A 144,179-nucleotide genomic window follows, 5' to 3' on the forward strand; every position below is an offset into this window, starting at 1 on the left:
ATCTGAGATGCAAAGCAGGTAAGACTGGATCATTCTCAATAGCTATGATGGTGTTAGGTGGCCAAAGGGAACCTAAGTGGACCCTTTTGTCTGGAAACAGTGGCAAAGTATGCTGCTCAGATCCAGTGAGTGGGAAGACTTTATAGAGGATTACAGAATGTAGGTAGTCCTTGACTTACAACAGTAATGGAGCCTGCCCATTATGGTCCTAAGTCATGATGGTCATAAAGCAGGTCACCCACATTTGTTTGACAGCATTTTTTTTTGCCATGGTGGTTAAGCAAACCAATGTTTTCTATGGTTTTTGCCAAAAGCTGGAAGTAAATGCTGGTTGTTGTAAAATAAATATCATGAAACACAGTTACATGACCACGGTATCCTGCAAATGGCCATAAATGCAAGTGACTTGCTGAGTGTTTGAAATGTGGTCATGTGACTTCAGAGAAATATTGGAACTTCAGAAGTGGCTCCTAAGTACCCATGGAGAGGTGGTCATAACTTTGAACAGTCACTAAGCCACCAGTTTTAAGTCAAGGACTACCTATGCTGTCTAGTTTTCTCTCTTGAGTGCATCTCAGAGGGCTTTGGATCCAAATGTTTCCTAAATAAAAAGATTCTTTAAGGTAAACAATGCCTCGAAGTTCTTTTGAAGGGTTTCATCTATCGGAACCATGACAACTATAATGCAAAGGGAAAGATGTCCTTCATTTACTACTCTCCTAAATTTAAATTAATCCCAACAAGTACAAGAGTGACACCATGAGTCTCCAGGAGAAAGGGGGAGAAAAGTAGGCAATATCTTCAGCATGAATCTCTCCCCAACTACTAATCGTTAGCAAAGATCGAGCAGCTTTAAGTGTCGCATTAACTTTAATGGGTGGCGTTCTTAAGGTAGCAATGTCTCTTTATAGACAGAAGCCTGGAGAAGTTTGGGCTGCTTTAATGAGGGATGCGGTGCTCTGTGGGTTAGGACGCTGAGCTTCTCAATCAGAAGGTCGGCAATTTGGCGGGTCGAATCCTGAGTGCCACGTAACAGAGTGAGCACCTGTTACTCGTCCCAGCTTCTGCCAACCTAGCAGTTTGAAAGCATGTAAAAATGCAAGTAGAAAAATAGGGACCACAACGGTGAGAAGGTAACAGCGTTCTGTGCGCCTTTGGCGTCTAGTCATGCCAGCCACATGACCACGGAGACGTCCTTGGACAAGCACTGGTTCTTCGGCTTTGAAACGGAGATGAGCACCGGCCCCTAGAGTCGGAAACGACTAGCACGCATGTGCGGGGGATCCTTTACCTTTACCTTTTAATGGGCAACAGTAAGATGTTGGGCTCATGGACCTTCCACAGCACTTCTTCCAAATCATTTGCAAAGCACGCAGGCTCTGTAATAAAGCTGAAGCTTCTCTCCTAGTAAAAATTACAATTTGAGAGCAACTTTTGCAGGTCCCTGAGTTTCAGGTTGTAAACGTGTGTGAGACAGCAAAAAAAACCAACAACTGTCTAGTGATTAATTGGCAAAAGTCCCATATATTCCATGAAATATGGAACCTAGTATCCGAAAACTCATGCAGCAGAAATTGGAAGGAACTATCTGACTGTTTCAAGAAGATTAATTGCTCCAGAACTGGCCTCACTATCTCATGTTGTCTAAATGGAAACAGCAATCTAGTTCTGCCGAAGTCTCCCAGCAGCTCTTTCATCTTAAATCCCACTGTACTACTCCTTTCCTCTCTTCCCGCTGCCTTCAGTTTCTTCTGAACCATCGATTAATAAATTCAGCGTACCACCTGTGAACAGTTAGGTGAATAAAAAAGAAAGCTGTTGTCCAGCCAGCCGAGCCAAACTGCAGCAACCTACCCATTATTTTTCCAGATGGCCCACGTACAAAGGACACATAATTGATGTCTGTTCCACTGAAGGGAAAGCCGGAGACTTAACTTCTGAAGATCAAAAACTGTTTTCAGACCTAGGCAGGCTGCTTCTGGAAAATCCATCAACATTATTTTTAGAGCCGGTTTAGACAGGGTAGTGGGTGAGCAAGCGACTGAAGGCTGTGCCAAGAACACGCAGAGACAGACGGGCTTTGAAAGCTGAGATCTTTCTTCAAAGTGGAACATAGCTGGTGCTGGAACCCATGAGCACTTGCAGTCCTGTTTGTGAGAATTACCCTCTCCGGAACAGTGGCCAGCCAAGTCATCTCCTTTAAAAAACCTTAAGACAGTCAGTCTGTTGGACCTCCTCAGGAATTGAGAATATTTGCACTAGCAACTTATAAAATAATGGAAGAAGCTGATAATATAACTGCAGACTTCTCTCATTAGGGATAGGCCATATGTTCTCAAAAAGCCATCGCTGGGACTATTATAACTTTTCCCAGGAAATAAAATTGCAACTCTGTAACTCTAAAATTTCATAAGCTAAGGTTTTGGTTTAGATTTGAAGAAAGACAAGGCCTGGCAAGAGATTTCAGTGGAGGTAGGAGAACAAGCTGAATATATGAAATATTTATTCATGCATTTAGGACATGCACACCTGACTACTGTATTGCACTGAAGATGTGGGACTGCCCTTGAAGGTGGGGTAAACTACAACTGGTGCTTGAATGGGTGCTCAAAAATGGGGAAGGACGGGCGGCATAGTGAAAATACCAACAGAAGAGAATATTTGTAGCTCAGGATTGAACTATGGATCCTTGGTGCTCTCTGAGCTTGGTTATTTTCTTGCAGACGTTTCATTACCAAACTAACATCATCAGTGCTAGAAGGGAGTGGAGATTGTTCTCATTTTATATTCTGACTCCCATCAGGAATTACCATGGAATATTTGGGTAAGTGAAAAGGGCCAGTGTAAATGTAGCAGGACTGGGTAAGTATAGAAAGTGCCAGAAAAATCTTGATTCAAATCCACTCTCAGCCATACTGTGGATATATACTAGGTGACTCTAGATTAGTACCGTAGTACCCTCTGACAACTCAATTTAATTGGTTGTTGTGAAGAAAACTGCAAAAACAGCCATGATGCCTCTTTAGATCTTAAAGATAAAGCAAAAATAAACAACTTTATTATTTTATTAGTTAACACCACTTAGGCTGACAAATGCAAATGCTAATTAAAACTTTTCCTTTTTTAAAAAAAAAACCTCTCAGGGCTTTTAGAACTGGCGTGGGATAGCTTAAGCTGCTGACACATTTGTGGAAAATTCTGCATTAATATACACACAGCTAGATTAGAAAGAGTTTTTGCTGGATGTTGAATCCTTTTTAGTATGTTAAATATTGAATTAATATGTTTTTTAAACTAAATCTAACTCAAGAGAATATATTTACACCGTGCCCTTAATTTTCTTATCAAATTAACCCATTTTCTGGCTCTGCATAATACTCTGAACCCCCAGCTAACTAACCAAGTAAATGGATTGAATTTACACAAAAAGGGGCCCTGCATATTATGTGAATGCAATTATTAGCTATGAACTGTCCTGGTTAAATACACTGTTTAAAGTTATCCATAATGAGAAATAATTGGAACACAGACACAATTAATCATTCTCCAGTTGCAAACTTGGGCAGGCAAGGTACCAATCAGTTTTGGAAAGGACCAACCAAAAATAACTTAATCTTGTACAAAAATAGATTTCAGCCAAAACAAACTGAAGGTCATTTAATGGTATCCAAAAACATGGACCCAGTGGGGTCAAAGATTTCCAAAACTTTGCATGTCTGTTGGGAAATGAAGACTAAGAAAGACAAAGTGAAGTTAGAATTTGCCATTAACCATCAACTGGAATTAAGATGGGCAACAGGTCGTACACTTCCTCACACGAAAGAGTTTTCAGGATCAACCTGAGGGAAAAGCTTTTGCTTAAAAATACCGTTAATATATGTATATTTTTAAAAAATCAATCTGAGCCTCTTCAGCAGGAAAGTTTTCAGAAGGAGCCTACTTTACTGCTCAGAACTTCATCTCCATTCGAGTCCTAGTAAGGTTGGACCAGGAGTCTTCAAACTTGGCCCTTTTATGACTTGTGGACTTCAACTCCCAGAATTCCTCAGCCAGCGTGCCTGGCTGAGGAATTCTGGGATTTGAAGTCCACAAGTCATATAAGGGCCATGTTTGAAGACCCCTGGGTTAGACTCTTGGCAATTTCCCTCTTATGAACTCAACTGCCACATTCTTGCAACTCCTTTCTTATGAAATAAATGTTCATACAACTTCAGGTCACCAAACTTCTTTGGCAATGTTAAGACTTTTTAATAAAAAGCACCCGGTGTAACATTGCACATGAGGGGGCATTCTTGAATTGCTCTAGTTCACCATGCCCATCCGAGGCCTGGCTCATGCAATGTGCCAAACAGGGGTGAGGAAACATCTGGAAACAGGGTTAATTTTAAAATATCTGGGGTTGGGGTTGGGGGTGCCAAGGACCATAATTGGCAGAATGATGAAAAACAGGCCAAATCCCTCTAAGTCAGACTGCCTGGTTAGAAAAAAAATGCTTTTTTGAGCGACAGCAATATTCCAAAGGATTAAGGCAGGCGTCTTCAAACTTGGCCTTTATGACTTGTGGACTTCAACTCCCAGAATTCCTCAGCCAGCATGCCTGGCTGAGGAATTCTGGGAGTTGAAGTCCACAAGTCATAAAAGGGCCAAGTTTGAAGGCCCCTGGATTAAGGCCTTGTAGCTCTGCCTTCTTCATCCTCAGGCTCCACCCATTTCACTTAGCAAAAATCAGAAGTTAAGGAGTGACTGCAATTTTAATGGTTTCTTGCTAGAATCCAGCATTTACTTCGTTCCAGCAAAAAAAACACCTATTGGGCATAATGGGTTCTTTTAACGACCACTGCAAAAAGAGTCATAAAATTGAGCAGGGTCATGTGGTGACTTCTTAACAACCACCATGACATACAACTCTAATTCCAGGCAGTTATGTATTCAGCCTCCTGGGTTTTAAAAAAAAACAGTATAATTTGAAGGTCACGCAGTAAATTATACTGTGCTTGTGTATAGAGGAAGAATCAACCTGAAAACAAGGGGAAAAAATAGTTTGCCATTGTGAAAGGAACACTAGATAAAACAACCCTAAATGTGTGGTTTTATTATATTTAAGTTTCTATTCTCTATGAAGCTTAAATATGTCTTATCACATAGTTAACAATCATTGTCATTTTACATGTATAATACACAATACAGGACTAAAAAAAAAGCACGGCACAAGGGAATGCAATAAAAATTACATTTCCTCAGCCTAAGTAAGTGATTCTTCTGTATCATTTTAAGAAGCTTTGAACTAAGAGACTCTTTAAGAAGCTGCACATCAAGAGCTCTTAAAAAAACACCAAAAAACATATGTTTTACATTAAAGATTCAAAACACAAACAGACACCGATTTAATATTTTTAAGATTTGTTGCAAGATAAGAAATACACTAATAATTTTAATGTCCTGTTTCAAATTAATAAATATAATATAAAAATATACAGCACTTCATGAGAGGATGGGTGGGTTGAATTTTAAGAGAAAGTTAAATTTCACTTTCAAATGTATGCAGGTATGTTTTTAAAGAAAGAATCTCTGAGTAGCTTCGACTGCTCTTCCGATAGAAGTCTAAGCCGGTAAGTTGTTCGATATCCCGCACTCTCGCTGTGTGCATTTTCAGGAGCTCTTCAACCCACCGGGATTCATCTTCAGAAGAATTCTGGAAGGAAAAAAGGCCCTTTTAAATAATAATAATATTCTTAACAGACACAATGAACGACAACAGTATGCTTAAACTTTAAAAAAAGTCTGTAAAAATTAAAGAGACAACCCCAATCAGTCTTAAAACAAGGATCCTCAAACCTGCCCACTTTAAGACTTGTGGACTTCAACTTCCAGAATTCCCCAGCCAGCCATGCTGGCTGGGGAATTCTGGGAATTGAAGTCCACAAGTCTTAAAATGGCCAAGTTTGAGGACCCCGGTGTCATCTAAAAATACAAAGAAAAAAAAATCTACATTGTATCTTATACTTATCAACAGTCACTGGTTTACTAATTAATATACTACAAACAGTTCTCAATTTACAGCCACAATTGAGACCATCCCCTTGCTATGCAAGGCAGTTGTTCAGTGATTTTGTGTCCAATTTTACAAACATTTTTTGACATGGTTATCAAACACATCACTGAAGTCGTGAATCATGTGGTCATTAAGTAAATCTGTCTTCCCCCAGTGACTCTGCTTAGGGGAAGATCGCAAGTAGTGATCACATGAGCCCGGGACACTGCAACCGTCATAAATTCGTGCCAGTTGCCAAGCACACCCATTTTGATCACCAGTGATTTCAGTGGTGTTGTAACTTCCAGCAGTCACCAAATGAATGGTTGCAAGTAACGGACTATATCAGAGGTCCCCAACATTTTGGGCACCAGGGGCTGGTTATGTGGAGAGAGGTTTTTCCACGGACCGGAAGGGGCGTGGTTTTGTGTGCTGCCTGCATCCAGCAGATGGGGCTTTGCTTGTTTGTGTGGCCTGGTTGGCTGGCATGCCGCGGCCCAGTACCATATTAAGGAGAAAAGGCTCAGAAGTTGCTGAAAGTATAACCTTCATATAAATAATTGTGATGAAAGTGATCTTTGATGCAAACAGTCAATCTGTTGTGAAATGCTGGCGAGGAAAGCTGGCTATGCATCCTTTGCTTAAAAGTTCTCACAGTATCTGCCAATGTCAAACCATTCTAGGACGTTTCTTCCACTGAGTGTTTCACTCAAATCTGATTATCGCCCATTGCCCTCTGTTGGTTGTAGTTCTGCCTTGTGACACAACAGTTCTAAGATGGTGGCGCCTGGAATGGCTGCGGCTGCATTGGCTCTTGAAGGCAAATAGTTTTGGGAGGGATAGTAAGGGCTATAGGCCACATGATCAGGAAGATTTTAATGTGTTTCAGCAACATGGTGGAACTAAGGTAACATATGACATACGACCGACAATCTTTGCTGGCCTGGCGAGTTTCTAGTTGTTTTGGAACTGTTGGTGAGACCGTTAAAAGTCGTTGGCGCTGTTTGAATTTGTTCTACCAGCAGCAAGATCTGACTGCTGGCCCAGTGATGGATTGTATTGCAAATCAGGGCTCTTTCCAGAGGAGGCAGAGAGGACCTGGAGCTTATGGAGCGAAGGAACTGGATGAGGCTGTCGGCAGGCCCAGAGGAAGAGAGAGAGGCTTTTGGAGGAGTTGGTGGCAGCAGCAGCGTGCTCCAGGGGCGAAAAGAAGCAAGGCCTCTTTAAGGAAAGGGTGGAAGAGTCAGCATCAGAAAAAGGAAAGAAGGCGAGGTTGTCAGAATACAAGCTAACTTGAGGGCTAATCCACATGGAGCCCCATTTCCATCTGTCCTGTTTGCCATCGTTCACTCCCTAGAGACTAAAATGGACAATGTGAAATTTGAGCGTGCCCCGAACAAGGAGTAATATCGGAGGTGGTGACCCTTTGAGAGCTGTATGCAATGAAATTTCATTTTGATGTATGCCGATTGGTGTACATTCAAAGTGACAATAAAGTTATCATCATCAAACAGGCCCTGAACAAAGTGGTGGTGAGGGCCATGTGGGGTGGACTTTTGTAATGCTTGAAATATGGGTTGACCTGGCAAACTAACATGCGGTTACCTTCTTTAATTTAGCCCACATTCTGAGCGTCACCTTGTAAGATTGGAATGCTGACATTTTCCCTTACTTGTCGCAACTAATTGCAAAAAAGAATTTTCTCAGGTGAATAACAAAAGACTTTGTTTTTCAACTGTGCATGTTAAGACATACTTAGGTGAAAATGTATCTTTATGCAACAGACTCTATGGCAGGGGTCCCCAACCCCTGATCCATGAAAGGTAGACTTTGATGAAGAGCAAAAGTAATAAAGATCAGGGGTCCCCAACCCCCAGTCTGTGGACTGGTACCAGGCCGCAGCATGCCAGCAACTGGTCCGCACAAACAAGCAAAGCCCCATCCGTGGGACACAGGCAGCACACAAAACCACACACTCTCCGATCTGTAGAAAAACCTTTCTCCACGAAACCGGTCCCTGGTGCCCAAAAGGTTGGGGACCTCTGCTCTACAGGACTCATGATGTCTTTTCTCCTGCTAATGTTTTACTCTTTTATACTGTTAATACATTGCTCTTTTCAATGGTCATGCTTAAATATTATTGAATGCTTTAATTCTTATGATGTAACTGGACAGATGATTGTTTCTTAAACCAATCAACTTTTACTTTGAAGTTCCTTCTTGGGCTAACTGTAAAAGTAAATGTAAGCCATTTTTGCAGGTGCTCTTTCTTTTCATACAGAGACCCCTCTTTATCAGAATATTCTAATAAACTGCTGTTAAATGATAACAGAATAACAGAGTTGGAAGGGACCTTGAAGATTTTCTAATCCAACACCCTGCTCAAGCAGAAGACTCCATGCCAATGGCTGTCCAAGCTCTCATTAAAAACCTCTAGTGAGGGAGCACTCACAACTTCTGGAGGCAAGCTGTTCCACTTATTAATTGTTCTAACTGTCAGGAATTTTTTTTTATTTGTAGGTTGGTTGTCTCCTTGATTAGTTTTCATCCATTGCTTTATGTCCTGCCTTCAAGTGCTTTGGAGAATAGGTTGTCCCCCTCTTCTTTGTGGCTGCCCCTCAAGTATTGGAATACTGCCTAGTCATTTCAAAAGTCCTAGTCTTTTCATTAGATTAGATTAGATTAGATTTATTAGATTTATATACCGCCCTTTCCCGAAGGACTCAGGGCGGTTTACAGGGCATTTTAAAATCACACCAATACAAAATACAAAGTTAAAAGACAATTAAAAGATTAAATTATCCCTGAAAATAAAACCCCAGTTAAAATTCTCAGCCTGGGCCAGAGAGCTCAAAGAGCCAAGTCTTCAGGTCTCGGCGGAATGAACGTAGGTCAGGGGCAGTCCTGAGCTCCACGGGCAGCTGGTTCCAGAGGGCAGGTGCACCCACAGAAAAGGCCCTCCCCCTGGGTGTTATCCGCCGGCAAGACGGATAACTAGACATACCCAATTCTGCAACCGTTCTTCATATGTTTAAACCTCCAGTCCCCCAATCATTTTTGTTGGTCTTCTCTGCACTCTTTCTAGAATCTTAACATCTTTTTTTACATCATGGTGACCAAAACTGGATGCAGTATTCCAAGTGTGGCCTTACCAAGGTGTTATAAAGTGGTATTAACACTTCACATGATCTTGATTCTATCCCTCTGTTAATGCAGCCTAGGACTGACTCTGTTGGCTTTTTTGGCAGCTGCAGCACACCGCTGGCTCATATTGAAGTGATTGTCCACTAGGACTCCAAGATCCCTCTCTCAGTTATTACTATTGAGCTAGGTACCACCTATACTATACCTGTGCATTTGGTTTTTCTTGCCTAACTGCATAACCTTACTATTCTCACCATTGAATTTCATTGTGTTAGATAAGGTTCTTCTGATCTTCCTACACAGTTCCTTATTGGACAGTGTATACTGAGATAGAACCTAAGACCAAATTTGATGATCAGTGGGCTGTCAAAAAAGTCAGGAGAGCACAATCAATCCTAAATAGGTTCTCTTATGCAGCCACCACCTTGACATCCTGCCTCCTTGGTCTGTTCCATCACTTTGGGACTGATTTTAATTTTGCAACTGTATAACATGATTCAAAAAACATTCTGGAGACATGTTGGCACTTTGGGCCAAGCACAAGTCAACAGAAATGAGTTGGAACTTACATTGCAGCTTTCATCATTGTCAGGCCTATGCGGGAAAATATATGCCAAAACTGAAAGAGGTCCATCACACTTGTCAGCAGGCTGAGTGAAGTCTAAACAACTTGTGATGATACTGTAGTAGTGAGTTGGAACCGGGATCGAACTTCCTTCCACATACCTAGAAGATAAATTTTTCATCTTTTTACAAATGTGTCTTAAGGGAGATAAGGCAGCACAGATTCTGAGAAAATGATCAACCACTGATTTATTAGTTTAAAATCAATCAGGGGTGTCCAAATTTGGCAACTTTAAGACTTGTGGGAGTTGAAGTCCACACCTTTTAAAGTTGTCAAGTTGGGACACCCCTGAAATCAATTCTTTCAACTGCCTTTTGAACAAACAAAAAAAATCCTTACTTAGCTGATCATAAGAGGGACAAAATAGCCCCATCACTGCACGAATTATTCTTCAATCTCTATAAAGGTTTTTTTTTAAAAAAATCTTTTCCAAGAAGAAAAAAGTAAAATATTAACAGCTAACTATTGTAAGAAAATAAATATCGTTTCAGGTAAATAAAGCAGAGTGATTTTGGATTCATTTATCCATCCCACCCAAAGGCTTGGTTTGAGGATTTAAGTGAATTTAGCCAAATTTGCTGGATAAATCACAGGGTATAAGAACAGATACAAAAAAAAATTGCAATCTCCCAGCCAAACCTTCTCTAGCATGGATTACAAGTCATGGGGAGGAGTTGCCAGTTATTTCTGAACAATGTTGGGCCAGATAAAATGAGTGATCTGGGTTGTGTTAAAACTTGTTTCCAATGCCAATAATTCCAGATATAAAAGACTGGTTTTCAGAGTATGCCTGATTTAGCCAATTTTGAGAAAAGTATATGCACTCTTAATCAGAAAATGTCACATTATTTCTCTCTTTAGACAAAATAGATCTTCAACAGGCTGGGTGAATTTGAAATTTTATTTTTCCTCTCTAAATTTACAAAATGTCTGATTTGATTGTCTTGTTGCTGCCATGGGAGGTGGGAGTTTTTAATGATTGCTATATGGTGGATTTTTAAAATTTTGTAAGCCACTCAGAATCAACCATGTGTGAGGCTATATATTCTTAATAAATAAATAAGTGACTAACAATCACGTGAACTTTGCTTTATTTCTCTCTTTCTAATAGAATATCAAGAGTTGGAAGGGACCTTGGAAGTCTTCTAGTCCAACCCCCTGCTCAGGCAGGAAACGCTATACCATTTCAGACAAATGGTTGTCCAATCTCTTCTTAAAACCATCCAGTGTTGGCAGATCCACAATTTCTGAAGGCAAGCCGTTCCACTGGTTAATTGTCCTAAAAGGTAAAGGTAAAGGTTCCCCCGCACATGCGTGCTAGTCGTTTCCGACTCTAGGGGCCAGTGCTCATCTCCGTTTCAAAGCCGAAGAGCCAGCGCTTGTCCGAGGACGTCTCCGTGGTCATGTGGCCAGCATGACTAGATGCCAAAGGTGCACGGAGCGCTGTTACCTTCCCACCGTAGTGGTCCCTACTTTTCTACTTGCATTTTTACGTGCTTTCGAACTGCTAGGTTGGCAGAAGCTGGGACGAGTAACAGGCGCTCACTCTGTTAGGCGGCACTCGGTATTCGACCCGCCAAACTGCCGACCTTCTGATCGACAAGCTCAGCGTCCTAACCCACTGAGCCACCACGTCCCTTTTAATTGTCCTAACTTCTCCTTAATTCTAGGTTGCTTCTCTCCTTGGTTAGTTTCCATCCACTGCTTCTTGTCCTTCTGTGTTTGCTGTTGCTTATATATCTATTTTCCTTTCTCTTCGGTGATTGTTCATTTTTGTTTTATGTAAGTTGGTTTAATAGTAGTGGATCCTTACAGTTTGATTTTGTCTGGGGTGTCATGCAAACCATCAAAGTCATAGTCAAAGATTGGTCCACTAATCACGTTGACTCCGTTACGTTCAATGGCGTATCTCTTCACCAAAACCCTCTGGAAATAATTCCAGACCTCTGTAGGTATACAAAAAAAAAGCAGGCAAGATTATCTTAAAGACTACCAGAGAAAGCATTAAATCATAGCTATTCTCTGCATAAAGTCCTTACATTTCCATTCAGAGATGTTCTGCAGAAGGACAGAGAAATACTAGTAATCAACCCACACTTTTATTTCATTAGATTTATAAACCCACCTGTGCCCCAACACCATAACAAGGCCAGGCAGCTGACAACAATAGAAAAATGTTAAAGGAAAACCAAAAAGAACATCTGGAAGGCCAATAAACATTCATCCTAATATACATAGTCCACAAAAGGCCTGCCACCCACCTTGCAAGCCACCATGCTTTCAAGACCATTTCCACAAGCCTAGGGTAGGGATCACAGGGATCTTGGGGTGGTGGGTGGGGAATGCTTTCCCAGAGGACAAGCATTCAGACAGAAGAAGGTCCAACTCCTGAGTCCTATCAGATGACGCTATTTAATCAATGGGATCCAGAGCGTGCCATTCATGTCTGCACTTACAGGATGGACAGAAGCTATAGTCCATCAAGGAGCTAGAATTAAAACGTGGATTCAAGCTTCTGTTAAAGACAGAATGAAGGAGATTCTCAAGGTCTATGGAGATTCTCACGGTCACGGTTGCCCAAAAGGTGCTTTTCAAAAGGCAGCTGGACTTTCTTGTTGCTGTTTCTCCTTGAAAACATTGGCTTAACATCCAAGAAGCTTCTTCTCAAGAAGAACGGAAGAAGCTTCTGGGATGAGAAGTTTTTTCCAAGGGAAAAAAACCAAGGAAGTCCAGATGTCTTTCGAAAAGCACTTTTGGGATAGAATGAAGGACAATGTCTGTTATAGATAGTCCTTGATTTAGGAGCACATTTTGGGACCAGAATTTCTACTGTAAATTGGTGCATTTGTAAAGCAGTCATCATGGGTCTTTACAGGCAGTCCTTGGCTTATGGCCATAATGGAGCTTGTCCGTTATAGTTGTAACAGTGGTAAAGCAGGTCAACACATAACTGACTCAATTTTATGGCCTTTTTTCAGCAGTCGTTAAGCAAATGCCATGGTCATTAAGTGCATCCATTGCTTGCTATGGGGCATTTTTTTTGCCAAAAGAAGTAAAGATTGGGGTTTGGGGCAAAAACTTCATAAATTATGATTACGTGACCACAGGACCCTGAAAACGGTTATAAATGCAGGGCCAGATGCTTAGTGTCCAAAATGCAGTCATGTCATCACAGGGGTGGTGATGGCTGTCCAAATTTTGGAACTGGGTCATGAGTTTCTTTGGGGGGAATCTGTTGCAACTTTGAATGGCCGTTAAGCTACTAGTCAAAAGTCAAAGACTCCCTATAAACTGTAGATTTAGGGAAAGGTGAAAATGTGCACAGCATGCTGTTAGCACAAATCTCAGTATGTGAGCACAAGCTGTTGTAAAAACAGCAATTCATTCCTAGTAGCACAATATCCAGGACACTCTAAGACAGGGGGTCTTCAAACCTGACCCTTTTATGACTTGTGGACTTCAACTCCCAGAATTCCTCAGCCAGGCATGCTGGCTGAGGAATTCTGGGAGTTGAAGTTCACAAGTCATAAAAGGGCCAGGTTTGAAGACCCCTGCTCTAAGATGACATCCACAGAACACCAAAGGAGCCGTGTAAAAGCAAAATGGTCAAAATCTTGCAAGAATTGGGCCATCTATTTAATCCTTTGGGCAACCACCTTCTAAACTGTAAAGATACTGACCTTCGCTATAGGCAAAAGTATCAAGTAATGAAGATACATCGAACTGAGCACAAATGCTGGATGAACTTTACCCTTCCCATATTATATTATTATTATTATTATAAATCAGTCATGGAAGGAAACATGCGGTGCCTTTGAAAATAATCTGGACCTTATGCACCATATTCTAACATACATGAACTGGAGATCTACATCTCCCTGAGCATTCTTTAGACAAGCAATTTTGGTATTTGATGTAAGTAGTGGTAATTCTTCTGCTCCTATGATTACCTAAACTGAATGTTAGTAGGATTCTAAGATGGAGAAACAAATATTTTTACTGATTTGTGTCAGTTCCACAGAATATTAGCTATATATTCTAAAACAGGCCTAATATTAAAGACGAGGATTTACTCCCTTCCTTTGCCAACAAACAGAGGGGCATTAACAAAGGACTTAGTGCCCTTCTGTATCTGGTACAGACTGGACAATTATCACATTGTTCTTCTCCTACAAAAGAAAATGAGCTCAAATGGTATTGTTTTCCTTATGGCACTACCCATACCCACAATGATGCCAATGGCATCTCTTTGTGATTGCACTTTCAGTCGTTTAAGTTAGGTAGATCATGCCTTTCATCCTCCCTATATTTTAAGGAACTTCACAATGACTTGGTGCCAGTATAATTGAAGGCATTCAGTTTTGTAATTCTGGGAATTGAAGTCCACGAGTCATAAAAGAGCCAAGGTTGCCTACCCCTGGCCTAGACAAATCCCTGCAGTTTTCTTGGCAAGTTTCTTTGTAAGTGAATTGCCATTGGCTCTTTCCTAGGGTTGAGAGGAAGTGACTGGCCCAAGGACACCCACCTGGCTTTGTACCTAAGATGGGACTAGAATTCAAGATTTCCAGTTTCTACCCTGACACCTTAACCCCTACACCAAACTACCTCTCATCTTTTGGTTTAGATTACTGGAAACTTTTTCTACATGGGGCTGTTTTTGGGAAGACTTCAGAAGCTCTACATAGTTCCAAGTAATCATATTTTAACTAACTTGAAAAGACAGTGCATCAAATGGTACTGTTATTCCAGCTGCAAAGTTTTAGCACCTTGCCCATGTGTGCAATTCAAGATGCTGATTATGACTATTAAATCCATAAAGAGCTTGAAACTAAAGCTTCTAGAATACTATATGTTTCTGATGTTTATGTTTATGTTTTATTTAATTTGTATACCGCCCTTCTCCCTAGGGACTCAGGGCGGTTCACAGGGCATATAAATAACAATACAATACAATACAAAAGTTAAAAAAAGATTAAATCAGTGCCCAGTTAAAAACAATAATACTATTCTAAAACAACAATTTAAAACCCAACTCCCCCGTCAGGCCAGACCAGCTAACTCAAATAAATGGGTCTTCAGGCCACGACGGAAAGTTCGGAGGTCTGATGCCATCCGGAGCTCCACGGGCAGTTGGTTCCACAAAGCCGGGGCACCCACAGAGAAGGCTCTCCCCCTGGGGGCCGCCAGTCGGCATTCCCTGACCGGAGGCACCCTGAGGAGGCCCTCTCTGTGGGAACGCACAGGGCGGAGGGGAGTTGACGCCGGCAGCAGGTGGTCCCCGAAGTAACCCGGACCCATGCCATGTAGGGACTTAAAGATCATAACCAAAACCTTGAACCTCACCCGGAAGACAACTGGTAACCAATGCAGCTCGCGGAGCAAAGGTGTAACATGGGAGTACCGGGAAACTCCCAAGACAACTCTCGCGGCCGCATTCTGTACCAGTTGGAGCCTCCGAGTGGTCTTCAAGGGAAGCCCCATGTAGAGAGCATTACAGTAGTCAAGGCGAGAGGTCACGAGCGCATGAGTGACCGTGCACAGGGCATCCCGGTCCAGATAGGGCCGCAACTGGCGCACCAGGCGAACCTGGGCGAAAGCCCCCCTAGTCACGGCCACCACATGATCTTCCAGGGTAAGCCGTGAATCTAGGAGGACTCCCAAGTTGCGAGCCCTATCCACGGGGGGTAAGAGCTCACCCCCCACAGAAAGAGATGGAACATTTTGAATGTCCCGGGATGCCGGAATGCACAGCCACTCAGTCTTGTCAGGGTTGAGTTGAAGTCTGTTCCTCCCCATCCAGACCCGAACCGCCTCCAGGCAACGGGACATCACAGCGAGGGCATCACTGGGGTGGTTTGGGGTCGAAAAGAAAAGTTGGGTATCATCGGCATATTGATGATACCCAACTCCAAAACCACGAATGATCTCACCCAGCAGTTTCATATAGATGTTGAACAGGAGAGGCGAGAGAACCGACCCCTGAGGAACTCCACAAACGAGAGACCTAGGGGCCGATCTCTGCCCCCCTGCCAACACCGACTGCGAGCGTCCCAGGAGATAGGAGGAGAACCACCGAAGAACTGTGCCTCCCACTCCCAATACCCTGAGACGCCGCAGCAAGATACCATGGTCGATGGTATCGAAAGCCGCCGAGAGGTCTAATAGGACTAGGACAGAGGAATATCCCCTGTCCCGAGCCCTCCAGAGATAATTCACCAGAGCGACCAATGCCGTCTCTGTGCTGTACCCGGGCCTGAAACCCGATTGGTAGGGGTCCAAATAATCCGCTTCATCCAGGACCAGAGGGAGCTGATGCGCCACCACACTCTCAACAACCTTCGCAAGAAAGCGAAGGTTGGAGACTGGACGAAAGTTGTTCAATACAGCTGGGTCCAAGGCAGGCTTTTTGAGGAGAGGTCTCACCACCGCCTCCTTCAAGACGGTGGGGAAATAACCCTCACTCAAAGAAGCAGATATAACCGCCTGGAGCCAGCCTCGTGTCCTCTCCCTAGCTGCATAAACCAGCCAGGAAGGGCACGGGTCCAACAAACATGTGGAGGAGCTCAGCCTCCCCATAATCCTGTCCACTTCATCAGGGGTCACAGAATCAAACTCTTCCCAGGTAACATTGACAAGACCGCTCGTGTCCTGATCGCCAGACTCTGCCCAGTTGGAGTCCAAACCGGTCCGAATCCGAGCGATTTTATCCGACAGATGTTGACTAAATTCCTCGGCACGACCCTGCAAGGGATCCTCCCTCACCTCCTGATTAAGAAGTGAGCGAGTCACCCTAAACAGGGCGGCCGGGCGATTATCTGCGGACGCGATGAGGGTAGAGAAGTAGTTACACCTCGCCACCCTCATCGCTGCGAGATAAGACCTAATATAGGTTCTTAACCGCAACCGGTCGGGTTCGGATCGGCTCGACCTCCAACAGCTCTCTAGGTCCCGTTTCCGACGCTTCATCTCCCGGAGCTCCGCGGAAAACCATGATCAAGCTAAAAAGCCCTCCTTCCAAATTTCTCCCCACTCAGCCTTTTAAAATATTCTAATAGAAGTAGCTATTTGGATGACTGCCCCATTCTGTGAATCCATTGTTGCTTGAAAATCACCTAATTCAAATCTCAGCAAGGTGTAAAGCAAGTGCTTGGCTTCTCCAAAGCAAATTGTAAAACTATTTTATTTATTTCTCAACATTTGTGCACCCTTCTACCTCAAAGACGCCAAGATTCAAAAACCATGAGCTTACTTTTGAAAGCAGGATACATGGGAATGACATTCGTTATCAGGAAAGCATCATATTTTGTTTCTACCGAGGAACTGAGTTCTGAAAATTAAAAATAAAATAAGATGTTTTTATGGCATGCCAGAATTAATTATACTGGTAAACTTCAGGGTTCATGTAAAGCAGCGGTCTTCAAATCTGGCCCTTTTATGACTCGTGGACTTCAACTCCCAGAATTTCTCAGCCGGCTGGCTGAGGAATTCTGGGAGTTGAAGTCCACGAGTCATAAAAGGGCCAGGTTTGAAGACCCCTGATGTAAAGGTTAGTTCTAGATAGTAACCAAGAGCTGGTGCAGATCACATTCTTAGAAGAACATAGAATAATGGGGTTGGGAGGGACCTCGGAGGTCTTCTAGTCTAGTCTCCTGCTCAAACAGGAGACCTTAGACCAGACATGTTAAACTCGCGACGTCACGTGACGTCGCGCAACGTATCGGGACGGTTTTGCCATTGCCGGCAATGGGGTAGGCGTGGGTTCCGGATGACGTGTCCAGCCCGCGGGCCGGCAGTTTGACACCCCTGCCTTAGACCATTCTGGACAAATGGCTGACCAGTCTCTTCCTGAAAACCTCCAGTGATGGAGCACCCACAACTTCTGGCTTGTTCTCATTATCAGGACATTTCTCTTTAGTTCTAGGTTGCTTCTCTCTTTGATTAGTTTCCACCCATTACCTCTAGTCCTGCCCTTTGGTGCTTTGAAGAACAGGCTGACACACAGACCCCTCTTCTCTGTGACAGCCTCTCAAGTATTAGAACACTGCTATCATATGACCTTTAGTCCTTCTCTTTGGTAGACTGGACCTACTTAGTTCCCTCAATCGTTCATCATCATATGGTTTAGCCTCCAGACCCCTATTCATCTTTGATAAGAGGTTGTCAGCATGCGAAGAAACCATCAGGTCTGAAGCCACTTCCTTGCATGGGATTAGCGGAATTCCTCTCCAAGTCTCAAAACCAGTGCAACCAGTTCAACATCTATTTTGCACTGGCAGCTTGACTTTTAGATATTGTAGAGAATATTCTTCATAGCTCAGGTTGTAGATTTAGGCAGAGGTTCATCCTCTGAGCTGGCTGCTTGGCTCCCGATTTGATATTTATCTTTATCTTGATTTTTATGCCAACCCTAGAAATATAAAAATGGACAGGTGTCCCACATCCGCTTACGGGGAGGAAAAAGGAATCCGTAAGACATTTGTCTATCCACTCTGTATGCAGTACAACTCTGACTATTGCTTGGAGAAATGCGCAAATCAGGTCTTACACAACTGATCACCTGGTCTGGCATACCAGATGTCTCTACCTGCATCAAAAGAAGAAGAAGATAGACATATGACATTGGAAACAAATGTATTTTTTGGTATTCATATTGTATATACTTGTATTATATACAGGTAGTCTTTCCTAAACAACCACAGTTGGGACTGGGAAGTCCGTCACTAAGCACAGTGGTCACGACGTAAAAAAATCATGTGACCAACCAGACTACATCAGACTTACAACCTCTCTTCTGCTTACATCATTAGGTGAATCACTGCAGTAGTTAAGAGAAATCTCATGACTACACCTTGCGATTTTACTTCCACATTCTAGATTAAACCTGCTTGTTGGAAGCAGATTTGTTGAAGGTCACAAATGGTGATTGCATGACTGCAAGATGTGACAGTTGTGAAGTGTGAGGATTGGTTGAAAAGCTGGGGTATTTTTTTCCCAATCATTGTAACTCTGAATGGTCACTAAACAAGACAGTTGATAAACAAGGACTACCTATGGTGAAGGGGCCATTGAAACCACGGCTCATATCCTGTTATATTGCACCTTCTATAAGGAATTACAAACTCATCTTATAACTACTTACCTGACAAAATAGCAAGGAAATCCTGATCTCTTCTATGTACTCATGTTACTCTCTGATCAGCATGATAGAGTTTTCTGAACGTAACTAAATTCTGTTTTTCTGCCTGTAAATTAGGCAGACTTTGACCATCCGTCCATGATTCCACCATTATTTACACTGCACTATTATGTTATGCCTTATTCTTATTCTATATATAATAAATTTGGATTGCTGACAAAGAATTAAAGGGAAACTGATACAGCTATTTCAAGCTTCTTTGCTCTCATCATACACGCACGTATGTATATTTTACCTTCCAGGAGTTCAAGGCAGCATAATTAGCACTCCCTGCTCCATTTTTTCTCAAAAGTAATCCCCTTGTGAAACAGAGTGATTGCTTCCAAGCAACCTAGTGAGCTTCTGTGGCTCAAGATGGACTTGGACCAGGGTCTCCCCAGTCCTAGTCTATCATCTTAACAATTATTGGTTCAACTCTCTTCCTCATATCTCAAATGTACATGTTGCAAAATACATACAATGAAAGATGACTGTGCTGAACAGAGGCTGGATAAGCTGAGGATGCTACCAACACCTCCTCTCCCCACCCCTGCACTGAAACGGAGAACAGGCAACCTTACTGACCTGTTTTGAAATAGTGTAAGTTGTCCAGAGAGGCATCTGAAATGTTTCACTGTAGCCACTTTCAAAGTCATGATGATGCAAGAGACTATACTTTGTACGAAAAAGAACTGCTGGGCGGCCATAAAGGAGATGCTTCTCTGTAAATGAAAGATAACAGGAGAGGAACAATGAAGTTTCAATACACAATTTTATCAAAGCCATTTTACAAAGCTCTACAATAAAAACCGGCCTGTGTGTTTTTTCCCTGCACACAGCCATATTGTACCACAAAGAAGATTTAATGCAATAATATGGAGAACTGATACAGAAGATAAGAATAAGTGGGAAAGTCTTTAGTCTAAATCTGCCCGATAACATACTTTCACTAAATTACCTTTAAAATTAAAATTAAAATTTTTTATGTTATTCAACAGCAAGTGCAGATTCATTACTAGAGTAAGGAATATTGTGTGCAGCCAAAATTTACATAACCACTAGATGGTGACAAAGAGATGCGAAGAGTCTCTTTGGTTCCACCTAGTGGCTGTCTAGTCTTCTGCAGTTGAGATCTGTAACCATTTGTCTATAAAATATGAGGAAGAATTAGTCAACCCCTAGTGACAGAATATAAAAAATAACTTGTATCCAAATCTATATAACATTATCAACATTAAGGAAATGACAGAAGCAGGGATGCTGACCATAAGGGGAAAAAGTGTATCTAACATTTATATAGAGGCGACTTTTATGAACTGAACATTTAAAAGCTATCATGCAAACATTAAAGTTTCCAAGAATTCTTTTGTCAGGGAATACCATCAAGCATAGTATTGCTCTGTTTGACTTTTTAATTAATGTTAACTGCCATGAATACATGTGGATAACACTGGTATATAAATAAAATGGAATCAGTCAATGCAAAAATACAAAAAGGGGGAGACCAAAGAAATTGGTGTTTGAGCTACCCATGAGGTTATAGTCTGCAAACATGTGAAATTGTGGTGGAACATAGTTTGGAGATTGAGGAGGGAGGGGCTGACTCCCAAAGGTCAAAGAGGCATGGACCTTGAATGTCCGATAGGCAAGAAGAGGGCTAGGTCTCTCTCTAGCAGTTTTTAGAATCTAGCAGATAGTTATGCAAATAGTTGCTTTAGTCGGTCAAGATTCTGTCTGTAGGTGAACAACAATATAAAGAAACTACTCAGAAGTAACTCCACACGTTGTTCTTGGTTCTTATTGACTGATAGTAATAGGTCTTATCACACCCAGAACTGCTGACACAATCCACCAAAACGTGTTGGGAAGAAGAACCAAGCACATTTTCTATTTCCACATTTTTGAACCCGGACAATCCAAACCTGCTTTTCTTCAGAATGGGATACAGGATCCTTGGTAAATGGAAAATAAAAGAAAGATCAACTAGGCAGTCTTTAGATTAACGAAGCAAGAGATAATTTAAGATATTGTATTAGGTAAAAAGAAGCCAAGTCAAGTAAGATTACCTGGTGGCGGGATGCATCCATCCTCAGGTAATACATTCTCAGGGTCGTTGGTATAAAATCCTTCTCCTCCTGTGTAGGTTCTCGCTGTTGAATAATATCTTAAATTATAACATCTTAATTTAGGCCCAGCTTTAATATAAAGACTGCATAGTGGATCTCTCACTGAATTTGCACCAAGTGGAATTTGAGCTAATTCAACAAGAGATGGGAAGACAGAGTGAAAAAGAGCTCACAGACATCATGTCTAGGTAAGTACAGTTAGAACAGCTGGTTGAAAAGAGGAGTTAGTTTATTATTGAATTAACTTGCAAAAGCAATTCACTGATTTAAATGTTATTTGCATACGTTGTGGAAAACCATCAAATTGCTTTTGCAGTTACGTATATCAAAGGTTAGCTACCGAATCTGTTAAAACCTCATCATACCAATGGAATGCACAATTTTTTTAAAAAAAAAATCAGATTGATATTATTATGATTTAGAATGCACAATTATAGAGAGAGGCCCACACACCAGTAAGATGATTGGCAATAATCAGTTTTTTATTGGACTTTCCATTGAATCCTTACCTTCTGTTCCTTTGCTATAAGGACGGCGACTCAGTTCATCCAACCTATTCTATTTGAAACAAAAACACACACAAGAAAAGATTATCTTATTTCTATCTCTGATCATTTCTCTATAAAGCCAATCTGGTCTTACTAGAAGAGTTACTACTAACTTTTCCTAACTTTTCATAACAAGCTCTACCAGTTAATGCGTAACTTCTGCAATCAGCCAGATCAAAATGGGTTTTCAGGATCACTTGGTCCCTGTACTCAAGAGTGGGTTTCAAGCTATTTCACACAACCTCTCCAAGGAAGTTTGGGTTCAATGGGTTTGGAGAAAGTTTACCAGTATTCTCCACCCACGGTCACTTGTTGAGATGGCCGGCTATAGAAATAGAATAAATAAATAAATAAATAAATCCAACTATATAAGCTCAGGTAAGTAAAGATAAAGGTTTCCTTGCCAGTCATGTCTGTCTCTAGGGCATGGTACTCATCTCTGTCTCTTCCCCAAGGAAGCCAGTGTTGTCCAAAGACATTTCCCATGGTCATGTGGCCAGCATAGCTATAGGCTCAGAGCATATGGAATGCTGTTATTTTCCCATCAAAGTGGTACCTGTTTATCTACTCACATTTGCATACTTCTGAACTGCTAGGTGGGCAGGAGCTGGAACAAGGAATGGGGAGCTCACCCCATTGTGCGCAGCTCGGGTCTCAAACCCAAGCTGTCAGCTTTCCAGCTGACAAGCTCAGCATCCTTAATCGCGGAGCACCCCGCTCAAATAAGTATATCATTTAATATAGCTTATGCCAGAATTGGCAGGTGGAAATACACAGCATGGTGACATCATATGATGAATGCTGACACTTAGACCGGCTACCTCACTTACCTTGGGAATACAAACATCTATTTATTTTCACTGTAGCTTACTGCACAGCACAGACAGACTCTGTTCACTCATTCAGCCCATGCACCCCTAGGCAGAGATCAATATCTACATGCCCTTCAAAAGAGACAATAAAAAAACCAAAAAAAGAATAAAAAAGACCAAAACACCTCCCTACAAGCAATCAGCACCCAGATAAGTAGAGATTAATGCTAGGATTAATACCAAACCAACAATCAAGAAATAAACAATATCTCAATCAAGGAACTACCAACTCAAACAAGTTAACAGTAAACAAAAGCCTAATCAAGGAATCACCTAGAACAGGGGTCTTCAAACGTGGCCCTTTTATGACTTGTGGACTTCAACTCCCAGAATTCCTCAGCCAGGCATGCCTGGCTGAGGAATTCTGGGAGTTGAAGTCCACAAGTCATAAAAGGGCCACATTTGAAGACCCCTGACCTAGAACACTCCACCAAGATTAACAGAGCAAGCCACTTATATATGAAAAGATAGCAAACCCCACTCCCTTCTAGCACTGATGATGTTACTCAATTTGATAATGAAATATCTGCAGGGATGAGAATATATTGACCATATAATCAATGATAATGAGTTCTTAAGAAACATTCATTCAGCAGCCAGTTTTGGATTTGGTATTGTTTTTAAATGGTGCTTAATTCTTTCTTTCCACAAGGAAAGATGGATTTCCCCCCCCCCCTCCAATTCTGGGAGTTGCTGTCCAGATGTCTTAAAAGTTGCTAAGGTTGAGAAACACTGCTCTAGACAGATATAATTCACTTCTTTCTAGCCGATTTAGAAGCAGTCACCTTCTGAGTTTCCCAGTTCCACCGAATGTCATGAGTTTACCTTATCATCACAACTGCATCCCAGATCGTAGTCAGATGAAGGTGTTGTAGCTACTGGATGGAGTGGCCTGGCTATTTCGTCAGGCATGACGGGCCTGTAGATACTGCTCCGGAGGAGATGATTTAAGCTTCCGTGTGTCCCATTATTGGGAGCAGGCTTCAAACCAAGGAGATCTGGAAGGGGATTAAAAATAGCATGGGCATATGGTTGTAATCAACTAAGGTTTGAATCAGGTCCTGAATTCACTGCTGCATTTCCAAAACTCTAAACTGGAATTACAATAACGACATGACAGAGGCAGGCAGTTTCTCTTCTGAACTGCATAGGTAAGTGTACACTGATTTCCTTTAGAATCCCTTTTTTCCGACCTTGTAATCCCTTAATTCAGGGTAGAATTAGGGGCGACTGGATGGAAGTGAGCATTTACTGACCAGATACCCGTCCTGATGCCTACCTGGAGTTTGCAGCAGATATTTTCTCTTTGTGCCCTAGGAGAGAAACATTTGCCACCAGCTAGTGGGAGGAGAGCATTTTTACCACTAGGCCACCATGCCGCTCACTGATTTCCTTTAGACAGTGGCTAAGAAACTTTACTAGAGTTATTTTCTAGCTGGAAGGCAGAAAAATTTCCTTCATGACATGGCAGCTAAACCAGGCCTAGAGTACTGGATTCAGGTTCACACTTATTTATATTACTAAATATTGGAATAATACAGTATAATAGGGATGTGGTGGCTCAGTGGGTTAGGACGCTGGGCTTGTCGATCAGAAGGTCGGCAGTTTGAATCCTGAGTGCCGCGTAACAGAGTGAGCTCCTGTTACTCGTCCCAGCTTCTGCCAACCTAGCAGTTCGAAAGCACGTAAAAATGCAAGTAGAAAAATAGGGACCACTACGGTGGGAAGGTAACAGCGTTCCGTGCGCCTTTGGCGTCTAGTCATGCCGGCCACATGACCATGGAGTCGTCCTCGGACAAGCGCTGGCTCTTCGGCTTTGAAACGGAGATGAACACCGGCCCCTAGAGTCGGAAACGACTAGCACGCATGTGCAGGGGAACCTTTACCTTTACCTTACCTTTACAGTATAATAGGTCTTCATGTTCCCCTGTAAGAACCTAAACTCTATGATTTATTTAAAAAACTAATGCCTTACTGCAACATGTGAATAGTTTTATTTAAACAAACCATGTCTGAAGAAGTCAGAATGTGCTATATATGAACTCAGCCTGTGAGAATTGACAGACTCTAGTCATAGAGGCCCTGCTTGGAATCTTGTCTTGTTACTGGCCATCCTGCTAACCTCCACATAATGATGTTGATGATGCAACATTTGACCATGATGCTAGTAACATTTCTGGAGAACACGGAAGACTCTTAAAGAGTATATTTCTAAAATGAAAGATTTTTAGAAATGAAAGACTTGCTTACTGTTAAGTCCTATGAAGATATACCTATTCGCCTATTCCTTAAGGACTTCACTCAGCGAGAAACAGAAATCATCCATCCATCCTTTCCTCCCTCCCTCCATCCCCAGATCATGTACCATCTCCATCCAAACATCATGAAGTTGATTTGAAATACTGTAAAGAGTATATAAAGCCTACTAAAATGCTCAATACATGTTATATATACTGTAATTATGAGTGGAGAATTTCATGTATGTGTAAACACTAATACAAGAATATGAGGGGAGGATAGGCAATCTTCCCCACCCCACCCCACCCCGACACAACTCAAATCTGAATCCTTGCGCAGAATTTAAATTTTATGTAAATGACTTGGTGCAATAAGTCTTTCTGGTACAGGGCAGCTCTTTGAAGTAGTAGGATGGTCTACTAGTAAGATCATCAGCAGAGTCAATTTTACTTAGCGATTGCTTCACTTAACAACTGAATTGCCGTTCATAATTATGATCACTAAACAAAGATTACACACGCAGAAAATAAATTTAGGGTTTCATCCTTCTATTAGATAATTAGATAGCTTGCTAAGGAAGCAAAACACGTGAATCATAAGATCCTAGCCGAAATGAAAGCTTAGAAAAGAGATCAAATGTCCCGTTGCCTAGAGGCGGTTTGGGTCTGGATGGGGAGGAACAGGCTTCGGCTCAATCCCGATAAGACCGAGTGGTTGTGCGTTTCGGCATCTCGGGAAATTCAGTTTATTCCATCTTTAACCATGGGGGGGTGAGGTGTTACCCCCCGTAGATAGGGCTCGCAACTTGGGTGTCCTCCTGGACTCACAGCTCAGTTTGGAAGACCATGTAGGAGCTGTGACCAGGGGGGCTTTTGCCCAGGTTCGCCTGGTGCTCCAGTTGCAACCCTATCTGGACCGGGATGCCTTGCGTACAGTCACTCATGCATTTGTGACCTCTCATATAGACTACTGCAATGCTCTGTACATGGGGCTGCCCTTGAGGACCACTCGGAGGCTTCAGCTGGTGCAGAATGCGGCCGCGCGAGTTGTGATGGGGGTCTCCCGGTACTCCCATGTAACACCTCTTCTCCGCGAGCTGCATTGGCTTCCAGTTGCCCTCTGGGTGAGATTCAAGGTACTGGTGATTACCTATAAAGCCCTAAATGGCATGGGTCCGGACTATTTACGGGATCACCTGCTGCCGGCGTCATCTTCCCTTCGTCCTGTGCGCTCCCACAGAGAGGGCCTCGTCAGGGTGCCGTCGGCCAGAGAGTGTTAGCTTGCGGCCCCCAGGGGGAGAGCATTCTCTGTGGGCGCGCCAGCCCTTTGGAATCAATTACCGGTTGACCTCCGGATGGATCCCGACCTTCGCTCTTTCCGCCAGGATCTGAAAACCTATTTATTTGAACAGGCCGGCCTCGTTTAAGGGTTTGGGGTATTTTTAATTATTTATTGTTAGGGCTTAATTAATTTAATTTCATTTTAACTTTTGTATGTAAAGCTTTTATTGCCCTGTACACCGCCCTGAGTCCTTCGGGAGAAGGGCGGTATAGAAATTCAATTATAAATAAATAAATAAATAGACCAGGGGTGTCAAACTCAATTTCATTGAGGGCCGCATCAGCATTGTAGTTGCCCTCAAGGGGCCAGGTGGGTATGGCCAGGGTGGGCGTGGCCTACCGGGTGGGCGTGGCTAGAGTGCATATGGCCTACTGGGTGGGCGTGGCCAGCTCTACATTGTTTGCATCAAGGGTGCCTATGGGGGCCTGGGCAGGAGTGGGACAGATCTGAGGGTCTCTGGCAGAAGGAGGGTCTCTGGGCCAGGGCCAAGGCAATGGGTGCCGTTCCCTCACTGTTTCCAGGATGGCTTCGCGGGCCACATGAAACCACTTTGCGGGCTGGATCCGGCCCCGGGCCTTGTGTTTGACATGTCTGAAATAGACTATTCATTTCCTTTTCAAATGCACTTTAAAAAAGAAAAAAGAAAAAAGCAAAACTACTTACCACACATAAGGTTGTAGAGTTCAATATTCTCAAATGGAGGTACTTTTGTCTTGTATTTAAATGAAGGCCCATAGCCTAGAAAGACTGTCTAAGAGAGAAAGACAGTAATATTAATGCTGTCAGCTGCTATGTGAGCTTTTCTGTTACTGAAATAAAATAAAGCTCAAAAATAAAGTAAAGAACCATCAGGCATTAGGTCTTTTCTTTTCTTATGTTAAAAACAGCCACCCTGAACAGCTCTTTTTATATATCCAAAACATGCTTTTTGGCTCTCTTTTCATAAGATTAGCTAAAGCACCTCACTGTTCCCAATTTTGTGCCAAGACAGCAAACAGAATTTATTTTAGTTCTTTTGAAATATAAATTGTGCTCTTCCTGTGGGGTCCTTGTTGCTCTCTGAGCTTGGTTGTTTGCTTGCAGCTGTTCCACTACAAACAAGGCAACACCATAGGTGCACTGATGATGTTACCTAGTTTGGTAATGAAACATCTTGAAGAAAACAACCAAGCTAAGAGAGGACCAAGAACTCTATGGTTCAACCTTGACCTACAAATAATTATTTTCTGTTGTGGTCTTGCTTTTGATCTTGGTATTTTGCTTTGTTCTGAGGGTTTTTTTTCCTTCCTGTTTGATCTTTTATTCTGGTTTCATCCTAAAATATTTCAGTGCAAAGCAGGGGTCCCCAACCTGTGGGCCCTGGATCATGGCCTATTTGCAACCAGGCTGCCTGAGGGCGGGCCAGGGTGCACACATGCATGCACGCAGCCCCATTTGCGAGAGTGGTAGGGCCGGTGCTTGGAGCCCCATTTGCGCGAGTGGCACCCCAAGGGCTTCTCTCTTGTGGGAGAGGAGCTGCACTGCCAAGCCGCCTGCTCCCGATGCTCCAAAAGCGGAGCGCTGAGAACAGAGGCTGAGTGAGACAAGCACAGCCTGCTCAGCTTTGCTGATCCATGGAGGCTGCCTGTGCAGGATCTGCTTTTGGAGCGTCAGGCAGCTTTGGTGAGTCTGAAGGAGCATGAGATCACGCCCCTAAAGGGTTCTCTTCTCCACGCCAAAATCAAATGGACGAAAGGCTTTGGGGGAGCGATCCCGCGCTGCTTCTGGCCTTCCATCACTTTGCAAACGCTTTCGGCGCAGAGAAGCCTGAAGGAGCCGAGACCGTGCCTCAAAGGCTGCTCTTCTCTCTTGCGTGAGGGGAGCTGTGCGTGCGTGCATGTGTGTGGGCACGCACAGGCCCGCTGCTCTCACGGCCCGGTTCCCCTCTCCCCCCACCCAAACCCAGGCCGCCAAGTTGCAAAGGTTAGGGACCACTGGTATAAACCACCTGGTATATCCAAAGATGAATCAAATAAGCTGCAATGAATCTTTAAATATTTTCTCACTGCACACCGCAGTAAGAAGATTAAAGAAACGTGGCTTAAAATTAAAATATACATTGATAAGTTACTGTAAGATATATATACCAACAATGCTACTTACTGATTACCATCTACTACTACAAGCAGTTTATTGCCTCTACCTGCATACTGTTGATCTTATTGTCATAGCCATGATCTCCGTGAAAATAGCATTTCCCAGTTATTTTCTTAAACACATCTCCAGGCCTCCTAAAAACAGTAAGAAGATTCTTGAATATACCAGCAGTTAATTTCTACAAACATTAAGGTTCTACTTCCAGTGGATTGCAGAAAATATTGTGGATTTGCTGATCTACATATCTCTAAAGAAACAGGCAACTTTTGTTTTCTTTCTCAAATGGTGGTTGAGGATAGCAGTATTCTCAGCAAGCCACAATGACACAAAAATAACAAACCACACAGTAATACCATTGTACAAATCATGCCTCTATGTAGCTGCATCTCAACAGCTGGAAAGTATATAAATTATGTAATACCATTGCATCATCATACATGTTTCACATAGTTTTGATGGCACATATGTGCTACCATCAACTTCCATCATAAGATTAGTGCATTTGATAAGCATATCATAGGAGCATTATATAGAAGATGCATTAGAGAAAAAAATTCTCATAGAAATTCTAAAAACAATGTTAAGCTTTTTCTTTAAAAATAAGAACAATTTTTAGTACATTTTGACTTAAACCTACTGAGCTTTCAATGGCTGGGAAACCCTGTTTTACAGGCTAAATCTGGCCTCCAGGTTGGCTAGTGGCTATTGTTTACTACCTAAAATTGCTTTTGTAAAATAAAGACACTTTGAATAGTAGGAAGTCTGGTCACCTAAATTATGTTAGAATGTTATAGTTGTTTAACTCAGAAGACACTGTGAAATAAGGAATCCATGTTGCTCTTACTACATTTTTGAGCCAGAGACTTACTAAAATATATTTTTAAAATTCCATATAGATGGGGTTCCAAAGTGTCATATCACAACTGATTTCTTAATGTTGGCCCCAAATCACACTGAATTAATCAGTTAAAAGAGTTTGCAAATGTCATATTTGGTTAAATGGGAGATCTACAGCAAGTGAAAAATATAAGAAAATTCATATTTATTTACTTGGCCACATGCCATCTTCTTTCCACCAACAAATGAATATCCTCAATTCTTCGGTTATTTGCATAATGTAAACGCTTGGGAAGATGTTGCTTCAAGTAAGGTTTGAAATGCTGGTCTGGCTTCTTGCACTGAAACAAAGGAGGTAGGTTCAGAAAGGGGCTATGGAAGACATTGGCCAACCTATCGGCTAACTGAAATAATCATTGTTTGGTGAGGATGAACAATCCTCATTTTGTAGACATTGTAAGACTAATTATGAGATTGTAATCAGGAGAAAATACTTTGGCCACCTAATGAGAAGGAAGGACTCACTGGAGAAGAACCTAATGCTGGGAAAGATTGAGGGCACTAGAAGAAGGGGACGACAGAGAATGAGGTGGCTGGATGGAGTCACTGAAGCAGTAGGCGTGAGCTTAAATGGACTCCAGAAGATGGTAGAGGACAGGAAGGCCTGGAGGAACGTTGTCCATAGGGTCGCGATGGGTCGGACACGACTTCGCAACTAACAACAACAACAATCTGGAGAAAATCTATGTGGTCATGCTGACATTGATTTGGCAGCCCATCAATCAGTCAAGACCAAGGGTAGGCAATTAATTTCCCCACGTTGAGAAACTAGGACTATTGTGGACGGCCCCACCAATAGGGCTATGAAGGTGTGTAGGCATGCAAGCATGCATGCACATATTTTTTTAAAAATAGCAGTCACATTCAAAATAAAAGCAATGCACTTGTATTGAGTACATGGCATACACTTATTTACATGCGATTTCTAATTTCTGAATGACCTCATGCGGGCCGGACAAGGAGAGGCAAAGGGCCAGATGTGGCCCAAGGGCCATAAAATGCCCAGGTCTGATAAAGACCAAATGGACCATTGATCCATTTTGTATCCTAGCATCAGATTCTCCTCTGTCTGAAAGCAACTCCAAAATGGCTTTTACCCATCATTTTAACTTAGTTTCCCTTTCTTGAGTGAAAAAGTTGGGAATTAAACTGCTAATGTTCTGCAGATGTTCTGCAGTGGTACAGCCCCATTCTATAAAACATGACAAGAATCACCATAACCATCATACAACTTTCTCTGTGGAAACTACACTTATGAGGATTCCTCTGAGAACACTGACTCTTCACTTAAAGCAACATCAAAGTTAATAAATCCAACTATACACAGCTATCTTTTTTTTAAAGTGCTCTAAGAAGGGAGAGTACTAAGGAGATACTTACTGTGAGATTGGCCACAATGGCTTTGGGGTCAACTGTTACGTGGATGGGGAGATTTCAAACAGAATGAGAAAGAAAAGTCAAAATTGAGCCATTAGTTGAGTTTTCAACACGCAAATGTTCATATGTAATTAGGAATGTAATGCATAATTCATATGCATTAAACTAAACTATAGGTTTGGCTATAGTTTTCCCGACAGAAGATTCACTGCTACTAAAAAAGTGAAGCTCAGATCTTAAGATGAAGATCTGCTAGAGCAAGCTTGGCCCACTCTAGAACCCGCACAAATTGTTTTGCAAACATTTGCAGAAATGCACCATCTAATTTCTCTTTGCTGACAATTCTCAGTTCATTGTGAGGCAAAAACATTTAGATCTCAAGTGTTGTTTTTTTCAAATATCTGGTTCTATTTAACAATTAGTCTTATCCATTAGGTAAATTTACCAAACGTATCTATCAAAAAAAGCAATTGCCTTTTCTGAACAATATCTCTGTCTCTCTGAAGGTGGAAGAACCTTTATAAATATATTCCCTGCCATCGTATCTGTTGGAAGCCAAGGTCAGAGACAGCGCAGAAGAAAATGGACACATTTCAAGTGGCAGGGTGAATGTAGAAAGGAAAACTTACATTTAACATTACTGTTAGCTTTGGCACGAATACGCCCTAAAGTTCCTGGTATCAATGTTATGTCATCCACGTTAGACAGATAGTTGTTCAAATATTCGGTTCTTTCGCAAGTAACATCTTCCATTCCTACAGAATAAGCACCACCACTGCATTATTGAAAGAAGTACGTTTAGACATTTGCTATTCAGATATTGAAGAATGAGATATCTTTATATCTCTTTCAGCTTTAAAAGATTTTTGAGCGTCCATGATTCTTCAGTCTACAACTAATGCAACCAAAAATAACTTGTGAGTTCTCCAAAGATACTTCCTTTCATGTTAGAGGAGTGTCATCCTTTAGATCAGGGGTTCCCAACCCCCAGTCTGTGGACTGGTACCGGGCCGCGGCATGCCAGCAACCAGTCCGCACAAACAAACAAAGCCCCATCCGCGGGATGCAGGCAGCACACAAAACCACACACTCTCTGGTCTGTGGAAAAACTTTTCTCCACCGAACTGGTCCCTGGTGCCCCAAAGGTTGGGGACCTCTGCTTTAGATTTTACAAATTTATAATAATGATTTTTTTTAAAAAAAAATGGGGAGAAATCAGAGGAATTTTTTAAAAAAAAAGAAATCAGGGGCTACATGTATTAATCTAAGCTTGTTGTTTAACTCAGAAATAACTTCCACAGATTTAAATGATTCTGAAAAATGCCATTTCAGCAATTAAAAAACATTAATGCACTAAGTTATAAAGATTAAAATATTCCCACAAATGTAGTCTTAGTAGCAATAAGAAGAGGATTCTAAAGCCTGAAGTTCTGAACAGCAGCCAAGAAGTCTTATCAAATTAGCCATTGTGCCAGTCAAAAATGTGAATTAGAGAATAAAGTTATATGAGATCATCAAACCTGTTTATAATCAGCTAAAACTACTTTTGATTTTTTTAAAAAAAACCACAAAATGGCACTATGAATTAGCTGTTCAGAAATCTGTTCACCATCAATCTGTTTTAAAAACTTTGTACCTCATCTTAAGCTGAATGCATACCGTGTGCTGGCACATCATAATTTCTGTTTTTAAATGCACTTTCACTTCAAATACAGCTCAGTTTAACAGTCCCAAAGGTGGTTTTACAAGAGGCAACTGGACTTTCTTTGAGTTTCCTCAAAGACGTTTTGCTTCTCAAATGTCTTCAAAGAAAAACAAAGAAACTCCAGTTGCCTCTTGAAACAACACTTTTGGGAAAACCATGACCTGGATGACTGAGAATCTCCACAGACACTCATTTTAACAGATTAACAAAATACCTCCCAATAGAAATGGGGACTTTTCTACATAAAAACCAAGGAAAACTTTTTTAATTACCATGATCACCCACGAAGATAATGTTGGCACATCGGTGTAAGTTCAGCTGCTTTAGTCCATCCATGAGTTGCCCAAGGATCTTGTCAATATCTCTTAGTGGACCTAACATCTATATATGCACACATATTTACACAAAGAGGAAGAATTAATCTTTTTTAAACTGTATTACAAGTAAACACTATCAGCCCACTCAGTTTTCATCTGATGATACCAGATGAATATATACCATTATGTATGTTTACATAAACTGCTATAATTATATCAATTGTACTATACTGTATTATATTATATTAATCTCTCTGAAGCACTGCTTTATACCAAGTATCAATATAGTCCGGTTCTTGTATGACTAACCAGAAGTTTTTGGAAAAAAGAAAAGATTGGTAACAATAACTTCATTCACATTATTCCTTGGCAACTGTTTTCAGAGATATTCTAACTCAACCCTCTGAGTAACTGAGGTCTAGAAATGATTGATATTTTTTATCTTTCAGGTATTTCTCGTTTATTATATTCTTATTATGAGAATTATGAGAACACTTAGATATTTGGAGTATCTTATTATATTTAAAACAACATGATCAATACTAATAATATCTGAAATAAAGAACAGACTAAGACTTTCCGTAAAACCTATAATGTACATCTGAAATCTGACTCATAATATGAGAAATCGTTCATTTAAAGAGTTAAGCAAACTTGAAGACATTCTAACAAGCTTAGAGTTATATGATAATGTGCACCCATAGTCTTCTGATGTTGGTATTAAAGAATGTCACACACATGCTGTTTCACTTAAAAAAATTAAAAGTTGTAGTGAGCTACGGCTCTTTAACCCTTTTTTAATCCCTAAAAGCATAAGCTCATCTCTAGAAACCATTTTCTAAAATAAAGAATCAAGCATGGAACCAAGATAATTTTAACACAGATGGGTCACTTCAGTTCATAAAGTTCTTGGGATAATATTTTTCCAACCTTAATTTCTAACAGTACATTTATTTTAACAAGCTAGAAGATGGGAATCCTTGTATCCTGCAGGTTTCATGGACCTCACTCAGTGAATGATTTTTTTAAGCAAAGTTGAGCAAGAAAGAAAGAAAAAGAGCTGCTGGAGACAGAAAAAGGGTTTTTTTCCCATTCTCTTCCCTTTCAATGTGGGAACTCGAACATTCATTACAGGGCACATTCCTGAATCCCAAATGAGCGTTTTGAGTAGCTCTCATTTGTTTGTTTTAAGCCCCAAGATTTGTCTTTGATAATATTATGGTATTGCCAAGATAAAAAGGATAGCACACCCCATTTACATCCATTGTCCAAATTCATCACAAAAGTCTGAAGAGACATTTCATACTGTGAAACACTCAAACATCATCGTGAATCCATTTCTATAGGTCCACATGGTCAGCCTTTCATGCTTACAGTCTATGTTTAAGCCATATCCATATCCTATACTGATTCTATATACAGAATGAAAGCATCTTGTGGATACAGGACTTCCTTTTTACAACCAAATTTTCATTCAACTTGTTCACTGAGTGTGATTGTTCAATAGATACGATAGCAGCCTCAGATAAATTTCCTTTGAAGTTACTGATATTCATTGCCTCAAAATATTCATAAAGCTCCAAGCATCATCTGGCATTGCAAAAATTTGATACCATATAATTATCAGTCATGAAATTAGGAATTAGAAAGGACCACAGACCAATTCTTATGAAAGAGGCTTCATTTGATATCTCCTGCTAAAGGAAACCAATAGTGACAAATCATGTTGTGAACAGGAGTAACCTGGCAAAATTTCTTCAACCCTTTGCAAGTATGACAGGTAGAACTTTCCAGAGAGCCAAATAATAAGTTCCAAAAAAATTCATTTTGACTGAAAAAAATTAACTGTAAGGGTGACAATAAGCAGGATTTTACAGGCTAATCCAATACTATCTACCTGTGGATCGAACAGTTTAAATGGATTTTTGCGTCTGAATCCTGTGACATTTTTTTTTAAAAAAATAGGATCTAAAGATAACACCAAGAGACAGAGAATGCTACCCAAGGAAGAGGGGGAAGAAGGAAAAGAGAAACAAAAAATGAACCCAACTGCTTGATGGCAATCTGTGGTTGTTGCCTTTCAAGATGGCTGCACTGAAAGTTCGATTTGGAAGACATTCCTCCCAAAGTTGGGAGGACCAAAAAAAAAAATATCAAGTTGTTTAAGAGTCTCAGTGGTTGATATGTACCAGTTTTGAAAACTTACTTTAATCCGACGGGATTCCGCAGACAAGTGTTCCATTCTAGGTACTTTTCGTCTTCTCTTGGAAGGAGCAACACGTCTTTTCTGAATCCTCTTAGGACTGATTTTTCTTTTAGGCCTTTTAGATGGAGTAAGAGGTGGCCCAAAACTACTCTCCTGTACTGACGGAGAGAGATGCTTGGACTCAGAAAAAGCTCATCTCAACATCAGATAGTTAAAAACTTCCCGTCTCTAGGACACGGCATGCCAAAACTCTTGGTTCAAACCATTTATACTGGGTCTATGATCATGTCAAGGTCAAGGTTGAAAAGAAGAATTTAATTATTTGTGATAATCGTCTTGGGTCTGCAGGAAACAACATCTCTGAAGAGGATGTCTGATTTGTTTTGTTTTTTACTTAGGGGGCCAATACTCTTTTCAGGTTTATCAAGAGAAAGCAAGCATCAGTAGTAGGAGCCATTGCTATTACTGGATGCTCAACATACTTATGTTTTAAATTGTACTAACTGATCAATGCTTCACTATTGGAACAACGGTAAGATACCAACTCTCTTGTGCTGGAGAGAATAAATTAAAATTGTTCATATAATATTTTTATACTGTCAAATGCCTAGTCATTATCAACTCCATGCAGCTGGAGACATGCCCAGTTTTTAAAAGACATCCAGACTGAACTTTAATGGGTGGGGGGGAACATTGAGCAAACACACCTCACATTTGCTTCCTGTATTATAGGATATCCTTACATAGGATATAGGATACCATTGGTTTTAGCTATATGCTTTCCACGATTATCGTGCTGTGGCATGTGAGGAAAGGCTTTAAAAACTAGGGGAGGGGAAGATATGAATGAACCATGTATTGAGAGGAGGAGGAGAAATCATCTGAAAAGAACAGAGCTGCAGTCCCAAGCAGTGCAGAGATGCTGGATGCTATTCAAACCGATCTTAAAAAGAAGCGACTTTGCATGCAACTCCAATTGACAGCTGCAATGAGAGTTCTTGGCAACTTTTAGGATCAGATTCCCCGAACAGAGAAAGATATCACATACAGGAAGATAGTGCAGCTTATTTATTTTTTTAAAAAAAATGGAGAAAGGAAGAAGCGAAGAGAAGGGAAGTTGAGAATTGGCAGGGATTTGCTTCTATCTGCACAGCCATTCTCCATCTTTGCTGTTCCAATCACAGAGCAATGTTCTTGGAAGATTTTTTTTTAAAAAAGAAGATTACCATCTGCCATGCTGTTTCTTTGCTTTTGGACAAGCAGCTGGAAGGGAAATGCTAATCCAGTTCCATTTGTCTCTCTCTCTCTCTCTCTCTTTCCAGAAAGCAGCTTCAGTTTTCTTTTTAAAATAAAAATAAAAATAAAGGAGAGTAAAAAATAAAGAAGAGAAGAAAAAGAGTTCAAGCTTCGTGCAGCCTTGATGAAAGCAGCAGCAGATGGGGGAGGATTCTCAAGAGTTTACTCACTCTTTCCAAGAGAAGCGCAGCCAGAATTTTAACTTATGCCATCAAATGGGTTTAATAACAAGAGCCCCCATTCCAGGGTAGCATGTTAGAAGAGCAGCCCAGCAGTCCTTAAGCATACGGATGTTGTCCCAAGTCATTGATCATGGTAAACAGCATTGGTATAAAGACATTCACAAAAGGGAGAGCTTCTCTTTCTTAAGAAATTAAAGCTAGGAAGAAAGCCAAATCTGTATTAATCAGCCAAGTCTTAGCTTTACGTTGGAAGAATGAGATCAATACAAGCTGAGGATGATGGCACCCAGTGTTTCGCCTTCCAGAACTGAAAGAGCTGGCCAATACTTGCACTTGAAACAAAAAAATGTCTCAAAATAGGACATTAAATACCAAGATATCATGGTTAAACATGCAATGTTTGTCAGACAGAGGAGTATCCAAGTGACAGGGCTAAAAATGCAAAAACAAAAAGTAGATATGAGGCTAGAGAACCATGATTGGATATCTTAAATTGGTTTGTCTCGCTATAGCTCTGGTGTTATTTATTTATTAGGAAATTTATTATGCCACCCATCTCGTATCCAACTGGTTAGGTTACTTTAAAAAAAAAAGGGAAGACCATTCTAAAATCTTTGTGCATTAGCTATCATTATTGGGATGCAGCCTCTACAAAACGTATTGTGATTTTACTACCCACATAACAGATTGTTAGTTAATCAATTCTCTGGTTGAACTTGCAAGCTGACAGATCAAAAATGTGTCTAAAAGTTCCTTACATCATCAACCTTCACTTTCGGTTTAGCAGTGAAGCATCTCTAGGGAAACTGCCTAGAATCCCTGTGGATTAAGGGAGGGATAAACTGCCCAAATAAATACATTTGCCAACTGGAGTCAGCCTACCATGTAGAAAGTGCTCTCATTGTGAGACAGTGTGCTACATTGGGCGGAATACTAAATATAAACAGAAGAGACCAAATTTCAAATCTTGATCTCAGTAAGGGGCGACAACCACAAATCATTACTAGGAAAGTCAGAAGGGAGAAGAAACTCTCATATTCAATATTTTGACTTAGTTGGCCAACCTGGAGCCTGGCCTAGACCCCTGGACTTCATTAACTCCCATCAGCATGGGCAAGACTCAGCTGAGAAGTCAGTATTATTGTATATTAAAATCAAATTTTAACCTGCAGCCAAGTTAGTTCCATAATCCTCTTGGAATGGGGAGGGTGGGAATTCTTGATGCTTTGGTTGTTTTCTTCCAGACGTTTCATTACTCAAATTAGGAAAGAGCAGCAGTGCTACTCTAGTTTGGGTAATGAAACGCCTGCAAAAAAACAACCATTCTCAGGGAACACCAAGGACCCTTCATTTCAACCCTGAGCTACAAATATTCCCCTTTATTGGTCCTCTTGGAATGAATTTGTAAATTATCTTCTAAAGGAAGAGTGTGGACCTGTGGAGTCCAAACCTCATTAACTGTTTTGGAAAGAATGACAACATTTCTTCTCTGGTAACATGGTAATACAGCTGGCAATACAACTCTTTTAACCAGCCTAACCTTTCCAGGGGAAAACTGTTTTGTTGTTGCTGCCCTATTTCTTCATCTTAACACCTGAATCACTCTAAAGTTTAACCTGTAGTGGACTTTAATGCCTTATTTATATTTTCCTCTGCCTATTCACACTCCATACTTCTATAGGGATGCAGTCAAAACAATAATCGTAACTATGATATGACTGTATTATGAGTTCACAACATGCTTAGTTATACAGTAGTAACTTTCCTAAAGTAATAAAAAATATAAAAACACATTAAAATTGTAAAATCTTTCACAATTACAGCTTTAACCTAATATATATGCTATTTTGGCTTGATTTCACACTGTGAGGGATTTTTCACACCAGGAGAGATTTAGGGATCATAATTAATTAACATGAACCCAAATGGGTAAGAAAATAATTATTTTAAGGAACTGGGAGTTGGAGTCTTCTGTAATTTGTTTCCCAGTTCTATTGATTAAGCATCTTAATATCTAAGATTAAACCCAAATGTTTAACGTTTTGCCAGCTCAAAACAAATGGGTGGAATAGGGTTGGGAAAGAGGAAAGAATTGTTTTTGATTGTCAAATGCCAATATTATTGATGCTTGAAAACGGTGGAGATGATCTCCACAACAAGAGAACTCTTTCGCAACAGTGAAGATGAGGTCTATGGCCAATTCCAGTTCTATATTTAGTGATATCATTTTGCTCCTAGACTACCTGAGGTTTTTTCTCTAAGTCTTCCTTCTAAGAGTTTCCTGATATATTTACAGTTCCTTATATTCTTTCAAAGAATCCTGTCCAGATGTAAATCAGAACATCTGTGCAATTTCCACAGAAAAACTAACTTCTCTAAAGGTTAATAAAGAAACCTGAAGCCAAACCTATTGTGATATATGAGATGAAGATGTCTCTTCTCCATTTTATCTCAAGGGAAACAGCAGCTATATGAGTTGAGAGCTGAAAATTTCATTGTGGGGAGGGGAAATATGTATTTTTATCTCTGAACTCCAGACAAATAATTGCAACTGTTATGTTGCTTCTGATTCTCATCTGACCTTCAGTCACTATGATACCAATTGCAGGGAATAATCTAATTTGGGACTAATCAAAGCAGGGTTCGATAGATTGCAGCTGGACTTCACTGCCAAATAAAATAATTACAAAAGCCAAAATTTGTTTTCACAAATCTGCACCTTGGGAGGAGAATTTACTTTCCCCACCCCCAAGGCTGACGCTTGAAAAGGGTGGAGATGACCTCCACAGCAAGAGGACTCTTCCACAACAATGAGAACAAGGTTTATAGCCAATTCCAGCTCTAAATTTAGCAATATTATTTTGGTCCTGGACTACCAAAATATACTGACAGCAACAGAATCAAGTGTTGCAATAACCAGCTGGGGATTCCCAGGAGCCAAAGATATAAGAGATAGGACCCTCAAGGGCTATCAGTAACCATATTGGCCAGGAAAGAGTACAAGCTGACATCCAACACATCTGCAGAGTACAGATCTGAAGAAGGGAGTTGTACGGTAAGTGTTCTACAGTCTTGGAATAAAATCAGGAAACTTGGATTTAAATCATTATAATTACATTAAGATTTTTGAATCATGCTGCTGAACAAATCAATCCTCTCCTTGTTCTCAGATATAGACATCTTAAAAGCCATTTCTTTATCCAAGAGTGAAACTCTGGCTAAATGCCTGCTACACTCTGATTAACTTTAATAAGCCCATCAGCAGATGCATAAAATTGTTTTCTGTGGTGTCAGTGATCTACCAGTTTAGCAATCTCTGCCTGGAGCTGCAACCCAACACTGATCTATTCTTTCCATGTTCTCCCAACCCTGTTGGAGCTGTTTGTTTAAGCAGCTCTTATGTGGCTGGGAGAATATTCCCTAAGAATCTATGATCAAAGGTTAACTGTGTAGATCTTCCCTGTAGAACAGCACTTGACTAGAACTTGAGGTAACAAAATAATTAACCTCCGTGCTTGGAACTTGAAAAAGTTGTCCCTCAAAATTCACATTGGCTCTGGATTCACAGAGAGAAAAAGGAAGACAGTATTACAGTTTCAGAATTCCTTGCCCCAGTGCCATTGCCAGAGTTCAGTGTGAATTAGGTCTCTGCCCTGGATTTCAAGGCCAAAGCACAGGATCAACAAAATGTATAATTGGACCTCTGTCATACAAGCGATTTGGCTGCATTGCTGGATTTTAACTGGAGGTAGATTCCAGACTGCCGAGTTAATGATCATTCAATCTTCTCTCCACCTTCTACCTTTCAAAGCAATGTTTCTCAATTTCAGCAACTTTAAGAATAGACGGACTTCAGTCAGCCTAGTAATTGAAGTTTACTTGTCTTTAAGTTGCCGCAGTTGAGAAACACTGCTTTCAAGTCTGTCTGCTTATTCTCCCTGTTTCTATCCAAGTGGCTAACATCATTTATAGTTATGGTTAGAAGCAGTTAGATGAGCCTCCTGACTTAGCACATCATGCAGAAAGTAAACATTGCATAAACAATTTGTGTGAAATTACTGAATTATTATAAAACACAAAAAATGCTCCTTTCACACCCGAGCACTTAAAAAAAACACACACCCTAGTCAACCTTGATTATATCCCAGAGTAGGCTTGCAAGTCTTTGATGATAATCCTAGCCCTGTCAACACATACACACTCACACATACAGAGACATAGATCACCAGTCCCTGAAACTTTAAACAGATGGATAACGTTATTAACATTTTAGCCCTCTCTATAAATGTAGTGTCTAGTTTCAGAAGGCCCTAATTCCTTTGGAGGCTTATAGAGGTGTGAACAATTAACTAGCTTTAAACAACTTCAGCTTCATATGATGATGACAAAACCCAGAGCAGCAGGATTGCATTCCACCTATGGGCAAAGATGAACTGTACTAACCTCAGAGCTAAATGGACCATATCTGTGGCCAGCCATATCTGGTTGGTCAGAGTAAAATGCATAAGCGTAAGGCCTGAAAAGAAAAGTGGACATCAGCAAGTTTCATTTAGCATGCAATTCTCACTTTCAAATACTGCAACTCCCTAAAATTATAAATTCACTCCCTCTGCAACCCCCTTAAAATTATAAATTCACCCCATCCCTCAGAATAAAACAAATGGTTTTATTGGATTTAGAGATGGTGAAGAAATAAAAATCAATATATCCAGTAAAATATTGCTGGAACTTTGCAACAAAGGTAAACAAAGCCTGCTGACTGGAAATTAGCAATAACATTTCAAACCATGAGGATAAGTTTGCTTGGCTTTGCATAACTCTGAGGGTGTCTGCTAGTATTTATGAGATTGGGGAGTATTTATGAGAAAGCCACTCTCTATTGGATTGATATTCACTGTCTGTAGCAGTAGCTTTAGGAAATCCCAACTCTACTATCAATCTGCCCAGACAGAATTCTAACATTTATGATACAAACTGTGAGGTTTGTACATGCAAAGCTGAAGCCCACTAAATATTTGTTCCAGGCTTTGCTTGGAGAAGTCTGCTGTTAACTTGCCGAGACACAAGCCAGAGAAGCTTCTGATAGTAATCTCTCCCCAGGTGTCAGGTGCAAGCAATCAGATCCACATGAGAAGGGTTCAAGTTGAGTTGAATACTTTCAATTGTGATTAGACATACAAGGAATTTGTCTCCGGTACAGAAACTCTTGAGTGTTCATGCAAACAGAATAATAATACCAATAAAAGGAGTGGGGGGGAGATAATAACTAGGATAAATAGATAATAAAGAAGATAATAAATAGGATAAATAATAATACTACAGCCATAGTACATGGGTAAGTATACGCAGGCATTAGGCAGCACTGTGATAATTAGAAGTTCAGCAGAGTGATAGCATAAGGGAAAAAAAACTATCCTTGTGTCTAGTTGTTTTGACATAAATTGGCCTATAGCACCATCCCAAGGGAAGGAGTTGAAACAGTTTAGGTCCAAGATGTGAGTGGTCTGCAGATGTCTTCTCAGCCCTCCTTCTGACCTGCGCAATCTGCAGGACTTCTATGGAAGGTTGATTACTTTATTGTATTCTACATACAGTACAATGCAAGAAACTCCCCCAGAGTTTCTTCCCCTGGGAATGAACAGATAAAATTTCTATGGAATTTAACAGGAGTTAGCGCTTAGGACTCTTGTGGCTGCAAGAATAACTCAAGGTTACTTGAGTCCCTCTCCCTCGACTAGATGGTAGTTTCCCAAAACACCCAGGAGCATTCTGGACTTTCCCTTTCACTTTCACTTTGCTGGGTTATCGTGACAGTAGGGGAGTAAGTTCAGGCAGGGTTCTGACCTGGTTTGCACTCTTGTTTATGAAGAAAAAAAACAAAGAATCAGAAAGCTGCCATTTCATATATTTTCCAGTGATGAAACAATTTAGTGATCTATATTGTAACTTCATTAAAACTTTAGAAAATATGCCAAAAGAGGCACAAGCACAAGCTCTTGGAAAAACATTCAATAATTTTCTGTAAGTGATGGGAAAAGGCTACAGTTGTTCCTTCTTGGACTCTCCCTCAGAGTAAAATATGATGCCATGTATTCTCAATTACCCAATTAAAACATCTCGATATCTGCCCAACTCTTGGGTTATTACTCTAAATAGGAAAATCAGAAAACCCCTATATCAACAGCATTAACCCATGTAATTAAAATTTCCCCAGTACAACGTATATATCATTAGCTCATCAAGCAAACAAATATGGATGATCAAAGGTCAATTTCTACCAAAGGTATCAATAACGCAGTCATTGCATTCATTGCTACAAAAGTAAGGAAGGGGACAGAAAAATGACCAACCTTTCACTGTCTGCCAGAGTTAGCCATTGCAGTATGGTTAATATTCTGCGCTCGTAAGGGATCACACTAAATCAAAACAGAGAACAAAAGCATGAAACCTGAGCTAGGTCATTAATTTCTTACAGTCTTCATCATTAAGATCAGATGCTCCATTTATGAGCTTCATGTGGTGACTCTTCTTGAAGCCACGTTTACATCAGAAATGTCTGCCTATTACAAACCAGCTTAGCTGCATTGCTTCCTCAACACCAAATCCCAGGAATCGTGGTTACTAAATTCTCAGCTGAAAAAGATGCCTGGCTTTTCTTCAGCAAATTAAATGTAGCGGACTGCCCATAGGCCCTGACAGTTGGCAAACTTTCTTCTCCGCTGTCTGAAGCTTGATGGGATTCTTAAATTGTAGTTTTGAAAAATGGACAAGGTTTTTGGTTTAATCAAGGGAGACCAGAAATATTAAAACTGGGGTCATCTGGTCAAGCCAAGTGGTGGGAAATTCATGATAAATACACGAAAGTATATCCTTAAGAATGTGTAGTTCAACAAATGAAATGTAGGTCAACAACCAAACTTTGCTTCCCTATGATGTTTTAGCAGCTGTCAGCACAATAACTTTAAAATAATAGGAAATATTTGTAGATTGGATTTTAGATATTGGCTGTGGTTTGTTCTCCAAGCTTATTTTAATATAATTCCTGAACATTTTGTTACCAAACTAGGCAATACAATCAGCAGTTTTTTCCTTGTCCTATTCTCTTTAGCTCAAGACGTTTATGAGCTAAAGAGAAGAAGACAAGAAAATCCTGCTGCTGATGTTACCTAGTTTGGGATTGAAACGTTCAGGAATTATATTAAAATAAGCTTGGAGAACAAACCACAGCCAATACAATAGCTTTAATTTAAAAGGAGAAATAACACACATTCAGAGTGGATAAAACTATCAATGTCTACTTGGGATTGTGGCTAAATACTACCTTCAGCATGACATATTGCTGGCTGTGTAACAGGCCACAACAAGAGGATCCTGCTTTACATACTTACAACCAGAGTCAAAATTATAACAAGGCCCCCCCAAAAAAATTCTTGCAACTTGGATTTGAAGTGCAATGGATTCTCCCCACTTGGGGTCACATGATTGCATTTTGGGTGCTTGGCAACCAGCCTGCACTTATGGCTGTTTGCAGCATCCTGCAGTCATCTGACTGTCATTTATCTTCTTCTTTTTTTTACCCCAAACCGGCCTTTACTTCCACTTTTGGACAAAAACAAAAACCCGCCCATTGCAGAAAATGGTTTCCTTAACAACTGCAGCATCAGTTAACTGTCATGGTGACTTGGTTAAAGACCGCAGCAAAATATCGTAAAAATGGGTCAATCATGTGATGACCCACTTAACGACTGGCATGACTTACAAACATAATTCTGGATATTAGTCATAAGTCGAGGACTACTGTATTCATGCCTTCCTTTTATTCATGTATTCCCGTCAGCCTTTTGACCACTAATGCCAGATGACATTGGTTGAAACAGCAGAGTATGTTAGATTAGGCACAGTCACAAAGTACTTGCTAAGTGAAGGCTGGATAATACCTTTACAACCAGAAGACACACAAAACATTTGGAAGATGGTAGCAACATTTTTGCCAACATATAGAAAAACAAGCTAGCTCACTCCACCCATCACTGCAGATCACTGATTTCTCATCCCTGGGTCAATTGAGTCCTGGAAGAATGTTCAATTAAGCATTGCAGAAAAAGCACTATGTAAGTAACTAGGTATTAAAAAGGTAAAGGTAAAGGTTCCCCCGCACATGCATGCTAGTCACTTCCGACTCTAGGGGCCGGTGCTCATCTCTGTTTCAAAGCCGAAGAGCCAGCGCTTGTCCGAGGACGTCTCCATGGTTATGTGGCCGGCATGACTAGACGCCAAAGGCGCACGGAGCGCTGTTACCTTCCCACCGTAGTGCTCCCTATTTTTCTACTTGCATTTTTACGTGCTTTCGAACTGCTAGGTGGGCAGATGCTGGGACGAGTAACAGGCGCTCACTCTGTTACGCGGCACTCGGGATTCGACCTGCCAAACTGCCAACCTTCTGATCGACAAGCTCAGCGTCCTAACTCACTGAGCCACCGCATCCCTATAACTAGGTATTAAGAAGTAACAAAAGGAGCCCATTCTAAATGTAATTTAATCTCTTCTAAAGAAGCAAGAACAGAGTGGAAAATGTGCTGATTTAAAAGCCATTAACAGGTAGACCAACGAAATCCATTTTATCTTTGTTTGAAAGTTAAGGCCTATTCATGTAAGAACATTTGGTTCTAAATGCCTACCTTTAGGATTGTAGCTTTTTTACTAAATCTCTTTTGTGTTTGAATTTTCACTTTCTAAAAAATCAACACTTACTTAGACCAAAAGAATGTTCCAGCTTTCACGCCTTGCTTAGCAGCAGTAATCCATATCTAATGAGGAAAATGTAATCAGATTACAATGGCTCAAAATATCTGTTATAAGAACAAACTTTCCTGCAAGAAAAAAAACGTTTTGAAAAACCAACTAAAATGGATCCAAGAATTAGGTAGCATTGATCAAATTCCTAGAAGAATTTAGAACCAGTAGTTTAGATGAGAAATAGAACATAAAGCTGAAGAATAAAGCTACATAAAATATATAAAAGAATGCTCAAGCAGTCTTAAATTATTTTCAATCTGAGAGGATCAGAGGGTCCTCTTTCTAAGGGGTGCTAAGTAAGGATCCTTTCTGAAAATACCCGATTGAATAGAAAGATAATAACACAGTATGGAAATGGCTAAAGAAATAGCTTGAGTTAGGCTACGTAAAGTGGCTATCCATAATTATGGATAGGATAATTATGCTTCTCAAAACAATATTTAACATATGGTAGAGATGCATATCAGTCATGATCTGAAGGGATTCTTTTGGTTGGTAATAATGTTTTCATCTTTCCAAGTGAGCGTTTTTCCTCTGGGTGTACTTGTTCATATATACTGAAGAAATGCTTTTTATGGATAAATACATAGACACACCCCCACATCACTTAAACAAGTGGAAATCTTCAAAGCAGCTGTGTTACCTCTTCAAAGGACATGGCTCCTTATTGTTCAAACAGCCAGTTCAGAAGGCACTCTAAAATGACCCTCCACTAATAGGCTTACCTTATTAAATGGTATGAAAAAGATTATTTAAGAGTACCCTCAGAAAGAAAAGGGGGGAAAATATCAATAAATGTGGTAAAAAGAAATCTTGTTCAATATGCAGCTTCCCTACTTTGTCAGCCCAGAATTGTCAAATCCAATTGAAGACAGACCTGGAATTTCCGTACAAGTGCCCTTTGTAAATGTGTGTATTTTAATAAATGACTATTTTCAAGTTTTCAAAGTAGTTTCATAAGTCTAGAAAAAGACATAGCTGCTTTAATCATTCACAGGTTTTACATAATCTAGGGTATATACTGTATGTGGTTGCCATGCTTCAAAAAGGAGCAGGGCCAAGTCAAAAAGAGAGAAAAAGAACAGAGTAGAGTAGAGTAGAGTAGAGTAGAGTAGAGTAGAGTAGAGTAGGAATAGGAATAGGAATAGGAATAGGAATAGGAATAGGAATAGGATAGGATAGGATAGGATAGGATAGGATAGAATAGAATAGAATAGAATAGAATAGAATAGAATAGAATAGAATAGAATAGAATAGAATAGAATAGAATAGAATAGAATAGAATAGAATAGAATAGCAGAGTTGAAAGGTACCTTGGAGGTCTTCAACCCCCTGCTCAGGCAGGAAACCCTATACCAGGGGTAGGCAACCTCGGCTCTTTTATGACTCATGGACTTCAACTCCCAGAATTCTGGGAGTTGAAGTCCATGAGTCATAAAAGAGCCGAGGTTGCCTACCCCTGCCCTATACCATTTCAAACAAATGGTTGTCCATTTGGCATAGACTGAATTAAATACTGACTGAAATTAATTGCATGTAAGAGAGTGAAAGCAACTAGCTATGAGATTTAACCATAATGGACCGAAGTCAAATAAAACAGAAACTTACCGGTTGACCTCCCCACCATCGGTGATTGAATTTCTCTCTCCCTCGAAGGTTAAAGATAGCATCAAACACAGGGTCATACATTGAATTTCCAATTATTCCATGAGATTCGGGATACAGTCCCTTTGAGCAAAAGTAAATGAGTTAATCAGATCAGAAGTCACATTTTATTACCTAGAATTCATAACGTCTCTTTTTATCTTATCGTTGTCCTCTTCTTGTGTCTAAACGTGCTACTGAAGCTTCCACTTACAGTCAAAGATCATTCTGCCGGGTCCTTGGAGCTCCCTGAGCTTGTGGTTTTCTTGCCGGCGTTTCATTACCAAACTAGGTAACATCATCGGTGCTACTAGACGTGAAACGTCTGTAAGAAAACCAGCAAGCTCAGAAAGGCCAAGGACCCCACAGTTCAATTCTGAGCTACAAACAAAATGATCTAAAGGTCATTCTGACAGAATTCCCCAAAACAATACCCTCCAGATTAGGGATTTCAGTTCCATAATCAACAGCCAGCATGAATAGGATGGAGCTGAAGATGCATTATACTTCCATTATCCTATGGAACAATACATCTTTAAGCCACAAGTCGAGATATATTTCAGTTATTAGAATTTGTCTTTTCTCAATTCTTCCTAGATTACATCATCTTGATTATTTCTCTACCTCATGAATATAGACGACCATCCTCAAATTAATGTTTTCCTGTTTTCCTCCAGTTCAAAAGAGGAAAGATGGTAATATATTCCTTAATTTCCTAGTCATGCTAATGCATAAGAAGTATTTTTAAACATATTTTTATGTATACATGAAGAAAAAGAAAACTTACAGTTGCCAGAGTGTACAGGTTTGGGAAGGTTTTGGTCGGATAGACAGGTCTCATGTAGGGGGCATGGGTTCCACAGGATCCTGAAAACAACATGGTTCAATTCACAAAACATGCTAAATCTTAAAAATTGGTTAACAATGCATAATATAACAAATATAACAAAGTAAATGTACTGTTATTTAAAGTAATGATTTGATTCACGTGGTATAAGAAGAGAATGGATGGGTTCCCACAAATTATTCAACTCAACTATTCAACTATTAGTTTCTCTAATATATTGACTCTGCCAACGTGCAGTATGGATAAGAGGATGGATCATTTTTTAGCAACATAGAATCCAACAATCAAAAAAGGGAAGATGTGTATCCTTCTAGAGTAGAGTTCATTTCTTGAAGATGACCACATTTTTACCCAGGCATCTGGTCAAATTTTAACCCATGGAGTACAATTGCAATACAGGTTTTTTAAAAAAATGTGTCATTCCATTAAGTGAATGAACCTTTATTGTCAAAGTACAACCATGTATACATTGAGATTGGCTGAGCCTCCCTTCGTGCCCTCACCCCCAACTCACAGTGACAACAAACCCTCCATCTTGTTACACCATGTGAGCTAATTGCACAACACATCGGCCTCACAAGTCAATCATACATAAAGTTTATACAATTATTTCCCGTTCAAGAGCCTAACAGCCCATGGATAAAAGCTGTTCTTCAGCCTGTTGATATGGCTGGCTATACTCCTATATCTCCTACCCAATGGTAAGAGAGTAAAGAGATACCTCCAGGGTGTGAGTCATCCCTGAGGATTTTCCTCACTCTTCCAAGGCATAAAACGTCCAAGGTATAAAACTTCAAACATTTCCAGGCTCATTGAACACATTCTCAGACATATATTTGGGCACACTATAAAGCTGGATGTATCACATCTGCTTTGACCAGAGGAAGGCTTATGTGACATTCCTCATCAAGATGTCAACAGCACATTGAACTGTTACAAATTCAATTTTATGTATGCCTCTTGCTTTGAACCACACAACCCAAAGTATGACATTTTTCACAAGAATTAAACAAGACCATGCAAAAATTTGAATTATACATGGATTGTTTAGAGATATATAGATACAGATATATAGATATACATATAGATATACATATGCATATTTGTCTGTGGGTCTGTTCCTTGGAATTTGCTCTGAAAAAAAATAGAATTTTATCTATTGATTTACTTCTCAGTAAACACCTCTCAAGAAAGCCTGTTATATACATTTTCATCCTATGCTAAACTGATGTGTATGCGAAATAGAACATTTCTTCAATTCAATTGGTCATACAGACAGCCAGATGTTTAGATTGGATATGGCATGTTTATTCATCTATCAAGTCCTTGCCAGGGGGCTGGGATAGGCAGATGTTGATGCTTGGTGGTGTTACAAGATATTGTCACAGAATGTAAGCTGTTCCAGGTCAAGCAGCCTTTTGCAACTGACTAATTTTGTCAATTGTTGATGGTGCTCAAGTGGTCCTGCAGATATTTAGGGATTGCACCCAGGTCTTCCATCACTATGTGTTCTATCTTTGCTTTTTGCCATAAGTCTTTCCATTTCTACTTGCAGGTCTTTCTATTCTGTGATGATGCTTATTATTATTTCTGTTTCCATCCAAACACTAATGGAGCCCTACCCTCTTTATTGTATGAGTTCAGGCAAAGTTGGCCAACCCAAACCCACAGAAGTCATAGCCAGTCAAGAGCTTAACCATTCTGAAATATACTATTCAAACTGCACACTTACTTAGCTTCTCAATATTGCGCATCACCTTTTCACCTTTCTTCATGTACGATGCACGGAAGCCATCCACAGAGAAAATGATAAGTGGAGGGTGACTAAAACTAAAGAATAACAAGAATTTAGTAAGCCAGTAGTAATGACTGCAGAAAGAGCATGCAAGAGAGAACAAAGGCAATCCAATTAACAAGTTTTTAAAAGGTTCCTAGGTATTTTCATCTGGGATACAGATGTTACACACATTCCCAAGAAAAAGGTAAAATGGCTATGGACATTTTGAAAGCACATATTCCAGAGTTTAAGGCAGCTTTTTCTCATCTCATTCTAGGAATATTTTACGGTATAACCTCCAGCTATATATATGAAATGTGAAAACAAACACAAGTAATAAATAGGTAAATTCAATAGATAGATAGATAGATAGATAGATAGATAGATAGATAGATAGATAGATAGATAGATAGATAGGATAGAATTTACCTATTCAATATATATATTGAATTTACCTATTTATTACTTGTGTTTATTTTCTATTGGTTTAATGTTGTACGCTGCCCAGAAAGTGACATAGGTTATAGGTACTATGATATAAACAAAATAAATAGAAAAATCAGGGAAGCTAACTTCAAAATTATAGGAGATCAGATCTTAGCATAGATTAGATCTTATTAGGACCAGATTAGAAAGAGCCGTTTTAAAATAATGATCATGAAAATAAAAATGCATAAAATTATTGAAATAAGATAGAGATACTTGATGTCTTTTCAAAGCTCGATATTTTTTCAAAGAGATTTTTTTAAAGCATCGCCTGTCAAATTTTCATTTGAACCTACATTTATCCTGACACTTTGTTATTTAATCTGAAAAACTACAGTTATGGTATATCAGCAGAGCCATAAATCACAAACATGAATGCTTTATGCTGCATTAAAAAAAGAGTTGACAATATTTTGTTAAAAATGCATCTAAGAACATGGCATCAATTAGAATCAGTAACCACATAATTATATCCATTTCTTGATTTGTCTGTCTAAATAACGTCCAGTTACTTCTGCTTTAATGGGTATTTTAATAATATGAAAGAGATCATTAGGGCAGACTAAGGATTTAGAGTGGAACCACAGCAAACTTAATGAATGGCATTTTAATGATTCTGCTTTCAAACTGTATTAAAGAATACAATCCAAATACAGAGAATATTTTTCTAAGGAGCACACAGAAGAGTAAGCTATCATGCTGTTGTTATGTGAATCTGGCTTCCCCCATTGACTTTGCTTGTTGGAAGTCAGCTTGTTACAAATGGTGATCACATGACTCTGGGACACTGCAACTGTCATAAATACATGCCAGTTGCCAAGTGACTGAATTTTGATCATGTGCCCATGTGGGCATGCTACAGCAATTGTTGTCAAGGTTCCAACTGATGAACCCAGCCGAGCAAGCACCATCGAGACGATTCGATCTCTTAATGCAAAACTTTATTGAGTACATCATTTCGGCACAAATGAAGCAAAACCAGCTCTGGCTATTTCCTGTGCAACCCATTAGAGTTAAAATATAGAATTCTCCCTCCCCCTATTAGTGCAGATCATATGGTCCAATCAAGTGTCAAGATATTGTTATGAGAAAGTGTTTCTGCGTGTTTGCAAACATCTGCTGAAATGACCTTGGTTCACATGGGCTGACTTCTTGTTTTCTGAAGCCTGCATTCCATTTCCCCTTCTCCTCCCCACTAGTGCATTGGCAAGCCAAGAAGCAATAATGGTGGCAACATCACACACTCACTTCGAGCTTGACAGTTGTAATATGAAAATCGGTCACAAGTCAATTTTTTTCAGTGATGTTGCAACTTCAAACAGTCATTGAACAAATGATTTAAGTCAACAAAGGGTAAGTCAACTTGCTAGTTGTATTTGGTCCTGGACACACAAATCCTATGGTCTTTTGATCAGCATGTCTTGCTTCTTATCGAGTTGGACAGGATGGATTTGGAAGGATATGAATATATTTAACTTCATGCTGATTTTTGTGGATCAGGAAATTCCCATGTTAAAGAAGTCACACAACACACAACTAAATTGGCAACCAGGGGAAGCCAAAACAATTTCTTATTTCAAGTAAGTAAATAAAATGAAGAACTTACCCTGCTGGGCATTCTGGAGTTCGAATATCCTCACAATCATCCATGACCCAGGGAGTGTCTCCTAAAATTAAAATACATGTAATGTGGAGTTGGGTTAGGTTTCAACTAAGTCATGTGCATTATAATTGCCTAGATTTATTCTCAGACATTGGATTGCAACAGCAGGACTCCTCTCCATTCCCTATATTGGTTCAAGCCCCAGTGTGGTATCTGGAGTGACCATGTGCATACCAGCAATATTTTTGATGCCTACCAGTTTCCTCCCTACCTAATTTTTAAAGTTTATTTTCTTTTTTAAAAAAATAATAATTGGAAATAAGCATGCCAAAAAATCAAGTGCCAGTTTCAAACCAAGCTGGCATTTCTAGCAATGCTTCTGGTTTCCAAAAGGTTGAAGTTGCAGTCTGATGGTTAATGTCAGGCATGAAGAATCAGGACCACACATTAAGCTCCAGGTACAGTAAGCTGATTTATTGCTCATGCTTATACACAAGTATCTAGTTGGTGCTAGATAAGAGTTCATGGAATTCAAGGGGAGTTGGACGTAGAACATTTGTGGGAACATAATGACTCCAGGCTGATTACTCTCTTGACTCTACCCCCAGGCTCACCTGTCCTTCTCCTGTAGTTAGAAGGATGGCCGCTGCAGTCATGACCACTGTCTTTTGAGAGGGACCACAACCTGATCTCACAAATCCAAAGGTGCCCATAAGCCCCCAGAATTTGGAAACTATGCAGATATGTCTAGAAGGAAGATATATTGTATTTGCTAAGGCAACAGCACTCTGTTGGCTTGTGAATTACATCCTATTAATTGTAACTTAGTGTATCTGCAAGTCAGGTAACCATGACCTGTTCAACAAATCATGATATAATACAATCTTGATTTAGTGAGATATGTGAGCTGAGCTTTTGTCTAATGTATGCTCACTCTAATTTTGCCAAACTTCAAAATCAAGTAATCTAGTTGGGATCTCTAAAAAGTAGATAATTTGTTAACAAGGTCTGCAGGCATATATGTATCACATGCATTCACATTATTAATGCCACTCTGAACCAAACTCTGGGAGCAGAATAGCTGTCCTCATGTCCAGCTCATCCTTGCCTTTAGTGTGACAGCTTCCAAAATCTTGCCTGAAGAGAACAGTGTTGCAAGATGCAAACTTGGACCTCATGACGTCAATTAAGGAAAATAAAATCCTCAGCTCTCTCCACTTAATAGCAAGCACAAATGCCAAACAAACTCCCAAAGTTAATATTATCAATGGAAACAAATTTTGAAGGGATACCTATGTTTGTTGGTTGCAGCAGGGACAGAGAAAGCCTTGTGGCACTTACAGACTTGTTATGACACAAGCTGTCATGGATTAGCTTTTATGGAGCCACAGCCTTTTTTGTTTTTAGCAACAGAAGTCCATGTTTGTATTATAGGGGATGCAGAACAGAAATCTGAATAAGTAGGGTTAGGAAAAAGGCACCGTTCTGGATTCAAGTAAGAGACAGAATAGATGCATTTACAAGAGGGTGTTGTTGTTTTTTTAAGAAATAAAGTTTAAAAGATATTCAGTGGTAGAACATTGACTAGTTCAAAATAAAAGAGCTTTGCTCACAGAACAACCAAAATGGTCGGGCTATGTTTAAAGAGTAATGTTTGAGGATCATATTTATTTGAACAAGCCGGCCTGGTCTGATGGGTTTAGGGGTATTTTAATGTTATTGTATTAACATATTGAATTGGGCTGTAATATTTAATATTTTTTAACTTTTATATGTTATATTTTATTGTTTTGCCCTGTATACCGCCCTGAGTCCTTCGGGAGAAGGGCGGTATAGAAATTAAATTATTATTATTATTATTATTATTATTATTATTATTATTATTATTATTATTATTATTATTATTATTGTTGTTGTTTTGTTGTTGTTGTTGTTGTTATTGTTGTTATTGTTGTTATTGTTGTTGTTATTATTATTATTATTATTATTATTATTATTATTGTTGTTTTGTTGTTGTTGTTGTTGTTATTGTTGTTATTGTTGTTGTTATTATTATTATTATTATTATTATTATTATTATTATTATTATTATTATATTTTCACGTTGACCTTGAATAGAAGAAACAAGTGGAGAGATAAAACAATGTTCCTCTGAAATAATGTATTATTTTAATGAAGAGCCAGTTTGGTCCATTGGTTAAGGTGCTGGATTAGGAAAAGGGGAAACTAAGTTTGAGTCCTGGCTTAGATCTGGAGACCAGTTGGGTGATTTGAGGCCAGTTACTTTCTCTGGGTCCAAGTCATTTCTAAAAATGTGGCCATCAGAATTGCATGGAGCTATTCAATCTCCTTTTGGTTGGGTCTAAGTGATGGAGTCCTTCCTCTATTCCAGGGGTAGGCAACCTTGGCTCTTTTATGACTCGTGGACTTCGACTCCCAGAATTCCTGAGCCAGCCAGAATTCTGGGAGTTGTCATCCATGAGTCATAAAAGAGCCAAGGTTGCCTACCCCTGTTCTATTCCATTCATTTCCCACTAAAGGTCCTTGGCCAAAAATAAATAAAAAACTTACCAAAACTGAGGAAGTTAACCCATAGGTAGAAGCAGAAGAGCTGGGTTAATGGCAAAAAAATAAATAAAATCTGATCCTATAGACTCCTTGGGGCTGCGCAATGACTCAGCGGTTAAGATGCTGGGCTTGTCAGCCGGAAAAGCTAACCGTCCAGGTTAGAGACTCAAGCATCACGTGACGTGATGAGCTCCCATCCTTGCCCCAGCTCCTGCCAACCTAGCTGTTCGAAAGCATGCAAACGCGAGTAGATAAATAGGTACCACTCTGGTGGGGAGGAATCAGCACATGGCCATGGAAACGTCATCAGAAAGTGTTGGCTCAATGGCTCTTGCAACATTCCTTACAGTCAGCAACAACTAGTGGAGTAAAATCCACCGGGGCTCTTTTTACAAACTCCTCAAGAAGCGGGCATCTTTCTACTGCGTTCAGACTGCCATGCACTAAGCAAGAATGGTTATGGTTATCATGCTTTATCAGGGTTGGACTGCGTGATCATCCATGCAGAACTAGTAGCTGAAACACTTCAAAGCTTCTTAATATGATGGCGGCGCCTGGAATGGCTGCGGCTGCATTGGCTCTTGAAGGCAAATAGTTTTGGGAGGGATAGTAAAGGTTATAGGCCACATGATCAGGAAGATTTTAATGTGTTTGAGCAAAATGGTGGAACTAAGGTAACATACGACATACGACCGACAATCTTTGCTGGCATGGCAAGTTTCTAGTTGTTTTGAAACTGTTGGTGAGACCGTTAAAAGTTGTTGGCACTGTTTGAATTTGTTCTACCAGCAGCAAGATCTGACTGCTGGCCCAGTGATGGATTGTATTGCAAATCAGGGCTGTTTCCCGAGGAGGCAGAGGAGGAGAGGACCTGGAGCTTATGGAGCAAAGGAACTGGATGAGGCTGTTGGCAGGCCCAGAGGAAGAGACAGAGGCTTTTGGAGGAGTTGGTGGCGGCGGCAGCGTGCTCCAGGGGCGAAAAGAAGCAAGGCCTCTTTAAGGAAAAGATGGAAGAGTCAGGATCAGAAAAAGGAAAGAAGGCGAGGTTGTCAGAATACAAGCGAATTTGAGGGCTAATCCACATGGAGCCCCATTTCCATCTGTCCTGTGTGCCATCGTTCACTCCCTAGAGACTAAAATGGACAATGTGAAATTTGAGCGGGCCACGAACAAGAAGTATATATCGGAGGTGGTGACCCGTTGAGAGCTGTATGCAACGAAATTTCATTTTGATGTATGCCGATTGGTGTACATTCAAAGTGACAATAAAGTTATCATTATCATTATATACAGGAAGAAGAAGAAAAAGGCATACCTTTGCAAACCACTTGATAGTTACTACAGCAATCCCCTCTTGATAAACAGTCTTCTGAACAGTGGCAGGCATGATCTTCGTTCCTGGTCTCTCCACAGCGCTCTTTGGTACATTCCCAACCACCAGCTGGTGTCGTCACAAGGGCAGAAATGTTTTAAAAACAAAGCAGTGCATTTTGAGGCAACAGATTTGGGCTATAATCACTCAGGATCACAACACCCTTCACTGAAGTCTGTGGTGAACATTCTAAAAAGGCAGTGCAGAAGACAAGGGCAGATCTATGAAGCTTGGCTTCGTAGAATATCTGCTTCATGACCATAGCATGGAAATACACAACCCTTTTCTCACAACTATAGATAAATAATTCTGGGCTGAAACGAGTTGCCATGTTGGTTCCATATTTTCTAAACAGCGCTCTAAACCACTGTTCAGTTACCAGATTGATTCTCCACAATGACCTCATTCCAACGTTGCAGCTAGCCCTGATGTGATTTAGAGTCTGTGATTTATGGTTGAACATGCTTGATGCCTAGCCCACATCTCAGTTCCTTATCTATGAAAAATAACATTAGAAGGAAAGTGAGTACAGGCAGTCCTCAAGTTATAACCGTTCGTTTAGTGATCATTCAAAGATACACTGGCACTGGAAAAAGTGACTTATGACCATTTTTCACACGACCATTGCAACATCCCCATGGTCACATGATCAGAATTCAGTCCCTTGGCAACTGGTTCATATTTATGACAGTTTCATTGTCCCACGGTCATGTGACCACCTTTTGTGACGTTCTGACAAGCAAAATCCATTGGGAAGCCAAATTCACTTAACAACTACCGGTATGTTACTCACTTAACAACTGTCTCACTTAGCAACAGAAATGTTGGGCTCAATTGTGGTCATAAGCTGAGGACTACCTATAATAGTTCTGCCTTTTTTCTCCTTCTGTGACAAAAGTCTGACAAATTTAATCCACAAGATACTTAAAACATACAGCAGAATTCAACATGCTTAAATATTCATGTTTTCTGGCCATGTTTACATGCAAGGTAGTCACAAGAATGAAAACCCATGGGTTCCATTTCATATCTAATAGTTTAGCACATTGTCCAAACCTCTGATTGCTGTAAGTCTTCCAAGTCAAGATTATAAACTATTTAAGCCACATCTCTTTTGAGGAAAGGATGGAAGAGTATCACAAACACATCTACACTTGTAGTGATGACTTAATTTTTCATACAGATCTTCTCCTGTATGAAAAATGAGTGGAGCACTGGACAATGCAGGAAGATTATAAATGGATGAGGCCATTAGCAGACTTCTGTAAAATGTGTGTGAATGAGCCATGATTATTCCCCAATAAATATCTTGTTTGGAATGCTTTAGCATCAGTGTCGCATGCTCATCAAGTATTGTCTAACCAGAATGATTGCAGAGCACTGTTTTCACTTTCCCCAATGCTTTTTTGAAAAGGACCAACAGTCATGCAAACATGGTTAAAAACATTGCTTGGTTAAAAACAGCCACGATAACTCCTCATTAACATAGTTCTTTCTATGGAGCAGACTCAAGTTGCATCCTACCTGTCTTTAAACACAGTTCATCAAAGTCAACACAACAGCTGCTATAGCTCTTGCACAGATTGTCACAACGGCACTTTGGAGCCTCTGCTTCATCAAGTTCAAAGCATCGGTTTTTGCAGGAGCCATGAGTACTGATCCAGGGGGAATCGGATAAGACTAAGTATGAGGGAAAGAGAGAGAGAGAGAGAAATACTACACCATAAGTTAAGTCATTATTGGTTGATCAAAGGTTATTCAAAGGAGGTTAACCGCTCAATTGCTTCATCCAAGAAAAATAAAAGAAGCATACAATAAAGAGAGCTAAGAGATAGATGCAAGGGGGGGAAAATAATCAAATAAAGAGTAGCTATATCTCTCCAATCACTTTTCTTATCCTGGATTAACCTGCAATAAATCAAAGCTGCATATATTCTGTGCCAAAAGGACATTCCACATATTGCATGAAAAACCCACATTTTTACCAAAGTTATCCAAATTAAAGACTGCAGACCTTGGGTATAAAATAAGTAGACTGTCAGAGAACTGAACTGAACATTATTTGGCCTAAAGAGGAGAAAAAAAACAGGACAGAATGTTACAGAAAGTAGGTGCCTTGGAGGAAAGACTCACATCAAGCTAACTGAGTTATTAGAGATGATCCTAGAATATAGGTCTTCAGTAGAATCTAAGGGGACATCTGTGTTTGCATGAAGAGGCATGCCTGGCTCCAAGTTGTCATTCTGTTCTTTAGTAGAATAATAGAATAACAGAGTTGGAATAGGCTTTGGAGGTCTTCTAGTCCAACCCCCTACTCAAGCAGGAGACCCTATACCAGTGATGGCGAACCTTTTAGAGACCGAGTGCCCAAACTGCAACCCAAAACCCACTTATGTATCATCGGGTGCCGGGTGGGCGTGGCCCCTTGAGTGGGTGTGGCCAATTGGGCGGGCAGTGGTAGCTGCAGACTGGATGGGACTAAAAAGTTCAATCAATTCCAACTTTGTGAGAACTTTTTTTTCCCCACGAGAAGTTGATTAATTGAACCTTTTTTGGGGGGTACATGGCGGCAGAGGCCTAAAGAGAAAAGGTTTTATAAAACCCAGCTGAAGGCCTCGGACTTCTGCGTGCCACCTGTGGCACCTGTGCCATAGGTTTGCCATCACGGCTGTATACCATTGCAGCCAGTGATGGAGCCTCCAGTGATGGAGCACCCACAACTTCTGCAGGCAAGCTATTCCACTGGTTAATTGTTCTCCCTGTTAGGAAATTTCTCCATATTTCTAGGTTGCTTCTCTCCTTGATTAGTTTCCATCCATTGTCTTCCCTTCTGGTGCTTTGGAAAATAGGTTGTAAAGGTAAAGGTTCCCCCGCACGTGCGTGCTAGTCGTTTCCAACTCTAGGGGCCGGTGCTCATCTCCGTTTCAAAGCCGAAGAGCCAGCGCTTGTCCGAGGACGTCTCCATGGTCATGTGGCCAGCATGACTAGACGCCAAAGGCGCACCGAACGCTGTTACCTTCCCACCGTAGCGGTCCCTATTTTTCTACTTGCATTTTTACGTGCTTTCGAACTGCTAGGTTGGCAGAAGCTGGGACGAGTAATAGGCGCTCACTCTGTTATGCGGCACTCGGGATTCGACCCGCCAAACTGCCGACCTTCTGATCGACAAGCTCAGCGTCTTAACCCACTGAGCCACCGCGTCCCCCTAAATAGGTTGACCCTACTGCAATTAGACTGAAGACTCTTTCCCAAGGAGGTACATAAGGTAGGTGTACCTTTTCCCAGGATAATTGAGAACTGGATGCCATTTTTAAAGAGATACGATCTTCCTTTATAGGTAAGGATCAGCTTCTAAGAGTCCTTCTCATTCTGTTCCCAAGGATTCAGCAAAGAAATTAAGTTGGATGCTATCCAAAAAGCAATCACTTAAAGAACAAAAACACACTCTTTTTGAAAAAGGACCCCCATGTCTCTGCCCAATCTAGTAAATCCCTTCTCCCTCTGAGAGAGATTGAATAGTGTCACAATTAAAAAAAATTGTTTTATCTTGGGTGTCTTCCTTAATTGTTCTGCAAAATATTAATGGCTTCTTCTCTCCTCTTGTTGGCCTTCACCATAGGCTATTTTTAATATTAAATAGTTGTGGTAGCCTTTTTATTTCTTTAGTATAAAATACTCATTATTTTTATATCAGAGCAAACATCTGAAGCCGAAGTGTGAAACTTGAAATCTTTCCCAGGAATGGAATAAACAGTGAAGTATATTTGATTGCTTGTAATAAAGATATGAGGATGATACGGCTTATTGTTTCATTTTTCCCATGTGTTCTGGCTTAATCTAAGAGGATCATGAGGACAGAAGGATTATGTTTAATAAGTATAAAGAGAGAGTTTGTTTTTTTAAGAGCTAATCTGTTTTCAAAAGACCATTTATCATTTCTAGAACTATTAGTTTAATCAAAGGAAGCGATTCAGGGCTTGGGAGAATATGTTAGGCTTGACACCTCATTAAAGTCTAAAAACACATTTAAAAACAATTCTAAAAACTAGAAGCCATTGAATTCCTTTAATTCTCATTGACTTTGAGTTTCTCTACTGATTTATCAAAGTGCAGGATAACATTTTATAAGATGACAATGCTTTTTCTCATGCCCTCTCTTTAGTTTCATCTACCTGTTTTATTTAGCTTAGCTGATATACAAAGTTTACACAACTGAGGTTTTTCTGCTTGGAACTATTCTAGCCTGCAATTAAAGTTGTGGGCATTATTACAATTGTTGGGGCACAAGCAGCTTGGACAAGTCCATATGGAATTGTTTCAAAGTAAAATGTAAGCAATACTGTATATAAAAGAGAGGGGAGAGGGAGGAGGAGGGGAGAGGGAGAGGGAGAGGGGAATGGAAAGGGAAAAAGGGAAAGGGAAAAAGGGAAAAAGGAAGACGTTGTTTAAAGAACAGCTTTCCATTTTTTTTAACCTAAGACACGGTATTCTGCTTACTCTGACCTTGTATGGAATTTCATGCTTTTGTTCAAGTTCAGGTTGAAAAACCAACTTCATGAAAAAAAAAAAAATAGCTGCATCCTTTTGTTCCCAGTTGCTGTAGGGTAAATTTACCATATGAGAGGAAAAATTACGGCATGATGGAAAGAATGCAATTTTCTATTTGTTTCCTTTGGAGATTGATTCTAAGATTTATGCAAACAATGTTGATATGGTCTCCAAATGCTGGGGTCACTGACCACGCATTACAACTGAGCATGGGTCCAGCAGAGGTCACATTTTTATCATCTGTTTAATTTTACAAAAATTAAATAAGAGAGATGCACTAGGACAGGGGTAGGCAACCTCGGCTCTTTTATGACTCATGGACTTCAACTCCCAGAATTCCTGAGCCAACTGGCTCAGGAATTCTGGGAATTGAAGTCCATGAGTCATAAAACAGCTGAGGTTGCTTATCCCTGCACTAGGACAACCTATGACAAGATTATAACTTAGGGGGTTGCCTTTCAAGCTAATGATTGTCATTCTATTGGTACTTCTCAAGATATTGACATGGTCAGTCTGTCCTGTAGGGATCCATGAACTCTAAAATCAAACCATCTCTTTGCTGCTGGTATAACACGGGAGTGGAGTAGAGCTGTGACCTTGAGGAAAAGCATAGGAATTTTGTTTACTATGTAAGATTCAAACAATAATTTCTGTCCTTGATATGGAAATAATAATAATAATGTTGATGATGATGATGGATGAGGAAGATTACTACAAATACTTGGGTATCCTTCAACCTGATAACATCAAGCACACTGAAGTCAAGAAAAAGATTACAGGCGAATACATCAAGAGAGTAAAGAAGATCTTAAAGTACAAACTCAATGGAGGAAATACCGTGAAGGCAATCAACACCTGGGCAATTTCAGTCATTAGATACACAGCTGGAATAGTGGACTGGACTCAAGCAGAACTAAAAGCAATGTATAGGAAGACCAGAAAAATAATGACAATGAATCATGCCCTTCATCCACGCAGTGACATTGACAGACTCTATCTACCAAGGCAAATAGGTGGACGTGGAATGCTGCAAGTACATCAGATAGTTGAAGAAGGAAAAAATGGCTTTGGAAGAATATCTGAAGGACAATGATGAAGATGCACTGAAATTAATATATCAGGAAGGCTTACTGACTACTGGAGAGACCAAACTGGCCTACAAGAAAGACCAAATGAAGAACAGAATAGAGGCATGGGAAGACAAAGCACTACATGACCAGTACATTTAAAAAATAGCTGGGAAAGCAGATACTAACAAGACCTGGCAATGGCTAAGAGCAGGAAAGTTGAAAAAAGAGATCGAGGGACTAATTCTGGCTGCACAAGACCAAGCCTTAAGGACAAATGCATACAAAGTCAACATTGAGAAGACAGCAACAGACAGTAAGTGCCGCCTATGCAAAGAAGCTGAAGAAACAGTGGACCACCTGGAAAGCTGCTGCAAGAAGATCGCACAGACTGACTACAAGCAGCGGCATGACAAAGTAGCAACAATGGTGCATTGGAAGATCTGCAAGAAATATCATTTGCCTGTAAGCAAGAACTGGTGGGATCATAAAATAGAGAAAGTCATAGAAAATGATAAAGTTAAACTGCTCTGGGACTTCAGAATTCAAACAGACAAGCACCCGCAACATAACACTTCGGACTTAACAATTGTTGATAAGAAAGGCAAAAAAGTCTGGATAATGGACGTGGCAGTGCCTGGAGACAGCAGAATAGACGAGAAAGAACTGGAGAAGATAACAAAATGCAAAGACCTACAAACAGAAATAGAAAGACTGTGGCAAAGGCAAGCAAGAGTAGTACCAATAGTACCTTGGGTGCAATCCCAAAACAACTGGAGCCCCACTTGAACACCATTGGCAATGACAAATCGCCATTAGTCAATTGCAAAAGGCGGCCTTACTAGGAACTGCTTCCATCCTGCAACGATATCTATAATACCATCAAACATCCACGTCTGCCTATCCCAGGTCCTTGGTAAGGACTTGACAGGTAGACAAAAATGTCAAATCCAGTGTGAACATCTGGTTGACTGTGCAATGATCAATAATAATAATAATAGTTGGAAGGGACCTTGGAGGTCATCTAGTCCAACCCCCTACTCAGGCAGGAAACCCTATACCATTTCAGACAAATGCCATGTCCAGTCTCTTCTTAAAGACTTCCAGTGTTAGAGCATTCACAGCTTCTGGAGGCAGGTTGTTCCACTGGTTAATTGTTCTCACTGTCAGGAAGTTTCTCCTTAGTTCTAGGTTGCTTCTCTCCTTGATTAGTTTCCATCTGTTGCTTCTTGTCCTGCCTTCAGGTGCTTTGGAGAATAGCTTGACTCCCTCTTCTTTGTGGTAGCCCCTCAGATATTGGAACACTGCTATCATGTCACCCCTCGTCCTTCTCTTCATTAAATTAGACATTCCCAATTCCAGCAGCCGTTCCTTATATGTTTTAGCCTCCAGTCCACTAATCATCTTTGCTGCTCTCCTCTGTACTCTTTCTAGTGGCTCAACATTTTTTTTACATCGTGGTGACCGAAACTGGATGACCAAAACTTGTTTTCATATTACAGACAAGCTAGAGCTGGCAACAGCATTTCCATTAAAAATGGGATATTCTTTTTAATTAATTCATTTACAATAGAAATGTTCTTAGCTGCTCCAGCTCTCTACACCATAAACATAAGCCCAGACATTGACATTGTCAATCTTTCAGAACGCAACCTAAATGGAAATTCTATCAAAAAAGCAGAAATTTCCAATTGTGCTTATTCTGTTATTCTTTCTAATTTCATATATGACAATAGAAGTGATTTATTTTATTTTTAAAAAAACACCTTTTAATGGCAGATGGCAAGAGAGGCCCCAGTTAATGACAGGCCACAAACATGTGGAAAATTCTGGATTTAGTCCATGGTTTTCCCAATTTAAAAAAAATGAGAAAGAATCCTACTTAAGAATATATAAACCAGTAGACTAAAAAAAACAGATTTGTTCTCCTGTGCTGGTCTATGACCATAATAAAGATTGAATTTGAATTGAGACTTGTTCTCAAATCCGCCACCTAAGATGATTGTGTGTTACCTATTTGCTTTGCTTGAATAGGAAGCAATTTGTGTAATGTTATACAAACATTTATAATAGGAATACTGCTGAGTAGTGATGCCCTGTAAGAGGACAGAGGGAAATCAAGGACAAAACTGGGCTGTGGCTTTTCAGAAGTATAGATCAGCAGTTTCCAACTCGTGTTCTACAAAAATGCATCAAGGACACAATGCATAACATTGCAAAGCAAAGATCCAGTGTCAGTAATGACAATGCAATGTTGCAGTGAGCAGAGTATCTCCCGTGTAGCTAAAGGTTTTCTTTCCCAAGCGTAAGAGAAGCTACTCTGTTAATGTAAGCCTTAAGGTTCTGTTTCAAAACAACCACAATGGAAGCTATTCATTTCAGGGACAGGTCAAAAGAAATCAGATAAATCAATAAAGAAGAGTATTTATAGCTTAGGGTTGAAATGAGCGATCTTGGTGCTCTCTCACTAGTGCTGATGATATTACCTAGCTTGGGTAATGAAACATCTGCAAGAAGAGATTGGAAAATCATTTGCTTGAAATGGTATAGGATTTCCTGTCTGAGCAGATGGTTGGACTAGAAGACCTCCAAGGCCCCTTTCAACTCTGTTATTCTGTTCTGTTCTTTTAAAACCACCAAGCTCAGAGAGCACCAAGGACCCCTCAGTTGTGGTGGTGCAGTGGTTAGAATGCAGTATTGCAGGCTAATTCTGCGCCAGCAAATTGATCTTGACCAGCTCATGGCTGATTCAAGCTCAGCCTTCCATCCTTCTGAGGATGGTAAAACGAGGACCCAGATTGTTGGGGGCAACATGCTGACTCTGTAAACCACTTAGAGAGGCTGTAAAGCATTGTGAAGTGTTATATAAGTCTAATTGCTATTGCTATTACACAGTCAGATAAATGCTAGATAAGCAAATTAAAACTAGAAGAGGGCTAACTTAAGTGTATTCTGTGCAAGCTTTAAACCACATTGTTTACACTGAGCTAAGAGGTGGGCCACTCTGGATCCTAAACACAGTGATCCAATGCAGCCATCGCTTATCTAAAAGCAGCATTTCCCGAAAGAGTTTTAATTCAGAAGTTAGTGTGGAAGAGACTTCCAAGTCAGTTATAATTCCTTAATGGTAGCTGGGCTGTTTTAATAATTCCAGCCATATGTTTGGAATTTGCAAATACTGCCACCAGCACCTGCAAGGATATTGCAAGCGATCTCCAGCAACAGATGGAGAAAACATTTTCCACGTTACTTAGAAAGCAGCTGGGTCAGACAGTAGAACGTGTTCAAAAGCAATGCAAAGTACTTTCACATACAAGCCAAACTCTACAGGGATGTAAAAAGGCCTCTGTCTCAAACATCTAGGCTGCCTTCTCTGAAAGACTGCTCCATCTGCAGCCACCCTTGCTAATAATAGGAATCATGTGTGCTTATCAAAGCCTAAGACAGATCCTTTGATCTGGCATTTGTTACTAGTTAAACCTAACTTATCCAGCATACTGTAACAGCACTCCCTTCTTTTCACAGACAATTGTCCAGCTCTCCCATTTGTGATACGGAGCGCAAGGCTTTCTGGTCTCACATTCTGTACATCCTGTTTCCATTACTTTGATACATTAGAAACAACTTTGGCAAGGGCAGTGCATACTCACACACACACACACAGAGAGAGAGAGAAAGAGATGGTGATCATCATAATAGAACCAGCAAGTTGGCTACAGTTTCACTTCTCCAGTGCAAACAGTCTTTGTTCACTGTAAACAAAGGGGGATACTACGGCATAAGCAGAGCATATTTTGCAGGTCCCTCACATCTATTCTTAAGGAGCGTCAACAGCTGATATTTAGTCGATCCAAGCTGTTTTTACTGCATTACCAAGAACTCCTTCAGTTGTCATCCCAAAAGGAGCCAGACTTGGCTTTTATATTTCCAAAAAAAAAAAAAAGATTTTGATGCTCTGACGCTTAGGAATACCCACTGTCTGAAATGGTATTGGGTCTCCTGCTTGAGCAAGCGGGCTGGATTAGAACACCTCCAAGGTCCCTTCCAATACCTGTTATTCTATTCTGTTAGTAGTTCTGTTGGTAGAGGACAGGAAGGCCTGGAGGAACGTTGTCCATAGGGTCGCGACGGGTCGGACACGACTTCGCAGCTAACAACAACAACTAGTTCTGTAGATGAATGCATTGTTTCTAAGATTTTAATTCAATTTCCCCAATTGGTGCCTCTTTTGAAGCCTTGGGGGATTACTCCCCCACCAGCTAGTGCAGCATTAGCCATGCTGTCTTGGGGAAAAAGAAGGGGAAAATAAAACAAGAGCTGGAAGCCAGCACATCTGGAGGGCTCCGACTTGGAGAAGATTGCATTAAAGCCAACTCCTCTTCCTTTTGTATCAGAGCAAAAAACTACCATATGAGTCAGGAATACCAATATATCTGAAAACCGCTGATCGGTACAAACAGAAATATGCCACAAGATTCTTTCTTAGACCAAGGAGACAAGTTGCCAAGAGTGTTTTAGCCAAGCTCGCAGAAATATCTTTCAAAATTAGGGCCAAATAAAAGGGGGAAATGGAAAGTTCTAGAGGCATCAGAACAGCATTACTGTATTGAAAGAAGGATGACAGATGAAATGAGGCTTTGGCGTCCCCAAGTTACATCTGTATATATTTTCAAGTCTATAGCATCACTATTGCGCTGCTTGGTGCCAATTTATGTAATTTGGGCTTTTGTGAACGGAGGTACATTTGCTTCTCGTGTACAATCACCAGTGATAAATGGTAAATATATACATGACAAATGTATTTATTTACTTATAAGGAGTAAACAATAAATCCATCACGATTTTAAAAGCTATTCCAAGGAACACACTGTCCATCAGAAAGAACGGAAGGTCACTCCGTAGTCAATTTGCAAGTTGTATAAAAATACTGTAGCCCTTCCCTTCCTCTGTTTTTTAAACAGATGTTGAATACACATTTTGACAGGGATGTAAGAGGGAGTGCAGCAGTCTCAGCTAGCCTGCATTTCGTTCCCCCTGAAACTAAAGGAACCCAACTTTAAAGGAGAACATCTGCTCTCCACAACTTCCAAAATGAAACACCTGCTTTTCTCTGTCCTACTAACTCTCCCTCCCCTCATTTCATATTTTTCTACTTTGCAGAACAGGACTATCCAGCAGATAATAAGAAACCTCTACCTGGAAACAAAGTAATCCAACAGAACCAGAATTGCTCACATTATTACAAGGATGGGGGGGGGGAACTGCCTCCACCCAAATATGATCCATTAGATTTTTTTTTTTTAGATCCCAAGAATCATGCTGTGCACACAAACACACGCACCTCACATCAGCCTCGGCACCTAAATGGAATATGTCTTGTCTCAATCTCTCTCCCACAGAGAGAAGTAAATAGGTTACCTATAAGCACGTTCTGAAGGTCAACCAACGCAAGCTTTTTCACACAACCTTTGACATATTGGGGGGCAGTCGAAAGAAAAAGACAAAAAAAGCTACATTTCAGGACCCACTGTTCCCCCCCAAGCCTCCTCCTCCTCCTCCTCTCCCCCCCCCCGAAAAGGGGCTGCAGAAACGGACCCTTGAATCCACATTATACCTGAGTCCGGACCCTCCTCCCCAAATTCAGCAGATCTTCTGAAACGATGAGCTGTAAATCCAGCACAGACGTTCATGCCCAAAACCAAACCGAGCAAGGTGGTTACCTGTGGGGGGGGGGGGAACAAAAAAAAAAAAAGAGAGAGAGAGAGAGAGAGAGAGAGAGAGAGAGAGAGATAGAGAGAGAGAGAAAGTTAATAATAATAAGCTTCGAGGTCTTTTTTTCTCTTTTTTTTTTTGTTAAGGACATTTCTACGATTTTGCAGCAGAAGAGAAAACAGCTGTTCCGACGGCTCATCCCGTCTCCTTGCCGAAAGAGGAAAAGTCACACTTAAGCGGGGACAGATTCATCCGCCCACCAGCCTGGAGTTGCAGGATCAAAAACACCCGTTTCTTGCCTGGCACGGGGGATTTTGCGGGGGTGGGGTGGGGGATTTTGGGGTGGGGTGGTGGTGGTGTGCGGGCTACCCCGATCCCTTCTTTTTGGGGGGCAGCGGCGCTTTTGGCCATGCCGGGCCACCCAAAAAGCCCAGCGGCTCCTACCTGATAGAGCCGCAACCCGGTAGCCTTGGCCATCCTCCTCCTCCAGCTGCCCGGCCGGGGAAAAAAAAACCTCCTCGCTCAGGGAAACCGAGCCGCGGCGCTCTTGTTCGCACAGGCTATCGGCTGCCACTGAAGCCACCTGGGGGAGGCTGACCGCCTCCCTCGGATTCGTCCAGGGGGGAGGGCTCACCGCCTCCCGCTTCACAAATCGCAGCGCGCCAGGGCCCTCCCCCGCCCCCCGCGACGCGGGAGCCCCCCTCCCTCCCTCCCTCTCTCCCCCACACGCGCACGCACCCCTTTCGGGGTTCCCGGCCGGGCCGCGCCGCCAGGGGCTCGCGCCGCCGCCGATGCCGCCGATGCCATGAAACGTCCGGATCCTTCGCGCCAACGTAAGCGGGATTGGGAGAGGGCGCCCGAGGCTGTGCGCGCGCACTCCCCATCGCTGCCTCAAGAGCGGCGGCGGCGGCGGTGGTGGTGAAAGGCGGGAGCCAGTCAGACCAGCCAGCCAGCGGCGGACTTAACGGTGGGGAAAGCGAGAGCCAGGTTTCGGCTCGGAGCGGACCCACCGGGACTCAAGGGGGGTGGGTAAGGATAGAAAAGCCGGGACAGTCACTTGTCTGAAAGGGTACGACGGGGTCTCCTGCTTGAGCGGGAGGGCTGGACTAGAAGATACAGGACAGACTCGGGACGCTGGGCGCTATCTTAACAAAATGAAATTCAGTGGTGAAACAAAGCGAGGTTCTGCATTCAGGCTGGGAAAATCAAATGCACAGGTATAGGATAGGTGGTACCTTGCTCGATAGTAGTAACTGTGAGAAGGATCTCGGAGACTTAGTAGACAATCACTTCAATATGAGCCAGCCGTGTGCTGCAGCTGCCAAAAAAGCCAACACAGTGCTAGGCTGCATTAACAGAGGGATAGAATCAAGATCAAGTGAAGTACTAATACCACTTTACAATGCCTTGGTAAGGCCACACCTGGAGTACTGCATCCAGTTTTGGTCACCACGATGTAAAAAAAAGATGTCGAGACTCTAGAAAGGGTACAGAGAAGAGCAACAAAGATGCTTAGGGGGCTGGAGGCTAAAACATATAGGGAACAGTTGCTGGAATTGGGTATGTGTAGTTTAAGGAAGAGAAGGGTGAGGGGTGACATGATAGCAGTGTTCCAATATTTCAGAGGCTGCCACAAAGAAGAGGGAGTCAAGCTATTGTCCAAAACACCTGAAAGCAGGACAAGAAGCAACGGATGGAAACTAACCAAGGAGAGAAGCAACCCAGAACTAAGGAGAAACTTCCTGACAGTTAGAACAACTAACCAGTGGAACAACCTGCCTCCAGAGGTGGTGAATGCTCCAACACTGGAAGTTTTTAAGAAGAGACTGGACAGCCATTTGCCTGAAATGGTATAGGGTTTCCTGCCTGAGCAGGGGGTTGGACTAGATGACCTCCAAGGTCCCTTCCAACTTATTATTATTATTATTATTATTATTATTATTACTACTACTACTACTACTACTACTACTACCACTACTACCACCACCTCCAAGGTCCCTTCCAGCTCTGCTCTGATTCTGATAGCAGTCTTACTAGTAAAGGAGAATATTTGTAGCTCAAGCTTGACGTGAGGGGGTCCTTGGTGGTCTCTGAGCTTGCTTGTTTTCTTGTTTCATTATCCAAACTAGGTAACGTCATCAATGCTATTGGAAGATAGCAGTCTTCCAATATCTGAGGGGCTTCCACAAAGAAGTGGTGGTGGTAGGGTGTCAACCTATTCTCCAAAGCACTTGAAGGCAGAACAACAGTGCTCCACTCTTCCACGGAGCCCTCCTTCCAGATGTGGGATCAGGGATTTGTATTCTCTGTGCAAGACAGCTGCCTTCTTCTGATTAAAGAAGTGCCGTGCCACTTTTGACACCAACAGCTGGCCACTTTTGACACCAGGCGTGTTTTGGGCTAGACAACAGACCCAGAGGTTGAATCTGGGACCTTGCAAAGGTCCCTGAACTACAATTCCCAATGTCAATTGAGATTCTCAGTCACCCAAGTCATAGTTATCTCAAAGGTGCTTAAAGTGTGTTGTTGGTGCTGAGAAGTGAAGCACTTAATGAGACCTCAGGAGAAGAATGAAGATCTGTGATGCTGACCTGGATTGAATTCCCTATGTTTTAAATGTGCAGAGCTGAATGCTTTACATTTGGCCAAGGGAGAAAAAGGTCAAAACGATATATGTAGGGATCTATATTGGGCCCAGATGCAACCGTGCTTCAAGGAAGCTCATTGCAATCAACAGGAATTAAGTCTACAATGGCTGACCGAAGGGTCCATCCATTCATAAGGGTTTGTTCTGAACCCAACTAAGTGTGCACAATCTAAGGTGAAAACTGGTCCTTAGTATTTGTGATAAGGTGTGTGTTTCATTCTCCAGGTTTGGTCTGCTATTCAGAGATGTCATTTTTAGAAGTTGCTGGCTCCTCCTGAACTATATCAGGGACAACATCTGTACTGTACTAACAAAACATTTAATTGCTACCGGCAACAATCTGATTTACAAGGCCACAAGGGTTGAAAGTGAAGGATTGCAATTGGATAGTTGTATTCTGGATGGAAGACTTGCTTATGGGGCTGTCCTTGAAAACTATAGATTTTCGATCACTTGTTTCACAGCTGTTTGAAGTTACAGCAACACTGGAAGAAGTGACTTATGAATGTCACTAGTGTCCCTAGAGTTGCTGATCAGAATTTGGGCCCTTGGGAACTGGCACAAATGTATGTCAGTTGCAGTATCCCAGAGTCACATGATCACTACTTGCAACCTTCCCAGCCAGCTTCTGACAAGCAAAATCAATAGGGGAAGCTGGATTTGTTTAATGACTGCATGCTTCACTTAATGATTGTGGTGCTTCATTTAACAACCATAGGAGAAGTCATAAAATGAGGCAAGACTCACTTAACTACTGCACCACTCAAGCCCCTGCGTTTTAGTCTGTATTTCGCTTGTACAATTTTTAATTGCTTTTATATTTAAGCTTTCACTGTTAAGCTGCCCAGAGTTGCTTTGAATGGTGAGAGGGGCATCATAGAAATTAAATAAATAAAATAAAGAACTACCTTACTTAGGAATGGAATTACCAGTCCCAATTATGGTCGTAAATTAAGGACTGCCTGTACTTAGTAACTAGAGTTGGTTCAGAATGCAGGGGCTGAAGGAACGTGTTTCATTTTTCCTGGATTGCACCTCTAGTTTGGGGACTATATTGGTTACAGGTGGACTTTTTGAGCCCAATTTAAGGTATTAATTGTCACCTTTAAAGCCTTTCATGGTTCAGGACTAGAGGATGCTTGGTCTCTGTTTATTCAAAAAGGTCTGTAAGGACAAGCTCCTTTTGAATCCCCAAAGGACCATGAAAGTAGGCCTTTTTCAATGTCTGTCTGGCCCCTGGTTGGCTCACGATATGTAGAAGCAAAAATCCCAGCTTTCAATCACTCTCTTAATCTTCAAAAAAAGATAGACAGAGACCACCTTTGATAAACTATTCTATTTACAGAGTAGATTATCATAGTGGAGAGAGTTATGGTACAAACTGAGGGTTAAAATTTATTTGCTCAGGCAAATTATTTACTAAGGTGTGGGACACTTTTTTTTTCCAGTCTGATGAAAATACTTTTCACTGAATATTTACCAACAGCCACCATTTGCCAAAACCTATATTAAAAGGTAACAATTTTTTTTAGATCCTTCAATAACAATCTTAGATATTTTTATTAGATTTCAGCATAGTTTGTTCATTTATCTACAATTCACTTCAATTTCTCCAGCTTCATGATATAAACTTCATAAATAAACTTCATAAATAAATAAATAAATAAATAAGACATCTTATTTGATCATGATTGCAGAGGCTCAGAAACAGGATTATATCACGTGGCTTCATTTAACTAGTTTCTCTTACTCAGTTGACTATCTTTCCTTATTAACTGTTAAGCTGCCTTTCCACGTGCTTTTAAGCCATTATTTGGTAACCACTATCAATTGGACTGGCTCACTCTATCAAGCCACCATCAATGGCCTTTTGGTGAGACAGGCGACAAAACAAATTTAATAAATAAACAAATAGTCTACAATTTACAATTCGCCTGGCCAACATTAATCCAAAAATAATCAGTCATGTTATATCTCAAGGTAATAAGCGAGTGCAATCAAAAAGTTAAAAGATACGTTAAGGGTTATCTAGTCCAACCCTCATATTAGGAATTCACTGTTTTCTCAATTAAAAAAAAAAATCCACAGTACGTTTCTTCCACATAGCTAAGTGCAGCCTGAATGGGGAACACTTCTCACAATTAAATTGGCATTATTAGAAGTTGCCCCCTTTCAACAAACTCTTTGTAGGCATCTGATCTTTATATACACACACATGTACCCTATCATGATGCTGTCCTTTTCTGCGGTTTACGTGGCAAAACAATTCCATCTCAGCAGAAGCCTTGGTTTTTCAGCAAAATTATACGTTACATTCTCCAAAGAGATGCTCGCTTTAATTCTAAAGCAGAGCCCTATTTGCTTGCCCTGCACTGCATTGCCTGAAGAACATAGAACTGAGTTGCAAAACATTTCTGGAACTACACAACAGCAAGGCATAAAATATTTTCATAAATTGCAGTGAAGCATTTCCTCTCTCTTTTCTGCTGGTGTGTTTACATTTACTACCAGTCTTTTGAGCAAAACAGAATCATATTAAAAATCAGTTTTGTGTTCTGGCTAATTTGATGTTTATTCCATGCCAGGAGGACATGTAAAACAGTAATTTAAATTTGGAGGGGGGAGGTGGAGAACGTATCTTAAAGAATTGCCTGAACTGTTTAATATCCCTGACAGAAACAGGGTGGCTGTATACATTTGACAAATAAATTGAGATGGTAGACAAATTGTGTGAATGAATGAATGAATAAATGAATGAATGAATGAATGAATGAATGAATGAATGAATGAATGAATGAATGAGAAATCCATAGGAGATCCCCATGCTGATAAATGAGAATGAACAAATTACTACTTTTATAAAGCAGGGCGAGGAAATTCTGGGAGTTGAAGTCCACAAGTATTAAAGTTGCCAAGGTTGAATACCCCTGCTTTAAAGAGTATTAAACCAAAAGGACCTTTCTGTCTAATAGTAAGTCTAGCTTTAGAAAAGATACACAACACCCTTCAGGTATGCTCCATATAATCATCACCATCATCCCAAGGAATAGGCAAAGTCTCTACTACAGAAAAGGTGGCAGAAATGAGAGAGCAAGACTGAAAGAAAAGATGTTAGCCTAAGTCTGTTGGAAGAATTCACAACCATGCAGAGCTTTGAAACAGGGCCGTTCAGAAAAGCAAGTCAAATGTTTGTTTGGCAAGCTGATCAGATGTTGCTGCACCTTGGCAGAAAATGCTGTTTACTTTCAGATGTCCCATTACCGGCACTCTTGTGTTAAACAAAGGGCTTATTTTAGGATGAGACTCAGCTCCCGATGTTTTATGGGGTCGACGGACAGACATCAAGGATGTTGTCGTCAAGAATTGAGCTGGACTCATGGTCAGCATTACCTTTGAGCAAGTTGCAAGTTCATTTGAAGCCCGTAACAGATTTATTTGGGGATTCAAAATCCACACGAGGAGTCATGTGCAAGGCCTGATAGTCTAATATGAACTGGGCAATACAAGTATTAATGAAAAAGAACTGGGCATCAGTGACTAGGATAACATGCAGGGGTTTTTTTTCTCTTGCCTCAGCTGAAAAGAAGCCATCTTAACATAGGGAACTGTGGGGGGGGGGGAAAACCCCACCTTCCTACAAACATCAGAAATTGTTTTTCAGCAATAGCATTCAACGTTAGATAAAGCTATGATTTACTTAACCACTCTTTTTGGATAAGGCACAGCTAGCTGGCTGTGTTCATACATCATGCTAACTTTAGATTATAAATTAGAATGGCTGGGTCACATAGTGCAGTAGGCCAAATCAGATGAATTGTGTTAGCAGAAAAGCAGGCGATCTCTGAATAGTAAGAACCATCATTCAGTCTCTCGACATTTTTAGAAGGCCTCAGAAGACCATCTGTTAAAGCCACTGGAGGTGGGGTGTATTTGGAGGGTTACATTTTAAGACATGGGCAGAGAGGCAGCATTAGACCAACCTTGCCCAGTCTTGATAAAACTATGTTCATAAATGCATGGATGAGAAACTACAAGGAAATCCCAAGCTTATTGCTTAGACTTGGAAGAAAGCCAACTATTTCCCTATTAATATCCAGGAAAGAGTACAGAGAAGAGCAACAAAGATGATTGGGGGACTGGAGGCTAAAACATATAGGGAACGGTTGCTGGAGTTGGGTATGTGTAGTTTAACGAAGAGAAGGGTGAGGGGTGACATGATAGCAGTCTTCTAATGTCTCAGGGACTGCCACAAAGAAGAGGGAGTCAAGCTATTCTCCAAAGCACCTGAAAGCAGGACAAGAAGCAACGGATGGAAACTAACCAAGGAGAGAAGCAACCTAGAACTAAAGAGAAACTTCCTGACAGTTAGAACAATTAACCAGTGGAACAACCTGCCTCCAGAAGTGGTGAATGCTCCAACACTGGAAGTTTTTAAGAAGAGACTGGCCAGCCACTTGTCTGAAATGGTATAGGGTTTCCTGCCTGAGCAGGGGGTTGGACTAGATGACCTCCAAGGTCCCTTCCAACTTATTATTATTATTATTATTAGTATTATTATTATTATTATTATTATTAGTATTAGTATTAGTATTAGTATTAGTATTAGTATTAGTATTAGTATTAGTATTATTATTATATAAACCCCTTGGACACATCATACAGTCATCAGCATCAAGGTAAAGATTCTTAAGTGACTTAATAACCACTTTTAAAGCAATCTTTTCCCAGTTCTAGGGCTGTCTTTTCCCATTTACCTTCCAGATATATTGGATTTCAGCCTAGTTATGCCACAGAAGGATTCTGAGAACTGAAGTCCATCAAAGCTGATTGGCATCTGGTTCAATAGTGTGCAGTAGAAGCTTTTTAGTAGGAAATTCTCATATATTTTTTTTAAAAATCTGTGCATAGTACAATTCAAAATACAATTCCTATCCCTATTGATTTTACATTTTGGCATGCAATAAACAATCATAGTCACTGAAGCTGTAGGCGTGAGCTTAAATGGACTCCAGAAGATGGTAGAGGACAGGAAGGCCTGGAGGAACATTGTCCATAGGGTCGCGATGGGTCGGACACGACTTCGCAGCTAACAACAACAACAAAACAATCATAAAGAGTTAAGCTCGTGTAATAAAATCTCCCTCAACTCCCAATGACCGCTAAGATACACCTACATAATTTTCTTGGAAGTGGTTTGTCATTGTCATCTTTAGTTATATCTGGCCTTAAGACTGTAATAAAATTGATTTGATTTTACTCAACCAGCTCCAGATACATAACCCTGTAAGAATCTGTCTTTAGATGACCAATGTATCATCCATGGTAAAAACCTAAGGGATCTATAAAAAGGTTTACTGTATTCAGGAGTTAATGCGCTACCTTCAAGGAATCGGGAGATGTCAGCAAAGAGATAAAGAACCTAATGCTGTACTGCACTGCCACATAGTGGTCATCTAGGTTCATACAGGCAAGATTTGGTGGACTTACTCTGAAGGAGATCAAGACAACCTAATCTGATTAGGAATTTGAATAAACTCAGGAATAAGTTATGAAACAGTCATACTATACTGATTTCAAGTCATTTTCTCTGGTCATTGAAGGTGACTCAGAAATTGCTGTAGCTCTTGACGAACATCATTACTAACTGTATGTATAGAATGACTCATCATATCCAGGAATGGTGTTTATATGGTCTAATAGGGTTTTTTTCTGCAGTCCAAAGCAGAGGGATAGGTGGGAGATTTGTATTTACTGCAAATCACTCAGAGATCTCAGGAAACCACAATGTAATCAGCAATTTAAAAGCAGCTTTCTTTAAAAAAAATTACCCATCTTGAAAATTAAACATCAAAGTTATGTGTTTGTTTATTAAATTTATATGCTACCCATCTGTAGTTTAAGACACCTCTGGGTGTCTAATACTAGAAGTTCATTATGGTTCTAAGGAAATATTTTTGAAATTATCCTCTTTTCACCCACCTGGTCTTAGTTCATAAATGTTGAAGACTGAGTTAGCAGAAGACTGAGAAGAGTACATAACATTTTTCAGATCTCTGTCACCTAAAACAGGTTAAACATTTATTCTTGGCTACCTCTGAAGGCAGAATTACTGTATATCTGATGGAATTAAATTCCAAGATTTGTCATAGAATTGAAGAAACTAAATTCATTCCATCACAACATTAAACTGGTAGTGAACCTTAATATGTATTTATTTATTGATTGATTTTATATAGAGAGAGTCTAAACCTAGATTTTTCAAATCGAGAGCAGGGTTGGACTAGATGACTTACATAAAAATATTCATCTCTACAATTGTGTGAATTTGATACACGCCCACCGTAATAGTGTCTGCAACAAATGAGAATAATCACTAGGCGACACTTCAAGATGTCAACCTGCTGAACTTTCAGACTGAACATCACTGGAAGCTAACTAATTGGGGCATTGGAGGTAGAATAGGGAATACAAGTTTATTCTGAACAACAGGGCACACTTCTTTTTTATCCCGTATTTATGAGGTTTAGATAATAGGTGAGTTAGAAAATGCTAAAAAAAAAAACACCAAACAAGCCCTATATTAAGCTTTCCTTGAGTCTAACGGTATAGATCAGGGTTTCTCAACCTTGGCAACTCTTCAGTCACATGGGAATTTTGGGACTTGAAGTCCACATGCCTTAAAGTTGCCAAGATTAGGAAACCATGGTGAAGATGTTGACCAGGAGTAATGATGTAAGTGATGTTGCAATGTAAGTCCTAAAATATTGCTATTTGTACATGTGGCACTTTTGGGGGGAAGAAAAAAAGCATGTTCTGCATGTTACTTCTCTATTGGCTCTATTGAAACATATATGACACCAATAGCCCATTCTCAAGATCTATTTCAAAAGTTCAACTGTAGCACTAAGCGGCCTTAGGAAGCCTTGTTGCTTGTTTGCTCTTAAAGAGGAAGAAAACATAATATCCTGGGGGGGGAAATATAGTATTTGATGGACACCCTGAAGAATAAATTTTGTTGCAGACCCTATTTTTTGTCTAACAACCTTCAGTAGATCATCTCCTTTGGATTTTGTCTAATCTCCTCCTTTGCTACAGTGAATTCTGTTTTCCAGTTAAATACTATAAGAAGGACTAAAATAGAAATACAAAACTCATGCATATGATATAATCAAATGATAACAGATTATATTTCATTTCTGACTGAGCCACAACGCACAGTCCAGTAAAACTAAACAATGACAGACACAGTGATTCTACATAAATCAGCAACTATACTCAGTGAAAAATAATACAGTTGAAGGAAACAAGTAAGTCATTTCGTCTTCCAAAGCTTTTGACTGAAGCATGTCCAAGTTGGCATTTGCCAGGAGAAGACATTGCCATCAAACCATCCCCTGTGATCCTTGGGATAACAGCATGGGTATTTTTATTGACCCATATTTACCTTAGGTAGCAAAATAACTAGAGCTGCCCCTATAACGACATCTAAGGGTGCCCTTTGAAGCAAGCACTGAAGATCAGGTAAACTCATGCTGAAGAATGTAGACATTCAAGTAGATTGGCATTCAAGGACACATTTGGAAGCTTATCAGATTTATACCATTGGGGCTAATTCCAATGGTATGGATAACACATTCAGATCTATATCCAGACTAATCAGGGCGTGCAGACCTAAAGCAAAATGGACAAGATCAAGATCTAGACCTCTGTAACTTCAGGGAATTGTTGTTGTTGTTAGTTGCGAAGTCGTGTCCGACCCATCGCGACCCTATGGACAATGTTCCTCCAGGCCTTCCTGTCCTCTACCATCTTCTGGAGTACATTTAAGCTCACACCTTCTGCTTCAGTGACTCCATCCAGCCACCTCATTCTCTGTCGTCCCCTTCTTCTATTGCCCTCAATCTTTCCCAGCATTAGGCTCTTCTCCAGTGAATCCTTCCTTCTCATTAGGTGGCCAAAGTATTTGAGTTTTAGCTTCAGGATCTGGCCTACTAAAGAGCAGTCACGGTTGATCTCCTCTAGGACTGACCGGTTTGATCGCCTTGCAGTCCAAGGGACTCGCAGGAGTCTTCTCCAGCACCATAGTTCAAAGGCTTCAATTCTTTGGCGCTCAGCCTTTCTTATGGTCCAGCTTTCACTGCCATACATTGCAACTGGGAAGACCATAGCCTTGACTATACGCACTTTGGTTGACAGGGTGATGGCTCTGCTTTTTAGTGTGCTGTCTAGATTTGCCATGGCTTTCCTCCCAAGGAGCAAGCGTCTTTTAATTTCTTGGCTACAGTCCCCATCTGCAGTGATCTTGGAGCCCAGGAAAATAAAATCTGTCACTACTTCCATTTCTTCCCCATCTATTTGCCAGGAATTGAGAGGGCCAGATGCCATGATCTTGGTTTTCTTAATGTTTAGTTTCAACCCAACGTTTGCACTCTCCTTCTTTACTCGCAACAAGAGGCTCTTTAGTTCCTCTTCACTTTCTGCCATTAGAGTGGTATCATCTGCATATCTTAGGTTGTTGATGTTTCTTCCGGCAATCTTAATTCCAACTTTTGATTCATCTAGCCCTGCCTTTCTCATGATGTGCTCTGCATATAAGTTAAATAGGCAAGGCGACAGTATACAGCCTTGCCGGACTCCTTTCCCAATTTTGAACCACTCAGTGGTTCCGTGTCCAGTTCTCACTGTTGCTTCTTGGCCCGCATATAGGTTTCTCAAGAGACAAATAAGATGGTCTGGTATGTCCATCTCTTTAAGGACTTGACACAGTTTGTTATGATCCACACAATCAAAGGCTTTAGCATAGTCAATGAAGCAGAAGTAGATGTTTTTCTGGAACTCTCTAACTTTCTCCATGATCCAGCGTATGTTAGCAATTTGATCTCTTGTTCCTCTGCCTCTTCGAAATCCTGCCTGTACTTCTGGTAGTTCTCGATCCACATACTGCTGGAGTCTAGCTTGTAGAATTTTAAGCATAACTTTACTAGCATGAGAAATGAGTGCAATGGTGCGATAGTTTGAACATCCTTTGGCACTGCCTTTCTTTGGAATTGGAAGGGGTTCAGGGAATTATTTTCCCATAAATTATGATGCCACCCAAAAATCCATGCCATGTGAAAACTAAGTTTGGGGATTGATTATCTAATGCTCTCTAGATATTTCAGATTGTAGTTTGCTTGGCCAGCTCCAACTCCATGGCTGATAATAATAATAATAATAATAATAATAATAATAATAATAATAATAATAATAATAATAATAATAATAATAATAATAATAATATATAAAGTTGGAAGGGACCTTGGAGGTCATCTAGTCCAACCCCCTGCTCAGGCAGGAAACCCTATAACATTTCAGGCAAATGGCTGTCCAGTCTCTTCTTAAAAACCTCCAGTGCTGGAGCATTCACAACCTCTGGAGGCAGGTTGTTCCACTGGTTAATTGTTGTAACTGTCAGGAAGTTTCTCCTTAGTTCTAGGTTGCTTCTCTCCTTGATTAGTTTCCATCCATTGCTTCTTGTCCTGCTTTCAGGTGCTTTGGAGAATAGCTTGACTTCCTCTTCTTTGTGGTAGCCCCTGAGATATTGGAACACTGCTATCATGTCACCCCTCACCCTTCTCTTCCTTAAACTACACATACCCAATTCCAGCAACCGTTCCCTATATGTTTTAGCCTCCAGCCCCCTAATCATCTTGGTTGCTCTTCTCTGTACCCTTTCTAGAGTCTCGACATCTTTTTTACATTGTGGTGACCAAAACTGGATGCAGTATTCCAGGTGTGGCCTTACCAAAGCATTGTAAAGTGGTATTAGTACTTCACTTGATCTTGATTCTATCCCTCTGTTAATGCAGCCTAGCACTGTGTTGGCTTTTTTGGCAGCTGCAGCACACTGCTGGCTCATATTGAAGTGATTGTCTACTAGGACTCCGAGATCCCTCTCACAGTTACTACTATTGAGCAAGGTACCACCTATACTATAACTATGCATTTGATTTTTCCTGCCTAAATGTAGAACCTTACTTTTTTCACCATTGAATTTCATTTTGTTAGATAGTGCCCAGTGTTCGAGTCTGTCCAGATCCTTCTGTATCTTAAGCCTATCTTCCGGAGTATTGGCTATTCCTGCCAGCTTGGTGTCGTCTGCAAATTTGATGAGTTCCCCATCTATCCCCTCATCCAAATCATTAATGAAGATATTGAAGAGCACTGGGCCCAGAACAGAGCCCTGGGGCACCCCACTACACACTTCCTTCCATGTAGATGCGGTTCAGTCGACAACATGTGGATGGTATTGTTCATTTTGGGAATAAGCAAGCCGGTATCTGTGAGATGGAACATGCGATCCAAAACCCACCTGCTTGTGTAGCCCTGCATAATTCATTATTCTGGCCATTCAGAACCTGGCATGGATGAACTTCTGAATGATAGACATGATCTACTGGTACACTGAGCAAAACCATGGAGAGCTTTCTGGTCCTTCAAAGATGTTTTATGACATAACTTTTCTCCTTTAGGAAATGCCTAAGTAAATGATCCAGTTTTGCTTTGGGCGATATAGAATTACCTCAGATTTAGATGGGTTATCCAAATAGGATAATGATAATAAGCATATCCAGATTAGTGACTCAGGCAGAATACAAAATATTTTGTCCTGACAGCCAAAGTATCAGAAGTACAGGTTCCCAAGAATGACCTTTTCAATGGTGATTGCACATCTTTGGAATTCTTTCTCTCAGGGGTTGCTTATGGCTCAATCCTTGATGCTCTTTAGAGTGGTTTGCAAAAGACATTTAGTTCTTTTCAGTTTACTGATAAATATGAGAGCTTGATGTCTTAGGTGCTGTACTTTACTCTTTGTTTTGCTTTAGTCATTTATTGTTATACTATATTTATTAGTTGCTTTAGTTTACCACACAAGAATGTTCTTCTACGCTGCAAGGGGTGAGCCCATCTGAAGGCAAGCAAAAGCTTCTGATTGCTAAGGTTCTGATGCAGCATCCCTGCTCTAAGCCAGGGGATTTCTGAAAATAAAGCACTGTTCAGCTTTGCCTCGTTAGAAATAAATCCAAGAACCGTTGCAGCCAGAAACTCAAGAAGCATGAAACCAAACTAAGATGCTTAATTGTAATTAAGCTGACTATGAGTCAACAGTGTCACATGGTTGCAAACAAAGGCAAATAGCAACTCTAGCGACATTGGTACAACAGGGCTACCCTATGCTTCCCTACACGAGACTGTATTTTTAAATATTTAGACAAAATGGGAGAAGGAAAGGAACAAAGATAATGGGGACAAGAAAAAGGAGAAGGAGGAGAGGAGAGGAGAGAAGAGAAGAGCACAAAAGTAAGTTCACTTTTTCTCAGCTGAGAGAGGAGGAAGGTTCAAAAATTTGGAAAACAAACAAAATAATAGGAAACTAGGAGGATGAAGGAGTATTAGATGTGTGTGAGAGATTGAGAGAGGGAGAGAGAGGGAGAGAGAGATCATTGAAGCCATTTTTAGGGATGCGCCAGTGTGGATTGTCACAGAGCAAAAGGTTAAAATCAAGCAACTGAATTGAAGTAGCCGAAGGACCACTCGGGACGACAGGCTAGTTAACTAAAAGGTTTATTTAGAGCAAGGCAAAACAGAATAACTCTTATAGCCGGCAGCTGTCAGTGAGGGCCAATCAGGAACGTCCATTTTGGCGCCGCGTCCGTCTGGACCAATCCGCGTCGTTTCTTCTTGACAGTTCAGGCTTCCGCATGGCTCGGTGTTATGACAGCCGCGAGCTGTCAGCGGTTGCGCCTGCGCTGTGTGGGGAACTTTGACAGCTGTCAAAGTTCCCGCGTGTTCTCCTGTCAGATCTTGCTTTTCCTCACGTATATGGTTTAATCACATCTAACTTAACTGTTTACATATATAATACACCCCTTACCCCTCCCCTGGAGCGTTTCCTCCCTCTGTGTCGTTGGACCCTGCCCACTGGTAGTCCTTTAGGTAGGTGGGGGCCCTTCGGTTCCTGGAGGAGCGACGTGGAAGTGGGGCGATGTCTGGATCCGCCGGTGGTGCGTCTCTTTGCTCCTCTTCCTCTTGGTTCGGCATCGGAAGTATTTCTGGAGGGGGTTGCAGGTTGAGTTCCGACGTTTGGGGTTCTGGGGTGTATGGCGGTTGTCTGGGTCTGAGTTGGTCGATATGGCGGCGTAGGTTGCCGTGATTTTGTGTGGATATTAGGTAAGAAATGGGTCCTGTTTGTTTTAGTACTGTCCCTTGTACCCATTTGTTTTTATCTGAGTAAGATCGTGCCCATATCATTTGCCCTGGTTTGAATGTGCGGGTGGGGGGGGCTTGTTCGTTTTCTTCCGGGTATGTGTCAGGATGCAGTCTGTCAAGCCGCGTTATCAGCCTCCTCCCCCATCTTAGCTCCGCTGGTGATTTGCCCGTTGTTGTGCATGGAGTTGCGTGTTGTGACATTAGGAATTGGCTGAGTCGCCTTTGCCAGTTCCCCTTGACGAATTTTTTCAAAGCTTCTTTTGTGGAGCGTACCATAATTTCAGCCATCCCGTTAGTCGATGGGTGGAAGGGCGCAGACGTGACCAGCCTAATACAATTCTTCATAGCGAAGATCTGAAATTCACGAGAGGTGAATTGAGGGCCATTGTCTGAAACTATGGTGTCTGGGAGGCCGTGTGTGGCGAATATTTTCCTTAGGGCTTGTATAGTGGCTCCTGATGTTGTTTTCTTAAGGGGAGTGACTTCTAACCATTTAGAATAACTGTCCACTACAATTAGGAAACTTTGTCCCTGGATAGGTCCTGCAAAGTCTAAATGTATGCGTGACCATGGGTTTTTTGTTGTTTCCCATTTGTGTATTGGTGCCTGGGGTGGTTCGTTCCGGGTTGCTTGACAGGTATAGCACCCTCCCACATATTTCTCTATTTCCTTATCTATGCCAGGCCACCAAACATAACTTCTGGCCATGGCTTTCATCTTGACAATGCCAGGATGTCCTTCGTGTAAAATGTCTAATGTTTGATTTGTGTTCCTATTTGGTATTATGACTCGATTTCCCCATAGCAGGCATCCCCTATGTGAAGATATTTCATTTTTCCTATTGAAGTATGGTTGGAATTGGGGGTGTGGGTTTTTTGTTGGCCACCCTGTTGTGGCCCACCTGAGAATTCTGCTGAGTATTTTGTCCCTAGCTGAGTTGTTCGCTATAATCTTAGCAGAGAGGGGACAGTCTGGAAGTTGCGAAATTGCTAAGATCATCCCCGCAGGGGCTGGGTCTGGGTCGTTGCTAGGGATTGGCAGTCTGCTGAGGCAGTCTGCGTGTCCTAATTCCTTCCCTGGTTTATGGATTAACTGATAAGAATAGGCAGATAAGAAGGTGGACCACCGTAGTATTCTCGGTGAGAGAATCTGAGGTGTTATTTTATTCCAAGTGAATATCCCTAATAGGGGTTTGTGATCTGTGTATATAGTGAAGGGTCTCCCATAAAGATAGTCGTGAAATTTTTTGACCCCTGCAACTATTGCTAGGGCTTCTCTGTCTATTTGAGCGTAATTCCTTTCTGCTTTTGATAGAGTGCGTGAATAAAAGGCTATGGGTCTTTGGGTGCCATCCTTGAATAAATGACTTAATACTGCCCCAATTCCATAGGGAGATGCGTCGCAAGCGATGCATATTGGTGTGTCTTCTCTGAAAAGGGTGATCGTTGAACTATTGCAAATAATCTTTTTTAGTGATTGGAAACTATTTTCATGAATTTTGGTCCAGGACCAGGCAGTTCCCTTATCCAGGAGTCTATGCAGAGGCTCTGCGATGGTGGCTTTGTGGGGAATGAAGGCATGATAAAAATTTAATAATCCTAAAAAGGCTTGGAGTTCTTGTTTATTCCTTGGGCTAGGTGCTGTTTGAATCGCCCTTAGTTTGTCTGTGGTGGGGTGGATGCCCTGTCCGTCTATTTTGTACCCAAGGAACTCTGTGGAGGTGACTCCAATGGAGCACTTTTCCCGCTTAAGTTTGAGGCCGGCTTCTCTGAGCCAGCTCAGCACAGCTGACAGTCTGTCAGCTAAATTTTCTTCATTTTCTCCGGCGATGAGGACATCGTCGAAGTAGGGGCAGACCCCAGGTATTCCTTTTAGGGTTTTCTCCATGATACCCTGGAAGATACCCGGGGCTGCTGATATACCGAATTGTAGCCTTTTTACTTTAAAGGCACCGCGGTGGGTGACAATTGTCTGGGCTTCCGCGGTGTCATTTGTGACAGGCAGTTGCAAATACGCCTGCGTGAGATCAAGTTTGGCGAAAATGGCGCCGGAGCGGATGGAAGCAAAAACGTCCCTTACTGCTGGCACCGGGTAAGCATGGGGGCTGAGAGCTACGTTGAGGGTCGCCTTATAGTCCGCGCATAATCTTATTTCTCCATTAGGCTTAACTGGGGTGACTATTGGGGTCTCCCAGCTTCCCCCCTCTGTCGGTTCAAGCACCCCGAGCCCAACGAGGCGCTCTAACTCCTTTTCAATTTTTCCCTTAAGGGCAAAGGGCACTCTCCTAGCTCTTATCTTAATGGGTTGAATGGCTGGGTTTAATTGTAAAGAGATGGGGGGACCCGTGTATTTTCCTAAAGTGCCATCGAAGACGTCTGCATACTTATTGCAAACGGCTTCGAGACTGGGTGACTGTACAGTGTTTACCCCCGTTATGGCGATCCCTAACGGTCCAAACCAGTTCAGCCCGATTAGGTTGGTGCGATTTCCCGGCGTTACCAGTACTTCTAGGGGACCCTTGAAAGACCTGTATTCTACTTCCACCTTAGCCCTCCCTTCCAGGGGAATGGGGGTTTTCTGGAAGTCTGCTAGGTGGACCTGGGTTTGCCTCAGGGGAATTTTTCCCTTGCCTTGTTGACAGATCTCCTGATAAGTTTTGAATGAAATTAGGGAGACTGCTGGCCCTGAATCCACTTCCATGAGGCAGGGCACCCCCTGAATTCTTACCCTGATCTTAACCTTTGAGCTTAGGCTGTTTACCCTGTCTATTGTTTCTACCAGGGCCCCTGGCGGCTTCCCTCTGCTGGCCTGGGTAGCTGGCCTACCTGGGGAGTTTGCCTCCACATCATTGATGTTGTCACGGCCCTTGCTGCGGCACACCGGTTTGATGTGGCCAGTCTTCCCGCAATTGTGGCACTTAGCGTTTCTGAACCGGCAGCTTCCTCGGGCATGGTTGCCCCTGCAGCTGGCGCAGGCGGCCCGTTGCTCGTAACGCGGCGGTGGCGGAGGGGGGTTCCTGGACCTCCGGCGGTCCGAAGTGTCACTTCTCCTTGGTTGCCTGCGTTCCATTCTGCGCTGCAGGGCTTCTCCGTCGGTGAAATCCACCGACTCTTCACTGTCGCTGAGGGTGGCGCTTTCTTGGAAGACGGTCGCTGGGCTCTCTGGGGTCGTGGTCGTCGGCTTCTTCTTGTGGTTGTACTCGTAGGCCATGATTTCTCTGGTCAGCTCTGCCAGGCTCATGTCGGTCTTCGATGTCAGTTTCTTCTGTAGGCGTTCGTCCCTCAACCCGATCACCACCTGGTCTCTGATGCGGTCTTCTAGGTCGGGGAAACGGCAGTTCCGCGCGGCGTGTCGGACCCCAGCGATGAAATCGTTTGCGGGTTCGTCTGGGCGTTGTTTCTTCTGGGCGAATTGCACCCGCCAGTACAGTTCGGATCGGGCTGGCATGTAATGCTTCGTCAGCTGGTCTACCAGGTCCGCGTAGGATACTTCGGTGATGGGCACCGGGCTGAACAGCCCCACGGCAGCGTCGTAGACGGGGGGTCCGCTGATGTATAGCAGCGCCGCGGCCCTTGCTCGGTCATCGGTGATTTTGCTGACAAGGAGGAATCCCTCGACCTGGCCCAGGTGTGATTGCCACCTTTCGGGATGTCGGGTGTCGAATTCCCTCACGCGACCGAAGTTTGCCATGTCGTCCGGTCCTGGGTCTCGCTCCGTTGGAAGTTAAAACTTCCGTGACAGCTCTGGCCGGAATTCTCTTCCGCGGCCGTGACTTCAGCTCTGGAGCGATCCCATCCTCGTCGCCAGTGAAGTAGCCGAAGGACCACTCGGGACGACAGGCTAGTTAACTAAAAGGTTTATTTAGAGCAAGGCAAAACAGAATAACTCGCCCGGCTTTTATAGCCGGCAGCTGTCAGTGAGGGCCAATCAGGAACGTCCATTTTGGCGCCGCGTCCGTCTGGACCAATCCGCGTCGTTTCTTCTTGACAGTTCAGGCTTCCGCATGGCTCGGTGTTATGACAGCCGCGAGCTGTCAGCGGTTGCGCCTGCGCTGTGTTCTCCTGTCAGATCTTGCTTTTCCTCACGTATATGGTTTAATCACATCTAACTTAACTGTTTACATATATAATACATGAATGTCCCTTTCCAATCTTCTGCTTGTAAAGGTAAAGGTAAAGGTTCTCCCGCACATGCGTGCTAGTCGTTTCCGACTCTAGGGGCCGGTGCTCATCTCCGTTTCAAAGCCGAAGAGCCAGTGCTTGTCCGAGGACGTCTCCGTGGTCATGTGGCCGGCATGACTAGCACGGAATGCTGTTACCTTCCCACCGGAGTGGTCCCTATTTTTCTACTTGCATTTTTACGTGCTTTCGAACTGCTAGGTTGGCAGAAGCTGGGACGAGTAACAGGCGCTCACTCTGCTACGCAGCACTCGGGATTTGATCCACCAAACTGCCGACCTTCTGATCGACAAGCTCAGTGTCCTAACCCACTGAGCTTAGAAACATTTTTGCTTCAGGCGTGCAATGGATATCAGTGCAATTCTATGCATGTCCATTCAAAAGCCAGTCTGTTGAGATCTCCAACACATTCCCCCAAATAAGTGAGTTTAGGAGTAACCTCCTTAGCATGTCAACAGCATCATTTAGGATTTCTGCATTTAGACTCACGAAGTGGAGAAAGTGGGAACAGAAAAACTGGCATTTGATCAGAGTTAGCTCATGCCAAATGAATCACACTTAGGGGCTGTAGCCACAGCAAAGGACAAGGCCACAGTTACATACTCAGCCTGTAAAGGATTGATATTGATTGATTGATTGATTGGTTTAATTTTTATGCCACCCATCTCCCCTACAAGGTGACTCTGGACATATCCCACATTTATATTTAATCAAATAGGGTAATATTTATTTATTTATTTATTAAATTTATGTGCCAATCATCTTGAGGTTTGAAGTGACTCTGAGAGACTTACAACATGGTAAGACTTACGGGTGTAAAAACAATTATAAGTATAAAAGCAGAGGAGCATGATGGGCTCATGCTGGCTTGACAAGTAGCAAGTGGCCCTTGTTTGAGACTTGAGTGCTGCTGTTGGGTGCAATGCGCTCCCCTCCGTTGCTCCAGCTCCTGCCGGGAAATGAAAGAGTCCTCTGACTAGGTGCCCCCTGGGCAACGGTGATGTCACTGGTTAATCCTTTCAAGTTGGAAGTGCCTCGGTGCCTCTGACATGAGTGTGATGTGAGTATAAAAGCAGATTAAAAGAAACTAAAAAAAATGTGGAGCAGAGACATGGTCATTACTACATTCTGTTACCACCCTGGACTTGTCCAGCCAACAGCTTCTCCTTCAGGGCCCCATTCCAATCAGCATAGCCAAGTTTTAAGGCTTTTCCTGAAGGCTAAAAGAGAGTGTGGGGGGGGATCTCAGCTCCTGTGGTAAGATATTCCAAGGCTCTTCTCCTGGACCCTGCCAGCTGCAATTCCTTAGCTGATGGACTTCACAGTAGGTCCCTTCTGCCAGCACAAGTGGGGTAGGACCATCCCATTGAGGCAAGATGGCTCTTCAGATAGCCTGGAGCCATTCCATAAAGGGCTTTAAAGGTAATAACCAACACCTTGAATTGACTTGGAAGCAAATCAGCAGCCAATGCAGCTTGGTCAACAGTGGCATTACATATGCCACTCAAAGGGGCCTCCAAAACTGTATACACTACGGCATTCTGGGCTAACTGTAGCTTCTAAATACTTAGAGTAGCCCCATTTTTGCTATTTACACTTAATAATTTGAAGGGCACCTGCACAAAGCTTCCTAAATACAATTATTCCTGTTTGTGTGGCCAAAGAATCCTTTCAGGTTAGATTTGTTAACTGACTTTAGACTCATTTTACCACACTATATCGTAAGCCTGAATGCAAAACTTTCATTTTCTCTGTAATTTCCACAACATTTGATGAAAGGTTACTTGCAAGGCATGCCTGACTTCAGATGCAAAGCTAGAAGTAGGTCACTACTTGGGAATTTATTCTTTAAGAGTCCCACAACTACCAAGAACCTCACTCTATAGTAGTGAGATCTATAATTTTGACCAAATTCAAAATGACAGAGTAAGAAAGCTGAAATTTGGGCTGATGGCTTTTTTGTTTTTTAATGTTGCCTGTTAGGATTGATTTTTTTTAAAAAAAAATTATTATACAGCAAATGTTTGCAGAGTAGCTGCATTTGTTTTACAAGTAAATGCTTTGCTTCTCTATATTTTTCTTTCTCAATGATTGATCAAGGTCATGTATAATGTCATGCTTCTCTTTTGTGAAATAATATTTTTAATCTGTTTGTGGACAATGTCACTATACAATTTATAACAGTCTGGAATTGATGAAACCTGAGTGGAGGACTTCATTTCCTGCTTTAAGATAGAGAGCATGAAACACACGTATAGCTAGTCTTCTATGTATGACCAGAATTGAGCCCAAAATTTATGTTGCTAAGCAAGACAGTTATTAAGCGAGTTTTGACCCATTTTACGACCTTTCTTGCCATAGTTGTTAAGTGAATCACTGCACTTGTTAGCTACTGCTAAGTTTGTAAACCGCCCTGAGTCTTCGGAGAAGGGCGGGATACAAATGGAATTTAAAAAAATATATATGATTATTAAGTGAATTTGGCTTCCTCATTGACTTTGCTTGTCAGAAGGTTGCAAAAGGTGACCACGTGACTCCGGGACACTGTAACGGTCATAAATATGAACCAGTTGCCAAGCAATCTGAATTGTGATCACATGATCAGAGGGATGCTGTAATGGTCATAAGTGTGAACAATGGTCATACATCACTTTTCCAGTGCTGCTGTGGCTTGAAATGGTCACTAAACAAATGGTTGTAAGTTGAGGTCTACCTGTACACATAAGAACCTGCAGAGCATGTATTTATGGGTAAATACATAAATACATTGTAAAATTTGAAATCAAATTTGAAAGCAATGAAAGCAATGAAATAAAAGAACTTGGTTGGTCCTAAATGGCTTGGGTCCGGGATATCTGAGGGAACACCTGCTGCCAGCATCAAGCTCCCTTCATCCAGTGCGCTCCCACAGGGAGGGTCTTCTCAGGGTGCCGCCGGTAAAAGATTGCCGGCGGGTAACGCCCAGGGATAGGGCCTTCTCAGTGGGTGCGCCTGCCCTTTGGAACCAGCTGCCCGTGGAGCTGAGGACTGCCCCCGATCTCCATTCATTCCGCCGGGACCTGAAGACCTGGCTCTTCGAGCTCTCTGGCCCAGGCTGAGAATTTTAATTTTAATTTTAATTTTAATTTTAATTTTAATTGGGGTTTTTACTCTTTCAGGGACTGTTATAATCTTTTTAATTGTTTTTAAATTTTTGTATTTCTTGTTTTAATTCCCTGTAAACTGCCCTGAGTCCTTCGGGAAAGGGCGGTATACAAATCCAATTAAATAAATAAATAATAAATAAAATGGTACAAGAAGGTTACTGCTCTTCAGCTGAAGGAACATTAAAGTCAGAGATAAAAATCAGAAGAAAAGGAAGAGTTCTTGAAATTATCTATCCACAGTATCTTGTATTAGATGGAGTATTATTCTAGTGAATTAAGTGGAAACTAAGGTTTTCTCTACTATTTTGGATATTATCATGGAATTCAACAGGAATTAGTTAGTTAGAACAGTACTTTCTGTTTTTTTCAGAGGGAAAAAAGGACAAACACTGTTTCAACTAAAAACAAGAGATCACAATTTTTGTTTTTGTTATTCGGGTTCAAACCCTGTCTTGCATTAGAAAATCTACTACACTACATTTCAAATCCTGAAGAAGAGCAACAGCGTGCGTAGAAATTACTCACAGGACAAGCCATGTGTTTTTTATCATAGCACATCCCTTGGAGTTTACACACAAGGACATCAGAGACAGTTGAAATTAAGAAATTGTACTTGTTCAACATTGTGTAATTTCACCAATTAAAAAACAAGATGTTCAGGTTTTAGCCCAACTTTCTTGGGGAAAGCTGAAAATTATTCCTCCAGCATTTGGCTCACATACAGATTTATTTATACTATCATGTTTTCTAAGCAGATATTTCTATTAGAGTCCATGCCTCATGGAATCCCTTAACCACATCAGATGACAATATTCTAACCAGCACAGCAGCTAATAATAACCCAGCCCTAGGAACAGCAAATTTCATGTATCCGAATGTACAGCATGGAGTGCCATCATTCTAGCCCTATGTATTTTGGTGGTTCTAGAGGTCAGTGGTTGTTTGGCTGTGGCTGGCTCAAGGATACAGTGCACATCAGAGAAGCACAAAATTGAAATAAACCCATGAATAAATGCTTATGGATGCTGTTCAAACATGTCGTAATTTCAGCTCTGATGCCGAAGGAGCAAATACCAAGTAGATGTTACTCTGATTATCCTGCCATACTTATAGAGACTGACGGGGGGGGGGAAGCTGTTTCTCGTATTTATTGGTTTAGCGTATGGCATATCACATGTGGACTAGCAATATGTATTAACATTTCATCTAGATTAGTTAGGCACAGAGAAAACAGAGGAGAGGGGAGAGGAGGGGAGAGGAGAAAAAAAAATCAACCTTATCAGCAAAGAATCTCTGGCAAATGGGCTAAAGGAGATATCACTGAATCTATCTAGATTATCTGCTTTGTTTGCTGCATTATATGACTGTACTGAAAGCCTGCAACCCTGTACATCATATATAATGCCAGCATTGCTTTTCAAGTTGCCCAAATGAAAAGCTGCTGGTGCAGAGTTGTTCCAAATACATGTCTAGTGTTATTCTAAGAGACCCATAAACACATATCCAACAAACTATGCATCAGGATTGAGACCCGGTGGCTGATCTGGGATATAAAGAAGGAATGAATGAGCCATTAAGGAGGATTTGCACGCTCATGAGAAAGAGGAAGAAAGAAACTCAACACAAACAAACCCTTCATTTTGTTGAGTAAAGAAGGGCAGAAATCCATACGGGCAATCTTTCAAGTTTATCTTATTCTGTATCACTACAATAGATAATATTCCTTGGATGCCTGACATACCTACTTCACTAACTACTTTACCTCGAAGGGCTGATACCAATTTTGAAAACCTGTCCAAGTCTCTCTCTGTTGCTGTTCACTTCCTGGGAAGTGGCTGCTATTCAGCAGGTGTCAAGCCCTTCAAACTTAGGAAACTAACTTAGTTTTCTGGAAAGATCTTTATTGCTAGTAGGCTAATGGAACAAAATTTTGAAAGCCTGTCAAAGCCAGTGGCCCACTCAAGTGGTACCTACTGTGTCTTTCATTCTTTTGCAAGAGTGGTGAGAAAGTGTTAATAAGAGCCTTCTAAGACCTGATTTGCTCTTTCAAAAGTACCAACCAGATGCCTGCCTCTGAAGCCAGATATCATGGCAATCGAACAAAAGAAATCAGTTTTGGAAGGAAATGCTCAGGGACTGGAGGAAAGGGGTTGTCACTGATGCAGCCCAAAGTAGCCAACAGGAGTTTAGAAGATCCCAGTGATGGACGATGTCATCACTGCAGTCACTGCCAAAGCATCAGAAGTCACAACACTTGTGTTGGGAGAAAATGGAGAACACCACAGTCTTTGGAGCAGCTAGATAAAGAGGAGACAAAGACAGCAACATCTTTGAAGAACAGGGTGTCCTCCTCTTCATACAGCCTTCATAAGACCATTCATTTGGAATATTGCATCCAATTTTGGTCGCCACAATGTAAATAAAGATGTTGAGACTCTAGAAAGAGTGCAGAGAAAAACAACAAAGATTGAAGGCCAAAACATATGAAGAACTAAACATGAATAGTCTAATGAAAAGGAGGACTATGGGTGACATGATAGCAGTGTTCCAGTATCTAAGGGGCTGCCACAAAGCAGTGGGGTCAACCTATTCTCCAAAGCACCTGAAGGCCGGAGAAGAAGCAATGGATGGAAACTAATCAAGGAGAGAAGCAACCTAGAAGTAAGGAGAAATTTCCTGACTGAGAACAATTAATCAATGGAACGACTTGCCTCCAGACGTTTTGGTTGCCCCAACACTGGAGGTTTTTAAGAAGAGACTCAACACTATTTGTCTTAAGTGGTATAGAGTTTCCTGCTTGAGCAGGGGGGGCTGGACTAGAAGACCTCCAAAGTCCCTTCCAGCTCTGTCATTCTGTTATTCCATGCTGCAGTTAAGGGGATGGATGAGCCCAAAATCTGCTTCTTTCTCCTCCTTATCTGATCCAAAGCACCTGCTCTTCAGATTTCCAAGATACATATCATGTAAAGGCTGCACAAAGCAATAAATACTTCAAACTTCCCCCAAAAATGCATTTTTGAAGACTGTCCTCCAATTAAAGCCACAGCTGGTTTACAGTAGACTTTTTAAAATTACCCTTTGTGGATCTGACTTGTGTTTATTGTGAAACATAATCTGCTTTTGAGGGTAATTAGGAGTTTCCTGGGTATGAATCATAGCATTTTACTGAAAAGCTTACATTGCTCCCTTCTGGAAAGCCATTGTTCTCCAAAACAATAATAAAGGAAACATTATTTGAGAGCAGGTACACATGGTTACAAAGTGGGTTTTCTCCTCTTATGCAAAATTCTAGTTGTGTAGGGAAGAAAAGAATAAAGATGAGGGGAAAATACATCACTTTAGCATCTTAAGTGGAAAGAAACCACCAAGAAATTGGAAAATGTGGACATTAAGATGGACAGTAATGCCATCTCTAGCCTTTCCCTCTGTTCTACTTTATTCTGCCTTCATTTTTCTACCTCTGTGATCTAGCTGTGTTAGCAGGTCACACAAAACTATAAAATTCATTTACCAAAACCAGGCAAGCATACTGGCATTTAATTCTTTCTGCTAGGCACCATTATTCCATAGAAATATATGGTTTGTTGTATCTGAAATAGATGTCAGTCTGAGCCTGATATTGTAACTGGCAACAAATCTAGGCTACAAAGTCTAATTGCCCGTGATCCAAAATGGGACCTACTTCAGGTCTAAGGTGAGACTTTAGATTAACATCACAAGCTGAAGCTCATGTAGAAAACTTGTTGCGGGGGGGGCAGGGTTAGCTTGTTGTTGTTAGCTGTGAAGTCATGTCCGACCCATCGCGACCCTATGGACAATGTTCCTCCAGGCCTTCCTGTCCTCTACCATCTTCTGGAGTCCATTTAAGCTCACGCCTACTGCTTCAGTGACTCCATCCAGCCACCTCATTCTCTGTCGTCCCCTTCTTCTCTTGCCCTCAACCTTTCCCAGCATTAGGCTCTTCTCCAGTGAGTCCTTCCTTCTCATTAGGTGGACAAAGTATTTGAGTTTTAGCTTCAGGATCTGGCCTTCTAAAGAGCAGTCAGGGTTGATCTCCTCTAGGACTGACCGGTTTGATCGCCTTGCAGTCCAAGGGACTCGCAGGAGTCTTCTCCAGCACCATAGTTCAAAGGCTTCAATTCTTTGGCGCTCAGCCTTTTTTATGGTCCAACTTTCACTGCCATACATTGCAACTGGGAAGACCATATGGACAGTACCAAAAGGGTTAGCTTAGAATCATAGAATAGAATCATAGATTCATAGGGCTGGAAGGACCTTGAAGGTCTTCTAATCTTGGCAGCATATACTTGTTAACTGACCCTTACAACTTAGGGTGTTCTGTGAGATCAATTTATTAGATTTCCCCATGTTCCAACCTTGTGCTTCTTTGCACCACTCAATCAGGTGCCCCATATGTCTCCCTCAGATTGAAAGATAATTCAGTAATAACAGAACTGGAAAGAACCTTGGAGGTCTTCTAGTCCAACTCCCTGTTCAAGCAGGAAACTCTATACCCTTTCAGAAAAGCAGTTGTCCAGTCCCTTCTTAAAAACCTCCAATGATGAAGCACCCACAACTTCTGGAGGCAGGTTGTTCCACTGATTAATTGTTCTTCTAAATGTCAGGAAATTTCTCCTTAGTTTTAGGTTGCTTCTCTTCTTGATTAGTTTCCATCCATTGTTTCTTGTTCTGCCTTCAGGTGCTTTGGAGAATAGTTGACCCCCCCACTACTGTGTAGCAGCCCCTAAAATATTGAAACACTGCTGTCATGTCTCCCCTAGCCCTCCTTTTCATTGGACTAGCTATAGGTAAAGGTAAAGTTTTCCCCACACATGCGTGCTAGTCGTTTCCAACTCTAGGGGCTGGTGCTCATCTCCGTTTCAAAGCCGAAGAGCCAGCGCTTGTCCGAGGACGTCTCTGTGGTCATATGGCCGGCATGACTAGATGCCAAAGGCGCACGGAACGCTGTTACCTTCCCACCGTAGTGGTCCCTATTTTTCTACTTGCATTTTTACGTGCTTTTGAACTGCTAGGTTGGCAGAAGCATGGACGAGTAACAGGCGCTCACTCTGTTACGCGGCACTCGGGATTCGACCTGCCAAATTGCCGACCTTCTGATCGACAAGCTCAGCGTCCTAACCCACTGAGCCACCACATCCCTAGCTATATTTGATCCCTATTCCTTCCTTAAAGTTCTTGCTGGGCTTGGTAGATTTTTTTCTCTATAAAATATTTTAGAGCAGGATGTACTCTAATTCATAATCATACTTGAAGTCCTGTCCAATACTATTTTTGAGTTTATGCGATATAATAACAAAAATAAAAATAATAGAGTTGGAAGGGACCTTGGAGGTTTTATAGTCCAAACCCCTGCTCAGGCAGGAAACCCTATACCATTTCAGACAAATGGTTGTCCAATCTCTTCTTAAAAACTTCCAGTGTTGGAGCATTCACAGCTTCTGAAGGCAGGTTGTTCCACTGATTAATTGTTCTGTCAGGAAATTTCTTTTTAGTTCCAGGTTGCTTCTCTCTTTGATATATAATGTATATGCCCAGCATCGCATATTGCTGCTGCTTTTAATTTAAAACAGATTTCTGGTTATTGAAGATAGACTATGTCTACTTGCTTCATTAACATAATTTAGGCTCAAAAAGAAGACATTTGTGCAACAACCTAATTCCATTAAAACCAAGAACTCAACCATTCAACCTGAGCTATACATGTTCTCTAGTACTGGAAAAGACTCTACTTAGTAATATGAACCAACATGCCAATAATACTACTTAGAGCAGTGTTTTTCAACCTCAGCAAATATAAGATGTGTGGACTTCAATTTCCAGCATTCCCCAGCCATCCATGTGCTGAGATTGAGAAACATTGACTTAGATTCCTGGTGGCACAGTGGTTAAAATGCAGTATTGCAGGCAAACTCTACCCACAGCCTGGTGTACGATCCTGACGACGCTCAAGGTTGGCTCAGCCTTTCATCCTGCCAAGGTAAGTAAAATTGTTGGTGGCAATATGTAAATAATGCTTCTACTTTGTAAACTGCCCAGAGAGTGCTGTAAAGTGCTATAGAGCAGTACATAAGCCTAAATGCTATTTGCTATGGACAACCTCTGTTTTGAGCTATTGCTAATATGGAATAGAAGTAAAGTATTAATGAAAACAAAGGAAAGTGAGCAGAATGGAAGAAATATTTGAGGTGAATTTGTCCTATAGAGAAGCTGAGTGAGGACTGAATCACAAAAGAAATATATGAAAGAAGTGTGAAATAGCCAGGACATAGGGATAGCCTGAGAATGTTGTGATTGGATGGAGATCCTTAAAAGAAGAGTGATGAAAAGCATAAGGAAGAAATGTCAGTGTATGAATCGGCAAATAGGTATGATGGAGGCAATAACTAACATCCCCTATTTCAGGGGTGTCAAACTCAATTTCATTGAGGGCCGCATCAACATTGCGGTTGCCCTCAGGGGGCCGGGTGGGTATGGCCAGGGTGGGCGTGGCCTACTGGGTCGGCGTGACTAAAGTGCTTATGGCCTACTGGGTGGGCATGGCCATCATTTGCATCAAGGGTGCCTATGGGGGCCTGGGTAGGAGTGGGACAGATCTGAGGGTCTCTGGCAGAAGGAGGGTCCCTGGGCCAGGGCCAAGGCAATGGGGGCCGTTCCCTCACTGTTTCTAGGATGCCTTCGCGGGCCACATGAAACCACTTCGCAGGCCGGATCTGGCCCCCGGGCCTTGTCTTTGACATGTCTGCCCTATTTTATTTTTTCTGTTCTGCATAGCACTGGAAAAAATAAAAGAGTAAGTTTGCCTGTAAAACTACTGAAACATAAGATTTAGCTATTCCAACATTATTAGAAAGGTAACGTGGTTCCTTTTTATAAATAATTCTCTTAAGAAGCACAGCATTTCAGTTTCTGTGGAAATATTTCTTTGGCAGTATCAATCTAATATCTTTCAGGAAGGCCTATAATATTTGAGAAGGGCTGTTTTGTGATGACAGCAACTACATTTTTTAAAAAAAATTTAAGATCTACTTGAGAATTTTATTCAATGTTCTGTAGAAAGTTCTATAAAGTCAAGACTTGATTTGCAGGAATTTGCCATACATGAACTCAGTGCTGAGTTATCCACAACACTCTTCACTCTGCACAACACACATTATGCATTTGTAAATCCCAGTTTTCTAGCTGTAATTCAAAAACATGCCTTCCAGATGTTTCAAGTACCTCTCACAATCCCTTTTCAGGACCACTCCATCTGGAAAGACTGGGGCTGTAGTCCAAAACATATGGAGGTCACCAGGATGCCTGCTTAATTATCAAGCTTGTTATTATATCCTTCTCATTTACTTCTGACCTATGCACAGTCCATTCAGTTAAAAAAGAGAGAGCTTTCTCCTCTTCATTTTTTTCATCTACCTGATGAAGAATACCAAAGCCTGTCTACAATTTCATTGACCCTTTACCAAAAAAAGAAATAAATAAGCGAATGACCAGTTTTTACATGTCATCTTTCCTGTATTATCAACACAGACTGCTATTTAAATCTTTGGATAAAAAGGAAATAGCCAGTACGCATTCTTGCTTGCATCGTGGATGGCATTTAGTAATCCAAAACAACTGATATGACAATACAAAGCAAGGTCATTTAGCAGGCAAACTCAGAATGTTGTATGTATACAGTGAACAAAACAATCTTTTGACAATATTTCTCAGGATTATCTTTCCTCCTGAGATGACGGTGGATTCTGTTTACGGCGTTTAACAAATTAGCTACTACTGTTGTTGCTTGAAGGGAAAGGGGAGTATCCAGGGATAGCTACAAGAGAGTCAAAATGGTCAAACTGATGGCCACAACCATGTGATCAAAGCCTTTTCCTTGTAATGTATGTAAAGAGAAAGGGCTAGTTCAATTTTTATAGCTGTGGCCACCAGCTTGATATTTTTGACTCCCTTCCTGCACACACTCCTGGGACCATCCATTCATTGTGAAAACAAGGTTTGCTAAAACATGCTAGCAGGATCCATGAATCAGATTTAGGTAGGCTCCGTTAAGACTGAGTTAATTGTCAAGTCCTGAATGTAAGTGTTTCTTGCAGTACAAATAGTTTCACTTCAAAGAACCCCAGATCTTTTCGGGTGATTTGTTGTTATCTGAGAAAAAAAGGTGACATTGCCCTCTTTTTTCCCTTTTGTGTGTGTAGGGGCGGTCACTTGTGTTCTTTGGGCCTTTTTTTGTAAAAAGAAAAGAGAAGAAAAAGAATAAACTAGTCTGTAATAGTACCTTCCCACATTGCTCACTAAAAAAATAATATGGTCTGCTGTCTCGGAACCGCTATAATAGTTTGATCAACATTTGTAAGCGTCTACAACGAAGCTTAGCAGTTATTTGAAGGTATTATCATGGTGAGGAAGAAATTCCTCCTCACCATAATAATACTTGGAAATTCTAGGTTTCTCTTGGAACATAAGTTTAACTGCTAGATGAATTCTCAATCCAGAAAGTAGTAGGCCAACCACATCTCCAGAGCATTTCCATTTATTTCTTGTTGAGTGAGCCCAAGAAGCCTCGGTGCAGCCAACAAATCTTACCAAAAGTCGAGAATGAACCAGTATTCTTGCTAATGTTATTATACAGCCATTAAAAATGAACAGATCTTTGAGAGCAGAGGGCTGAGAATTCCTAATCCGTTGCTTGGGACTTGTTGTCTAGGAAGGCTGCATAGGCTGAGTTCACACAACACCCCTAAGCAGGACTTTCGATTGCTTCTTTATAGCATTTTATTCATCCAACCTCAGCTTTGAAGGTACGGTGTCAGAAGCATTCAGGTGGAACTGCATTCAACCTTGCAGTTCTCCAGTTGTGTTACAACCAGGAAGGATTAATATTAAGCCATTGATGGAGCAGTAAAAACTGCTCCCTGCTTTATATTCACTTGTCTTCAACCCCATTCTGATATTCTGGCTAAAGATTATAAATGGGTCCGGATTACCTACGGCAACACCTGCGGCCGGCGTCAACTTCCCTCCGTCCAGTGCGCTCCCACAGAGAGGGCCTCCTCAGGGTGCCTCCGATCAAAGAATGTCGATTGGTGGCCCCCAGGGGGAGGGCGTTCTCTGTGGGCGCGCCAGACCTGTGGAACCGCTTCCTGGTCGAGCTCCGGATGGCCCCCGACCTTCGCTCCTTCCGGCGGGATCTAAAAACTTATTTATTTGAGCAATCCGGCCTGGTCTGATGGGTTAAGGGTTGGGGTTTTCATATGGTTTTTAATTACTGTTTATATTGGGCATAATATTTCATTGTTTTTTAACTTTTATATTTCGTTTTTAATATTTATTGCCCTGTACACCGCCCTGAGTCCTTCGGGAGAAGGGCGGTATAAAAATTAAATAAATAAATAAATAAATAAATAAATAAATAAATAAATAAATAAATAAACAAATAAATAAATAAATAAATAAATAAATGATTAGTTCAAAGGAACTGAACCTCCTTTGGGGGAGAATGATCTCCAAGCCAACACTAAACCTATTTTGTATTCAAGTATTACTAGCAAGCTAACTGTTCAACATGCATTTCTGTAATACCCCCCTCCCCCGCCCCTATTGTTCTCAGTAAACAGACATACAGTATAAAAGTAACAGCAATGCGTCATAATAAAAACAGACTTACTAACTTTATCAAGTGCAACACAGATCACAAATTAAAGAGGTAGGAAGCAGTGAGATGTGTTTTTCTTACCAGCTTGCTTTTCTTATCCATATTTTGGTAGGATCTTCGGCCTTTTAAGCTTTCTGCTCTCCTGCAGAAGTTTTTCCTCTTTTCACACGGAATACACAATCTTTGTGTTGTTTTGTCCCCTGGATTGTGGGGTGTTGGTTGTTGTTTTTTTTTTTTTTTGAGAGGGATCCAATGCAGCTGAGGTCCTGGTGCCAGCTGTCCTCAGCAGACAATGGTTCAATTGGAAGTTGTCTTCTAAACAAAAGAGCTGTTCCTAGGACTGATTTACATGTTCTCCCCACCACAGAACATCAAGACCACATGCTACATATATCCTTTCCCTGAAATATATCATCACTTCCCCCAAATCCTGCCAGGCAAGCTTAATTACTTTAACCCCCAGCCATTATGCTATTGGGAGCCTCTTCTGTCCCAAGGTAACTAAGCACTGTCAGCCAGATTCCAATGAAATGACCTTTGGAAGAATTGCTCTAAGCATTTTTTTCCCAAATTGCCTAAACTTATCAACAGCCTCAACTGAAAAAGTACAAATACTACATTTCTGCATGTTTCAGCATTACAACAAAGCAAAGATGCCTCAAATTCTCTAATCCGGTGTCTCTCAACCTTGACCACATGCAGAAGTGTGGACTTCAATGCTGGTAGGGGACCACACATCTTCAAGTTGCTAAGGACAACAACAGCAACAACAACAACAACAATAGAGTTGTTGGAAGGCACCTTGGAGGTCTTCTAGTCCAACCCCCTACTGAGGCAATAAACCCTATACCATTTCAGACAAATGGTTAAGAAACATACATTTATGCACGTATTCCTTGAAATGTCAGCCTTATTTTTTGGAATGGCCTTTTCTGTCAAGCAGATTTAAAACTGCAGACAACGTATATTTTCTAGAAGAGCAATCACTCTCACTAAAATATGTGAGCTTTAGTCTACAAGCAACATGCACAGTTATTACCCTATGGCTGTTTTCACAAACATGTTAAGTCATGATTTATTGAATTAAATCAATTGGCTAGACTTGTCCTACAGAAAAGGTTTGCATGCCTCACCGAATGTGCAATAGAGTCATAAAATAACCACATTTTTGCCTGGTGCAGTATAGGAATGTCAAGTTGCATTAATGCTGGTCCATGATCACAATAGGAGGTGGCTTTATTTGATTTGAGGCTACCTCTTTTCCTGGGCACTGAGACTCCCCAAAAATACATTTGACAGTGATATCTAAGGGCAACATGATGCTTCAGAGGACTTTCCTTGGACTGAGCAGTTAGTGGACAAGCTTGGAAAGAGGCATCTTCATTAAGAAGATGTTAACAATGCAGAGGACATGCCCCATCTGCTCCAAAATCCTTTTTCAGCTTCTGTTGTACAACAATGCAAACAATTCTGAAAACAGACCCTGGTATGGGAGATAGTTGGGAGTTAAGGTTCCCCAGGAGAGTCATTCATTCAGAGAACATCAACAAACAATTGTGGCTTAGTATAGACCAGGGATAGGTAACCTTGGCTCTTGTATGACTCGTGGACTTCAACTCCCAGAATTCCTGCTGGCTCAGGAATTCTGGGAGTTGAAGTCCACGAGTCATACAAGAGCCAAGGTTGCCTACCCCTGGTATAGGCCATAAGCAAGATCATAATCTTAAAGCTAGGTTTTTTCATGAAACTGAGGAATAGGTACTAAAAATTAAATTCAAGAGGTTGGATGGTAGAACACTTTTTGGCTTCAGATCTGCAGGATTGTACTGTATAACCCTTTCACAGGAGCCATGTGATATGAGAACATCTACTGACTGCAGAAGGTTGGGGATTTCTGGCCTAGCATGTTTTGTAGAACCAGCTTCAATGGATTGGCAAGTTATGAGGGGTCCTTGGTGCTCTCTGGGCTTGGTTGTTTTCTTGGAGGCATTTTATTACCCTAACTAGGTAACATCATCAGTACCTAATTTAGGCAATGAAATATCTGCAAGAAAACAACCAAGTTCAGAAGGCACCAAGGACCCCTCATTTCAACCCTAAAGTACAAATATTCTCCTTTATCGATTGACATAGAACTTCCCAAAGTAAGAAAAGTCTCTATCTCTTTTAGCAAACTTCTGTGTTGTGTCCAAGATTTAGGATTTGTGCTGAAGTGTAGTATTGTGCTTGCTCAAGTCTGCAACCAAGTGTAAATGTTTGGGTGAGGCACGCAGTGCAGGGTAGGTGGGACATTGGAGAAGCGTTCCTGACATTGAGTAAATGTCCTTCATTTGTCATTGACAGTTACAGAGAGTGTCTTCAGTAGGAGACCATTGCAATTCTGAATCAAGGAAACTCATATAGATTAGTTGAGAAGAGAGGGAAAAGATTAGATAAAGGAAGATTGACTATGTTTTTCTGGAACTATCAGAAGCCAGTATTATTCCACTCTCTCTAGGTTGGCCTCCTGCTTCCTTGACCTGGGACACACTGGGAAAATTTTGTACAGTAAAATCATACTGAGATCCAGGATGCTTAAGAAAAGAGAGGAGCCCTTAAGCTATAACTTGTCCTGAGGGCAGCTGTAATGTTTGTGAGAAATGCATTCCTCAATCCAAACCATAATTTCAGAATGTCCAGGGTTAATTACAGTACCAACACAGTTTTCCCAGAATTAGTGCTAAATCTGCAACAGGGACCAGTGAGATTATGGAAAGAAGAACAAGACTCTGTTTGCAGTTGTATGTAAGGAAGGAACAATGAAATGAAATCATGACTTGTGTTTTTCATACTAAGTGGAAAAAAAGAGCACAAAACAGAATCCTTCAGTTGCATATGTCCAAGCTTTCTCATCCTTTAAACCGAACACAGCTCTTCAATCAAGCCTAGCTGCAAAATACTATTGCCGTTTGTAGTTTCTAGATTTGGGGGTTATAAGGTAAGATAAAGTCTCTTTCAAGTCAAGTTTTCCTTTCCACCAACTTCCTTGTGATGTGAACACAGCCAAAGAAAGGGAGCAATTAAAGGAATGAGTCACACTCTCTCCCATGTTAATATTACTCTATAAGCATTATTGGAACCGTATGAGTAGGTTCTTCCAAGGCTATCTAAATAGTATATGGAGCAGGACAACAGTGTGAGACCCCTAGTAAAGTAATGGTGAATCTATGATATGTGTGTCAAAGGGGATACACCACAATGATTTGGGTGACACAGGCATTCACTAACACTTGACAGCAATTATTCTCAAAGTATGCCCTGTATTTGCATAATTTCCAGAGGCTGCAGAGGTATAGAGCCTGTGAAAATCATAAGGGAACAGGCCATTCTTTCATGGGGTTTTCAGAAGCTGCAGAGACTATGGAAGAGCCAGGTAGTACCAGGCTACAAAGTGAGAATCCATGAGTTCAAGTCCTACTTTAGCCATGAAACAGCTGGATCACCAGGATATGAGTTTCTAGTTCTGCCTTAGGTATAAAAGCTGGCTGGGTGTCTTTGGTCCAATCACCAGGAGACTGAGAGTTCTAATCCTGCCTTAGGCATGAAAAACCAACTGGGTGTCTTTGGTCCAGACATTCATTTTTTTCTCTCTCTCTCAGCTCAACCCACCTCAAAGGGTTGTTGTTGTGAGGAAAATATGCAGAGAAAAGTGTATTGGATTTGTTCATCATCTTGAGTTATTTTTAAAAATAAAGGTGAGATATAACTAACTAAATTCTCTGAAGTTGCTTCAAAAAGAAGGCCTCATTTGATCCAGAGCAGTTTTGGGTAGGCCTCAAGCGCCTGTCAACAGAAAGAGAACATCGCCTGAAAATAAATGGGCCATGGCAGATCTTGGGGAACAAGTGGCCAGGTGGCCTTTTTGAGTGACAGTAGTGCAAGGGCTTTGTTTGAGGCCCTGACCTTTACTTCAGGTCCAGCTTTGGTGAGTGCAACTGTCCAGCGTGGCCTAGACGTGGAGGGGAAGAGGTAAATCATTTTTTTCTCTTTTGTTTGTGGGAGGAGTACATGTAACACACCAGCAGAGTCAGGTTAGGATCTTTTCCAAATTTTTGACATGCCGAGTCCATTACTGCCCTAGTATGTAAGTATGTGATTGATATTCTTCAGATTACCACAGCCACCCATACTTTCACCAACTCTGGGTATCAGATAAACTTAAAAAAAAACCAATGCAATACAATAAAAAGCCAAAACCAAAAGTAAAAATACAAGATGATTATTACAGGGGAAAAGATACGCTTGAAGTGTGCAAACCAAATCCCACAGTGGACAGCTATTTGCAGCCCAAGGCTCGTGTAAAGGAAAACAGGGTTGCTATGCCCTACCAGGTGGGATGATGTTCCACAGGATAGGCTCTGCAATAGAGAAGGTAAACCTTCTGGGTCCCCATAATGTGTCATTTCTTAATAAACGCACTCTGGAACTTGCCAGTTTTCTCTGGAAATAAACCTCAATTAATGAAAATGCTTACTCTCAAGCAAGCAGAATTCTTGACAGGACTGTACCTCAATCCTATGCAAAGTTGAAGTAAATGGCAGGTCAATGTGGCTTCGTATAAGACTGGGCGGTCTTTAAGAATTACGCACTAGAAGCAACTTTGTTCTCGTTTTTCCCTTTTAATTTTTTTTTTGCGGCTGATGACCAAGAAAACCTTCAGGGAAAAATCAGGATGCTGTAGAGCTGATGATTAAAAATATGAAGAATAAAATATAAAAACTAAGGAAAACTCCATGGCTCCTACAAGTGAACTTGGCAAAGCCATTCCCAGAAAGTTAAATTACAGATGTGGCTTAAAAGCTTGCCTCTGGATTGTGGAGATGAGTCCTCTCAAATACAGCTCGCAGTAAACTTTTCGGCTAATTGAACCTTTTAGACTCAGCAAGGATTAGAGCAGAGATGTACAGTTCAAGCCACATTAATCTAAGGCAGCAATCATCTAATGATGGGTTGGAAGCAATGTGAGTCACAAGTGGCTGTCAGTGGTGAGTGCCATAGGATTTCAGAAGTGGACTGGATATGCTCAGAAAAGTTTATCTCACCTTGTTCAATACATGAACAACTCTTTCCTCTTTTTTGTAAAAATCATTTGGACAGCTAGGAACATCTAAAACAGATCCTGTTCAGAATAAAATAATATTAATAAGACAAAAGACAGGGCAACAAGGGCACAAAATAAATAAAATAAAAATGTCTGCCATCAGCAGAGTTCCAAATTTCTATTTAAAAAGGTAAAGTTTCCCCCGCACATGTGTGCTAGTCGTTTCCGACTCTAGGGGCCGGTGCTCATCTCCATTTCAAAGCCGAAGAGCCAGCGCTTGTCCGAGGACGTCTCCGTGGTCATGTGGCCGGCATGACTAGATGCCAAAGGCGCACGGAATGCTGTTACCTTCCCACTGTAGTGGTCCCTATTTTCCTACTTGCATTTTTACGTGCTTTCGAATTGCTAGGTTGGCAGAAGCTGGAACGAGTAACAGGCGCTCACTCTGTTATGCGACACTTGGGATTCGACCTGCCAAACTGCCGACCATCTGATCGACAAGCTCAGCGTCCTAACCCACTGAGCCACCACGTCCCTAAATTTCTATTTAAATTCATGCAATGTATCTATGAATATGTAAGCAAAATAGATACAAGATCTATCACTGGGCTATGTCCGCTCAATAATTTATTATTTGTTTATATCACACTTTTATTATTTTTATGAATAACTGAAGTGGCGAACATAACCAACACACATCCCTCTTCTTATTTTCCTCACAACAACAACCCTGTGAGGTGGGTTGGGCTGAGAGTGTGTGACTGGCCCAAGGTCAGCCAGCTGGCTTTCACAGCTAAGACAGGACTTGAACTTACAGTCTCTTGCTTCCTAGCATGATGCCTTAACCCAGAACTCTTCAAACCTGGCCCTCTTATGACTTGTGGCCTTCAACTCCCATAATTCCTCAGCCAGGCACAATGGCTGAGGAATTCTGGGAGTTGAAGTCCACAAGTCATAAAAGGGCCAAGTTTGAAGATCCCTGCCTTAACCACTAGACTAAATTGGCTCTCCATAATTGTGGGCCCATGTGGCAATTGTGAGCAAGACAGATACAGTACAAAGTGAGTGATGTAATTGTCTCTCTTTCTGACACATCTATTTTCCCCTTCTTGCAACATCCTTTTCTCTTTCTTGAAACCTTATTCACTCTAATTTCTTTCCTAAGGTAAGAGTTGGAGAAAGTTGCTCTGGCTCAAGATCCAATTGCCAGGAGGCGTATTCGAAATGAAGGAACACAGAAAATAAAGGTTGAAGGAACATGGAATAGGGCCAAGGATTTTGAGTAGCCTTGAGATTGTAGCTTGACCATCCCAATATAGCTTTCTTTTTAGATTTGGCTGGCTGAAGAATTCTGGGAGTTGAAGTCCACAAGTCTTAAAGTTGCCGAGTTTGAAGACCCCTGGTTTTACCGAATCCTTTAGCAAAAGTTCTGAGGAAGCAATTGTTGTTAATTGAGCGAGTGGGCCATTTTGATTCTTCTGCCAGATGAGTGTATGTTTATGGGTAGATTTAAGAACATAATGAGAAAGTGTTTCAACTGTGATTCACACTGATTTCACAGATGAAATATGGAATCATACCATAACAATGCAAAGCTAAGTTGGAGCTTGTTAGTCATAATCCTTTTTATTCCATGCTTGGTTTTTTTTCCCCCCTTAAAACATCTACTTTTGATTTCTGTGGTTTTGTTTTACTTTATTTTAGAGTATTTTAATGACATTACATGCATTTTGATAGCAGGAGCAGTTTGGAGCAAAAGGGGAAATAAAAGTATTGCTTCAACTTATATAAAGTTTCCATTTTGATTGATTCGAAACTCATCAGTAAAGTTATTACTATTATTACCAACAGTAATAACTGAAAGAATAAACTTTAAATCATTGACGTCCACAAGTCTTAAAAGTTACCTGGTTGGTGACAACCCTGATCTAGAGAGAAAGTGATGGCTTCATGCCAACAGCAAATTACGGTATTCCTGTGCATTTTGGAAAACTTACATGACCACTAGAAAGAATGAGAATAAAAAAAATTGATGTGTGAGAGTTCCACTTCACTGATGTTCACATATTCCTAAAAATTCGTATTTTTCCCCAAAGAGGGTTGTGGCCCAAAATATGTGGAGAATCCCAAATGAACTAAGCAAGTGTCATTTTATGTGTCTTTTCCAAGTGTTGCACCATCAGCTGTATATTTATCAAATTCACTTGGATTCAAAAATACATGGCAATTGTCCAGTATTTATTTCTCACAGTGTTACCAGGAAAGAAACCTAGAACAGGAAGAACAGATCAAAGGTCTGCCTTAGGGTTAACTGGAAAACTTTACGCATCAACAAAAGTATGCTTTTAAAAAAATAAAAAAGCAGAAATGCTCAACAAATAGAACCTAAGAAAATAAAAGCTTTGTCATGCTACTTACAAATGATTTTGTGAAGTTTGCTATTGCTATTGGTTTCACTTTATCAGAAGCAGAAGAAAGAAATAGAACTAAATGCATTTTGCATCATTTTTTAATTGGACATGTATAGCTGATAAGATAGATATAGATAGATCTACAAAAATTGCAAACTGTCATACAGACACACAAACGCACACACAACCTGGGTGTCCTCCTAGATTCACAGCTCTCCTTAGAAGATCACATAGGAGCTGTGACTAGGGGGGCTTTCACTCAGGTTCGTCTGGTGCGCCAGCTACGACCCTATCTGGACCTGGATGCCTTACGTACAGTCACCCATGCACTTGTGACCTCTCGTCTTGACTACTGCAACGCTCTTTACATGGGGCTGCCCTTGAGAATCACTCGGAAGCTTCAGCTGGTACAGAGTGCAGCTGCACGGACGCTTTTGGGGGCTCCCCGATACTCCCATATTACACCTCTGCTTCGTGAGCTGCACTGGCTTCCAGTTGCCTTCCGGGTGAAATTCAAGGTGCTAGTGATGACATACAAAGCCCTACATGGCATGGGTCCGGATTACCTACGGGAGCACCTACTGCCAGCGTCAACACCCCTCCGTCCTGTGCGCTCCCACAGAGAGGGCCTCCTCAGGGTGCCACCGATCAGAGAATGCCGGCTGGTGACCCCCAGGGGGAGAGCATTCTCGGTGGGTGCGCCAATCCTCTGGAACCGCTTACCAGCCGAAATCCGGATGGCCCCCGACCTTCGCACCTTTCGGCGAGATTTAAAAACCTATCTATTCCAGCAAGCCGGCCTGGCCAGATAGATTTGGGGTTTTATTTGTAGATCTGGGGTTTTATTTGTTTTATTGTTGGTTTATTGTATACTTACTTTGCTCTGTACACCGCCCTGAGTCCTCCGGGAGAAGGGCGGTATATAAAACGAATAAATAAATAAATAAATAAATAAATAAATACCAGTTTCAGCTCCAAGGTCTAATTAATGATGCCAAATGCAACTACTAAGACAACAATGAGCAACTGGAAACTAATTTGATCGAACAACATTTTAAATATCGATTAGAATATGGTTTCAGTTTTTCCCTCATATTAAATTACTGTGAAGATTGTTTTCAAGAGTTGAGATTTTATGTATTTGACTCATTGATCATAATACAATATGTGAGGCACGTGGAAATCTTTTGTTCTGCTATATTCAGTGGCCTGAGTGCCCCCAAAGATATATTCCACTGTTAGATCTTTGGGGGGAATTACCTATTAGCTCCACTAAAGACCTGTCACATCCCTAATGGTGGAAAAAAAAATCTGACCTCACATGATAATTAACCCATCTGACTGTCAAGATATGTAGTATAATGTGGAAACAAGATGAGAAAATATGAAGATCACTACAGGGTCATCAGATCAAGGATGCCTCTTTTCAGTGGCCAAAGAAACAACTCTGAAAATTGAGAAGTAGATTATTATGGAAATGAGCTGTACATCTTTCTCCTGTACATCATTTAGGGAACAAGCTGTGATTCTGAGGCATTCCATCTCTAAAATGGAACAAAAAGAAACATCTGATAGCCATTAAAAGATATGGGCTCCATTTAGATTTCAAGAATGCTGGAGTTGGAAAACCACCCAGCATTAAAGCTATCCTGCCAATCCAGTGCAGGAATCCAAAGAAAAGCACTTCCAATGTATCATTACTTTGAAGCAGCCATAAAAAGAGAGATCCCACTGCTTGGATAATTAGTTTCACTGTCACAATAATCTTACCAGGATTTTTTTTCTTAAATCCACTAAAATATGCCTTCTTGTAGCTTAAATCCATGTCTATAGTTTGAAACAACAGGGAACCAATTTTGATTTCCTTCTGTATGACATTTGAGATATCTGAAAAGTATCATTGTACAGGTGGTCCTCAACTTACAATCATTCATTTAGTAACTATTCAAAGTTATTTATGACCAGTCCTTGCACTTATGACCATCACAGCATCCCTGGCCATGTCATCAAAATCTGGCTGCTTGGCAACCGGAATGTATGTATTTATGACGGTTGTCCCAGGGACATGTAATCACCATTTGTGATCTTTTCTGAGGGCTTCTGATAAGCAAAATCAATGGGGAAGCGAGATTTGCTTAATGATCACGGACGTAGCTTAACAATCAGTAAAAAAAAAAAGGGTTATAAAATTGGATGCGACTCACTTAATGATTGGATTGTTTAGTGACAGAAGTTCTGGTCCCAATTGTGGTTATAAGCTGAGGATTCCCTGTATTAAGCATAACCAATTTGAACAGTCTCTCTTCAAAAAACTTGGTTTCCATCTTGATCATTTTTATTGTCTTGGATTTGTTCCAATTTCTACATTGTTGCTGAAGTGTGGAACCAGAAATTGTATATAGCACACAAACTGGAGTCTCACCAGTACAGAACACAGTGAACTATTGGTTTATGCCTTGACATTTCAAAATATTTTATTTACTGCTTTTAGCAGTCATGCCATGCTGATGACTCATATTCAACTTGTGAATAGCTAGAAATCAAAGATCTTTTCTATATACCCTTTTTTTAAAAAGCTAGGTATCTCCTATCATGTTTGTTTTATTTTACCTCAACAATGAGCTTTGGGTATTAGCCATTGTGAGAGGATGGCCGAATTTACATCTGCTGCCCCTAGAGGTGAGAGCTCTATGGGGCAGGTCATACCCAGTGCGGTTGCTCCAGACTTCCATCCCCCCCGAGAGTTGGCTCTGTGGCCGTAGTGAGAGGACGGTGGCAGGCCTGCCCGGGGGGTTTATCCAGCTGAGTGGCAGCGGCTGGACGGAGGCCTGGGACTCCCTCTCCGAATAGATCCTCCTTATGGACTATTATCTATGGACTGCCTGCGATCCGGACTGCTATTTATGCCTTCCTTTAAATATTCTTCCACGGACTTGTGCGCCCTCAGGGGTGCTCCCCCCTCCTGGGTGCGACCCGCCTTGCCAGCCGATTATAACCTCGAGGAAGGGCCCATTTATTGGGACCCTGAGAGTTGGCTGGGCACGGGTAGGGGCCTTCGACGTAGACCTAATAAGAGGCCCCTGATTATTTTTCTTTCAAAATTTTTTAGGGGGTTAGGGAGGCGGGAGGGTTCTTTTGGTTGTTTGGATAAGGGGGGCTATCCAACTACCGCTGTTCTGGCTAGGGCCAATGGAGATCGCAGGGGGGAGGAGCGGGGGTCGGTCACCTCCGGGGCTCCAGGGCTGGTCGTGGGGCTACCTATCCCCACGACATCAGGGAATGGCAGCAGATGTAGGAGCAGAGGGCCGTATCGATCTCAGGGAAGGCCTCTCCGCTGCTTACAAGCGGTGGGGCACTCCGACCCTCTGGCTCTACCCCAAGGTCCCGGGAGTGAGGGTGTGCAGCCCCCTGAGCTCCGGCTGGTGTATTTGAATGCCAGGTCCGTCTCTAATAAGGCTCCTCTCGTTCGTGATCTGGTCGAGGGTGAGCAGGCGGACCTGGCTTGCATCACGGAGACTTGGTTGGGCCCAGAGGGCGGGATTCCTCTGGTTGACCTTTGCCCACCAGGTTTCCGGGTGCTGCACCGGCCTCGGGCTCAGGGTAGGGGTGGGGGTGTGGCGGTTGTTATGAGGGAGACCTTGTGTCCGCGGGAGGCCACTGTTCCTCAGATAGTCGGGTGTGAGTCTCTCTTTTTGAGATGCGGCCCTGGTGCGCAGTTGGGCTTGCTGCTGGTGTACCTTTCGCCTAGTCACGCAGCAGCAGCCCTGCCTGAGCTGCTCGATGTCCTCTCTGGGCTGGTGGTTGAGTTCCCGAAACTTATAGTTTTGGGGGACTTCAATCTACCATCGCTGGGAGGATCATCTGAGTTGGCTCGGGAGTTCATGGCTTCCATGACGGCCATGGACCTGACGCAAGTAATTTCGGGACCGACTCATGAGGGAGGCCACACCCTTGACCTAGTTTTTTTATCTGGACGGTGGTTAGATGATCTTGGTGGGGGCTCTCCAATTATTATGCCCCTGTCATGGACCGATCATCATCTCCTGCGGCTGGTCTTCCGTTTTGCCACCCCCCGCCGTGGGTGTTTGGAACCAATTAAATGGTACCGCCCCAGACGCTTAATGGATCCCCAGAGGTTCCAGGCAGCGCTGGGGTCCCCACCTGTCTCCCTTGCTCACAGCTCGGCAGATGCCTTAGTGGAAGCCTGGGAAAGGACGGCCACTGAGGCTCTTGACCGAGTTGTACCCCTGCGGCCCCTGACCCGGTGCAGATCCCGTCGAGCTCCATGGTTTTCTGCGGAGCTTCGGGAGATGAAGCGTCGGAGACGGGGCCTAGAGAGCGGTTGGAGGTCCAGCCGATCCGAATCTGACCGATTGCGACTAAGAGCCTACATTAGGTCTTATCTCGCTGCGATAAGGGAGGCGAGGTCTAACCACTTCGCCACCCTTATCGCGTCCGCAGATAATCGCCCGGCCGCCCTGTTTAGGGTGACTCGCTCCCTCCTAAATCAGGAGGTGAGGGAGGATCCCTTGCAGGGTCGTGCCGAGGAGTTTAACCAACATCTGTCGGACAAAATCGCTCGGATTCGGACCGGTCTGGACTCTGACTGGGCAGAGTCTGACGATCAGGACACTGGCGGTCTTGTCGATATCATCTGGGAGGAGTTTGATTCTGTGACTCCGGAGGAAGTGGACAGGATCATGGGGAGGCTGAGCACCACCACGTGTTTATTGGACCCGTGCCCTTCCTGGCTGGTTTATGCAGCCCGGGAGAGGACACGCAGCTGGTTCCAGGCAGTTATATCGGCTTCTTTGAGTGAGGGTTGCTTCCCCGCCGTCTTGAAAGAGGCGGTGGTGAGGCCCCTCCTCAAGAAGCCTGCCTTGGACCCAGCTGTATTAAACAACTTTCGTCCGGTCTCCAACCTTCGCTTTCTTGCGAAGGTTGTTGAGAGTGTGGTGGCGCATCAGCTCCCTCTGGTCCTGGATGAAGCGGATTATCTAGACCCATACCAATCGGGTTTCAGGCCCGGGCACAGCACGGAGACGGCATTGGTCGCGCTGGTGAATGATCTCTGGAGGGCTCGGGACAGGGGATATTCCTCTGTTCTAGTCCTATTAGACCTCTCGGCGGCTTTCGATACCATCGACCATGGTATCTTGCTGCGACGTCTCAGGGGATTGGGAGTGGGAGGCAAAGTTTTACAGTGGTTCTCCTCCTATCTCCAGGGACGTTCGCAGTCGGTGTTGGCAGGAGGACAGAGGTCGACCGCGAGGTCTCTCATTTGTGGAGTTCCTCAGGGGTCGGTCCTCTCGCCTCTCCTGTTCAACATCTACATGAAACCGCTGGGTGAGATCATTCGTGGCTTTGGAGTTGGGTATCATCAGTACGCTGATGATACCCAACTTTTCCTTTCGACCCCAAACCACCCCAGTGATGCCCTCAACGTGATGTCCCGGTGCCTGGAGGCGGTTCGGGTCTGGATGGGGAGGAACAGACTCCAGCTCAACCCCGACAAGACTGAGTGGCTTTGCATACCTTCATCCCGGGTTTATTCGGATGTTCCACCTTTGGCTATGGGGGGTGAACTATTACCCCCCGTAGATAGGGCTCGCAACTTGGGAGTCCTCCTAGATTCACGGCTCACCTTGGAAGACCATATAGGAGCTGTGACTAGGGGGGCCTTCGCCCAGGTTCGCCTGGTGCGCCAGTTGCGGCCCTATCTTAGCCGGGATGATCTGTGCACGGTCACTCATGCGCTCGTGTCCTCTCGTCTAGACTACTGCAACGCTCTCTACATGGGGCTGCCCTTGAGGACCACCCGGAAGCTCCAACTGGTACAGAATGCAGCCGCGAGAGTTGTGTTGGGAGTCTCCCGATACTCCCACGTTACACCGCTGCTCCGTGAGCTGCATTGGTTGCCAGTTGTCTTCCGGGTGAGATTCAAGGTACTGGTAACAGTGTTTAAAGCCCTTCATGGCATGGGGCCGGAGTACCTTAGGGAACATCTGCTGCCGGCATCAAGCTCCCTGCGCCCTGTGCGTTCCCACAGAGAGGGCCTCCTCAGGGTGCCACCGATCAGAGAATGTCGATTGGTGGTCCCCAGGGGGAGATCCTTCTCTGTGGGCGCTCCGGAGCTGTGGAACCAGCTACCGGTAGAGCTCCGGATGGCGCCCGATCTTCGCTCCTTTCGTCGCGATCTCAAGACGTTTCTGTTTGTTCAAGCCGGCCTAGCCTGATGGGGATTGGTGGGGTTTTTATTCTTGTGCTTTAATTTTAATCTTGGTGTTTTAGAATTTGATTCCAACTGTTTTAATATGGGCAATTATTTAATCTTGTTTTAACGTTTGTATTTAGTATTTTATTCTGCCCTGTGAACCGCCCTGAGTCCTCAGGGAGAAGGGCGGTATATAAATATTATTAAATTAAAATTAAATTAAATTTATAATATATTCTCTTTCTTGCTCTATTACTTTCACCCTTTCTCTATTACTTTCACCAACTTCTCAAGATTGTTTTGAATGTTAGCTGTCCTCTTCTAATCAAGTCTCTTCTGAAGATTTGATAAGCATTCCCTTAATATTTTCATCCAAATGTTAAAAGAACTTGTAGAAAACAAGGTAAATTCATCGATTTGCATGGAAATAGGACTTTCTGCACAGGAGGAAAAAAATACTGAAAAGGGAGGAGTAAGAAACACATAAATTTGCATAAAATTATACAGAAAGATGCCAATTTGGGAATTATAACTATTGCCATCTGCAATGACAGATTTGAACACATCCCAAAGATCTTCTGGAGCAATTTTATCCTTATTTCAATGTCACCTGATGTTTATATTTTCTCTTTACGCAATTTTATTTTAGTCTACTGCAATTGTTTAATTTTAGTCAGATTTTTTAAAACAATTCTCTCTTTTCAGGAAAGTGCCAAGACATGATGGCTGAATAGCAACAGACATATTTTAATAGTATCAAAGATTGTAATAATTTAAAATAAGAACTGTCAAGTATAACATTGCCAGGCTTTTAATGAATCAGCAACTGGTCTGTATTTGTCTTATGAGCCTCTTTTGAGATTTTTATATCTTAAATAAAGCGTATTTTGGCCAGAGGTCAATTCCTAGGATAACCAACCAGAGCAACAAAGATGATTAGGGGACTGGAGACTAAAACATAGAAGGAACGGCTGCTGGAATTGGGGATGTCTAGTATAATAATAATAATAATAATAATAATAATAATAATAATAATAATAATAATAATAATAATAATAATAATAGTAATAATAATAATAATAATAATAAAGTTGGAAGGGACCTTGGAGGTCATCTAGTCCAACCCCCTGCTCAGGCAGGAAACCCTATACCATTTCAGGCAAATGGCTGTCCAGTCTCTTCTTAAAAACCTCCAGTGTTGGAGCATTCACCACCTCTGGAGGCAGGTTGTTCCACTGGTTAGTTGTTCTAACTGTCAGGAAGTTTCTCCTTAGTTCTAGGTTGCTGCTCTCCTTGACTAGTTTCCATCCGTTGCTTCTTGTCCTGCTTTCAGGTGCTTTGGAGAATAGCTTGACTCCCTCTTCTTTGTGGCAACCCCTGAGATATTGGAACACTGCTATCATGTCACCCCTCACCCTTCTCTTCATTAAACTACACATACCCAATTCCAGCAACCGTTTCCTATATGTTTTAGCCTCCAGCCCCCTAATCATCTTTGTTGCTCTTCTCTGTACCCTTTCTACTCTTCTTAATGAAGAGAAGGACTAGGAGTGACATGATAGCAGTCTTCCAGTATCTCAGGGGCTGCCACAAAGAAGAGGGAGTCAAGCTATTCTCCAAAGCGCCCAAAGGCAGGACAAGAAACAACAGACGGAAACTAATCAAGGAGAGAAGCAACCTAGAACCAAGGAGAAACTTCCTGACAGTTACAACAATTAACCAGTGGAACAACCTGCCTCCAGAAGCTGTGAATACTCCAACACTGGAAGTTTTTAAGAAGAGACTGGACAGCCATTTGTCCAGAATGGTATAGGGTTTCCTGCCTGAGCAGGGGGTTGGACTAGATGACCTCCAAGGTCCCTTCCAACTTTATTAAGTTTGGAGTTTACAGACAGCACACTACTCCGCTCATTCAACGATATCGAGAAAATGTGTCCCATCAGTTGCATAGTTTCATGAACATGAAAATACCCTGCTTCCCAAAATTTATTGATATCATTATTTATTAAATTTATATACCACCCTTCTCACTGTTCGGGTGATTCTAGACCTAGAATCTTAACGATAAAAACAGAAATCTTTGGGGTTAAGCAACCATTCAAAGTGTTTAAAAAGCGGTGGGACAGTTGAAACAGCTAAGGAATAAAAGGAAAGGGGAAAAAAAAAGAATTCTACAAATGTTTCAGGAAGCTGAAATTATGTCCTACAACATTATACCGAGCACTAGAGCTTTTCGAGAAGCTTGGCCAGCCGGCTTTCGTTTAATACTTGCTTCACATCGTGAAAGCCATTTGAGGTTCGACATTACACAGGTACTAGCAAGAATATAAGGCAGGTAGCTGGAAGAACATTTTGATAAGATTGCTCATTCATTCCCCTTGTCTGAGTGTGATGAATGCCTCTGACCAACAGGAGAGCAACTTGGGATGGCATCTAAGTTCTGAACTCCCGTGGGATCTTGGTTTTGATTATGAAGACCCACCAAGGCTCTTTCCATCCCAGGATCTTTTGCATCAGTCTGACAAGGAGGGTGAGTGAATGGACCGTCCACTGGCTGGGCTGTTGGAGAAAGTGAAAGGCTCTTTCTCTTTCTCCTTGTTGTCATGCTTGTGTTTATGCTTATGCTTGTGCTTGTGCTTCTTCTTCTTCTTCTTGTGCTCATGGTGGTGGTGATGGTGGTGCTCACCATGCCTGGAAGAGCCGGGCTCTTTAGCAAAACCAGCTAGAGAAGGCAGAGGTGCTGGTAACATGTTTGCCTCCAAGGAAGACTGTTCTTTACCTAAAGTTAAAAAAAAAGGAAGACAGGTTCATAAAACACACACACACACACACTGAAAAAATTGAAAAGATGGAAGCTCTGCCCTCACTGCTGCTGCACAATCGCTTTAACAGCATCTCTACTATAGATTTATTTAATAGGCTTTACTATTACAAACCTTATATTGCAAGTCACTCTTATCAATTTTTATGACGACTTGAAAAAAAATCAATTTATACAAATATTATTATAGAGTTATTAAAACTATCTATAAAACGTGCAGACGTTTCATGGGGAGGGTTCAGCTTGGTTCTTACATATAGTTATTAGGCCTTTGGGCAATAAAAGCAAAATGGTTTGCCACTCTCTTCTTCGAGGATGCTTTCTTGGTTTCCTAACCTACTTGTAAACCTGGTGGTTTTATCCTGATAAGAAACTTCCTGCCGGTCTCCCCATCCAGGTAGAAGCCAGCTTAGCTTAGCAATGTTCTTTCTATGGTTAAAAAACAGTAAGAGCCCAAACATGACACGATGGCTCAATTTCAACGTAACAGGAAGCCAATATTTGGCTCTATGCGTAACTGGGAATAAGCAAGCATTTTACAATCTGGTAAAATGTGCCCACCAGGTCCACGCCACCAAACTAGAGGAAGAACTAGAGAAACCTTGTCAGCAGCTTCTTCCCCATTACATCTGAATCAGAATCCCTGTCCTTTTTCTCCCCAGACAGGTCAGATTCAATAAGTCGTAAACAAAACCTAATTTACCTGTCTTGACTTCTTAAGCGAAACAAGGATGGTATTTAGGGCTGAACAAACCAAGAATGAAGGCTTCTTGGCTTATTCACTTGGGTTCCTCTCATGGGAAGTGTCAAGAGCAATAGCAATATACTTGGTTTTTCCTGAAAAATTACAATTCCAACAAATGTAGACTGTACCACTCACTAAGATATCACATCAACTCACTCACAACCCGAAAGGTACCACGCCACCAAAATTGGTTGAGTAGTGAGATAGGCAGCATATAGATTTAAAAAATAAATACATAAAAAGTATGATACAGTAACTGAATAGCCAGCATGGAAAGGAACACCCAAAACACACCAGATGAATGCAGTAAGTAATCATTTCCACAATGGCTAGTTACTGTAACAAGGTAAAAAGGAGATGGGATAGAAATCTCAACATTAATTTTTTGTTCCTACTCGGAGTGTAAAACATGAATGGAGGAAGAGGATGTGGAGAGAAAGACAGTTTCATATACACAGCTGCTATTTCTTATACTCCATGAAGTTGCAATCTACAGAAAGAGATAACCAAGTTATTTGGTAAACTCTGCAATGATTCAATTGTATCCCAAATCCTAAACTTTGGACTACTATTATCTCCTAGTAAAATAAATGTCAGTTGCAGCAGAGATTGTGGGGATAAGATGTTCTTAAACTTCAACCTGGAAAGATTTAATAGCCGATTCCTGAATATGCTAAGCCAGGGGTAGGCAATCTTGGCTCTTTTATGACTCGTGGACTTCAACTCCCAGAATTCCTGAGCCAGCATGGCTCAGCTTGGAAACCTCTCCCTTTCCCCTCAGCATGGCTGGCTCAGGAATTCTGGGAGTTGAAGTCCACGAGTCATAAAAGAGCCAAGGTTGCCTACCCCTGTGCTAAGCTGTACCACTACACTTCTATAATCTTGACTACAAGCCAAGCTGTATTTAATATAGTTAAACAACTGTATAGAATCAGTTTCTTCTTTGGTAACAACTTCTGGAAGGACACTTCAGGAGCGTCCTCCAAGGCTTTTGAAGACGGCATGTAATTTGGACCCCTTTCCATCACTGTATCAATTCATAACGTTTTCTTTTTTGTCATCCCTCTCTAGATTTCAGCATTTGCTCTCATTTCTGGTTAGCATGGGAACATTTGCAGCAAGATGTTGCTCCACAAGGAAAGTAATGTTTCTTCTATGGGCTTAGAGTAGATTAGATTAGCGAGGTCTCCTTAGGCATCCCAAGGATATTGTTTCTTCATGTTGCCGTTTCTATAATGTGCAGAATTTCTTGCCTTGTTCTATTCCCAGTCCAGCCTCTGACCACATAATTGCAGCTTCTACATTACAGGCTTACTGTTTTAATTACAAAGCTGTCATCCCTGGTGATTTGGGTACACACATCTAAGGCACGATAAACCATACCAGATTTTAGGCTCATTGCAAAACACACAAGTATAGAACCAGATACAAAATGAATTTTTCAGGCTGTCAAAACAGGAATGTAATGGTGTACGTCGGAAAGGAAAACCAAGGAGATATAGGATGTCACATGCTCAAACTTCAGCTAAATTTTTAGCTGAAATTCAAGTTGTCAGAGAAATATTTGCAGTCCCTTTTCCTATGTCTCTTATAAATATCCTGTGCATTTTCTTTTTGAAAAAGGTAATACAGAGATTTATTCAATGAAACTCTGCCTTTGAAGTATCTGCAACCAAACTTAAACAAAATTAAGGCCTACAAAAAAAGGACCAGAAAGGCTCTCAAACATGTTCTAAGTCGATTGGAAGTTAAATCTTAGTGATTTGTAGGATTTTACCTCAGGAAAAAAAAATAGCAAAGTTTCAAAAACATGGAATTAAAGTCCTTACCTGCCTAAATGTCTTGTGCTCACCAAGTTAGGAGAAATCAGAAATGCTCAAATAATATATATGCAATTCATTAAGCGCAACACAAATATTAGAAAGGGAGATAAAAGGCACTTGATTTAAAACACTCTCTCTTATTAATTCCAGATCCTGAATTCACTTGCCAGCAGACATTTTCTCCAGATATCTCTACTAAAACTAACTCTCCATGTAAAAGTACAGTGGTAAAATAGCTTTTAAATTTTAGCTAGGTTCTTTTTGCTTTGGTGGTGGTGGTTTTTTATATACCGTATTTATCGGCGTATAACACGCACTTTTTCTTCCTGAAAATAGGGGGCAAATGATGTGTGCGTGTTATACGCCGATATAATGTTAATGACCCATAGTTAATGACCCATTATCCGAAGCTGCAGCTGAAATTTCCTTTTTAAAATGAGGTGCGTGTTATACGCCGGTGCGTGTTATACGCCGATAAATACGGTATATATTCTATGTTCTTTTTAGTTCTGGAGGTTCTGTAGTTCATATTTTCACCATTTCACTGTTTGTTCATCTGTATGCTTGTATTCAATCTATTTTTGTGACCTTGCTATAAAATATAATAAAATAGAGGGGGGGAAAGTGCAAGTATGATGACAGTGTGGCGCTGGTCATATTATCAAAGGTCAACCGCATTCAAGTGAAGCATTCATAATTATTATTTTAGCTAATAGTGATAAGTGTTAGCTTTGAAAATTTGCTGGCAAGCAAATTTAGAGTCTGGATCAAATAAGAGTTAATCTTTAAGGCAAGTACCTTTTATCCTTCTTCAGATATTTGTGCTGAACGTAATTACTGGGTTCTGAAAGTATGGTCCCAGCAATATCAAAGTTATCGCTCTGGTGAATACTGAGTTAGCACCAGAGCGGTAATCACTGTTCAACCAACTCCACCCGTGATAAATGGCTACAATCTTCTCAGCTACAGATAGTCCTCAATTTACAGCCATCCACTATTCAGAGTTGCAACGGCACTGGAAAAAGTGATTTATGACCCCGCACTTATAAACATCACAGCCTCTCCATGGTCACGTGATCAAAATTCGACTCAGCGTGTATGTATGTTGGTTGCAGTGTCCCTTGGTCATGTGATCGCCATTTCAACCTTCCCAGCCAACTTCCAACAAGCAAGGATAATGGGAGAAACAGTTTTGCTTAATGACATGATTCACTTAAGTGGAATAATTTGCTTAACAACCATGGCAAAAATAAATAAATAAATCATAAAACCAGACACAACTCACTTAACAATTTACTTGCTTAGCAATGGAAATTCTTGTCCCAATTGTGATTGTTAAGTAGAGGACTACGTGTGCTTTTCACCGCTCTCCCTTCATTTCCCACTCTCAAATATAGTTTGCTAATGCCTTGAATTTTAGCACCTAATTTTACCACATGGATAACCACATCCATAATTCTCTCTGGCTAAGGCGTGCTCTATGGGCTCCTCGTATTGTTGGGAGGCAATGCATTGGCGGTGCTCATTCTGCAGCCTCTCAGGCTGTTTTTCCTCCTCGAATAACCAAAATGTCTTCCTCAGTAACTGACTGGAAGCACCACAAAGGGTGAGGTGCCCACATTTGCTTTTGAAGGGATGACTAATACCCTTTTGGAACAGAACGCACATTACGCTAGCTATTTACTTGGCACCTTCTGTGGTTTTCAACGTTCAGAAGCCAACATCATTATTAGTTTCACTGCAAAACAGATGTTTAGGATCAAGAAAGAGGATCCTTACTGAGAAGCTCCAAAGCACTGCCTGAGCCTGAATGTGCAAGTCACTACAAACTTCGACAAAAGAAAAGAAAAAGGAGGGAAGCTACGATATATTACACTGTGTGGTAACTTATGGCTACTCTGCCTTGGCTCCCCTCAGCCTTTCAACTCCAGCCAACATCTATTGGTTTTAATTGTTAAAAAATAAAACAAAAACGGTGGGGATTTCAGAGATTAAACACTCTTAAACCAGCCCTTATAGTTGACTTAACATGGTCCGCAATTCCAGCTACATTTTATATGTATGTGTACAATTTTAGATCCCAAAATTTCCCTGATCTCTTTATAATCTTATATATTTATTTATTTTATTTTTATTTTAATTGCATTTATATCCCGCCCTTCTCCGAAGACTCAGGGCGGCTTACAAGCTTAGCAGTAGCCTTCATTCTATGTATATGCCTGCTTATTAGGGCTTTCACACACACCCCAAGCGGCATTATTACAAAGTCAGCTTAATTGCCCCCAACAATCTGGGTCCTCATTTTACCTACCTCGGAAGGATGGAAGGCTGAGTCAACCTTGAGCCTGGTGGGACTTGAACCTGCACTAATTGCAGGCAGCTGGTGTTACTTAAGGAGGTGTTAGCCCACTGCTCCACCAAGGCTCTTATATAATGGGGGAAGAGAACCAGGTTGGTGTACTGGTGAAGGCACCAGGCTAGAAACTAGGGGACTGTGAATCCTAATCCTGCCTTAAGTAAGAAGCCAACTGGGTGACCCTTGGGCCAGTCATTCTCTCTCAGCCCTAGGAAGGAAGCAATGACAAACCACTTCTGAGAACCGTCCTAAGAAAACCAAAGGGGCTTCTCCAGGCATTCTCCAAGAATCAGATACAATTGAATGGAAGGAAAGGAAGGCTGGTAAAGACGAATGCCTCTTGATGGCAGCCACTATAACGTTAGAACAGGTCTTTTTTAAAAAAAAATTCTCATAGTGATTAGTATTTCTCTACTACTCCTTTTATTTAAAAAAAGATTAATAATGGGTTAAAAAAACAAATATAGAAGAAAGAGGCACTGTGATGCAATGGACAGAATTTTGGATACAGATCCAACACAATACAGATGAATGGTCTAAGTTACAAAGCTTATTGCAGGATGTTTGGGCAGCTTTTATTTGAATGCTTATCATCTTGCAAAGTAGTTACTAAATTGGGGAGCATACATACACACATGCAGTGGGGGGGGAGGGGGAGGGGGAGGGGGAGGAGAGAGAGAGACAGACAGACAGATATAATCCTATACTCTGACATGAGGTTTGACTAAATATAAAGCTATTATTTCTTAAACAAAAAAATCTGTAATCATATTTTAAATAATATATTTTACAAAAACTCTTTGCAACAGCATACTCCATGTTTTGTTATATAGCATGGTAGAAAGAAATGTCCCAATATAATCGGAAAGCTAAATTTAAATGAAGATGCGAATTCAGTCTGGTTGTTTGGGGTTTTTTTTTGGTCTCTGGAAGAAGGTGATTGACCCTACTGTTTTGAAGACTGAATAACAAATAAAGTTTGTTTTTTTGTAGTATAAGTCAAGTTTTGAATGACATCAGAGGGTGAAGAAGAGGTTGCACTGATGTTTTCAAAGCTACTGTACTTAAGGCAAAAATATAATTAACATCCAACAATGCTTATGCTTGCTTCTGAAGAATCATAGATTTGGGTTGTACAAAAACTTACTATTGCATATCAGATCATTTTTTCCATTTTCCCCCCCATTTTGTATACCGAGTCATTTTTTTCCCCCCACTGTCAACTAACAAAAACAAAAAGTTATGATAATGGATGTTAATATTACCGATGACTATTTCCACTGATTTAAAATCCTTCCCTATGAAGAAATTATAGAATTTGAACAGTTTGGAAATAAACTAATATTGACAAAACTAAAAATGTTCAAAGAACCATACACGAAAAATTCCAAACATTTTAACATAAAACAGAATTATTAAATGCCCAAATAACCACTGTAAAAGTTTAGCTAAAATAACACTAGATCAAGGCCTATAAACCTCATTTAAAAAAAGAGTAAACCTTTTTATTCAACCGATTAAAGCTACTAGCTTATACTAATTGGCATATGAATAATTCAAATCTGATGAAATGACATTTTTTAAGATGGTGCAATAAGTCATCTTGGAAGATGTATTTCTCCACATTAAGAGTACAAATGCTACTGATATACTCCAGATCCATGTGCTTATGCAATTAATTAAGTTTCAATAAATTAAATATTTAAAAACCAATTTGTTGAACTGATCAAGATCAGGCTGCAACGAGATATCCCAACAAAAGCCAAATGTTGCCTAAGAAACCTCTGCCCTGATGCTTGTCCCAAAGGAGCTTTTACAAAAGGCAACTAGATTTTCTTGCTTTTTTCTTTGAAAACGTTTCACTTCTTATCCAAGAAGCTTCTTCAGTTCTTCTTCAGCTTCTTGGATGAGAAGTGAAATGTTTTCAAAGGAAAAACCAAAGAAAGTCCAGTTGTCTTTTGAAAAAAGCACCTTTGGGACAACCATGACCTGGATGATTGAGAATTTCCATGCCCTGATGCCTGTTTCTCATATAAGTAGCCCTTGCTTAGTGGCTATTCATTCAGCGACCATTTGAAAATATGCCAGCACTTGAACTCAGAGCTGTTGTAGAGCTCCTGTGGTCACCTAATTGCAATCTGGGTGCTTGGTAACGTGCACTTATGGCTGGTTGCCAAATGCCCCGTGATGTGATCATCATGTGCAATTTTCCTGCCAGTTTCCCCAGAAAGTCATTGGGGAAGCCAGCAAAAAAGGTTGTAGGCCAGTGCCACCTGTCTGGAGGACTCTCTCTAGTTCCTGGGGGCTGGCTAAAAAAAGAATTGTTGTGAAATCCAATGAGATGTTCTGGGCTTTCAAATGTCAAGTTTCCAATTCTATCCTTATTTTCTTTCTAAAGCTAGTATACCAATTTCTAGCTCCTTTTCTAAGTCTGAAAGCAGAACATAGTTGGAAGCTTCTCAAATTGCTCAAATATCCAGTTGTGACCAAACAGGAACTGGGGTAATTAACTGGTATAATTAAGGACTAGTTATAAACATAAGAATTTTGTGTACTTATCCCCAAATTACATATATATATATATATATATATATATATATATATATATATATATATATATATATATATATATATATATATATATATATATATATATATATATATATAAATCAAAGTATCCCAGAAGGTATGATATCCTATTTTAGAGAGAGGTCCCATTTTTAGAGGCAAAACATTACTTTGCAGGATTCAGTGATTATTTAGAATAAATGAGATCCTCTAATAGATTATTAGCCTGCTGTAGGTTTGTATCATAAGAGCCAAGTAGCCTGAAAAATACAAAGAGGCAGCCATTTGGATACCAATTCAATCGACACTAAACAATTTCAAGCGTGCAGCTGTTTCTTAGAATGGTCCCTGAAGTAACAGCTGTTTATTTTCCTGGCACAAATCTCCAGGAACTCTTGTTTATTACTTTATACCCCCCCCTCCATTGGGCAGTATAAGAATAGCACAAAACAAGTATTATGCAATGCTAATAAAGTGCTATAAATACCGTTTATATTCATAAGCCAACCTGATCCCCAGATAATGCTTGTCATAAATAATTATCTGATGTTCTTCAGAATCTTTCTCTTTAGCAAATGTATTCTTTGGTCAGAATTGTTCAGGAAACAGCAATCAGAACTCTAGTTTCAGCGCATATACATTCTCTGTCCTTGTTCAGTTTCCTGCCCTATTTTTTGGTTTGCAATGATCTATTTTCTGTCAACACAATGAGAAAATTGCACCAACACTGCAAATTACCAGCTTCAATGATCTGGGTCAGCATTTCTCAAACCACAAAATTCATCCTCCCCATCACCTAATAAAGCACAAAATGTCTGAAAGACGAAATAATCACAAGGATTGACTGATCCCTATGAAGTCTCTCACACCATCCAAAGCCATGTATAGGGAGTCCTCGACGTACAACCACAACAGCGCCCAAATTTTCTGTTGCTAAGTGAGGCATTTGTTAAGTGAATCCCTGCAGTTGTTAAATTAGTGACATGGCTGTTAAGTGAAACTGGCTTCCCCAATGACTTTGCTTGTTGGAAGGTCGCAAAAGGGGATCACGTGACCCTGGTGCACTGCAACCAACATAAATATGAGTCAGTTGCCAAGTGTCTAAATTTTGATCATGTGGCCCTGGGATGCTGCAACGGTCGTGTGAAAAAACGGTCATTAACTCACTTTTATCACTGCCACTGTAAGTTTGAGCGGCCATTAAATGAACTGTTTTAAGTCAAGGACTACTTGACTTACATATTCTCTGGAATAGAAGTTTCATGTCTACCCAGAGGACTTGTGATAATTCTCTCCAATAGGCCCTGTCCTCTTCCACCGAGCACATATTTCAATGGATGTGCATAGGCAGATGCTGAATTGTCTTCACTTTAACAGATGTTACTGAGGTACAGAAATAGAAGGGTACGGGTACAACAGATTTAGGCGGCAAGACGGTTGCTAATGTGAATAGCTTTCAAAAAGGATTGGATAAATCCTTGGAAGACAGTTCTACTGAGTGGTGACAGTTTCAAGATTCAATGTTTCCTTCAGATTAGGGGCAGCATATTTCCATAGGAATAATGGTGGGAATAAGTACCTTTCTAACACCTGTTCATGAGCGTCCTGGTAGTATTTAGTTGAGAAATAAAAAAAACTGTGGCTAAATTGTTTGAGTAGACAAATATATACATACAGTATATCTACGTCTATTGAAGACTAAAAACCCCTTATTGAGTTTTTGTGTAAAAAAGAAAAAAGAAAAATTAAACTTATGATTTATGCTTCTGATGATTGGACAGGACAGATTATAGAAAGAAGACAGTCGTGGTTAAAACATAAAAAGATTAAAATATAATTACACTTGTATCTATGGTGAAATTATAAGTCACTTTATATCTTGCCTTATATCTTTTTTTCCCTTCTATTTTCTTTCACTTTTTTCTTTCTAAACTTTTAGCTTTTTCTTTTTTTCTTTTTCTTCCTTTTCCAGTTTGTGTTAGTTCTTATTGTGGTTAAAGCTTACAATAAAACAAGAAAGAAAGAAAGAAAGAAAGAAAGAAAGAAAGAAAGAAAGAAAGAAAGAAAGAAAGAAAGAAAGAAAGAAAGAAAGAAAGAAAGAAAGAAAAAAGAAAGAAAGAAAGAAAGAAAGGAAGAAAGAAAGAAAGAAAGAAAGAAAGAAAGAAAGAAAGAAGAAAGAAAGAAAGAAAGAAAGAAAGAAAGAAAGAAGAAAGAAAGAAAGAAGAAAGAAAGAAAGAAGAAAGAAAGAAAGGAAGGAAGAAAGAAAGAAAGAAGAAGAAAGAAAGAAAGAAGAAAGAAAGAAAGAAAGAAAGAAAGAAAGAAAGAAAGAAAGAAAGAAAGAAAGAAAGGAAGGAAGGAAGGAAGGAAGGAAGGAAGGAAGGAAGGAAGGAAGGAAGGAAGGAAGAAAGAAAGAAAGAAAGAAAGAAAGAAAGAAAGAAAGAAAGATGGTTTACAGCCTTGGGCTGATTCTGCAAGATTATTCTCTTGATAATAGTAGAAAATGACAAGAGATAATTTCAAAAGAACTGCCACAGGTATATAGTAATTAAACCTGTCTGTTGGATTATACATAACACTTCAGGGACTGTTTGCCACATTACACGTTCTTAGGCAATTTTCAAGTCCAAAGTCTTGTCAAGGCCCCTTAACATCATAAATGCCCAATTTTAGGAACATACATCTCCATTTGCAAGTATGGACCTATTGCTACGAGAACTGTACTGAATTATCCGTTGTGACACGTACGATACTTAAATAAAATTCCAAAAACACAAGCAGAGTTTGCCTTGTCTGTTATGTTCTCAAACTCTCCCCATTAATTCCAATACAAGTTATATAACTTTAACCCAAATGTTTCTTTGAACTTTCACTTTCTGGAAATTGGCCATAAATTTGCAATTCAGCTAGATGTAGAGTTTATGGACTTTGAGGATATTTGCCATGCAAATATAACATTAAGATCTAAATCTCAGATTGCATAAAGCCTGAAAATTCAATGGTCATCGTATTATAAAGACCTGAAAGAAAGACATTAAGTACATGGGCACATCCTATGTGACAAAAAAAAAAGCCTTGTTCCTGTAGAGAACTGTGTTTTAGACTTTCCAGAAGAAATCTGCTAAGTATCCCCAGCAAAATAAAACTTGAATTGTTTTAAAGAACCAAGTGGAGACAGTACAAGACTATGTTAGAAAACTGGCTTCAGAACAGGAAAAACTCTAGTCATAGTTGGAAAAATGTCAAAGTTGAAAAGTTGTAAGTATTCTAGAGGCCGCTTTTGGGTCTTCAAGTCTTAACTCAATCCATTTGCAGATTATTCAGATGAGCTGCTGTCCTTTTCTTATTTAAAAAAAGAAGCTGAAATAATAGCTTTCGTCATCTTTGCAACCAACAGTGCTGCGCCTGTACCAAAGCTACCAGATTTTGTTCTCAGCAAGGGGCTCAAAAATTATCCCTTTGTTATTTGAAAAAATGGGAACAGTGCTTTAGAAGAATATGTCCCAGCACTCCTTTGATTTTAATAAAGGCCATATGGAGGCCATACAACCATTCAAATACAGAAAAGCATGATACAGCAAGCTGGAACATTGGCCCAACCAGTTTGGTACTGCTTTTTCTTATCTGATATAGGTTCACTAGAGATTTTAAACCACCGTCATTTGATTCCAGGCCTGCTGACTAGCATTCTCTGTTCTGAGTTCATAATACCCTACGACTTATGTTATGGCCTGATAAATGGTCACCATCTGAAATACAGCATCAGTTTAGCCTAGTCTACCTCTGTGAAGACCTTACCTGGAAAGTTAATACAACCCAGGTGGCCAGAAAGACCCAACAGAGACCCCACTTCCTCAGGGTCTTGCAGAAGAACAGGGTAGAACAATGGCTAATGACCCTCTTTTACCAGTCTACTACAGAGAGCGTCGTCTCGTACTGTATTGTGGTTTGGTATGCTGGTCTGACAGCCACGGATAGGAAAGTATTACAGAGAGTGGTGAGCACAGCACAAGACATCGTGGGCTGTCCCCTGACACCACTGGATGACCTCGCCAGGGCTCGCTGCCTTGGAAGAGTGAGGAAAATTCTCAGGGATGACTCACACCCTGGTTGGTATCTGTTTACTCTCCTATCATCGGGTAGGAGATACAGGAGTAAAGCCAGCCGTACCAATAGGCTGAAGAACAGCTTCTATCCATGGGCTGTCAGGCTCTTGAACGGGAAATAATTTTATAAACTTTATGTGTGATTGACTTGTGAGGCCGGTGTGTTGTGCAATTAGTTCACATGGTGTAATAAGATGGAGGGTTTGTTGTCACTGTGAGTTGGGGGTGGGGGCACGAAGGGAGGCTCAGCCAATCTTCAATGTATACATGGTTGTACTTTGACAATAAAAGGTTCATTCGTAGTGGTTAAGGCACCAGGCTAGAAACCAGGAGACTGTGAATTCTAGTGCTTAAGACATAAAAGCCAGATGAGTGACTTTGGGCCAATCACAAGGAGACTGTGAGTTCTAGTCACACCTTAGTCATGAAAGCTGGCTGAATGAGTTGGGGCCAATCACCAGGAGATTGTGAGTTCTAGTCTGGCTTTAGGCAGGAAAGCCGGCTGGATGATTTTGGGCCAGTCACTCTGCCTCAGCTCAAGCCACCTCCCAGGGTTGTTGTTGTTGTTGTGGGAAAAATAGGAGAAGTGGGGAAGCATAAGGGATGTTTCCCCACTTTGAGTTATTATAAAAAATAAAATAAAAGTGGAATAAAAACAAACCATATATTATTTTGTTTATATTTACAGCTTACAATTAAAAATATTACAAAAAAAATTAAATTAACACATATTGAAACCCTCTTAGGGCATTGTGGCTTATAAAATGATATGCCCATAGAAATTATTGGATCTGACAGATTTCCAACTTACTCTTTAAAATAAAGTCTCTTCTTTGGTCAATTCATGTGAATTTTGAAATCCTGAAATGACCATGTTTGTTAAATGATTGCTCCTCTTCCATAAGGAAGAGTTTTCAGTTGAGTGAAAACAGTGGGAGATTTGGGGAAAAATTTTCCACATCCATCGCCAGAGCCATTTGAAATGGGAAGCTTTTGATTAAAAAAAAAAGCACGTGTTGTTTGCCAGCACTGTGCTTTCTAAGTGGTATTCAGGGAACTATTCAGGAATGGTGTTTAAGAAGGGAGATGCTCACATCTAATTAACTTTTCGTTCATGGTAGAGTCTGCCTTGAAAAGCCTTAAGACTGGCTACTGGATTTATTTAGCTAAAGTCTGATTCACTTAAGGATGCACACAAAGCAGTTCAAGATTTAGTTGGGCCCTGAGCTTACATTCTTCCTGACTACTAAAGCTTTACTAACATGGTACTCAACACATCCTCTTCAGAAGGGTCTATTTCAGACAGTTGAAGGAGTTGATTGTACTGCTTTTCCCTAAAACAATAGGATCTGCTGCCTTGGGGATCTAATTATCAGTCTTCTCCTTGTGCTCCAGGAGCAAGGTAGTACTGGTGAGGTGTACTTAAAAGCAGCCAATTATGGCCAATATGTACTGAAAAGTTACTTAAATTTTCCAGCAATAGCATATATTTGTATGTTAGAAGATGTGTGATTGATTTTCAGTTTGTAAGCTGCCAAAAATCTAGCAAGTAGGACGTATACAAATACAAATCCTCAAGGAGCTTCACTCTAGCAGTGTGTGTGCTATTTTCTGTGTGGGATTTATAGCGCCTGTTGTAAGTGGCTTTTTAGATATTGACTGGGGTTTGTTGATGGCTGGCTTTTAAGTCATTACGTGTTTGCTTGTGATACCCAACCCTTGCCTTCTAAGTACTTGATAGGCTGATAGTAAATCAGCACTCCTGTTGATTTATGGGGGGCCTCTTTCCCAGGGTTCAATCACTTCCCTGGCTGTTTTTATGCCTGCTCGTCCAAAATTGAATGTGTGTCCTTGTTCACTGCAGTGTGAGGCTACCAATGAGTTCGGGTCTTCTCCTTTGATTGCTCGCTTGTGTTTTTGCATTATTTATTTTTATTTATCAAATTTAGACACTGCCCACCTCATTACCTAAGCGACTCTTAATTGTAAGCAAAAAAAAAATTGTTTCAAAAGTACATTTTCAAAAGGCAACTGGACTTTGTTTTTCCTTGAAGACATTTTGCTTCTTATCCAGCTGACAGGAGAATGGAAGGATTTATATTCCTTGCAATCATCTGGTCTTTTAGCACTTTTTCTGAGAGTCGTTGAGGCCACTTGGAGGTTTATTTGTGTCCTCAGGGTCACCTGAATAGTGCAAAAGGGTGTGGAATCTTCTTGGAACTGCTGAAAGAACTGTGTTGTAAACAGGAGATAAGTAGTGTTCTATCCCTCCCCCTCTGTTGAGAGAGGGCTGTTCAATCTTTGACCCCTCTTTCAAACCAGTGGTCCTCTCTGTCCAGAATATGGACTTTGCTCTCTTCAAAAGAATGACCTTTGTCTTTCAAATGCAGATGGACTGCTGAATCTGGTCCTCCTATGTTATGCCATGAGTTTGTGAAGTGGTTGTTTTGTTTCTCCAATGTACAAAAGTGTAGTTGCCTTTTGAAAAAGTACCTTTGGGACAACCATGACCTGGATGACTGAGAATCTCCACAGACAAGTAAATAAATTGTACTTCTGATGCTACACTGCAGATTCCAGAGGAGTACAGTATAAATATCCCTTTATCCTAACTAGGACTAGTTTCATCATCATATAAGCAGAGGAAATACTTCTTCTTTCTTTATACATATGAAATGGACATTTAAAAGCATGGGCTAAGCCTTGATCAGGAAATGAAAAACTGAAATGAATGACCATCATGAACATGATCAAACCGTAACTTTTAAGTACAGATTTTGCACGTTTTTGTGAGTGAATAATAAACACTTTTTTTTACATTTTGGTGAACAAGAAATTCTTGCCTTTTTTAAATTAAAAATCACATTTTGATAAATTTAAAAATTGGATTTTTTTAAAAAAATTGCTAACTTTTATCCACCCTATCACTAACCTGGTGTTGATGGTCTTTCCAACATATTTAAATGATGGTATATAAAAGCTTGACTGTCATGAACTGTGTCCATATCAATCTCTTCTTCTTCTTGAGAATTTGAAAACTGCAAAATTAGAAAACAAACAAAAACAAAACATGTTTAAGGAGTGCTAATCACCAGCTAAACATGTTTTTTTTTCTTTTTCACATCTATGGAAAATAATTATAATAAGCAAGCTGGTTTAAAAACAAAAATCATGATTTTTTAAAAACAGCCTAATTTCATTTACTGTCAATTGCTCCTAGAACGAGAACTCTTTGTTTATGCTCCTTAAGATACGGCTATTTAACAGAAAAATGCAGCAGACAATGGGTTACTCAATCAAACCCTCCTGGTATTAGCAATTTCTTAGCACTAGGGGACAGATGAAGATACTAGACATAGTAGTGTCGAAACCTAAATTCTTTCACTCTCTTCCTTATTTTTGGAGTGTCTTATGTAGTCCATAATTCAAAGAATTTGTGTGATAAGATACAAGTCATCTTTCAAAAGGGGCTGGATTTTTTCTTTTCTTAAAGGTAAAGGTTGCCCCGCACATGCGTGCTAGTCGTTTCCGACTCTAGGGGCCAGTGCTCCGTTTCAAAGCCGAAGAGCCAGCGCTTGTCCGAGGATGTCTCCGTGGTCATGTGGCCGGCATGACTAGACGCCAAAGGCGCACGGAACGCTGTTACCTTCCCACCGTAGTGGTCCCTATTTTTCTACTTGCATTTTTACGTGCTTTCAAACTTCTAGGTTGGCAGAAGCTGAGACGAGTAACAGGCGCTCACTCTGTTACGCGGCACTTGGGATTCAACCCGCCAAACTGCCGACCTTCTAATCGACAAGCTCAGCGTCCTAACCCACTGAGCCACCACGTTCTTTTCTTAGGCAAGTACAAAACCATAAAGTGAGGTCTAATGTTTAAGGCTGGAGCTTATATGCACGGTTCTGCCATTGTTTCCCACTCTCCCAGTTCTCCCATCTCCCATTTACCTACCCTTATTTTGAGCTTAACCTTGCTGTCTTCAGTCTTCTCAAGTATTTGTCCAGGTTCCAATGGAGACCCAAGAGGTGTATCAGCTTTCCTCTTCAACCCCTGCTGATGTGGAAGGACTGATATTTCCTTACTCAGATGATCATCTTCCTGGAGAAATAGTTAAAAAATAAATAAATTTGAAAATACTAATAGTGGTATAACAATAAGAACAGAAACAATTCCAATTTATGGGGAACTGAACACAATGCATTTGGGATCCTTCGCAGTATTAGCTGTAGGAGTAATTCCTGAGAGCACAAATGCAATTATTCCTACTGGATACAATGGAATGAGCTGTCAACCTCCCAAACCAGACAAATCATAGATATATTACCAAACCAATGACAGCCATTTCTTTTTTTAAAAAAACAACAACACGGGATATTAGGCCCCTTACATGTGCAAGACTACTAGGAGAATGGTGTGGGAGAGAAAGGATATTATTAATCATAGGTTAGTTATGATCAGTGCCAAAACAAAGCTACCTCTGTAAATTGAGCCATACAAGTAAGATTCTTAATACAGCGTTTTACTGAAAGATGTGTTTCGCTAGTAAAAAAAAAGGATGTCAGCCTAGAGGAAAAAAGCTAAAGCCGCATTTGTTTATGTTTGTCACCACTTGTCATGTGGCAATTTATCACACAGGCTGATACCTTAAAATCTGTGCCTTTTTTAAAAATGGAGGCTTCCCTTCTCCCTAAGAGTCATGCCTTCTATTGACAGGATACAGACACAGTGTTCACATTTTTCAAGTAACTCGGATGAGAAAAATCACAGCCTGATAAATAAACGGTCAGGTGAGAGTGGAGACAAACTTTGACCAAGGGAAGCAGGCTGCAATTAGAACAGGAAGAACAAAGGTTAAAAATGGAGACCACTGTGGGAAACGGAGTTGCTATGAGTGAAGGGAGTTAAGGCTGTGCAAGGAATTATTAGGGAATCGACTTACGGTGCTTTGGAAGCCAACTATTTGACCCAGAGAGTTCGCATTGTTGGGAGGTTCGGGGCCACTGGCTCCGGGCTCTGGGATTATCGTTGGGTTCAGCACAGCTTTCTTTTCTTTGAGGTTAAGGACCAAGCCGAGCTCCGGCAGGGGCAAACAGGAAGGCCTGCTAAGACCAAACAGGGTGAAGTACAGGTCGACAGCACCGCAGCGCAGCCTCCAGTCGTGGCACGTACCTTGGGAAGCAAAGAGGGAGCAAAAGAGTCATCCGTCTGACGCCTTGCACCGCACCATCCGCAGCGGGTGGAAAGAGCGCTCAGAAAGGTATCAACTTCACCTCCGCAGGTAGTCCTGGGGTTACGACAGCCATTGGGATTGGGATTGCCGTGGCTAAGCAACGCGGTTTGTCAAGGGTGATGTCAGATGACTGCACTGTTTGGCGAAGGCAACCCAACGAGTTGGAATTCCAGGTTGCAGGATGTTAAGGGAGAAGCAGAGTCCCAGGTAAGGAACGTGGGTGGTGCTGAAAAGGAGTGGGTGAAGTCCAGTGAAGACGGCGCACAAGTTGGGAAAGGGGGATGCTGCGATGTGTGGCCCAAGCTCAGGAAGGCCAGGGGAGGAGGGCACAGGGTGCACCCAGGTGGAGAAAGGCTGGGAAGAGAGGGCATGGGTGCATGCGAGCGCAGACAGGCCTGGTGGCAGCACACATGTGTGAAAGTGTGTGAGAGTGCACCGAGGCCTGGGAAGGAGGACACTGGTGCTTGCCTCCAAGTGCAGAGAGGGCCAGGAAATAGGATGCGGTGTGTCTGTGTACGAGCACAGGGAGGCCCAGGAGGGCATTTGTGGGTGCATGCATGTTAGCAAAGGATGGGGAAAAAAAGTGAGGTGCATTTGAGTAAGTAAAGAGGAGGGAGGAAAGTGCTGCACAAGGACATGGACACCCAGGAAGAACTTTGCTGGTGTGCAGTGACAAAGGGAAGGAGCATGGTGTGTGTGTGCAAGACTTACCTGAGCAAATTGCAGTTTCCCTGTTGGCTTCCCCACTGACTTTGTGGTAAGTCGGCAGGGAAGGTTGCAAATGGTGATCACATGCAACCGGGCATGATTGAAAACTAGCTGACAAGCGCCAGAATTTTGTTCATGTGGCTCTGGGGGAACTGAAATGGCTGGAACTTCGAGCACCAGATATAAGCCCTAGCCTTCAGCACCAACTGCAACTTCAAGCGGTTGCTGAATAAATGGCTGTAACTCGAGGACTAGCTGTATGTACCATTTTGTAACAACAGGAATTCTGAGAGAACCTGACCAAGAAATAATTAGCAATGTTGTCTTTACTTCTTACATTTAACTTGTAAAATATTCACAGTATGTTTATTAAATATTTCAACAGATGGACATTAAATGTATCAGCTATGGGTTACCGCTAAGTGATGATGCGATCATAAAGTGGGATGCCATGTGACTGCACCTGACTTATGTCAGTTCGGATTGCGGTTGTTAAGTGAGCCATTGTGAGTCTTTAAGCGCATCCTGTGACAGTGATTTGCAATTTCCCATAGCCTCCCACCCAAACTTTGCTTGTTGAAAGCCAGCTGTGATGGCTGCAAATGAGTCATCGGATCGTTGGAAGCTGCGACTACCGTAAATGCACGCAGGTAGCCAAGAGCCCAAATCATGTTTACACAACTGCAGGGATGCTTCAACAATTGCAACTTTGAGGACCAATTGTAAGTCTCCCATTTTCCACAATATTGCTGTAACTTCAAATAATCGCTGAACAAGTGTTCAGTGAGGACTACATGTACAATCATCACACCTTACACTGAGACAAGCTGAGATTTAAAAAGTAGGTCAATTCCTCTATATACCGTGTGTGTGTGTGCACGAGTGCATGTATATTGTGTGTGTGTGTGTAAATCTATAGACATAGGTTTATTGGTCTTTACCTTTAACGACTATAGATTTAGTGGCATGCAAGGCCAAGAAAAGATATATTTATAATGCACGAGGAAGCAATATTTTGAGATATACAGTATCTTTTAGCAGACAGTTCCCAGAAGGGAAAAAAATAGCCAATAAATGAAGTAAAAGGGGTGTGTCTCAAGCACAATTTAGCAAGGAGGAAAATTACAAGACAGTCCATATATATTCAACTGTCACAAGACCCTGCAGCATATGATACTGTATGGACACTAAGACCCTTTTGCCCTGATAAGAAAGCTAAAAACACAATGAAATGGAGCTCAACAGTTCTTACCATCCAAAGTTGAACCCATCTTCCAGAAGATAATAAACCAGATTGTTTTTTTTCTTTTCTTTCTTATTTATGATTCCACTGATTTCAACACAGATAGGAAAAAACAGTTCTTTGCCAAGCTTTAGTTTGTTCATTCAGATAATGAAGGTAACTTTAAAACCAGTTGTTGAATACTCTGGTTGCCTTGGAAGCAGATATTTTAACGTATGAATATTTATTTAAGAACTTTAAAGGAATTCACTAGTTCAGGCTTTATTCTGGGAGGCAGTTTGCATTCCCCTTAATATGTAATAACATGGTAAAGATCTGATTATTTCAAAAGGCCTTTCAAGAGAGTTTATCGTAATGAATATTCTGTACTGGTAATCTGAGACTTCACAATTGTTCTTTACAGAAAGTAGACTTCAAATAAAAAGGTGCACATGACTCACAGAGATTTGCTGCTAACCCCCTCAAAATCAAGAATCTCTCTTCTAGTATCATTCCTTTTGTTACAAGAAGGCCATTAAGTTAAAGACTAACTTTATAAGACAAATTTGCTTCAGTATTTTTTTTTCAAATGCAAAACAAAAATCAAACCATTTATATCCTGAATCTTTTAGAAAATCCTTCCAACCGGATTGCCCCCCCCCAATTACTTAACTGCTACACAGCTGTAGAATTGCACAAGGAAAAAGGTCACCGAAGATTAAAGTCATATATAAATGTTTTGAAAATTGTTATAAACAATTGGTCAAGTGAAAATCATTTTTTTTCACTCTTGGTAAGACAGGGTCTGTTAATACACACACACACACACACAGAGAGAGAGAGAGAGAGAGAGAGAGAGAGAAACTCTGGTGCAACATTTTTCTTTCCTAAAGCATCATGTAAGAACATCTTACTATGAAAAGACATGTGAATATTCCACTTAATGCTTTGCTTGCAAAAACGCTTTTTTTTTAAAATCCACAGCATATTTTTATATGTATGATTAATCTGAGGTTAAACAAACCAAGGAGTTGTTATGAGACTAAGAAGTGCCACTGAATACCACTTCCTAGGAGGGATAAGTGGGAAAAAGCTGCCTTCATAATCAGAAGTATGCTTAGCCCTCTGTGGGAAGCAGGATGGTAGACCTCTGAAAGCAGAAGTGCCGTATAAACACAAGGACCAACTTCATCAATTAACCTAATGCTCATAAATGTCTTCATCTCATCTAAGGCAGTAGCCATCACTACAACTTGTGGCAACAAATTAATATGCGTTGTTAGAGCTCCCCTTGCTGCCAAACCCTTATTCTAATCAAATTAATTTGAAACAAAGAACATGCATGTTAGTGTGTAAGATGCAAGTCCAGAGACAGGATGTGTGAAGGGCTGCAAGGGCGAGAAAGGGCCTCCTCCCAGTTGTACTGGTGGAAACGGTCCTATCAGTAGAAAGTCTTAATTGCATAAAAGCTAACTTCCTTTCTTACGCTGCATCCTCAATTAACAGTGGCACAAATTTGCTGAATATTATTCCTATGTATTCTCCCTCATTATACAAGAAGGACTCAGCGTCTGAAGATTTGGATCACTTTTGGCACTGTCAGTTATTGAAATCCTTACGTTTATTCTTCTTAGAGAAATCAGTGGATTTTATTTGATGGGACATTTGTTTTCCGAGTTCAGCTGAATTTTGAAGAAGCTTATCATAAGGATCAATATTACAGAAGCGAACCCAGTATACAGGGAGTGCAGAATTATTAGGCAAATGAGTATTTTGACCACATCATCCTCTTTATGCATGTTGTCTTACTCCAAGCTGTATAGGCTCGAAAGCCTACTACCAATTAAGCATATTAGGTGATGTGCATCTCTGTAATGAGAAGGGGTGTGGTCTAATGACATCAACACCCTGTATCAGGTGTGCATAATTATTAGGCAACTTCCTTTCCTTTGGCAAAATGGGTCAAAAGAAGGACTTGACAGGCTCAGAAAAGTCAAAAATAGTGAGATATCTTGCAGAGGGATGCAGCACTCTTAAAATTGCAAAGCTTCTGAAGCGTGATCATCGAACAATCAAGCGTTTCATTCAAAATAGTCAACAGGGTCGCAAGAAGCGTGTGGAGAAACCAAGGCGCAAAATAACTGCCCATGAACTGAGAAAAGTCAAGCGTGCAGCTGCCAAGATGCCACTTGCCACCAGTTTGGCCATATTTCAGAGCTGCAACATCACTGGAGTGCCCAAAAGCACAAGGTGTGCAATACTCAGAGACATGGCCAAGGTAAGAAAGGCTGAAAGACGACCACCACTGAACAAGACACACAAGCTGAAACGTCAAGACTGGGCCAAGAAATATCTCAAGACTGATTTTTCTAAGGTTTTATGGACTGATGAAATGAGAGTGAGTCTTGATGGGCCAGATGGATGGGCCCGTGGCTGGATTGGTAAAGGGCAGAGAGCTCCAGTCCGACTCAGACGCCAGCAAGGTGGAGGTGGAGTACTGGTTTGGGCTGGTATCATCAAAGATGAGCTTGTGGGGCCTTTTCGGGTTGAGGATGGAGTCAAGCTCAACTCCCAGTCCTACTGCCAGTTTCTGGAAGACACCTTCTTCAAGCAGTGGTACAGGAAGAAGTCTGCATCCTTCAAGAAAAACATGATTTTCATGCAGGACAATGCTCCATCACACGCGTCCAAGTACTCCACAGCGTGGCTGGCAAGAAAGGGTATAAAAGAAGGAAATCTAATGACATGGCCTCCTTGTTCACCTGATCTGAACCCCATTGAGAACCTGTGGTCCATCATCAAATGTGAGATTTACAAGGAGGGAAAACAGTACACCTCTCTGAACAGTGTCTGGGAGGCTGTGGTTGCTGCTGCACGCAATGTTGATGGTGAACAGATCAAAACACTGACAGAATCCATGGATGGCAGGCTTTTGCGTGTCCTTGCAAAGAAAGGTGGCTATATTGGTCACTGATTTGTTTTTGTTATGTTTTTGAATGTCAGAAATGTATATTTGTGAATGTTGAGATGTTATATTGGTTTCACTGGTAAAAATAAATAATTGAAATGGGTATATATTTGTTTTTTGTTAAGTTGCCTAATAATTATGCACAGTAATAGTCACCTGCACACACAGATATCCCCCTAAAATAGCTATAACTAAAAACAAACTAAAAACTACTTCCAAAAATATTCAGCTTTGATATTAATGAGTTTTTTGGGTTCATTGAGAACATGGTTGTTGTTCAATAATAAAATTAATCCTCAAAAATACAACTTGCCTAATAATTCTGTACTCCCTGTACAATGGGGGTGATTCCCATTTATAGCATACTTGTTTATTGCAGAACTGACTAAAAGACAAAGTCTACGTTGGAGATAATTGTGCAGGAATTTATAGTCCAGATAAGTTCCATTTGTGTGCTTTAGACTATGGTGGCATAAGGTAAATTCTGAATATATATATTCAGATTATATGTATATTTATATGTATATGTTCAGCCTTACTCTGTATATCAATAGAGAATGCCTAGAAAACATACAGTACACATACAGTAAATATACAGTACATACTGCCTTGAGTGTACATGCTAGAAAAGAAGAATATGGATTTGATAAAAGAAGGCCTTCTACAATCAGTAGGACTTTGAGATAAGAGAATATATGTGTGGGGATAGCTGTCTAGTGTGTCTAATATACCAAACTAAGTTATTAATGTTTTATATTGTAAAAATTGTAAATAATTAAGAAAAAGATTTAACCTGAATTCATAAGCTTCCAGAGTTGATCCACCAAAGCTTCATTACATAAAGGAGATTCCATGCTCTTTGTAAATGGTGGATTCTTTGTCAACATGTTTAATATTTTATGCCTAAAAAAGACAAAAATCAACTTTTAATCCACACAGATTCTAACTTGCAGGTTTTTATTCTTGCACTTTCTCAAATTTTAATCTTCATTTTAACCTTAACCTTAATGTTATAGAGTCAAACTCAATCATTTGTGTGCACAAAGTTTAGGAAGTCACGTTCTGTAAATTTGCCTAATCTTCTAAAAAAAACCATGAAGAAACAATAGAGAAAAGAAGGTTGTCATTATTCAGGTCATTAGGCATATAGGCTTGAACTATTATCTCTCCAGCTAAAACCAACAGGCAAAGCATTAAAGAAATGCATCATTTATCATCTGTCTGCAATTACAAACCAGAAGCCAAATAATATTTTCTTTAGTATCCACATAGAATGATTACTTACTCTGCTCAGAATACACTGAGAGTTGTGTGAATTTAAAGGAAAAAAAATATAGAAAAAAATAAAGATGGATTTTCCCCTCAAAAAAAATAAAGGTCTGCCATGCTATGTTTCTGAAAGTAGTAGAATAGAATAGAATAGAATAGAATAGAATAGAATAGAATAGAATAGAATAGAATAGAATAGAATAGAATAGAATAGAATAGAATAGAATAGAATAGAATAGAATAGAATAGGAGTTGGAAGGGGCCTTGGAGGTCTTCTAGTCCAGGCCCCTGCTCAAGCAGGAGAACCTATACCATCTCAGACAAGTGACTGTCTAGCCTCTTTTTAAAAATCGCCAGTGATGGACTGCCCACAATTTCTGGAGGCAAGCTATTCCACTGGTTAATTGTCCTCACCATCCTTAATTCCAGGTTTTTCTCTCTTTGATCAGTTTCCAACCATTGTTTCTTGTCCTGCCCTTTGGTGCTTTGGAGAATAATATGACCCCCTCTTCTTTGTGACAGCCCCTTAAATACTGGAATACTGCTATTATCTCTCCCCTATTCTTTAGACTGGTATATAGTATACATATAGTATATATTTAGACAGTATATTTTCTACAAAAATAATAAAGGCAAAATAATTTGAGATATATAAATCAAAACTATACTCTTTTAAGCAGGTGATTATAAGTGTATTATTGGAAAAAGTGATTTTACATTTAGGATATTATTTACCTACAAAATAAACATAATTTTGTAATGTTGCCAAAAAAAGGCTAACCTGACATAGGGCACTGGATCATTCTGGACCATATTTAGCAGCCACTGCAGTTCTTCATAACTTCGGTCAACTATTAAGGATAAAAATAAGTCCTGTTAAACAAGACAGTCGATCTCACTCATCAGAAGAAATTAGAAAAGTTTTCTTGAGGGACAGGAAGAAAGAAGCTTACAAAACCATTTTTACAAAACTTTTGGGAGCAGGCACTGTGTTGGTGACAGACTGTGGAATGACAGAGCAGCTGCATTTTTTCAAACCTATTATAGTGGTGTTTACAAGTTTGAAAACCTTTTGAATGTTCAATATTTCTGCACAAATATGGCCTAAAATGTGGTTACCAAACCAACATATTTCTGACTCGTTTGTTTGATTGGGTTCTCTATCCAGTTTTGGGACATGTGGAGGACAGATCATATTCTAGATCATATTTATGCAGATATATTGAAAATTCAAGAGTTCACAAACTTTGAAGTCCCACTGCATGCCATTAATTATCAGGCTGGGAACAGCATTGTCAACCTGGGAGTATTGGCAGAAACATTCAAGTTACAGACAAGGCTACTGTTGTCACATCCATAACAGCAGTGACATTTATAAAATTGCAGGAAGAGATTATTTTCTCCATAGGCTGCCTGATATTTAATAACTTAGGGCAGGGGTAGGCAACCTTGGCTCTTTTAGGACTGGTGGACTTCAACTCCCAGAATTCCTGAGCCAGCTGGCTCAGGAATTCTGGGAGTTGAAGTCCACCAGTCCTAAAAGAGCCAAGGTTGCCTACCCCTGACTTAGGGAATAGGATAAAACAGACATCCTTCTCTGAACAAAATGGACTGTAGAGAATCCTAAAATTCCTGAAGGGTTGGTTGGTGAGCTTTCTCAATCCTGTAAAATATGACCCATTGTCAAAATGTGCTGGTGATGACCTATAAAGCCCTAAATGGCATGGGCCTGGATTATCTAAGGGAACACCTGCTGCCAGCGTCAATTTCCCATCGTCCTGTGCGCTCCCACAGGGAGGGCCTCCTCAGGGTACCGCCGGTCAAGGATTGCAGACGGGCGATCCACAGGGGGAGGGCGTTCTCTGTGGGCGTGCCTGCCCTATGGAATCAACTGCCAACGGAACTCCGGACTGCCCCCGACCTTCGTTCATTTCGCCGGGACCTAAAAACCTGGCTCTTTGAGCTATCTGGTCTGGACTGAGGGGTTTAATGTTTTTAAATTGTGATTTAATTTTTGCGGCTAGACTTAATTTTATTTTATTTTAATTTTATATTGGATTGTTTTTAAATTTTGCCCTGAGTCCTTTGGGAATAGGACGGTATATATAAACCAAATAAATAAATAAAATAAATAAATAAAAGAACATGAAAGAAACCTAACAGCTGCTTTTATTAAAACACACACAAAGCCATATTATCCTCCCCACCTTTTGTATAGTCAACAACCGCCTCCAAAGCTGCTATTCGAATATCTACAAAATGGCCATATTCTGCGTAAGATTTAAACACAGCAGGGTCACTGGGGACGTGCCCGTTCTTCTGCAGGATCCGAATTGCATTTAAACAGCTGTGAAGGAAAGATATGGGGGAAAAAGAAAACTTGCTGTCAAATCCAAATTTATAGCCACTGGAAATTAAAAAAAACACAAACAAAAACAAGTGTTTTGGCTTGACCAAAACAAACGGAAGAGTATCGTAACTTATGAATGATGGAAAATTCATTATGGGGTAGCCTTGCAATTTGCAACAGCAACTGCGAGTAGAATTTCTGCCGCTGAGCAATAGGGCAGTGTTATCACAACTGCACTGCTTAGTGGAGGCAATACCTGCAGCCCTGGCTGTGGTCATTAACCGAATCCCACAGTCGTTAGGTGAGGCAGCTTTCCTTCAACCAACATCAAGGGGGAAGCCGGCAGGAAGTTGTAAATGCCAGGCCAGGAGGGAAGTAAGTGGCTGCTGCCGAGTGGCAGAGGAAGCAAGGGGGTATTCAGAAGTGCAGGGGACACTGCACAAGAGAACAAGGCAGGGTGTGAGGAGGTGCATCAGAGACATAGCGCAATTCAGTGTGTGAGAGACATGGTGGTGGTGGGTCATGGGTATAAGGAGGCAAACAAGAGATGTGGAGTGTGCACAAGAAGTGTAGCATATGACAGGTATGCAAGAGGCGTGGCATGGGCTGAGCACATGGGGAGGTGCATGAGAGGTCACTGTGGTATGAGTGCAGAAAGGCTGGAGAAGAATGCATGGGTGGGGGAGACTTATCCCAGCAACTTCCGCCTTTCTTGCTGGCTTTCCCATTGACTTTCTGGGGAAGCCAGCAGGAAAAGGTGCAAATGGTGATGAGGTGGTGATCATGGAGGCTGAAACTGATTGTAAGTGTAAACTGCCAATCACCCAGATCCTAATCACATGACCATGGGGATGCCGGTATAGCCGGAATTTTGCAGACCAATTTTGCAGACATTCTTTCAGCACCATCATAACTTCAAAGGGTCGATGACTACCTATAATTAATTCTTCAAGTTGGGTCTAGTATAATCTTATGGAAGTGTGAAATTAATTTTTGATATTTTTTTTATTGTGTTATCCAATGTAGCATAGACTCATCTATAATACGAAAAACCTTGCAAAGAAAATGGAGATAACCATGTATCAGAATCTTTAGCTTCTGTGGGTTTTTATTTTTCTCTTTTCGTTTTGTGTCCCCATGGCATGAGATTCCCCTCCTGATCTAGGCTTGCCAAGAGAATGTTCTGTGTCACAAACGGCCTGGACAGAAACATATTTTAGAACTGTACAGACTGCTACTCAAAACACTCTTAACTGACTGTCATAAATTGTAATCTTTAGCTTCTATCACAGCTTATATAGAAAATAATGTTAAATAACTACTGTACAAATGTTTTTAATAATGCTTATTTGTTACTTTTTTCTCAAGACAGTTTTTTTCTGGAAAAAAAAATTCTAGTCACCTATTAAATTTCTGCTTGGCTCTTGTACATTTACTGATAAACATCAGAACATTGTTAAAAGCTCCTTGGTGCAAGATTTGAGTGACTGAATCGAGATTAATTGCCCAGCAGTACAAAGTTAAGGGGGGGGGGGGGGAGAGAAGAAATTCATCTAACTTTCTTTCAGATTTAGATTTCCAGAAAATCATAATATTTCTATATCGTACCTGACTGTAATTGTATGTCTGTAACTGGGTAGGAGTTTTTCCATGTTTAAGAAACGGGTAATCTCTTCAAGAATAAGGCGTATATCAGGATTTAAATTGTCCAGAGTCCGGGCTTCATTGTTCACACTAACAGCTGGAGTGACAGAGTTTGCTAGTGCATCAATCAGTTCTGCACGGTAATAGTTGTCTGAAAACTAAAATCAAAGACCGAAAGATATTAAGACGCAGTGCAGAGCATTACAAAGAAAAGCATTTGCCAGACACATTCCATTAAACTGGCTCCTCTAACCATGGAAACGAACCATCAGCACAGATAAACCCCAATGTCCAAATTGAATTTATGCACAAAGAAACTACTTGCTGGGCTGAACCCAAAGAACTTATTTATTTTTATACCCCATATTCCAGCGATCGGCTGACACTAAAAATGAGTGCAACAAGAAGTCACAACAATTTTATGCCAACAATAAAATGCAACAAAAGAGAGTTTTAAATTGTAACACTAGATCATTTGAACTCGCAGTTAGAAATATAAAACAACTCCAAAGCTTTCCAAATAGGAAAGGCACCACCTAAAACAGGTCTCCAACTTTTCTGGTCTCGTGGACCGGAGGGAAGGAAAGCAGCTTCAAAATTGGTATGTGTACATGCGTGTGCACGCACAGGGCCACACACACTGGTACGGCACAAGCAGCCCCATTTGCACGTGCAGCATGCGCTGGCACTGTGCACATGCGCAAATGGCCGTGCACCCCCACGGCAGCTAACGGCCCGTTCACGCATGTTCAACCAGGCTGCTCAAACCACCTGGGCTAGCAGCACATGCGCAAATGGTCTGCGGACACCACCACCCCGTGCTAATGTCCCCATTCATGCCCACGCACATGTGCAAATGGTTTCACGGGCGCTAGCATGAATGGGGGGGATGCATGCCCACACGTGTGTGCCCAGGCCAGCCATTTCTGTGGCCTACTGGCCAAGAGCCCATAGCCCGGTCCCAGGCCACAGACCACAGGTTGGGGATCCTGACCTATAAGATATAAAAAAGGAAGCCTTCCCCAAAAGAACATTCAACAGGTTTCACACATTGCTTATACAAGCATCTGCCTACCATCCTTTCAAACTTCTCCAGAGATCTTTTAACTTGGACAGTGCAGATCCTGTTTAAATTGTGAACCAATCTTAAAGTTCCCATCCCCTAAATAATTTGGCTAAAGATCTGGGCACCCCTCCTTATTTTCTTTGTGTTGCATTTGCAACTTATTGTTTCCCGCATTCATACCTTCGGCAATGCTCGGCAACATACTCAGATACCCAAGGACATTCCTAAGAACTCCTTGCATTCTTTAAACAATCACACATTTCTTTGTATTCAGTCTTGAATCCCCAATTTTAATTCTTGCAAGTTTTTAAATACCCTTGACTTTAGCCACCAAAATTAAGTTTTATTTCTTTAATCCGAATATCTTTCTCCCAGGATTCCGAAGGTTTGCAATCTAACTGTAATTTGGAATGCTTAGTAGTTGCATCTCTGTCTACAGCAGGAAGATACCACATAGGTAACTCACACAGTCCACTAGCTGGGCTAGTGGAATGCATAATGAAATCTGCAAAGAGCCACCTTTAAAGAACACTCAGCAAGAGAACTGTTAACCGGTATTAGGAAACCAAGAGCCCATTACCACCTGCGCTGTGGGTCTTGCACCGGATGTTAATTCAAAGGGTTAATGGCCTTACTTCCTGATTATTCATTGATACTTGGAAATTATAAGGCCATTTATGACCCATGAACTTTGACTAAACCTATTTCCCCTCCTGGAGGTACCTTCTTGAAGCACAACATTTCATGCCTCCTACGCCTGTGCAAAAGATTGCTTTGCTCTTGCATTCAACGTTATATGTCTACGAAATCTGTAGGTGCATATGCACATATTACACTGTACATTGCTGTCTCTTCCAACCGAATTCTGCCTCTCTTGTATTTTACCCTGAAAGGAGATGAGGAACATCCACAACCTATGTGAGATGAAAGGAATGAGGGCCCTCTTGAACGCAGCCCCCGTATTATGAAACAGCTCGCCCTTTGGGCTTTGTGGGACCACCAATCTGCTAAGCTTGGTCGTTAATGGGAGTTATGAACCACCTTTCTGTCATGATCTATTTTTATGACTTTG

At 41.1% G+C, this 144,179-nt stretch overlaps 2 protein-coding genes across 3 annotated transcripts in view; both read right to left on the minus strand.

Moving 5' to 3' along the window:
* Positions 1 to 4,911: 4,911 nt before the first annotated feature.
* Positions 4,912 to 67,478, minus strand: ENPP2 (ectonucleotide pyrophosphatase/phosphodiesterase 2). 2 transcript variants are annotated; one of them, XM_083359821.1, is made up of 26 exons: positions 67,375 to 67,478; positions 66,539 to 66,644; positions 56,834 to 56,989; positions 55,253 to 55,378; positions 51,373 to 51,433; positions 49,236 to 49,333; positions 47,444 to 47,523; positions 46,621 to 46,740; positions 44,968 to 45,023; positions 42,567 to 42,632; positions 40,660 to 40,732; positions 32,488 to 32,596; positions 31,140 to 31,265; positions 30,514 to 30,545; positions 29,287 to 29,414; positions 28,283 to 28,370; positions 26,764 to 26,851; positions 23,347 to 23,519; positions 21,611 to 21,659; positions 21,042 to 21,125; positions 19,561 to 19,697; positions 18,249 to 18,384; positions 17,050 to 17,127; positions 11,614 to 11,746; positions 9,745 to 9,901; positions 4,912 to 5,692 (listed from the first exon to the last, which is right to left on the minus strand). In XM_083359821.1, exons 1-26 carry the CDS (start codon positions 67,441 to 67,443, stop codon positions 5,519 to 5,521), a joined length of 2,703 nt encoding a protein of 900 aa, XP_083215947.1. In that variant the 5' UTR covers positions 67,444 to 67,478; the 3' UTR covers positions 4,912 to 5,518. The 2 variants fall into 2 exon arrangements, with proteins under 2 accessions (XP_083215947.1, XP_083215948.1); XM_083359822.1 differs by lacking the exon at positions 21,042 to 21,125.
* A 46,766-nt stretch (positions 67,479 to 114,244) lies between these two features.
* The window catches only part of TAF2 (TATA-box binding protein associated factor 2), a gene marked incomplete at its 5' end in the record, with an annotated part of 60,784 nt that continues 30,849 nt past the window's right edge, over positions 114,245 to 144,179 (minus strand). Inside the window, 8 exons of the mRNA XM_083360338.1 lie at positions 114,245 to 115,013; positions 129,583 to 129,688; positions 130,602 to 130,748; positions 131,590 to 131,819; positions 137,572 to 137,681; positions 138,829 to 138,898; positions 140,255 to 140,394; positions 142,006 to 142,199. Coding sequence (XP_083216464.1) covers positions 114,748 to 115,013; positions 129,583 to 129,688; positions 130,602 to 130,748; positions 131,590 to 131,819; positions 137,572 to 137,681; positions 138,829 to 138,898; positions 140,255 to 140,394; positions 142,006 to 142,199 — 1,263 coding nt within the window. The 3' untranslated portion in view covers positions 114,245 to 114,747. The remainder of the gene's footprint in view (positions 115,014 to 129,582; positions 129,689 to 130,601; positions 130,749 to 131,589; positions 131,820 to 137,571; positions 137,682 to 138,828; positions 138,899 to 140,254; positions 140,395 to 142,005; positions 142,200 to 144,179) is intronic.

Source organism: Vipera ursinii (assembly GCF_947247035.1).
Source record: "Vipera ursinii genome assembly, chromosome: 3".
NCBI lineage: Eukaryota > Metazoa > Chordata > Lepidosauria > Squamata > Viperidae > Vipera > Vipera ursinii.

Coding starts and splice junctions, on each gene's coding strand:
- ENPP2 (XM_083359821.1), bottom strand. CDS start 67,443: ATGGCATCGGCGGCATCGGCGGCGGCGCGAGCCCCTGGCGGCGCGGCC. Junction 45,024..46,620: donor GATGGTGGGGAGGTCAACCG/GTAAGTTTCTGT, acceptor TTTCCTCATTAG/ATATGGATTACTGCTGCTAA. Junction 21,660..23,346: donor GATGCAGTTGTGATGATAAG/GTAAACTCATGA, acceptor TGTTTCAAATAG/AATAGGTTGGATGAACTGAG.